Source organism: Acomys minous, assembly GCF_964271855.1.
Source record: "Acomys minous genome assembly, chromosome: 7".
NCBI lineage: Eukaryota > Metazoa > Chordata > Mammalia > Rodentia > Muridae > Acomys > Acomys minous.
In genome coordinates this window covers 104,872,188-105,016,366 of record NC_140488.1, presented here as the reverse complement: position 1 = coordinate 105,016,366, position 144,179 = coordinate 104,872,188, and the positions used below count along the sequence as shown (strand labels likewise).

Here is a 144,179-nt window from a genome sequence, read left to right as displayed (position 1 = left end):
TGCACTTATAATTAACTACAAACAATTAAAAACCCCTGGTACCCCCTACATTTAACACAACATCTTTGAAGAAATAAAGAACAATAACAATTTTAGAATATTCCCCTCCCCCCCATCTTGAGAATTCACTTAATTCGCTTTATGTGACCCTTTTCAACCTCTTCAACCTCCCTCCCCCCTCCCCTGCCAATTCTTAAGGCTAAATGGTCACTGATAGTTGACTGTCTTCATCCTGTAGACTATGGGACAGGATAAAATAGTCCCTTTATGCCAAAGTGCCACTTGTCATATAGGTGTTATGGTCATTGTCCACTCAAGGTAGATTTTTGTGTTTCTTTAAGAAAGAGGTTCTCGTTGTTGTAATGGCATTGCCATGGTCCATTTCCAGGTAGGCTTGTGTGTCACTTTAGGATCCTTACTCTTTTTTTTTTTTAACTTTTTTTCTATTTTCTATTTTTTTCTTTTTTTCTGGACAGTGTTTTTAAGTAGGATTAATTTTTTTCTATATCTTGTCTGTAATAGAACAGTATGTATCCTTCACTGTAGAGTAACTCCTCCATTGTAGCCTTGGTGACCCTGGCATCATCACAGTTGTACCACTGGTCTTTTTCTTGACGAACAAAGCTGGTATAGTGTCCACTTTCTAAAGTTCCACGGTGGTTAATCACAGCAAACAAAGAATACTTATTCTCACTGGGCACGCACTCTGCTAGCGGCTGGCCTTTCATTATGCTTTCTTTAGTAGAGGCCAGAAATGGTGTCATGTCCAGCTCCAAAGGAAACGAGACAAAAGTATTAATCTTACGCCTCTGTTTGCCTAAATGTTCAAATCGTTTCAGATGAAAGCAAGCCACAATCGGCAATGTCTTCATTGTAAGCTGTTTGGTAGATTCTTGGTAGCTTTGGCATTGATCACATTTAATTTTGGCACTGCTTCCTAGGTCCTCTGGCCTTGTAAACCACTGCAGGCAATCTGTAAGTGATGGGCCTTCTGGTTTGCGGCCATCCCTATTCACTGCACTATCAGCCCTCTTTGGGGTATAAGAGCAAGGCAAATCCAAACTGATGTCCCAGCATGGGTCTATAGTGGTAGAGACACCATGACACTTCTGACATGTCAAATCTGACTGCAAGCCGCCTGTAAAGATTTGGTCTATGATGCAGTTACAGTAGTTGGAATTGTTCCCTTGTTGCTCAATGCTATCATTTTTGCTGTGCCTATGCAGCACATCTAACATTGCAATAAGGAATTCATGAGCGTCTTGCTGCCTGTACCCGGCTAGATGTTCTGCATGAATCCATATCAGGTGCAGAAACTTATAAGGGACATGAGGTGTTTGGTTCCCTGAATACATAGCTTGGAAAAGTGAACACATTTCACAGGCCAAACACATGCCGGGGCTTGACATCATACACTTGTGCTTATCAGAAAGGAAGAACTCTTTAAGTGGTGGAATGTGAGTAAGTGCCTGGATAATACAGTTCATAAAGCAAGTGTTCCCAAGATTGATTAAACCTCTTAGGCCAACAGAGTAATACACTGTTTTTTTCCTCCTCTTTTTCTTGGGTTTCACCAAAGCATTCTCCTGCTCATTTGATTCACCAGCGGATTGATTTTCTTCAACCTCCACTGACATGCTCTGCTGATAATCATCTATTGCAGTGGCAATTAACAGTCCCAGAATTTTCTCCTTCGTTTCTTTGGCAATGTACTCTATATCTTTGTCATAAACATAATCCTTACACATAAAGCAATATATAACCCCATGACAGAGGTCTACCGCTAAATTGTGTTGTTTTGTTTCTGCATGACTATGAATATGTTTCTCAGTAAAGCATCCGAAAAATACACAGGAGAGACAGGAGTGGAGTCTGTTCTTATGAGTGTTACATACGTGACAGATGCACGATTTGGCCTTACGTTTCCTAGTCTCCGGGGTTGCACTCCAAATGAATCGCTGATATATCACCCGCAGGCTCTTCTGCCAGTTTTTGGCTACTTTAAAGCTCTCTACATGAGTGCAGCCCGTGGGACCCTTATCCGACTCAACCACCAGTAACCCGTTCTCTGCGCCCTCTGGATCCCCAGAGCAGCATTGGTCACTAGAGCTGCTTTTCTGTGATCGGGGTCTGGGTGCAGGCCTGGATCTACCCCTGGATTTGCGCCAGGCCACAGTCCGCAGCTGGGGCGGGGGTGAAGGTGGCGGCGCTGGAAGGGGAGGCGGAGGTTTGGCGGGAGGCGGGGGTGGGGCCTTGAGCCCACGCCCTCCCCTGGAGCGGGACCTGGGCTGGGACCGAGGGCGGGGCTTGCGGCGCGGGCAAACCGAGCTGGACTTGGTGTGACATGCAGTCAGGCTGTAATGGAGCACCTTCTCGTCGCTGCCGCTGCCCCTACTTGTTAAGTTCTCCAACGTGGGCTCGGGCTCCTGCCACAGCTCCGGCTTCATCTCCTGGGCTTCCTGTGCGCCCTGCATCGTCTGCTCCATTCTCACCGCCTGCTCCAAACAGGCTCCACGACCACCTCCCGAACTCCAACAGGCGACGGAGCGGGAGGACCGGGACGCTTCTCGAACGTGGGCCATCGGCTCACTCCCAAGCCTGGGAAGAAACGCGTCTGGGAATGAGCTGTGACTGTGGGTGGAGGGAGACAGGAACTCGTGTGGACGGCCAGCCCGGCGTCATGGCCGCGGTGCCATTAGCCTCAGCCCCTCCCCCTGCCGCGAGCCCCGCGCGCGGCCGCGGCTCCGCCCCTGCACCGGGGCTCGCGTGGCGTGCCGAGCCCGGGGCTACCTGCTCCAAAGGCCGCTAGAACTGCGGGTACGGGGGAGGGGATAGGGGACCGGCCTGAGCTTTAGGGCGAAAAGGATGGCAACTCTTTTAAAAAAGCATAACCCACTATCTTTTCGGCGCTCTGTGCAGCCTTGCTTTGGTGCATCTTTCTCTACATTCTTTCCTTGCATCTTTAAAACCCTTGAGTCAACATTGTATGTTAAATATGGCTGAAAGGAGGTTATCTTTGGGAAAACTGACTCAGGAGAAGAAACTGTCCCCTGGCTCCTTTCTTACCTATGCTTCAGCCTCTACTCCTAAGCGCACTTGCTGTATGCCACGCTCTAGCGCCCTCTCTTGCTCTTTCGTGCCTGTGCCCTAACACCCCGTTTCTTGCTCCCGTCCTCTCATTTGCTAGGGATTCCCCTAGAATTCAGACTCCTTCACGCATGACCACCCCCATCCACAGTGAGCGACCCCCAAAATGCCTGCTCTCTCTCCCCACCCCCATCCCGACCTCGGCAGCTTCCCAAGCCCGCGGATTTGTAAAAAGGTCTAGGTCGTTACCTGGGAGTCCAAGGCGCGCTTGATCTAGAAAGTCAGCTGCTGCTGCTGTCCAGGCGCTCCTCTGCCGATCTTCACTCTGACCTCTCAGGGCTGGTCACAAGGGGGCCGCCCCTGGCCCCTCCCCTCTCCACGTATGGGCCCCCGGCCCTGGATTCAGGCCTCCAGCAGTGATGAATGGCACCGCTGTCCCCCTAGGGGGAAAAACCCCTTCCTGATGGGGATTCCACCAGAGGTAACAACAGCCACAGATTTTACAGAAAGATCTTGGTAAGGTTTAGGCTTCACCTGGTTATGGCACGCTCTACAGAGAGAGAGGGAAAAAAGAGACAAGAAAAATAAAATAAAATAAAGAGAAAAAAAACTCCTCAAACAACAACAAAACTAACCAAGGTGAGGTTAGGGATTTACTAAACTGGTAAATTCTACAGTATTCCGTCTGAAACCTTTAAAATTTAAATCCCAAGAGTAAAGTTGAGAGGTTATTATTCCTCGGGGGGGGGGGCTGTGAAGAGGAAAAATAAGCACATGATTCCAGCTGAAATAGACCACAGCCCAGGAACTTGCTGCTTCTACAGGGAAAAACCATAAACACTTTGAGCCTTAGTTCATCAGTCGAAAGCAGAATAACCCTAACATGTTTACCCAGAGTGGCAGCGGTTACGTTCCGTCATCCTTTACATTAGTAACCTTAGTATTCAGTGTTCAGGTTGAAACCAGGAGGTCAAACGTCGCTTGGCGTCAGTACACTTTAAAAAAAACACGGTTATGGGTGAAACGTATAAAGAACCCCAGAGAGGGCTGCTCTGCCTGTTCTGTAGCCAGGACACTTTAATACAGAGACCTTGTGAGATCTCACAAATATTTTATCAGGCTGTCTCCAGGGTATTTCAAAATACAGCCGTCAACCTAGTACCACAGATGTATGCTGATAAAGCAGGGAATGGAATCAGGAAAAAGTGTCTCTAGATATTTGTTACGTTGTCTAAAAAACCGTAAAATGAATTCACAACTGAAGCATAACACTCCAGACTCTCCCTACCTGGGCTTGTCGTCCCCTGGTTACTTCAGTGACCTCCAGAGAGAAGACAAAGGAAGGCTGGAGACACGGCGGTCCTGAATGGCAACAATATTACCAACCGGTGTCTAAACCTTTGGAGACACACACTGAATTCAAGCTAATCCCAGATTCTTTCTAACTAGATAACATTTGTCCTCAGGACAGCCTTCTTATACCTCCTAAGTGAGGAGGAAGTTAATTATAGGGAGACAGGAAGGACAAACAATCACACCCGCTTCAACACTGCAACAGGGGTACTGGGAGAAATACTTTTACAACCTCTTCCCCAAATGACATGTCTGTGCCAAGAAAACATCCCCAAGAATTCTCCAAGCAAAGACTTTCTGCTGAAAGTCTCTGGTTGCTAGGCTGTGAGGGATGAAAGACCAACCATGTCCTCCTTGGACTTTCACGCCTCCTCCCGGATGTGTGAGTTACCTGACACATGAGCGTGTAGATCCTCAGTAGGTCCTAGAAGAGGCTAAACCAAATGTCAGCCTCAAAATCCTGAGTTGACTAAATCAAATCCAAGGTTCAGTAAGATGAAGAGGGAGCCACCTAGAGAGAGGCTGGCAGCCCTCTTCCCAACCTGAATTGTTGACAGTATCCAAGCGATGTGAGGGTTCTAAATCAAACCTCCACATTGTGACAAATGACACTGAGATTCTATCAATGGCTGACACCAGGAAACCTTGATGGTGGTAGGCAGTTTACAAGACCTAACTGTCAGTTTAGGTTATTAATAAAAAATACAAGCTGCTTTCAAGTCATATCACCCCTTCAAACCCTTACCATCCCCAACTTTGTCCCCCATCTAGTTTGCGTGTGTGTGTGTGTGTCTGTGTGTGTGTGTGTGTGTCTGTGTGTGTGAGACTATACACATTGAAGTGTCACTACACTTTCATTCCCTAACACATGCTCTTACAAAGGACAAATTACAGACATAGTACAATCCCAAGCGAAACATGAACTTGGAGATAACTACTTAACCTGTAGACAGCATTGTCATACCACATAAGTCAGAATAAGGGGAGGGGTGCAGAGATTCTCAGGAGGCAGGAAGGAGAATCTCTCACACCCACATCAACACAGAAACATGGACACCTGGGAAAATACTTTTATACCCTCTTCCCCAAATGACATGCCTGTGCCAGCCAAACACCCAAAGAACTCCCCAAGCAAAGACTTCCTGCTGAAAGTCTCTGGTTGCTAGGCTGTGAGGGATGAAAGACCAACCATGTCCTCCTTGGACTTTCACGCCTCCTCCCGGATGTGTGCGTTACCTGACACATGAGCGTGTAGATCCTCAGTAGGTCCTAGAAGAGGCTAAACCAAATGTCAGCCTCACAATCTCGAGTTGACTAAATCAAATCCAAGGTTCAGTAAGATGAAGAGGGAGCCACCTAGAGAGAGGCTGGCAGCCCTCTTCCCAACCTGAATTGTTGACAGTATCCAAGCGATGTGAGGGTTCTAAATCAAACCTCCACATTGTGACAAATGACACTGAGATTCTATCAATGGCGGACACCAGGAAACCTTGATGATGATATGCAATTTACAAGCCCTAACTGTCAATCCAGGTCATTAACATTATACAAACTACCACCAAGATCTATCACCACCTCAACCTCCTAGCTTCCACAACCTTAATGTTCTCAGGGTATCTCACTCTGGTGTGTGTGTGTGTGTGTGTGTGTGTGTGTGTGTGTGTGTGTGTGAGTGTGTGTGTGTGTGTATGTTTGTGTGTGTATGCGTTTTTGTGTGCTTGTGTGTGTGATAAGACAGTGAAGACTCACTGCATATTCAATTTACTAGCACATGGTACTTAACCAGGCCACTTAAGACAGATTTCTTAAATACAATGGGACACTTATACCAAGATCTCACTGCTTGTCCTCTACATAGCCTTCCAGTATCACTGAAGCGAGATAGGGTGCTGAGGCTTGATAGACAGGAAGGGCAGCCTTTCACTCACCCCTCAGCACTGTCAACCGAGTTTATTGATAAATAATACAAGCTGCCTTCAAGAAATATTAACGTGTCCATCCCCTACCTTCCACCGGTTTGCTACATGTCTCGTGTGTGTGTGTGTGTGTGTGTGTGTGTGTGTGTGTGTGTGTGTGTGACTTAAAAGTTATTGAAGGTGATTAATAAAATGCTGAAGCTACCTTCAAGTCATATCACCCTTCAAGCACCTACCACCCGCACAGTTCATCCCTCTTTATCTTCCTCCGGATTCTTCTATCCTCACACTCCTCTTCTCTTTCTGGTGTGTGTTGTGTGTGTGCATGGTTTTTTTTGTGTGTGTGTGTGTACGACTTTGTGTGTCAAAACTGTTAAATCACAGTTAATGCTTTTCTGTTTTTTTTTGTTTGTTTGTTTTGATGTGTAATGCTCTTATCCAAGCCATGGTAGACTGATTCCATGATTTCAATGTGACCCTTTCGGGATAAATGTGCTCTCCACTAAAGGTTATGTGTAGGGGGATAGTTTGACTTCAAATAGCAGCACAGTTTCGATGTGTGGGCATTGGGAGCCAGGTCTCCAGAAATGCCTGGGCTATCTGTGGCTGAGGGCGGCTGGGTCAGTCAAGGAGGACTTTGCAGCAATCATTCCTTCCTATGCTGCCCATGGGTGAAATGTCCATAGCACTTCCAATCTGCATAGAGCACACTGTGTGATGTGATATGTGGAGTCAGCCTTTCTAAGGGAGAGATGTCCTTCTTGCAGCTCCAGGGTAATATCACCTTGTCAAATAAAAGTTGGGGCACATAGAATTTTAGCACGTACTACAGGAATGGGGAGTATCTGGTTTCACTTGACTGCAATGGGGAGATAGTTTTCTCTCCTTGAGGTCTGAAGATTGGAAGGCATGTTCTGTTTGCCACATGAGTATTTGATGTCATTGGCCACCTAACATGGAATAAGTGAGGTACAGGCCAGGGCTCATTGTGACCTCTAGAGATCAGACCCCTCTTGTCCCACACTTCAAAACATCATAACACCAGCAGGCGGATGTGTCAACACCATTTCTACAGAAGATACCAATGGCTGCCACCACTTCTTGCCATGTCAGAGTGAAACCAACTTCCGCCCTGCATGGTGTGAGGAACAAAAAAAATCACAAATTTTTTCATTCTCTGAGTCTTAGAATCATAGGTTTGTGTGTGTGTGTGTGTGTCTCACAGAGAGAGAGAGAGAGGGAGAGAGAGAGAGAGAGAGAGAGAGAGAGAGAGAGAGAGAGAGACAGAGACAGAGACACAGAGACAGAGACAGGAGAGACAGAGAGAGAGAGACAGAGACATAGAGAGACAGAGACAAAGACAGAGACAGAGACAGAGAGACAGAGAGATATACACTACAACCTATCACATTACCCAGGATGTACAACATCCTTTACATAATTTGCTCCCATTTCAACAGCAGTGACAAAGAGTGGAGCCCCTTTAGTTAAAAGGATCTTTGTTAAAAGCAGGAAGACATTTCCATCCGTCCATGTTGCTGGTTTCTCAGCGGCTGAGGGTGGCTTCTTCTGTCTGCTGGCTTCTGTGAATGGAAGAAGACCTAAAGACAGCTCAGTAGGACATCTAAGCATTACACTTGCTGTTGCTCCCAAGTCAGGACAGTTTTGCTATTCTCCTGTCCTGACCTGGGGCCCCCCACTTGGCCCCTCACTAATCCAAGCATTTGATTGTTGCAATTCTTTTGACATCGTAGTATGGAAATTTCCAAACACATGAAAGCAGAAAGGGTGCTGCCTTGTAATCAGTGCCCTCCGTGTACCCATTAAGCTCAGGAGTCATCAGCTTCTGCAATCATTAACTCTGCTCAATTCTTGTTTCATCTTTCCCCCATCATCATCGCGCCGCCTGGGCCCTACCGAGAAACCAAGTATACACACCAACTCCTTCCCTCTGGGAAGAAAGAGATAAGGGCATTCTTGAGCACAGCCTCTGAACCATTGCACAGACAAAGGAAGGAGCAGGAGTGAGTCCAAAGCACCTGCACTGCACTCCTCTTTCTAGTTCCCAGAGTCTCATGAGAGGGTGTCAGGGGGCGTTGAGACGGGCTATGCTTGTCCCCGTGTCTTTGAAGTCTCTTCCATCCAGAGGCAAAGGCATCCCTCCATTGAGGCAAAGACCACCTTTTACCTCTTGGGAGGGCTGGATGGAATTGCAAAGGGTCTTGGTTGAGAACGCCATGTGGAGCAAGAGAGGACCCAAGGATCCCCTGTTTCTTGAGCCCCAGGGTGGAGCCTGGATGCTTTGGGAGGATCACTCCCCCTCCTGTCTGCTCTCAAGTGTGCCTTGACTATGTTGCCTCAGTGAGCCATGTCCTAGTAGGCAAGCAGATAAAACCACAGGGCCTTAGTAGGACGATGCCCCCGTTTCTGCCACGTGGAATGGCTCTGTGTTCGCCAGCATGCACATAGGAATGAGGGGCCAGCTCCAGGAGAACACGATTCCCTGGACAGCACACAGCAGCTCTCACAAGTCTCAGAGCGTGCTGTCCTCCTGACCCTTCAGTGCGCCAGGACAGTGACAAATCCCTAGGAGATCACTTGGAAACTGTGCTTGTCCCTGACCTAAGGGTAAACATTCCAAATGGGAGGTGGGGAGGAGGGGATGGGCGAGGACTTTTACCTCAATTCCAGGAACAAAGAGACAACTTAAGTCTCACCTAAAAATTCCACAGATCTGTTGCATCTTGTCCCGTGCTCTGCTGGTCACAGCTTCCAGGGAGCCATGGTAGCACTTGCCTGGTGTGCTCTCAGGAGCCCATTTCACCTCAGGAGCTTCCTGCCTCTGCCTCTGTATAGGCACAGAGGGCACAGCCCCCTTTGCCCAACGCCTGCCCTTTCTCAGCGAAGTAGGAAGAGCCTAGGGGACACGGAGGCAAGGGTGGTGGTGGTGACGGTCTCCACAAGTGTGGCTGCCAACACTGGGCAATGTCAGCAAGCAAAAGCTGGATAATGGGGATACTATTTTGAAAGGGGAAATAGTTTGCCATTCCTCGGCTAAGCATCTGTGATCTAGGACCAACGCTGGACCACATGTGCGTGCGTTCCCTTTAGGAGATGTGGCTTGCAGGGGCCAAGGGAGGAGGCTTTTGTGCAGGAGAATTCAGTCTCCAAGAGTGAAAGAGGAAAGCACAGTTCTTTCTCCCTGCAGCAAGCTTTAGCTGGATTCCCAGTAGGATGGGAGTGCTGAGTGAGGGGAGGAAGAATGGATGGTGGATGAGGGAATAGGAGACAGAAGAGGAGTGAGTATTTGAGGAAGGAAGAGGCTAGGATTCAGGGCCAGACACAGGGACACCCAGGGAAAGATTTGCTTGGGTTTGTGGGAGCTGACACTGTTTTTCATGAAAACGTTCTAAGTGGATGTGTGGAAAAGTCGTTTGCAATGGCGCTTTAGCCCACCAGCATTGAGCCCTCAGTGAAGGCAGGAAAATGAAAGATTTCCCAAAGTCTAGGTGACGCGGTGAAACGTGGACCCACGTGGCAGTGCTAAGCCTCATTCACTTCCCCTTATCCTCTGGTAGGACAGCCCAGCTGGGCTTGGGCTGCAGCTCAGTTGCTAGAGAGCGTGACCGGCCTGCCCTAAAACGTGGGCTGTGGTACGTGCATCTAATCTCAGCTCTTGGGAGGTAGAGACAAGAAGCCCAAACTTTGGGCTAGATAGTGACTTCAGGGCCGATTTCGGATTCCGGGAACACTCCCATCCGGTCCTGCACAAAGCAACAACTCCCACAAAAGAAAAGGACACTCTCTTGTTTTTTCATAATCTCATGACAGGGTTCACGGGTCATCTGGAGTGCCAGTAAGCACAGTTCAGGCACCCTGCTGACTTGAAGGCAAATACGTGCAGATCAGTCTACAGGTGGGTTGTAAAGACAAACAGGAGTGTCAGCACCAATCAGTGTGGAACAGGGGACGAAAGTCCTAGAAACTGTACACATTATTACCTTGTATCACACTCAGAAAGCTGGTGTTTGTGTGCGGATCACGATGGTGCAGTGTCATAAGCATAGCATCTGTAATCTAATACGTACCCCGAATCGCTGAGTTCCGTCTCCATAGTTTCGTGGTGCGTGCTCATTTGCCCTGGGTGTTACAATAAACACCCACAGTGGACTTAGTGGAGGAAAACAGTACAAATGCGTTCCGTGACTATTCTAGGGGTGGGTGGTCAAACAGTAAAGTGCTGCAGGATAGTGATTCCTCCAGTGCCCGTGGAGAAACAGCTTTTGTTGCTCCCAGCAGCCATCACTGCTGTTCTGGCCTGGATGGTGCTGCTCCCTGGATTCAGTCTGTGCTTTCACATTGCAAGGTCTGCTTCTGTAACTGACACCTTGCGCCCTCCAGCAATTCAATTTAGGAAACGGGTCATGCCGCCCTTGGAATGGACCCCAGTGCAACGGGGCCTCCCCTGTTACTAAGTACAGCTACGATGGCGCCACCTCCAAGAAAGGTGACCCTTTGAAACAACATATTTGAGGGATTGGTACAACTCAGCCCACAGACACCAGCTGATGAAGCTGATCAGAGCCCACTGTCACCGTGATTGTCACAGCGGGCTCTCAAATTGGAGTTAACCTCGAGGTAAGGCCAAACTCTCTTGGGGTAGCCATATTTTCTGATAAGGCTCAGTCCAATGAGGATGCAATACTCAGTTGGTGAGACACATGCTGAGAAACAGAAGCCTAGCATTCTGCCTGAACAGGTTTCTGAAATGGCCCTGCTGAAAGTCACTCCTTCCTCCTGACCCTGACACCATTTCCTCAGAGGAAGGCAACATTGTAAGTAGTGAAGCACCCTATGCCATCACTCCCCCTCTACAGCTTTGTGAGGTCTTCGTTGCTTATTCAGTCTTTCATTCTTTTCCCACTGAGTGCAATTCCTGCTGCCCATGTGCTCAGAGGCTTGTGGTCATCCACTGGGGCCCAGACAAACTTCCAAAGGCCACACTCCAAAGGAAACTGACTCTCCCTTCCCCCAACAGCAATCAAGCACCAATAGGTGCTCAGCTAGGGATGGGGCCCCTCCTGCCTGCATCCTGGAATTCTCAACTGAGTTGCTCATATGCAGGGTCCATGTAGGTGGGCAAAGGCCATGTCATGTCCAGAGGACAAGCTTACATAACTCCCCTCCCTGTCCTCTGGCACTGATATCCTTTCTGGGCCATCTTCCGTGATGTCTCCTGGACCTAGGTGCGGGGAAGGCTCTGGTGGAGTGTGGCAGGTGGGGTGGGGAGCAGTGTGGGTGTGCCCACATTCTGTGCTTGAGCACCTGCAGTCACCTATTTCAGGACTAAGAACAGTTATGTATCTCTCTAAGAACCACTACCACTGCACTGGGGTCGAGAGCTGCACAAATACGGGATTCACGCATGCCTCTTCAGTGAAGACGGAGAAAACGTGGTGATTTTACAAACTCTGTCAAGAGGTTCTCCCACAGGGCCTATGATTGCCATGGCCATGGTTTTGGAGCTGGTTTACAAACAATCCCCGGTGTAAATTCGCTCCTATGAAGCAAGCCTTACATCAAATCAAGAGTACAGTTGCTTGAGCCATAAATAATGTTACCGCTGTCGTACCAATAGGCTCTTCTTGCCTGGCAGCCCACTGTAGATGGAGGCAATGTGCAGGCTGGATGAGACTGCTGATGTCCCAGTCCCAGCCCCGGCCTCCCTGGCAGCCTGCACCATGCCTCCTGCCCCTGTGTGAGCTAGATAGCATGGAGAGATGGCTGTTGAATTTGAGACTGATTTCTCTGTATCCTGCAAACTAATGTGTGGTGATTCTGCCACAGGGTATTAAAGGCCTACTTATGGAGGGAAACCAAGATCCGCGACAATCCCCTGTGTTGTTGTGAGGTTGTTTAACTGTAAAGGGGAGGAATCCACCTGGACTGGAGCCTAAATGCCTGTGCTGTGCTCTTGTTTCATTCTCTCTGTGCGTGAGTATGGGCATGCTTGGTGTCCATGGGTGCTGGTGCTTTTGTGTTCTTTACCTGACCTGAATTCTGCTCCTCAGGAAATACTCATCTTAGTCAGAGCATCATATTTAGCTCAAATTCCTTTTCATTCAGAGACCCAGGGAATTGTTATAGCACAAAACACCAAATTGCCTGAGAGAAAGGAAGCAGCCTTAGACCAGCGTTATCTGCTTAACCCTCATCTCCATGCTGTCCTCACAAGGTGGTCAAGGAAGTCCCAATTACTGCTTGGGAGATAAACTTTCTCTCGGGACACAAGAGCTCTCAGAGGCCACTGCGACCTCATCCAGAGGGACAGCTCTCCTCTCTGGGGTGACCCGGCTAGGTTCTGCTGATCCCAGGATCCACAAACTGAGAGAGTGCTTTATGCCTGGGCTTTCAGCTTCCTTTGAGCAATACTATGCTTAGCAGCAAGGGAAAGCAGGTGACCCAAGAAAAAGGATGCATGCTGCTGTGAACACAGGCAAAGATTATGTCTTGCCTTGGGTTCATGAGAGCCCACGTGAAACGTAAATCCCTGTAAATACCACGACTTCCTGAATGCCTGTTATAACAGGACTTACATCTTTAACCGTTTGGTCAACATAAATTTGTTGCTTGGGAAAACGGACAACAGTCTAGTGTGGCACGCTAGCATGGATTCGCCCTTCAGGCCATGGAAGGTGTCCGAGGCCACCCTGAAGAAATAAATGTTCCAGACTCTGAGCTTGCCTTGGTCACTAACATGTAGGCTGTGGGAAAATTTCCCACTGAGGCTGTTTCACAACCGTGTGGGGCACCACCAAGATCTCTGAGCCATCCCTTTCCTGGTGCGTGCCTTCAGCCAGATCCCCTGCATTGTAGACTCCCATAGGATGAGCCCCATGGTACTTAGCTAGTGTTGCCACCACCATGTCCAAAACAGGGGAGGAAGGGAAGGTGAGGATAGCTGCTCTGAATCACATCTGTCAAGTTGGCTGTTCCAAATGTGAAGAGCGTGGCCCCCGCTGTCCTCTGAGGTGTGTACATGCCAAAGCTAGACCCAGCCAGTCTGGTCCACTTGTACAAGGCCTGCAGAGCCTCCTGTATCCAAGAGCTCTAAGGCAAGTAACAGCAGCCCCTGATGACACTTCCTGGAAGTACCTGCTGTTGTGTGCTCAGGCCCCACGGAGCCGCTTCCCTCACAGATACAGTTGCAATGTACTACCTGTATGTGTTATTCCTCCTAAATGGATGGCCTGTGTACCTGATGGACGCATCTATAAGCCTGGAGTCATGAAAGGCGCTCTCTGGTGCAATGGTTACCGCCGTGCAAAAAGTCCAACAAGGCCAGCCCTCTGGATTTCAGTCTAGCAGCTGTCACCTGTATTGCCAGGAGAGTTGGCCAGGCACTCTCTTAACAGAATTTCCTACTGTTTCAACAGATTGGGCCTCCTCTCACTGCTCACAGGTCCCCTTGGTGGAAAATCTCACAGTCTTGCAGAGCCACAGTATGTGGTGAACACTCTCTCTAGTGGGCAGGGATGGATGGGAGTACACGGGTTCCTGTCCACTTACTCTCGCTCCACTCTCACTCTCAATGGCTTCTGTCTGGCATCTCTCTCCCATCTTCCTTGCCATAGCAGGCGACAGACAATCCTTGGGATTCTTGGCATCCTCCTTTGCCTTTTTTTGGGGGGTGGGGAATTCTGAGTTCTGTTTTCCAAAATAAGAGCTTCTCCTTTCATCATGCAGGTGGGTTTCACTGAGGTCATGCCAAAGGGTTGCGGGGTTACACAGTAGGGAGCAGTGCAGGGAAGGACTGAGAGGCAGTGACCATGTCTGGGCCCTGGATCTGGGTTGTTTTGGCACTGGGAAGTGGACTCTCCTGTGTCCTGCTGTTCTAAGCACCCTATGTGCTCCTCCAACTCAGAGTACCTGCTGCTGAGGAAGAGGAAGTATATTGTCCCCTTCCCACAGTTCCCCTTCCCTGAGGATGGGAACAGCGGAGGTGAGAGGAGAGGAAAAGAGAAGAGAAAGGAGACAAGGAGGGGGAGGCAGGAGAGAGACGCAGAGGCAACAGCAGGTGCTGGAGCAGAGACAGGGAGAGATGCAGCAACATGGCAGCAGCAGAGCTACAAAGACCCTGTGCCCTTGGTGCAAGATCATGGTTGTCAGATCTTGTGCCTCCCTCTGTGGGTTTCAGGGCCATGTGCAGGGAAATACGCTGGGAGCAGGTACTCAATGTCACTCTCTTTCTGCAAAGATCATTCTTTATTAGTCAGACCTAACTTGCTCTCAAGTGTCTGCGTGGTTCCATGGGCACAAGTGTGTGTGTCACGTGGACTAAGACAGTGGTGTGATTTTCTCAGGGCCTGGTGTGGTGGCTTAGGAGGTGCATGTGAATACATAACATCACATTTTGGGCATCACGTGCCTTTGAGGCTCCTCCTGTCTTCCTGTGGCTGAGATGGCACACGGATGCTTGCAGTCCGTGCCTCTCAGATACCTGTGAATTTGCAGGGTGTGTTGCCTGCACACTACTCCACGAGGGACGTTTCTAGAGTTGGTATGTAGAGTGACTGAGAATGTGACAGTGTGCGTGCACAGCACACAGGGATATATGTGGGAGAGAACACGACAGTGTAAACAACCACGTACCCAACACACACACACACACACACACACACACACACACACACACACACACACACACAGACGTTGATAAGGATGTGCCTTCTGATGATTCTGTACCTCAGAGTACCTGGAAAGGCGTGAAGTGGTTGTATAATGCTAAGGGGACATTGGCACCCATTTTGTAGGATAAGTTGTGGGGTTCATTGATGGCTTGGAGTGAAGACGGAGTATGGTTTTTTAGGGGGATGGGAGCACTCTTCTTTTACTATGGTGCCCAGTACGTGGCTGTGCAAGCTAGTCAGCCCATGTTGTGCACACAAGCTCTCCTCTTGTGGGATGGGGAGAGATGGGACCGCCATGGCTAAGGGGGTATCCTAAGCCAATGGGTCCAGAGAGATGAGGTTCCAAGGCAGGAAGCAGACATGTCAGGAAAAAGGTTAAAGTAGGTGCTACACATGCAGGTGGCTCCCTGGCTCCTGCAAGTGCCTCAGGGCCCACAGTGGGAGGCCAGACATGGGTAATGCATAACCAGGAGATGGGCTACAGCCCAAAAGCCAGGGAAGCTGTCTGAGAAAGTAGGTGCTGCCACTGAGTTGAAAGGGACACAAAGTCTGAGGAGAAGGGGTCGCCTGACAGGTTGGACTGTGGTGACACCTCCCACATATGGTGGCCTGACTTTGGCAAACAAGGATGTCATAGGCCCCAGTCTGTGGGCTTGAGAGAGTAGCCAGGAGATTCTAATGTGCAGACTGGGTCTGGGATGAGCTCAGTGCAAGGGAGAAAAACTCTGCTGAAGGTCCTAGAACCCTTTTTCTTTCTTTTTAAATAATTTTTTAAAAAATATATTATATTAATATATTCATATTACATCTCAATTGTTCTCCCATTCCTTGTATCCTCCCATTCCTCCCTCCCTCCCATTTTCCCCTTACTCCCCGCCCCAGGACTGTGACTGGGGGCGCTTCCTCCCCCTGCATATGCTCATAGGATATCAAGTCTCTTTTTGGTAGCCTGCTATCCTTCCTCTGAGTGACACCAGGCCTCCCTATCCTTTTTTTCATTAACACCTGCCTTATCTCAGGCACTTCCGGGACAGTTGCTAATGGCAAACAGTACTTCTTCTGCTGCTGGGGGGTCCATGAAGGGATTTAATTGAGTCAAAAGACCAGGTGCAGAAATCAGTGAAGAAACTGCCCCTGGGCTAAGGCAGATGGCCCAGCTCTGAGAAGTGGGCGCCAGCCTGGCAGCTCTTTCTCAACAACATATTCAAGTAGGTCCTTATGAGCACACAGCCTGTGGTGGCTGTGTGTGTGTGTGTGTGTGTGTGTGTGTGTGTGTGTGTGTGTGTGTGTGTCTGTGTGTATCTGTGTGTCTGAGTGTGTGTCTGAGTGTGTGTTTGAGACAGGCTGACATGCCTGTGTATCTGTGTGAACTACAGGAACAAACATACCCAGGTTTTGAGCCCCATTGCTGTCTTCTCTTTTCGAATGCCTCTTTCTCATATTTATACAGGGCTCTTCTAACACGTGTGCTAATGTTCCTATGAAACTTTATGTAATACCTGTGACTCTCAGCAGCACTGAAGGAATGCTGTGACAGAGATAGAAATTGGAATGAAGGGCTGAAGCACCAGCCTTCCCAATGGAGGGAAATGTGGGTTTAGAAGAGTCGATTCGAGGTTCCCGTCAGCACACTGTGATGACCAGAGTTGTCCCCACCATTTCCACTGGCATGCCAGCTGGCCTAGCCTAATTGCCTTGACCCTCCTCAGGAGAGTCCAGCACCACAAGGCTCACTGTCTCAGCTAGAGGCTTTAGCCAGGCGCTCCCAAGGATGTCTGCAATGACCTGTTGGATACCTAGCACTCACACACAAGAAGGCTTAGTGGCTTGTGCCACTCGTTGGCCCTTCTGGAGCCAAGTGTGAGATTCTCTACCAGGGAGGTCAGCGACGCTAACTACATGTGCTGACAGCAGGAAATGGCCCCAATCAGTGTACACAGCATGGGGAGGGGACTTTAAAAGGATGTGAGCTTACAGAGCAGGGGCTTGCCTGGAACTGCTGGCTGGTATTCTAATTTGCAAGGAAATCACCTTCCCTGCAAGTCTTGAAAGGGCTGGCAAAAATGTTAGCCTAGGTAACCTGTGTTTTGAGGGAATAGGGCGGTACTAAAAACCTCCATAACTTTCACAGCTTGTAGATATTTGTACAATGGTCACGGGCTTTTCTAACAGCCTGGGGCACAAGAGCAGATCCAGGCAAGCTTCCCTGAGCAAGAACATCAGTTCTCAACCTGTGGGTCAAGACCCCATTGGCTACTGTCTGTCTCCAAAAATATTTACATTACCGACCATAATAGGACCAAAATTAGTTATAATGTGTCCACAACAGTCATTTCATTGTTGGGGGCTCCCCCATGGTGTGAGGAACTGTCTTAAAAGGTCTCAGCACTAGAAAGCCTGAGAACCAGTGACCTAGATTAAAGGCCAGTGGGCCCCTGTGCGGATGACAGCTCCTCCTGTGGAAACACACTACCTAGCACATGGTCTGTCCAGGGCTGTCCATGAGAGTGCACTTTTAGGAAGGCCTACGTCATCTACCATGAGTCTTTCAGAGCAGACAAAGTAATGCAAAAATTAAGACCCCGGGGTTTGTGAGTCTTCCCCAGTTCTCTGATCTAGTCCTAGTCTTTGTTCTAGCAGTCCGTACACTCTCTGATGGATGACATAGAAGCATTGCTGGGCCAGTGTCTGATGAGAAAGGAAAAGCAAGTTTCTTACTTCACTACAGAGCGGGATGCCTCAGTCTAAGGGTCGCTGAAGGTCCACTGGTGTCTTATTCCCAATGTGTACCCAACAGTGGAGACATCACATGGCGAGGGACATGCCAACTGCAGGTAACACGTGTTAGTTTCTGGTTGGTCTCCATGCTAGCAGGGAGTAGACTCCTTGGCCTCGGGCCTAGCATGTGCTCTCTCAACAGCCAAACTGTCCATCAACTGCCACCACCAAGAATTCCGATGCACCCATCCCTAGGCCAGGCAGCTGCTCTCTAGGACCCAACATTGCGGATATCAGGGCAGGCCCAGCGCTCCCAGGAAACTCTAGCTCAGAGCCTACAACAGGGCCTTGGGAGAGCCCTCCTCTAAAAACCATGTGGGAAACATCCAATCCTGATAACTGTTGCACTACTGAAGAGAAGGTACAGAGAAAAGGCACTAAATGTCCAACTGCAGAGGGAAGGGCTCCATAGAGACCTCCCATCTCATTTCCCTCTCCAGGACACTGGCTAGCTCACAGGGATGGTGGTTTGTGTGGTTTGTAAGTCGTCATCTGCACACACACACACACACACACACACACACACACACACAAACACACACTCGCTGATCTCTCCAGCCTCTGTTCCAAGCATGTTCATGTCTCGCCCTCACCAGTGAAAACAAACACAGGTTGCTCTGTGGAAAGTGGGGCCTGCATTAATGAGAACAAGTTCGCCCACCCTATGCTGTGCCCTTCCTCCCAGGTGGGCCTTTCTCTCTACTATGGACGTCATAACCTGGGCCCTGTCATGTGTAGATTCACCACTTGACACACGATTGGAGTGGGAATGTAACAGAAAGAAGGGGATCCAAGCCCAAAGAGATGAATATGCACACATAAATAAGCCCTCAGTAGAAAAAAAAAATCATCCTGCCTGGGCATGTGTGTGTGCCTATGTGTGCACACTCACAAATCAAAGTTTGTAGTGCTAAGGGGAAACACATACCTTTAGGTTTCCTGGGAGCTGTCACCACTCTAAGCCACTTACAGTGCCAGCTGGGCCAGGTAAAGGTCCCTTGGTCCAGATGTCAGAGTGAGACCAGTTCTGGGTGCTGGTTGTGCTGTCTGTCTCAGTGGCAAGCTGTGAGACTCTTGGTCTCACACAAGGAAGCTGAGGTCGCTGAGATCTTTGCCCCTCAGCCTAGGAACCAGCCCAGTGCCAGCAGATCTAGGAAAGTGTGGCAGGGCAGGTGTCAGGCCTATGAGTTGTGGCTCTGTAATGCCACTGAGAGCATCTTGGGTTCATAGACTACACTGTCCACACCACTGCAAGAGGCTGCCAGACCAATGACCCTGCTTTTTTTATCTTGCAGAAAGGCTCAGACTATGTCCAGACATAAAAGCCTGGACAGCCAGAAGGCTCAGACCCAGAGCCTCAGTCTCCTATCCCCTCTCTTTTCTCACTTCCGTTGGCCAGTCAGGACAACCATCCTGTGAGCAGCCTTCTCAGTTGAGAACTAGGGGTTTTGATATCACCCACATAATGGGTCCTTTGCACAGTAGTTGGCATTTGGGTCCCTAATGTGTGCTTGGCAGTTATCTGATGCTCAGCAGACCCTGCACAACACACAGGCAGGACACTGGCCACGGGCATGTGAGGTAATTGAGTCTAGAACATCCTGTCCCAATCCTGCTAATGGGCAGCCCACGGTTTGACCTCGAGCCATGACCTTCTGTCTAATTATCCTGCTACCAGTCTCTCTCTGCCACCCCTGTTCCAGCCATTTGCCTCCCTCCAATTGCCCTCAGCACCGGCTTCCTGAACCCCAATGGATGTCAACCTTCTCTTGACCCCCTCACCTCCTACTACACTCTGATTTTCTCTTCTCCCCGCTAAAGCAATGTTGCCTTTCAGATGGTTTCAGGCTCAGTGTGTACACTGTGTCCATTGTCTCTTAAATCTGCCCAGATCAGGCTTGTGCCCCAATCCTACAATGAAGGTGTTATGCTAGGTGTGGCCAGGGATATCTCTATTGCTAGTTGCAATGGCTGCCCTTCTTTCTGCTGGATTTTAGCCCTTGTCTCAAACGGCTTTGTCTCTCTGAGGAGAGTGGACTGTGTGGTCCTGTTGGTACAGCCAATTTCATGGTTCCCAGGGTGCTCTTGGCGTTCCCCTTCCCCCGTGGTGTGCCCCTCTTCAGCTCCCACTGTCGTTTCTCCTCGATGCTGTCATGCTTGTGGAGTGGGAGGCTCTGCTACTTATCTGCTGCCTTTCTCCATATACAGACACCCACAACGCCCAGGACAGGTCAGGCAATGTTGCGGCTTGAGATCCTATCTACAGATCTGCACCACAGACCGTTCATGCTGGCTTATTTCATGTCAACGTGACAAAAATCATTGTCACCTGAGAAGAAGGAACATCAATGGAGTAAGATTTGGCTGCAGGCAACCATGTAGGGCACATTCTTAATTAACAACTAGTGTTGGAGAGCCCAGTCCGCTGTGGGTGGTGCCATCCCTCACCCCCTGATCTGGTGTTCTCCGCTTCCATGAGAAAGCCAGCCAGCAAGCCTTGGAGAGCAAGCCAGTGACTAGACCCAGCCTGGCCTCTGCATTAGTTCCAGCCTCCAGGGTCCAGCCCTGTTGGCTTCCTGACCTTCTTCCGTGATGGACTCCTATGTGGACTTGGAAGCCTCATTAGCCCCTTTCTCCCCCGGGCTATGGCATTGCATCATTTCACTGGTAACCCTGAGGAGCGCACCACGCACTGGGATCCCACAGTTTTTGTGAAGCACTTACGCAGTACACATGGGTAACAAAGACCATCGGAACCCAGCATGTGCTGTCTTCAACCACCTCGCCAGGTGTAACACCCATTCTCCATTGCGGCACCCCCTATATCTGGCCATCCTGACCACACCCTAGTAAGTGCTTGGAGGTGAATGGAATAGCCTCAGTTCAGGCTTGCCCCTCGCCCCTGCCATGCCACATCCAGTACCCCTAGAACTCTGTGGAGGTATTTCCTGAATTGCAGACAGAGGCTGTGGTTTCCTCATCGTACCCTGTGGAGAATGACCGGGAAGGCCCCAGTGCCCGTTGCTTTCTTGGTTTCCTGCCTGTTCTCTGTGCTTCCACCTCCCTTACCTGCATTTGCTCTATGCTGAACACACTGAGCCACTAGTGGTCCTTCTCCAAGGCATGTCACCTCACTTGCTCCTCTACTCCACCCACAGGGTGCCTTGCCCTCTCTGCCTCCCATCCTGTGCAAACTTGAGGTAGGTTCCCCCAAGTGCCCAACGTGCTCCAATGGAAGCTGCGGTCCTGCTCCTGATTCTTTTTTGTCTTCTGTGCTTGCGCTCTCAGCTCACTGCATCTCCCACGGGCTGGCCTTTCTGGCCTTCAGTACGTATGCCTGACGCTCTCTGACCTTAAAGCCCGGGCCCTCATTTCTGAACAACACTTCCTTTACACATCAGCAAGGTGAACCCCCTTGCCCTCTTCCATTATTTCCCACAAGCCACCCCTGCATGGAAGTGGGCCTTGCCTATACTAAACTGTTGGTTGAACCCTGGAGCCTGGTGTTGGGGTTTCCAGTCCTCTGCTCAATCTCACCCTGCTCTGAGGTCCCCATCACCCCATCACCATGCCTCCTGCAATCAAGGTGACTAGTGCTGCCTCTTTTCACTATGACCCTTGGCTGGAAAGCTGTATGTCTTATTTTCTATTTCTTAGCTGTCGTGTGCACTGTTCCTGGGGTGAAGGGCACTTGTGAGTTGTTCTCCCATGCATCACACAGGTAGACTGCAACCTCGCCTGACTAACAAAGGCACAGTGTGTGGAAGGGTGACTTTTACAGCATTGTGCCAGGTAAAATGCACAATGCGGTTCATTTTGGAGGTTTCACAGCAACAAAGGCTGGTTCATAACATGTGGAGCATGGAGCGGGCACCTTTGCCACTTGTGCTCTGCACATCCTGAGATATCATGGTGAAGGGTGCGTGCTCCTTATTTTCTGACCCCCTCGGCTCTCATCCAGCACGTTCTTCTTCACGGTGGCCCTGGGTTTGAAGGCATTGGACACAGAGGGCTCCTCCCAGACTGAGTGGTGTCATGGTTTAGCACTGGGATGCCAAGCTTAGCCTTGACTGGGTCCGTTTCCCCATGTAAGCCTGTCATGGAACAACCGTGGGTTGCCAATGACCTGCGGGAGTTATCTGAGTTTATGCTCTTGTCATCCTGTCCCAGAGTCCCTCTTCCTACAAAGGGTGGTATACACAGCAGAGAGATAATGCAGGCAAACAGCCTGAGAAATCGCTGGCCTAGTTTAGGGACTCAGTAAAGTCCAGGCTGACCAAGCTGACACTCTTGCTAGCCTTGGAAATTCTCCTCTCCCTCTCTCCTCCCCTCTCTCTCTCTTCACTTCCCAAGCCCCTGTTCCCTAATTCACTGGAGGGCTCTTTCTCTTTCTCTTTCTTCCTTGCAAACTCAAACTAAGGCTTTCCTACTGATTTCTTGGAAACGCTGCAGCGACGGGACCACTTTACTCCTCTGGTTTTTTGGAGGAAGGCCTCTTAGCTTCTGTCTCATCTCCACAGAACTGGAGGCTGAAAGCGTGTGTGTGGCTGTCGCCCTGAGCATGCTCTCTTGCTCACCCTCTTCCAAGATTCCTCTCACCTGGCTCTCCCCCCAGTGCTGGGTGTTGCTCCTTTCACAGCCACTCAGCCCCTACTCCTCCAAAGCAAGTGTCATTTTGCAGTCCTTCAGTAGTGTGGTGGGAAGACTGAACCGGCAGGCAGATGTGCCCAGCCCCTTGAAGGTTCCAGGCCTGGGCCAAGCAGGTCCCCCAAGGCCTTGTTTCCACACTGGAGCTGAGCATGGCGTCCTGCTGCTGCTGTCCCTGGTCCAGCGCACCTGGAGGCTTGCTCCTGTTCCCTCCCTGCTATCCCCCCGGGAACGGGCACTCCTGCTGTAGGTCATCACCAAGCTTCTTGGCCTGTGCTCCCCAGGAAGCAAGTTAGGCTGTTGGGTGTTTATTCCCAGGAGACCATCACCAGATTCAGGCAGGTTTTAGATGTACATAAATCACATCCGGCCCCGAGCTAGCTGGCACTCTGTAAAACTGGTCCAGTGATCATCCTTCCCTGGTGGGGACAAGCTATGACACTCCTCTGGCAAGCATGAAGTGCTGGAGAGTCCTTTCTGACACAGGCTCTTCTACCTCCTTGCTGCCTTGCCTGGAGTTGAGGCACTGCTAAGAGGAACCTTCTATGAAAAGAGGAGAAATAGAGTGTCTCCTCATTCCATGGAACTGATGGCTGGGGACTGAAACTTCATTTCCTTTGAGGGCAGAGACCCTGGGGGCTGTGCCTTGGCAAGCCATAACAGATGGCAGGGTGGCCTAGAGAAAGGAACTCTGGGAGTGTGGAGAAAGAAGCAAGGTCTGAGGTCTGCCACTCCTGTGGCTTTGGCCCAGAAAGCTCTGTACTGACCTCTTACTTTATTTTTTAGCTCCCCACCTCTTGAGGTACATTGACAAGCATGCACTTCAGGGGCAGGGAGAAACCTCTTGATTGCTTGTGCCAGGCCTGAATCATAGAAGGCGCTCAGCCCGTGCTGGGAGCTTCTGAAGCTTCGTGGGTTCTGCTTGTGGTGGAAGCCTCTTCAGCCTGCACACTGCTGGCTGTGGGTCCTTGGGCTCTGCATAAAATCATTGCCTCCCTGTGCCACACCCAGGGACCAGGCCTCATATTCTGCTAGGTGCCAGGTGGAGCTAGAGCCAAGGAGGGAGGAAACTACCTTGGCCACTGGGCTCTGTGTGGCCTGGCTGCTCTAGCCATCTGTGTGTCCTGCTTCCTCAAAGTGGGACTGCACTCTCCTGTCTTGGTGCGCTCCTTAGGGTAACTGTGGCCAGCTCTAGTGCTGGCAAATGCTTCTTGTGCTTGTTCTCAGCCAGGTGGCTCAGGAGAACTGGAGGGAGGCTCCCATGTCTCCACATTTACACTGACCACACTACCTCAAGAAGAAACTGAAATGCCAATAATACTGCCTTGCCCCTGAAAGCACAGACACACAGAGTGACAGACACAGCCAGAGAGACATGGAGACAGACAGACAGACAGACAGACAGACAGACAGACAGACAGACACACACACACACACACACACACACACACACACACACACAGAGTTTTGAGCAGTGCAAGAATCTCTCACACCTGAGAAATGTGTTTGCCTCCGTGCTATGAGGCTCCTCCACATTGGATCTTCTCTCAGGCCCCTCCACCATCAGAAGTCAGCTGTTTCAGTGCCTTTCTCCGCACTGTCCCAGAGCCACCATGAGCATTGATGATTTTATTATCACTGCCTTGCTGTGAAAGGTAACAGCCGTCCTGTGAGGCTGGGACCTCTCTTTCCCTCCTTTCCTTCTCCTTCCTTGCTCTCTGCTTCCCCATTCACATACTTGAGTAGTTCACTGAGGACTTTTTTATTTCCCTAATAGCCACATTGCCTTCATTGACTCCAAGTTTACTTGCCCCCTCCAGTATGAGCTTGAACACTCAGATTTACATTGCCTTAAGTATTTTATGTGTCCTCCTTTTCACTTTCTGCTTCTTCACAACATTTTCTTTTTTCTTACCATCTTTAGAATAAGATGACATGTCAGAAGCCAATTCAGCTGGCATAAGTGAATGCAATTTCGGTTTCAATTAAAACAAACATTTTTCAAACTTTACCTGCAACTTCTCCATAATCAGTATTAATCTTAGCAACATCCCAACAAATTTCTTCTACGGTCAGCCTCACAAACTATTTTTTGCCACAAGCCTGATTTTGTTGGTGGAACTACAGCAAAAACAGCTGAACCAGCCATTCAAATTCTTTCCCCCCTGGAAATCGAGAGTAAAAGTCTCATACCAGGACATCGACGAGAATGTTGCTGGTAGGAATTGTATAAAAGACCTATTTTGAAACTGCTCTGAGGCCTACCATCTGTGACCCAATAGACAAAGGTGAGTCTGCAGGAGCTATGCAGAAATACCATCAGCTCTGGACACAGTACTGCCACCAGCTTCTCTTGACCGTCCGGGAAGGCAGCAATAGCATCCAGATAGTGTTTGATCCAGCTGTCCAAAGCCCAGAGAACATTGTCAAGTACGATCCACATCCAAGGGGAGCTGGTAGCTCTCAAGGCAAGAACAGGACTATGGAGCAACATGGAGCACAGCCCGAACCAAGACCTGGAAGACCAAGCAGCTCATCAGCCAAGGAGAGAAATCAACATTCAGGCCAGTGATCTCATTTTCTTATATTTTCCATTTGGCTCTTCCTCTCCACTACAACTGCCTTTGATTCCACTATCTTCTATCTCTAGCCAGCTTTCCTCCCTCCCCATGTATGTATTTATTTATGTCATATAGGAGAGCATTGTAGCAGGCCAACACTGTCCCCTACTGTTCATGTCTTCTTACTGTTTTCTTATCTCTCATTTTCTATTTTCTTTCTTTTTCATTTTTATTTTTTTTCTTAGTTTCTCTCCTCCTGTAGTCATTCCTTTTATTGCTACAGCACTCAAATCCAGGGGCTTACTTGGCTCATGATTTGGGGAAGACATATTTTAAGTCCTCTACTTAGTCTACCACTAACCAAAACTCCCACATATTTGTTCCTTAACCTCAACTACTCCCATTCCTGTGTAAGTCGCTCTACTTTACTTCCTATCTAACAACTGAATACTTATCATGTGACAGTCTTACGATGACTACTTACTTACTTTCCTTTTCTTTTCCTTTGCAGTCACTGGGGTCCCTTTTCTCCATAAACTAATTGGTAACTAATAAATATCTCTTTTGTAGTAATCTGTGACTCTTATTAGCATAAGTTAACTGTTGAATAGTGAACATTGTTGCTGATTATACTCAACTCGGAGGAAAGATTGGAGACAGAGCTTGGTGTCTAGAATCCTAGTCTAACAGATAAAATCATCATCACAACTGTATTAAAACTTGGTCTCTCCCAAACACTTAAAAAGAAGCAACCTCAGTTTAAAGAACAAAAACCAACCAGTCTTAACCAAAAATCAACCCCTTAGGATGGCTTGAATGAGCTGTTCCCTGTATTCTCCAGTGTTTGAACGCTTGACTCTTTTGGTGGTGCTGTTCATGGAGGATTAGGAGGTGTGGCCTTCCTGGAGGAAGTATGTTATGTGGGCTGGGTGGGGGTGTGTGGGCAAGTGGAGTTCTAAGCGCTTAAGGTCTTGGGTCTTCTTTCAGTTTTTTCCTGCTTCATTCTCTCAGCTTCCTTTTCTTGCTACCATACCTGCTGTGTGCTGCCATGCTTCCCCATCATCATGGACTCTTATCCCTCTGGAATTATAAGTCCAAATAAATTCTTTCTTCTATAAGTTGTTTTGGTCATGATGTTTTATCAGAGCAACAAAACAGTAACTAATACACCCCAGATAGGCAGATCCCAGTACAAAAGCACAAGCAACACAAAACAATACGACAACTTGTCTCCTCCAAACATTACCAAAAGAATACTGTTCAGAATGACTTAGATGAAATTCCAAGTACAGAGTTCAAAAGAACAAGTATAAATATAATTAAAAACTCTTCAAGGAAAGCTATACTATTTTCTAAGAGAATACAAGCAAATACCTGAATGATATGAAGATAAATTTAGTAAAGAGTAACAAATATTGGAAAAAACACCAAATAAAGTGATAACAAAAGTGAAAAACACAATAGGCCAACTAACAAAGTTCATTGGAAAGTCTCATCAATGGAATGGACCATGTGAGAAATAGATTATCAGGGTATGAAGAACAGAAGCATCAGATCATTCAGTCAAAGGTCAATAATCAGTTTTTAATGTATGGATGGAAAATGTAAGAAACTTGAGATTCCATGGAAGGCTAAGTGTATATATTAAAGATTTGAGAGAAGGAGGATAATTTCATGCGAATGGCATACAAAATATTTTTGATAAGATTATGGAAGAAATTTCACCAAATATACAGAAAGAGAAACCTGTTGGAGGTTGGTCAGATATACTTTGATGCTCATTACTGCTTGCTGTCTCTGTACCCCAAAGTTGCTGTGTAACCTTGCCTAAGGAACTTCCTGTTTGACCAATAAAGGGTTGTCACACCTGGGCCGGGCAATAGAATAGGCCTGGCTAAGGTTTCAGGGCTTTGGGAGACTGAGAATCTTGGGAAGGAAGAGATGGGAGGAGAAGAGCAGGAAGGAGGAGCCAGCGCCATGGGTTAGGCAGGAAGAAGCACATGGCCAGTGTGGATGGAGATTTGGCTCAGACAAGGAACTTTAGCAAGTATTTGAGATTATGGGTGGGAGGTAGCTCGACAGAAATTATTAGAAGCAGATGACATGGGGTTGGGACACCTGCCCCAATATGGGATGTAGTTTAGGGGATTAATATCTGCCCTGCCACAGGTTAACTAAGGCTATTTTAAAATATAACAGGTGTCTGTGTCTTGATTGATTGCTAGTGGGTTAGAAAATACTGCCATAATAATAATTATAGGGCTAATAATAAACATTCGGCCCTACTGATAAATTAACCACAACAGAAACCCATCCAGATACAAGGGCCACACAAAGTGGACAAGAAAAAACTTCTCTTGGGAGATATTAAAGTTAAAACACTTAATGGACAGGACAAAGAGTGAATATTGAAAGTTACAAAAGAAGAGGGCTGGATTACATAGAAAGGCATCGGAACAACTGCTCACTTTTCTTTCCAAACCATTAAAGCAACAAGGGATAGGACTGATGTCTTTGACATGCTGAATGATCACATCTGCCAACTCAGTCTAATACACACAGCAAAACTATCTGTCATAGTAGATAGTTTTTCTGTCTTCTATCTGACCACAATGGAATAAAGTTAGACATCAACAGTAAGAGAAACTACAGAAAATATAAAAAAACATTCATGGAGGTTAAACACACTACGGAATGATGAATGCATCATTACAGAAATCAAGGAAGAAATAAAAACGTCCTTAGAATTAAATGATAATGAAAACAACATATAGAATCTATAGGATGAAACGAAAGTTCTAAAAAGGAAGTTTATAATTTTAAGTGCCTACATTTCAGCAGAGACCCTTTCTCAACCATGTTCATTGCTGCTCTATTCATAATAATCAGAAACTGGAAACAGCCTAGATATCTATCAGTAAATGAATGGATAATAAAGTGAGGCATGTTTATACAATGTAATATTACTCATGAAATATGCAGGTAAATGGATTGAGTTAGAAGAAAATCATTCTTGGAGTGAAGTAACCTAGTCCCCAAAAGACAAATATGGTATGTATTCACTTATATGTGGATATTAGCCATTAACTTTTTGATAAGCATGCTACAATCCATATAGCCACAGAGGTTAGGTATAGAGTAAGGGACTAAGGAGGAGTGTTGAATCACCCTAGGAAGGGGAAATAGAATAGATAGATAGTTATGGGAGAGTGGGTAGGCATACTGGAATGGGATGATAAAATGGGGAAAAGAAGAAACATGGGAGTGAGTGAAGGAATATGGGGATGGAAAACTATGGAACATTTAAGGGTTCATATAGAAACTTAATACAGTAGAATATATATATATATATATATATATATATATATATATATATATAATGATTAGATATAATCATCATCCAATGTTCCTCTGAGATAAAAAAAAAACTTCCCTACATGATTTAGCCTTCACCCCACCCACCTAAATGTCAACATTCCTCTGACCCACAACCCCCCACTTATGGTTTTTCCCTTTATAAACCCATTACCCTTGAAGCGCGGTGCCATTCTCTTATCCTGCTGTGGTCTGAGCTCAAGCTGGTAGTTAGGGACCCTGTGTGTTTTGCATTGGTTTTGAGTCCTGGTGGTCCTTTGGGGATCTTGCAATCTGAGCACAACATCTATATAGAGCCTTCACTCTTACTGACTAGTATTCATGGTACTGAAATATATTTAGTATGCTACCAGAGGAGAAAAGTGAAGACCAAACCCAACTATAATCCTTCTGATCTATAATGGTGACCTGTCTGCAAGATACAGTGGTGCAATGGTGGCATAAAGCTTGTAAGAATAACCAACCAATATCTAATTGGATAATTGAATTTGAGTTCCACTCTATGAGATGGCACCCATACCCAACACTGCTCAGGCAGCCAAGAACCTGAGACTAGATAGGCCAGGAACCTAGGGGAAGTCCAAAAACTTCCACTCTACTAAAAGAACAGCAATAAAATGACTCCGAATAATATTCTGCTGTACTCGTAGATCAGTGCCTTGCTCAGCTGTCATCAGAGAAGCTTCCTCCTGCAGTAGATGGAACAAAAACATCAACGCACAGCAGGACAATGGGCATAGAGTGAGAGGCCTTGGAACACTAAGTCCTAAATGGGATGCTTTCACCAATCACCTCCCCTCAAGGTTCAGGGATTTATGCAGAAAAGGAGGCAGAAAGATTGTAGGAGCCAAAGATGCTGGATGACTCCAAGGAAGCAGTATCTTCCAGACACACAAGATTTTATATATATATATATATATATATATATATATATATATATATATGTGTGTGTGTGTGTGTGTGTGTGTGTGTGTGTGTGTGTGTGTGTGTATCTCAGAATTTCTGGTGTTGTGTTTTTAATGGGATTTCTGTGTGCGAGAATGTGTGTTTCTCTGTATGTATATGCATTCTTTGTGCTTTTTCTTTTGGCTCTTTTTCATCTGGAAGTTTGCCTCATCCTATTCTTGTTTGTTTGTGTTTATTCTATGTTATTCTATTTTTAAAATGCTTGTTGTATTCTAATGAGAGAGAAAGAAAAGGTGTGGAGTTGGGTGGGGTGGGGAGGTGGAGGAGGAGTTCGGATGGGGAAACTGTACTCAGAATATGTTACATGAAAAAAAATCTGTTTTCAATTTTAAAAATCAGAGAGATCTTAAGTAAACAAACTGCTGATGAACCTTAAGACATTGTACAAACAAGAAAAAACTCATCCCCAAAGCAGGAAAGGGAGAAAAATAATGAAGATCAGGGCAGAAATTAATGAACTAGAAATAAAGAAACCAATAAAAAGAATCAGTAAAACAAAGATTTTGTTTTTGAAAAGATAGACAAAATTGAAAACCGAGTAGCAAAATTAGGCAAAAGAAAGAGAGAAGACCCAAATTAATAAAATTAGAAATGAAAAGGCAGTGATTACAATAGACACTGAGGGTATTCTAAGAACCATAAGGACGTACTTTAAAAATTTATATTCCATCAAACTGAAAAATCTAAAAGAAATGGATGAATTTTTAGAAACATATGAGAGAAATTTCTAGTTATATGACCCAACAACATTAAATCAAGATGAAGTAAATAATTTAAATATGACCATATTCTTCAATGAGATAGATGCAATAATTTTAAATCTTACAACAACAACAACAACAACAACAACAACAACAACAACAAGTGCAGGGCCAGATGGATTTCATGAATAATTTTATATAGTCCTTCAAAGATGAATTAACACTAATACTACTCAAGCTATACTGTGAAATGGAAAAGGAAGGGACACTTCCAAATTCTTCATGAAATTAGGACTACCTGCGACCCAAACAAGATGAAAACCAAACAACAACAACACAAAGAGAAGTATAGGCCAATCTCCCTGGGAACATAGGCTCAACAATTCTCAATCAAATACTAGCCAATTATATTTCAAGAACACATCTACAAAATTATTCAGTCATCAAATTGGCTTCATTCCAGAGATACAGTTAGTTCAATATATGTAAATCCATAAATGTAATTCACCACATCAATGGACTCAAGTGTAGAAATCATTTGATCATTTCAACTGATGCAGCAAAGGCTTTTCAGAAAAACCAAAACCCCTTCATGCAAATAAAACAAAAAAAACCTCTGAAGAGTCTAGGGGTAGATAGAACATATCTCAAGAAAATGAAGTTTATCTATGACAAACCAGTAGCCACCATGCTGTTACAGAAAGAAAAGCTCAAAGTGTTTCAACTAAGGGTAATAGCTAGAGAGTGGTGTCTACTTTCTCCACTCTTATTCACTACAATACTTGAAGTCCAAGCTTGAGCAATAAGGTAAGAAAAGGAAATAAAAAGGATGCAGACAGAAAAGGAAGAAGTCAGTGTTCCTATCTGCAGATGACATGAGTCTGTACACACTAGAGACTCCACTGGGAAACATTTAGAGTTGATAAACACTTTCAGCAAAGTAGCAGTTTGCAAAATGTACATACCTGCATCAGCAGCCTTCTTTTAGTTTTTCTTCTTTCTTTTTTTTTGGGGGGGGGGGTGTTTGAGACAGGGTTTCTCTGTGTAGCCTTGGCTGTCCTGACCTCCTCACTTTGTAGACTAGGCTGGCCTCGAACTCACAGTGTTCTTCCTGCCTCTGCCTCCCAGGTGCTGGGATTACAGACATTAGCTACCACGGCCATCTAGCAGCCTTCTTATATACCACAAAGAAACAAACCTGAGAAACGATTTTACTCACAGCAGACAAAAACAAAACAAAACAAAACAAACAAACAAAAAACCCTCAATGTTAGACCTAAAACTCTGAAGCTTTTAGAAGAAAGCAGGAAGTCCACGTCAGGATACAAGTTAGAGTAAGAACTTTCTGAACAGGACTTTGGTCAGCCAGGAAATAAGAACAGCAATCAACAAACAGGCCTTCATGGCATTAAAGTTTCTGTACTGCAAAGAAAACTATTAATTGACTCAAGAGGCAGCCTACAGAATGGGAAAACTATTTACCAGCTAAACATCTGACAGAGGATTAGTGTCTAGAATAGACAAGGAATGGGGGAAAAAGAAACCTAAATCACCCAAAGAGTCAATTAAAGTTGTGTGATGGAATTGAGCAGAGAGCTCTCAGAAGAAGAAATACAAATGGGTAAGAAACACTTTAAAATATGTCACTGGTCTTAGCCATCAGGGAAATGAAAATTAAAGCTACTTTGAGATTTTATCTTACCCAAGTCAGAATGGTTTAAGAAAGATTAAGAAAACAAAAGATGGTGGGAGGCTTGGGTTACCGTGCAGACATGGCCAAATCCAAGAACCACACTACAAACAACCAGTCCCACAAATGGCACAGAAATGGCATAAAAAAAAAACCGGTTACAAAGATACAAATCACTTGAGGGGGTTGACTCCAAGGTCCTGAGGAACATGCACTTTGCCAAAAAGCACAACAAGAAAGGCCTGAAGAAGATGCAGGCAAACAACGCAAAGGCAATGAGTGGACCTGCAGAGGCCATTACAGTCCTTGTGAAGCCTAAGGCCATTAAGCCCAAGTTGCTAAAGGGCCCCAGCTGCAAACTCAGGTGGCTTGTTTTCATCCTTCGTCCCAAGCTTGGGAAGCGGATTCGAAGCTACATGAGCAAGGGTCGTAGGCTCTGCCAACCACAGCCCAAGGTTCAAACCAAGGCAGAGGCCCAGGCTTCAGCCCCAGCTCAGGCTCCCAAACGTGTCCAGGCCCCTGTGAAGGCCCCATAGAAAAGGCTTGTGCCAATGTGAAGACAGATGGACTGGTGTGACACACCCACCTACACACTATTTACAGATGACCAGTGTCCTATGTGGTTTTTACAAATAAACCGGAGGCAAGGGGGAAAAAAAAAGGAAAGAAAAGAGAAAGACAACAAATGCTGTTGAGGATGTGGGAACAGAGAACCCTCAAGCATTGTTGGTGGGAGTGCAAATTGGTTCAACACAGATCTACCATATGACCGAACTATTGACTCCTGGGTATATGTCTCAAAGGATTCTATATCTTACTACATAGACACATGCCCATCTGTGTTCATAGGAGCTCAACTCACAATAGCTAGGGTGTGAAAATAGTCTAGATGCCATCACCTGATGAATGGATAATGAAAATGTGATACAACGAAATTTTACTCAGCTGTAAAGAAAAAACGAGGTCATGAAATTTGCAAAAGAATACAGATGGAACATTAAAATGAGCTCAGAAAGACAGACACTGCATACTCTTTCTCACACATGGACCCTAGCTTTGCACTTTTCAATATGCACATTTATGTAGAGGTGAGTGTATGTAGAGCCCAGTAAAGCAGAAAATTTATATACAGCAAGCACATGAGGATCATATATAAATGAGTTTGGTTTTACTTCATGTTGTTCCTCATGTATGACCCAGCTATTTTACTGGTGAGTCCATAGCAGATAGTTATTTGAAGCCACAAACACATAATATATAATACCATACAGTATGATGAAAAGAGCACTTGGAATACTTGTTAAATAAAAAAAGCCGATTTTCAAAAACTTATTGAATTTATGAGTTTGGTCCTTTACTAAAAGTGAACTGATGACTATAAATTGTGGACCTCAAACATGTAAAAAAAATTATTTAATAAGACTTAAAGTTAAAAAAAAAAGAGACTTAAAGTTTAAAGTTACCTAAGCAATATTAAGCACCAATACCAAATGCTTTGTTTCCCCTTTTGGTTGCTGTTTCCCTTTCCACACTGGAACCATCTGTTCCTTCGGGTTCTTCTGGTTCTCTGACTGTCAAGTAATGCTTACAGTTACAGGCTCTGTTGTGCCCAGTATTACTAGACGTGCCAAGGAAATTGGAAGCGGGCTGTGTACAGCACCTATAAACACTTTGGCATACACAGGCACAGACACAAGTCAGTGCTTTGCTTTTGCTCTGGGTCTGGCCTGGTTTCATAGCCCCATTGCACTGTGGCTAGTCCGGCTGTTAGGATTCTGCTTCAGTTGGCCTACCTGTGCTGTCATTGCCTACCTGCCATGGGGGTGTGAACCTGCCCAGGGCTATATAAAAGGCCAGACCCTCCTGGTCTCTCTTACCTCTCACCCCCTCTCTGTCTCTCTCTCTCTCTCTGGGGTACCCTTCCCCCTTTCATTCTCTTTTCATACTCATTTAATAAACCTCATATATTCTAACATCTGTTGCCTTGGTTTCTTATTATCTTCTTATCATCACCTTATATTAAACATAAAACCTGGGGCCTCTGTTACGGGCTTTGCTCACAATTTTGGTTTTTTTTTTTTTAAGACATGGTCCTCCCTGTGTAGCCTTGGCTGTCCTGGACTCACTTTGTAGACCAGGCTGGCCTCGAACTTACAGAGGTTGGCCTGCCTCTCCCTCCCCGAGTGCTGGAATCACAGGCATGTACCACCCCATCTGGTTTGCTCACGATTTAAAAAAAATTTGGTTTGGTTATTTTCCCTATTGGCCTTTGGTCCTTAGAAAACTCCATACTTTAGTGTACTGACACCATTCACCCAATTGTAAAATCTAAACTTCTTTCTAAGCCGCACCACTGACTACCTTTTGCAGAGCCTCAGCTGGGCCTTTCTTTAGGATACGTGATCCATCCTCAAAATGATGTCTAACATCATGTTTGGGAGATACTTTTGAATTCTTCTTACATTTGATGATTCTTGGGAATCTTAGGGGTTTTTAGCCCTCCAAAAGGCACTCCCAAGCCTTTAAAACTGTTTATTTCTGAGAGATACCTGAGGCCTCTGAAGAGCTAGGGAGCTTTGCATTTCTGGGTCATTCTGAGCTTCCAGAAGCTTCTGAAGTACAAACAGATTCAGACATGATCAAGGGATTCAAAGCGCTGGGAACTTTGAAGGTGAAGGTGTCTGGATCCTTCAATGTACTTCAGGCTTTCAATATGCATTGCTCCTCTAAAGTGCAGGGGACTTTTAAAGTGCCAAGCCCCTTACACAGTTTAGACTTTTGAGATGATCCAGGACTTTGAAGCATTTGGTATCTCTCAGATGCTTAATGTTTTCTAAGAATTCACTCTTTAAGATGCTTACTGGTACTTGGCTCCAGAGAGGAACAGGTAGTCTTCAAAGTGCTTGATGTCTTGGAGGTTATGTGAGCCTTAATGATGTTCGGAGACTTTAAGGTTCAGGTGGCCTCAGAGCTGCACAGATATTCTGAGGTACTAGAAGCCCTACAGGTCCATAGAAACTCTTGAGACTTTCAAGGTGTGGGATGCTTTGATGTGAACTGAGCATTCAAGGTCCTTGAGAGCTCCAAAGGGCTGACGTCTGGCTTGCCAGGGTCACGTAGTGTATGTAAATGCTTGGATCTCTTGAAATAGTGTAGTCTGTGGATATATCTATACCACAGGAAATTCTTGCGGCCCCCTATTTCCTCCATCCTTGCAAAGGGTTTGGAGTCTCTGAAACATTTGAGTCAGGGCTTAAAGGTCTGGCTTGGTAGATTACCATGGCTTCTGGGGGTGGAAAAAGAGCCTTCCTACATTTTTGCATCCTGTTTGAACCCTCTTAGTTGTTAAGGCCTGCCAGACGCTAGGATCCTACCAGGAATTCTGGATCTATGATGGATTAAGGCTTCTAGAGGCGCCCAGGCTCCCACAAGTCCTCAGATGCAGTGAGTTCTCGAATCCGGCTGCAGTCTGGGGTCCTGCCAGATGGTTGCATCCAGGTAGTAAGTACGTTAGGGTTCCTCAAGAGCTTGGTCTCTGCAGAGCTGTGGGATTCTCTCAAGATGGTTGAACCCATAAAGGAGGGGCTCAATCCTTGTGAAGAACTCTGTACCCACATGCTAGGATCCCACCTTGTGTTCCTGAAGGTATTTGGGGGAAACTAAAGAGAGACTCAATACCTTTAGGTTGTTTGACATCTCCAAGCTACCTGAGCCAATGGAGACCCTAAAAGTCCCAGAAGCCTCTGGGCCACATGAAGCCCTCAGAAGCCCTATTTTTGTTGCAATGTATAAGGGTGATTTCCTTGATTTTCAATAAGGCCCACTATTTTATTCTTGTATCCTAGGTTGGGAAAGGGGGATAGAATTCACACATGCACACCAGAGCTGGGTATGTAGAGGTCACAGCAGATTGAAAGGCAGAGGGGATCGGAGCAGCACGGGGGTACAATAAAACAGCCTCAGCAACTTGTAGCTTTAGCAGTGATGTCTCTAGCAATTCTACTAGCACCTTCTCTCCCTCACTATGCTGCCCCAGGCAAGGCTGCCACTGCTGCCATCTCCTCAGTAGATATTAATGAGGTCTCTGTCACTGGCAACAAAATAGGACCTTCGTCAAATGTGTGATTATCTTACGCACCGCAGTTTTTTCAGCTAGCTGCGCTTGCCTTGAGCCTTCCTGACTTCCTCACTGGCAGCCTACATCCTACAACTCTCTGGGAAGCACTTGCCCTGCCCCGCTTCTCACACTGCAGATCTGGCTCCCATAGAGTATGTGTGGGCAGTCTTTGCTTACCAGCTTCCCTTGGCAAGCAAAGAGAGTGGGTGGTTGACAGGCAAAGAAGAGTCTAGGGAAAGGAGTAGGGGAGGCGGATTGAACAAGAGGGAAAGAAATGGTGACCAATCTTCATTTTATATTTTTCTCCTCTTAGGTTTTAGAAAGCAGTAGGCCCTTCCATTCTCACCAAAGGCGGGCTGAGAAGGGTGGGGGAGGGGCGCGGCAGGGCACAGCCTTGCAAAAGGTCTGCTGACCCCAGCCCTCCTTGGCTGCCTTGGCTTACACAGCACATTCATTCTCCCGCCTGGTTTTCAGAATGCGTTTATGTGTGGCTAATTAATTCGCGGGCCCATCAGGGACCCGAAGAATAGACTTCATGACCAAAGCGGTGGGTGAGGGGAGGAGATGGGCGTGCAAAGCCAGCTAGCAGTGCGCCAGAGGCGCAGAGCCTGGACAGTGCTTGCTAGCTACTCCTTCCTTCGCCTGGTCAATTAACTGGGGCCAGTGAGAAGATCAGACTTAGATTTGCGCAGCCTCACAGAGGCCAGGCTACTTCCTGGCAGGCCACAGAGGAAGCAATTAGAATAAGAAGCAGCTGGATGAAAGTGAGCTTTAAGCCTGTTGCCATGGGGACTGAGAGACAGAAAGGCATTTGAAGGGAGACCACTGGCAGGCTTCAGACAATGGGTGGGAAGGGGGAGCAGAGAGATGGTCTGGGGCAGCAGGAGCCCAGGTTTCTAGGCCAGCGAGGCAGCATACCTGCCTGGACTTGTTTCCCTTGGTGCACACCCTGAACTTTGCCCACTCCTCCTTTCTGCTCAGACCCCTCTGCCTGAAATGCCTTGCCTCCATCTCCACTCTCTAAGTTCCACCTGCTTGCTCCCAGGCATCTTCTTGGCTGAGGTTTATTTTGGCCTGTTCCAGAGAGCAATGAGTCAGCTCTTAATCCCCGAAGGAGGCCCCAGAGCTAGGCATGCTGCTTTTCTTGCGCCATTTGAAGAGGGAACTTGCTGAGGTCCTTCACCTCTCTGAGCCTGGCTTCCCGCCCCGCTGCACCCTCCCCCCCCTTAAAGTGGATGTGACTCAAGTACTGGCTTCAGAGGGTCCTGGGAAGTCAATGAAAAGCCTTCACTGCATAGCAAGCACAGACTTTGCCTCTAAGTGTGTTTTCCCAGGCAGCAGCAGGTGGGAGTGGCAGTTAATGAGTGTGCTATGAAGGAGCATGTGCTGGGAAGATTTTACGTGTGCTCTGGCTTTAAAAGGGAGGTGGTGTGTGTGTGTGTGTGTGTGTGTGTGTGTGTGTGTGTGTGTGTGTGTGTGTGTGTGTATGTGTGTGTGTACACCAGTGCTGTACATGAGGGCCTAGCAGAGGGCGTGGGGTCCCCTGGAACTGAGTTACAGGTGGTTTCGGTCTGTCTGATGTGGTTGCTGGCAACCTGACTCGATTCCTCTGCAAGAGCAGCAAGTGCTCTTAACTGCTGAACCATTGCTCCTGCCCCTCAAACTTGCTCTCATTTCCTAAGGGGCAAATGAACGCTTTGTACTTGTCTGGCTAGACGGGACAAAATGTGTGCCTGGCCGTGTCTCCGTTGATAATCCTACTGGGGAAATGGACCCCATGGGGCTCCTAGACTTTGACATCTCAAGCTTTTGGTGCAGTTTGTGGAATGGCACATGGCTTTGTCTAGTGGATGAACTCTGGGGGCGGGGGTGGCAATGTGTGTCATGGTGACAGTGTTGCCAGCAGCCCTTCACCTAGTGAGGCCCAGACACATGCGGGTGTGCATGCGTGCGTGCATGCATGTAGAAAGGAGATGCCTGCTGGGGAGGAGCAGTCACTGAATCAGAGCGGGGAGCATGAGTTTTGGGCCTGTTTGATGGGTTTGTATGAGTGTATTGAAAGCCCAGTTCTCTGACTTGTTCTATACAGAAAAGCATGGTGTCTCTGACATTGTCTGTTCAGCTTGCTGTTAGCCTCTGTGGAGAGAATCTACATTAAGTGTTTTCCAGATATTATTTGTGCAGGGAAGGGATTCTCATTAAAAGAAAATATTAAGATGTTATATCCATTGGCTAGATCTGGGTAGGGGTTTAAAGTTTACCGCCTGTGTTGTCCTTGGCTGGTGCCTTAGTTTGAGCGGGACCCCGGGGCCCAAATCTGTCTATCATAATGTTCTTCTTGTAGGTTTCTAGGACCCTCTGGATCCTTCTACTTTGCTATTCTACCATGCTTGTCTCATCTAGAGTCCCAATAGGATGTCCTCCCCTCTGTCCCAGTTTCCTGGTTAGTGAAGACTTTCGTGGGACATGCCCCTTGGGCTAGTATGCAGATATAAGTGAGTATATACCATTTGAGTCTTTCTGCTTCTGGGTTAACTCACTCATTATGATCATTTCTAGTTCAATCCATTTGTCCACAAATTTCGGGAATTCCTTGTTTTTAATAGCTGAGTAGTATTCCATAGTGTATATGTACCACAGTTTCTTTATCCATTCTTCTACTGGGGGACACTTAGGCTGAACCCCCTACCCAGATCTAGCCAATGGACAGAACATTCTCCACGGTTGAGTGGAGAGTAGGGTATGACTTTCACACGAACTCTGGTGCCTCATATTTGACCATGTCCGAGACCTGGTGGCACTCAGAGGAAGGACAGCAGGCTACCAAGAAGAGACTTGATACCCTATGAGCATATACAGGGGGAGGAAATCCCCCTCAGGAACAGTCATAGGGGAGGGGAATAAGGGGAAAATGGGAGGGAGGGAAGAATGGGAGGATACAAGGGATGGGATAACCATTGAGATGCAACAAGAATAAAGTAATAAAAAAAATAAAATAAATAAAAATTTAGGTGCTAAAGGATAAAAAAAGATGTTATATTTTGCTTTACAATGAATAGAGACACTCCAACCATCAATTTATTTGTTTGGTTTTGTTTTGTTTTAGGCAGAATTTCACTTTTTGTCAAGGGTGTCCTGGAGCCCATTAGCCCGTACTGGCCTACAACTGATGGCACTCAATGCTGACAGTGTGTATGGACCACCAAGACTTGCTCCAAAATTGAATTTAATATCATAGCCTTCCCAAGGCATTTTGTTACAAGTGAAATACAGTATTAATTAAATATATTCTCAGTACAAAATCAAATAAACAAATTGGCATCCAGCTGATTATAATAATCAGCGGTGTTTAGGATATGAGTGACAGGTAAGCAACGCTAGGCCTAGGCAGGAATAAAGTCAATTTGTGGGACTCCTCAACCTAATAGTCATTTCCTGTAGACACGTTGATCAGCTGACGCTCATGGCAGACTGCAACTCAGCTGTGAAGGCTTGAAGTTTTATGTCTGTTCCAGAGCAGCGTCCTCTGACTTAAAACACCGTCTGCTGGAATGAGGCTTCGTTAAGACTTAGGGAGTGCGCTGGTTAATTTCAATTGTCAGTTTGGCTGGATTTGAAAAATCACCTTTAGAAGGGAATCTCAATGAGGGTTGGCGTAGATAAGGTTGGCCTGTGGGCATGCCTGTGAGGGAGTTTTAAAATGTGTCTGAGATGGGAAAACCTACCCTGATTGTTGCCAGCATCATTTCATGGACTGTGCCCCAGACTCAATTTAAAAGAGAGAAGAAACTGAGTCTAAGTATTCATTGTTCTCTGCTTCTTGATTATAAATGCAATGTGATCAGCTATCTGAAGCTCCTCCTGCTCACTTCTCTGTGATGGTGAACGGTGACCTGGAAATTTTAGCAAGAATAAATTCCTTCTCTCTCTAAGGTACTTTAGTCATCGTATTTTATTACAACAGCAGAAAAGCAACTATCACAGGAAGTGAACAACTCATAAGTCTCAGAAAGTTCCTGAAACGTAAAATAGTCTTAAGGCCCTCTTCCAAAGGCTATATAAACAGTAACAATTGTGGGTTAGAGGAGAGTCTTTAACCAGCTGAACTGTCTACAAGTTATATAGGGAACTCTAGCCATGTAGATGTGGGAAGTCACCAATGCTGAGGTAGGCTTTTTGGTGATGCAGCTGTCTTTGAGTTACCCATGTTCCTCTAAGTAACCCTTCATCCATACTTGTATAGATAATTCCAGTAAAATCATGGGTTCACTAAGACTAACTTGGGCCACATTGTTTCAATGGCCTGTTACTGATGTCCTGTCTGAGGTGAATAGATATATATTCATGCCTCCTCAGGAAAAACCATACAGCACATTATCTTTACACTTCTAGAGGTCGTCCTGACTTCATTGCTTTCTAGTCCCTATCAGGTGAATAGATAAAGGATGATCATCTAAGGGTGTTCACTGATTCCTATTTATCCTGTGTCAGCAGTTCTCAACCTGGGGGTTTCAGCCCCTTTGGGGGCCTCAAAAGACCCTTTCTCAGGGGTCACATATCAGATAGCTTGCATATCAGATATGTACAGTACAATTCATAACAGTGGCAGCATTATCATTATGAATTAGCAAGGAAAATAATTTTATGGTTGGGAGTTACTACTACATGAGGAACTATATGAAGGGGTTGTTGCAGCATTTGGAAGGTTGGGAACACACACATACACACATATATGTGTGTACACATACACACACACACATATATATATTATATATGTTATATAACACACACACACACACACACACACACACACACACACACACACACACACACACACACAATCCTAAACCAGTAGGGGCTGTGGTCAGATGAAGAGAATGGTTCTGAAGCAGATCAGAAGTCATAGGCTTCAGTTTTAATAGTAACTGAGTGACCAACAATCTTTCAGTGTATAGATCCCTATGTTCTCAGCTTCTCAGGAAGAGACTGGCCGAGGCATGTGGAAATAGTCTATCTTTATTTAAGATGTGGTACCAGCAATATAACTTACAATGACCTACTCTTTAGTTCCCATGCTTTCTCCCCGACACATGCACACTCTTCAGATCTATAAGGAAACTTGAAAAGAGATTGTTATCACAATTTGGAGGATGTGAAGCAAAGAGAGAAACTAAAATCTTGGCCTGACATCAGACAAAGTAGCCATAGTCACCCAGGCATCTCCCATGAGGGCATTATGATCTGCAAATGATTACTAAACAGCACATACTGGCTGCACTCCAATCCCCAGTCTGTTCTCTAATCCACCTTCCCTTTGCTTAAGGCTGAACTTAGTTCTGTACATTGTCTTAGGTCAGATTGTACACGGACGTAGAAGCCTTCAAGGAATCCAAGAGTGTATGTACAGTAGTTACTCCATATTAGACCACATTCATTTGAGCCCACCACCTCCTTGAAAGTTTGACGTTCCATGTGCCTAGAGCACTACAAACTTGCCTTTATCATGTCTAGCTGTATTTCCATTCCGATGGAATTAAATAGGAGTTTGATATGATCAAGTCATTCTCTTTCCAGTGGTCAATTTGTAACTGAAAAATTAAGAGTGAACTCTACCAAAGTCCCCTGCTGGGTGAGTGTAGCTAAAACCCAATTTGCAGCATCAAAGCTATTATCTCTCTAGGGCACAGAGCACTCTTGCAAACAGCTTGCCATGTGGAATAAGCTTTGTTCGCGTCATGGGCTAGGGCTTCCTTAGTCTACCAGAACAAGTGATCTTGGCCCCATCTTCTGCCCCTTGTTTGGGCACTTCTCACAGTTTGAATCCACTGATAACTTCTCAGAATCATTCTGTAGTATAGGCCTGGGCTTATTTATTTTACAATTTCCGACAGTTTGGGTCTTGTGAGGAAGTGGTGGGATTTCTTTTGCAGCTTATTTGATTGCTCTCAGAACAGACTATTCTTATGGTCAGTGCATCTGAAGTGCAAGGCCAAGAATAGAGATTAGTATTATAAACCCTCACATAATCAATGCAAAACTGTAGAAAAAGGAAACATTAAACCCTGCTTACACTGCCTTTCATGCTGAATTTAGTATATAAGAGGAGCACAGGCACGGTAGAAAATAAATCTGCTGTTGTTTTGTATATGCCTCCACTAAAATAAGGCAGCATTGACTTCTTTGTGATTTAATTCCATTATTTTCCTGTAAACTAAAGGGGTAACTGTCACTAACTGACATGGAGCAATCCCTACTTCCACCTAGTTAACAGCATGTAGACACTGATCACTGGTTATTTCTTATTCTGACTTTTCCTCGTTTGTGATAAACAGCTTGTTTATATTATATCTGGTGCTTGCTGTTGTATAAATTCCATCACCTGTTATCTTAGGTAAGTCCTTGTGTAGCTTTAGAAAGCTTTCCATTCATTTCTTTCACATTTACTTTTTCTTTTTACATTTATTTACATTGCATGTGTATAGTGTGTGAGCATATATGCATGTGTTGTGTTGTGTAAAGTTACTAATGTTCCTGGACCTCTTTGTGATAGAAGAGTAAATACCCTTCACTGTCCAGCACATCCTTAACACTGGCCTTGGTGATGACGGCATCATCACACTTGAACCACTGGTCCCTGTGGTGCCGAATGAAGCTGGTGTAGTGGCCGCTCTCCAGGGTTCCTTGGTGATTAACCACAGCGAACAAGGAATACTTATTCTCGTTGTTCCCGCTATTGGCTGGCAGCTGCAGCTGCCCATTCATTCGGGTCTCTTTACTTGACGCCATAAATGGTGTCATATCCAGCTCCAGGGGAAAGGAAATGTACGTAGTGATCTTCCGCCTCTGTTTGGCTGAGTGTTCAAACCGTTTGAAGTGAAAGCAGGCCACAACTGGTAACTTCTTCATGGTGAGCTGTTTGGTAGATTCTTGGTAGCTTTGACAACTGCCACATTTGATTTTGGCACTACTTCCCAAGTGCTCTGGCCTCGTAAACCTCCGCAAGCAGTCCGTGAGGGAAGTAACGCCTGGTGTGTGGCTTTCGCCATTCACACTGCTCTCCCTCCCTGGACTCATGGGCCAGAAGGACATGCAAGAGCCAGGCAAGTCCAGACTAATGTCCCAGCATGGGTCTTGGCAGGTGACATCGGACTGCAGGCCACCCGTGAAGATTTGGTCTATGATGCAGTTACAGTGGTTGGGATTGCTGGCCACCTTGCCAACATCGTCACCTTTGCAGTGCCTGTGCAGGACATCCAGGGCAGCGATGAGGAACTCGTGGGCATCCTGTTGCCTGTACCCGGCTAAATGATGGGCGTGTATCCACACCAGGTGCAGTAACTTATAGGGAACATGAGGAGATAGGTTTCCAGAGTCCCATTCTCAAGAGACACTGTATAGACTAGACAAAACTCTGATTCTGATATTTCACATGGGTGCCTATCAGAGAGGCCATCTCTCAGTATCAACATGCCAGGGAAGTTTGTGTTGTCAGCTGCATTGGTCCTCATAAACCTATTCTGAATTTTGAGATAATTTTCTCCTCTTTGGCTAGTGTCCTTTTCAGTTTGCACTGAAAAGAATCCTTCCTCCCAAAGTGGAGCTATACATTCTGGTGAGAAATGTCTGCTTGTAATTTGCTTAGTGTCCTTATGGCTGCAGCATTCAGTACAAGATAACTTCCTCCAAAGCCTGTATGAAGATCCTTCAATGACTCCAGCACAGCTTCTAGAGGCATAAGGCCATGTCTCTAGGAAAGCTCATCTCTTCTTTCAAATGCCTGCTTGGGAAGGCTCAAAATGGTCATATTTATTATTTCTTCTAGGCAGCACACTGCCCCTGCTTCCGTTTTTTAAGTACATTTACTAAAACTGGATTACAGCTGTGAATATATGTCAAAAATTTTTCTCAAGGATCTAAGAGCCATTCCTTTTGCTCTGACACCTTCCTATGATTTCTAATGCAGATCCTCATGTTGTGGTGACCCCCAACCATACAGTTATTTCCGTTGCCACTTTGTAACTGTTATTTTGTAACTGCTACGACTCATAATGTAACTATCTGATTTGCAACCCCTGTGAAAGGATCATTTGACCCCTAAAGGAGTCGCAACCCATGGGCTGAAAACCTGCTTTCTAAAGATATTATTGTAACTTCCTTCATTCCTTTGCCACTCCCTCTCCATCCATCTTCTTAGCTTCCAGTCCAACTCTAAAGAAACATTCAATTCCCAACACCTCCCCCTTCACCACCTCCATCAATGTCCCTGTTGCTTTGTTTATTTAAAGGTCTAGGTAACTCAGGCTCCAGTTATTCTTCTGGTAGCTTTCTTCCTTCACCGCTTTGGAAGTCTTGTCACAAGGGACACAAACTGGCCTGATGTTCACGTGGGGAAAAATATTCATTGATGTTTGGTGGGGTAGGGAGTTAAAGATAGAGAAATTTTTTTTGCATCAGTCTCTGAGGTCCAATTAGTGTCTAATCTGGGGGAGGAGGGGCTGAGGTGCAGAAAGGGACAGTATTCTTAAGAGTGAGGGAGATGGAGCGTAAATAATGTAATCAGGCTTTGTAGACCTCAGCTTAGATCAAACGCTTAACCTCTCTGAGCCTTAGTAGCATCTTTTGTTAATTGAAAAATAAAAGTCCCATCTCTGATGAACACTGAATCCCAGTGGAGACTATTTCTAGTGTAACAAATTGTCTAATACATTTAAAAAAATTTATAGAGGTGTAAAAGCCATACTCATTCAGCAGGAACACAACTTCAAGCTTTGTACTTTAACCTTTTGCTGTGGTAGAGGCTGGAGTGGTAATGCTTGAGATGCTGAACAAGTGTGAGCTGTAGCTTGAAGCCAGTTGCCCAGCCACAGCAGCCAACACTTTGCAGTGTAATTGGATTAAGCGATGCTGTAGATTAGATGTGTTAAGGGTGTTTCAACATATGGTATTTTCAACCTGTGATGGCCCTTATCTATTCATAAACCTACGTTCATTGATAAACATCAGTATGCATATAAGGTCCTTATAGCAAGTGTTACCTACCTTAGAATCAGAAGATGGTATAATGCCTGATATATAGATTGCAGGAAAAGTGATCAAGTTTCTATTTCAGACATCTTTAAAAGTTACTGCCTCAGTTCACCCAGCATCCCTCCTTGGCAGTTCATGTGTAGGAGCATGCACTCAAGAAATAAAAACCAACTCTTTTCACTAATATTCTTATGCTAGGATGTGCTATAACAAGCACAAAGGTCTGCACGTTGGGTATTAAAGGAGAAGTTGCCCTTTCATTTGACAGAAACAGAATGCAAGGTTACATTGTCCAGGAAAACTACTATATATATGCATAGAGCTTGCTGTAGGAATATTATTTAGCAATGAAAATGCTGTCAGCAACATTAATTTCTCTGGGCAAGTTGCCATCTCCACAGAAACTTCGTGATGAAGATTCAGTGCTCCCAGACTTAGAAGACCTGATGGATCCCTTCCCAACAGTAGAGTCAGTGACTTCCGAGCAGAAATCCTCAACCCCTTTGGGGGCTGCATATCATACATATTGCACGTCAGATGTTTACATTATTGTTCATAACAGTAGCAAAATGACCATTATGAAGTAGCAACAAAAGTAGCTGGAGGTCACCACCACAAGAGGCACCGTATTAAAGGGTGGCAGCATTAGCAAGGTTGAGAAGAACTATCTCTAGAGCTTTAAATAGATTCTTCTGATGGAACACACTGAGTACAGACCAGTATGGTCTGGGAAGGAGAAACACCATATTTCTTCAGTTTCTTTATGTTGACTATGAGGTGAGAAGTTGAAATAAGAGTCAAGCTTCCCTCAGAGAAAGCTTGTTAGTGGGAATATTTCCCTGGGTGCCAAGAAAAAAAATTTTTTTTTGCAAACTTTCCTATCATGATTAACTCTGTAACTTTGGGTAAGCTGTGCATGAACACCGTGGCATGCTATGTCCTAAAAAGGGGAAGTGGTTTTTCCATCAGCAGTGGGAGAATCAGCCTAGGGATGCAGAGGCTGAGTCCTATTTCACAGGTTTCCCTGCATGTTCCTTCGGATCCAGGGCTTTGGGGTTTGGAGTGAAACAGTATATATTGTGGGAGCATATGAAGTAACAGGCCTGCTCATTTCATGGGAAATGGCCCAGGGTGGGAGCAGGAAGATGATAGAAAGTTTGGGTGACTGGCAACCTTAAAAAGTCACGAGAAACAAATACCACAGAGGCACTTTTTTTTTTTGTTTCTGCTCTCCTTTTTTTCTTTTCTTTTCTTTCTTTCTTTTTTGTGTGGCATGTCCCTGAAGCAGAATCCCAAAAGAGAGACTGTAGACTTTGCCTGCCTCTGACTAAGGCTGCAGGGAGAGTGTTTCTTTCCTTGCTTTGTGAATATGAACCAGTTCCATCTCTTCCTGGCCTTCCAGTACACCCTACTGATATGGGGGGGTACATAAGTCCTGAAAAGGTAGATTGGGATAAGAGCACAACTGAGAAAAGCTGTACAAGTCAAGAGAATATAGTTTTCACTGTTCAGTTTCATGCAATGGATTCTTCACTATTGTTCCAGAACCTGACATATCAAAAGCCCTAATGAGATTTACCACTCTTTAAAAACAAGCCAACACTCCAGGAAACAAGCCAACACTCCAGGATAAGCTGCTAAAGCTACTAAACAAAACAGATGATGAGCATTGCCTCAAATTTCCAACATTTCAAGGCTATCTTTTGTATCTAGATTCAGGGAAAGGAATAAAATCAGATTCTTATATTTCTTTTATATTCTTCCCAAATAAAAAAATGAAAATAAAGTTATCATAAATCGATTTTCAGACAACGTAGAGACTACCTCGAGTGTTGTTGTTTTTGTAAAAATAAAATGACATTTTTCCAACCAACCACCTGCCATCCAGATGAATTACACCATTGTGCAAAGCAGCATGAGTAGCTGTAAACACCGCTGAATTGCTTTACATGGTCTTCTTTGAGATAGTCTTACTCTGACTGGTGTAAGAATGTTAAGGTTTAAGAAAAACATTTGGAAGTATCAAACAAAAGTGGATATACAATTACATTTCATCAGAATGTTTGAAAAACAAGTGAAAAAGATATTTGAGAATGCCACCAACCATATGAAGAACTACCTATTAAGTAACAAATAATTATTTGGGACCATGTACTGCTATTAGTAGCTCAAAAGTAACCAGAATGAGACAGGAAAATATAATAGAATAATTAGTAATACACATATACATTATTGCTTGGACATCGTAAGTTCCCAGACAAAAAAAGCCCTGGCTCTATTACCAAGGAATTGTCTGAGGATGATTGGCTGATTAGAATTTGTATTCTTGTGGAGAATAGGAATGTTGTAGGTCTGGAGCTAAATTATTTTGGGTCTGTAGCCCTTAACTAGGCATCATTGCCGAGCTCTGAGTGTCACCTAATATCTTTGTGATTAGTGGTAAACCCTAACAGGCCTCCAGCTTCCCCCAAAGGCTAAGGATGTCATCAGTTAGAATCTAAGCTCCCTGGTATAGATTTCCCTGCTTTACCTACCCACCTGATGATGCCACTAATGTATTTTAAAGTTGGCTTAATCTATTACTTTCTTTTACCTTTGATATATATATATATATATATATATATATATATATATATATATATATATATATATATATATATGAGATGAAGGTCTTATTATGTAGCCCTGGTTTGCTATGAACTCACTGTGTAGATCAGGCTGGCATCAAACTCACAGAGATCTATCCGCCTGCCTCTGCCTCCCGAGTGCTAGGGTTGGAAGCATTACCACCATGCTCAGTTCTTTTGTTGTTGTTTTGGTTTTGTTTTATCTTGTTTTTGTTTTTTCAAGACAGGGTTTCTCTGTGTAGTCTTGGCAGTCCTGGACTCACTTTGTAGGCCAGGCTGGCCTCAAACTCACAGCGATTTGCCTGCTTCTGCTGCCCAAGTGCTGGGATTACAGGAATGCACCACTACACATGGCTTTAGCTATTCTTTAATGTCTAAAAACCTCTTGCTGTGTTGGAACATGGTATTTGGGGCAACCTTAATGTGTGTTCTTGGGTCCTGGTCACTCATATTTGACTGCAGGATACCTTTTATCCCCTTTGAGGTGAGAGCTGTGTTTTTACATCAACAACATAGACCATGAAAGGTGAGGACTCCTACGAAATTACATGTTTATTACTTTCTGTTCACCTACATGAATGATATTTTCAAACATAGCTACAATATGATTCATAAATAATAGCAAATAGTAATAACATTGATGATAATTAAATATTATGTATGAAAAGTTTAAATACACTGTTATAATGTTTTCTGTTGTCTGATCTAGAAACATATTTATAATTCTGGAGATAGTTGTAGGGCTTTGTTCATGGTGGGATAGTGTTCTCCCACTAGGCTACATCCCTAAGCCCCTATGCAATTTATATAAAATTTAAATGTTGTTTATGACATCCTACATCCCTAAGTCCCTATGCAATTTATATAAAACTTAAATGTTAAAATGTTATCTTCCTTCCATTACCACATCCTCCTCCCTACATGTCCCTTTCCACATTAATGCCAACTGGGGTATTTGGGCAGTGTCCTACTATACAGCTTTAGCTGATCTGAAATTTACTATTTAGACCAAGATGGTCTTAACCTCACAAATATCTGCATCTCTATGTCTCCTGAGTGCTGGAATTAAAGGCATAGACAACTGTGCCCCACCTATCTTTTTTACCAATTAGCATAATATAAGACATTATGACAGTTTGAACAAAGTGTGTTTTAGTGATTCTTTTTTATTCCCATCAACCCCATAACCCCTGCTACCCTTAACCCTCCTTGTAGCCCCCTCAGTCTCTTCCATTTTCCCCCTTTCATGTCCCAAGTGTCCTTTTTCCCATAATAAGAAAACGGATCGAGCCTAGTTGTCCATTAACTGATGAATGTATAATGAAAACAGGGTATTATGGACAATGGAACTGTATTCATTTATAAGAAAAATGAAATCATAAAAGTTCCAGGAAATGGATGGATGTAGAAACAATAGTGCCAAGTGATGTGACCCAAACTCAGAAAGTAAAAAAATTGCATGTTCTTCCTCAAATGTGGATCCTAGGTACAATGTATACATGGCTATATATGGTATATATTATATTTTTATATATTAATACCTATATGTAAATATGAGTAAAACCAAAATAATTATGTTCTTTAAATGAGAGCACTCAGAAATGTCCCTTCTAGATATTTTGAAATATATAAGAAGCACCTTTGCTAATTCTAATCACACTATTGTCCAAAAGAACAAGAGAACTTTTCTCTTCTACCTAGATGTTAGTTTGAACTCCTTGACCAATCAAAGAGATTTTCTTCCACCTTCTTATACACTTTCTTCATTGTAACCACTATGGAACTAACAGGAGAAAACTCAGGGAAAGTATCCATGACATTTGGGTAGGTAAATAGTTTTAGGATGAATATCAAAGGTATGAGCAACAAAAGCAAGTATAGAAAAAAATGAATTGTATCAAACAGAGCAAACGCACCAAGCAAAAGGATGATAAGATAATCTATACACTGGAAGACAGAGGGTAGAGTGAAGCTAAATAAGCCCAGGATTAGCATTCACTAGCTGTTTCCCCAAGGTCGTCTAAGACTCACACAATTGCTTTGGAGCTGGAGATTCTTCAGTGGTGCTGCCTCTTGTGCAAGGCACTCTAGGGACCAGCTTATATTTATTGTCATTGCCAACATAGGCATTTGGCAAACGAATGGCCCATGATCATGAAGTAACCAGGATAAAAATCAGCGGACCCCCCCAAATAAAAGAAACTCAACATAAGACTTGATACTCTGAATATAAGAGAGAAAAAATAGAGACTATGATTGAATTGGCACAGAAAAGGACTTTCTGAACAGGTTCCCAATAGTGCAGGCATTAAGGCCAACAATTACTAAAAGGAGCCTCTTAAAGTTCAATAACTCTGTACAACAAAGGATACCATCGTTTGAGTGAAGAGGCAGCCCACATAATGGACAACTCCCTGGCTCCTATCTACTCATCAATAATAATGCAAAACACACAGTCCAACTTCAAAAGTCCCCATACTCTTTCAGTCTCAATGCAGTTTAAAAGTCTAATGTGTAAATTCTCTTTGGAGACTCAAGACTATCTCTTAATTGTAACGTCCTGTGCAATCAACTGGGGACCAAATCTTTAAATAGCTGAGCCTATCAAGGATATTTTTCATTCAATCCATCACAAAAAGTTAAACTGGAGTAGGGGTGAGAAATCAGCATAGAGAAGGTAATATAGGGAATCATAACACAAAAGACCTTTTGAAAAAATCATATGGAAACTTATAGCTCCCACTCTAGCTATTGGAAAAAAAAAACTGCTGGGAAAGGAAGAGTTACTTTTAAAGGTGTGGCCCCTGGTAGGTAGCTGACATTCTAGTGAAGGCAACATACTCAAGACTATATGAGCAGCATAAATTAGATTTGATAGATTTAGAAAAGGCCTAAGGGTTGGGTGGGTATGTAAGGGGAATGTGTCTAGAAGAAGTTGGGCAAGGGGACGTTGAATATGATCAAAACACTTTGTATAAAATTCTCAAGAACAAATAAAAATATAAAACATCGTGCATTATTTCACTTACTAATTGACATTTTTAGATTTTAAGAATTGCTTTCCAGGTTTCCCAAAATGTCGGCCTACTGTGTTTTCTATTGTATTTTCTTATCGGGCAATTTAGTCATTTGAATCTATAAATTCCTCATATAGCATCATTGTATCTAAAATACTGTAATTTCTAAATACTCTGACACATTTGATGACATCAATTTCTGTCTATCAGAGAAAATGGCTTTAAAGTTCAGAAATCATGTAAAATTATGGAGCTGAAGTTGGATTCCAAATAAGTTATAGTTCAGTAATGATTTTGTGAATGTCCTTTATAGCTTGGTTGCATTTTTTCTGTTATTTCTTTTCCTTGAATTTTAAAAGTAGTCTTATTTCTGAAAAAGGTCATGTTTTTGAAGAAATAAGTTGGTTTTTTTTTCTTTTACTATAGTCTATGTGTGAGATTGAACTCAAGTCAATTCACTCTTTCCTGGACTGGACAGTGATTATCTCATTGAATGGTTTCTAGCTAGACTCCTCTGATGCTTCTTCAGTAAGCTCAACCTTGGCCCCTAAAGCCTGGTGTATTTTCTAACAGCCTGTCAAATAAAAACTGATGCATTTTCTAACAGCCACAACCAGAGAATGATGTTACACAGTTTCCCTCAAACTCTTACCCTGATCTCTCACCAACGAGCCTTTCTGAGAAAACTCCCATCTGCCAAAAGTATTCACTGTTTGTTTTACCAGATGCTTGAGGATACATATTGCCTTCAAATCCCACTCTAAGGGAGGAGAGGCATGTCGCTGAGTGATGCAAGTTAGGAAATCCAGATAAATTTCACAGGGTCTAGACTCCTGTTTGTGCAGTACTAACTTCTCATTTCTAACTGATCCCGATCCTTTGTTCCTACTCATCTCCTTTGTTGTCACTGTAAGAAGCCTTGTCACCTTCACACAAATCAACACTGTCTTCAGTTTGCGATGGTCTGTTCCTTCTATTGCAGAAGTGTAGTTTTGATTAAAATCTTCCATTATTACTTTAAGTAGTGTCTTTATTTATCTTTGGTAGGTTCCTTATCTTCTCAAAGATCCTTTAAATAGTTTTGAAGAAACGAGTTAAACATTTCTGTTCAACTACAATCCCCCTTTTTCCCTCATTTTAATGTACTTTCAAATGAAATTACTCTTCTTTTGCATTTTGAAATATTACTGTATTTATATTATAATATAAATAATGTACATATTATTTATATTGCACAGGCCAACATTTTAGTGTGTTTTTATGACTGAGAAAAATGTTAGCCTCTTTTATGCACATGTCTAAGGAAGCTTCCATTGCTCTATAGTGAAAAATCTCATTAACCATTTCTACATTTTTTTTAGTAAAACTGAAACGTGATCATTATGAAACTCTCAGTAACACAGCTAAGCAAGCTGCTCTCATTTTGTCAATTCTGTATAAAAAAGCGTGTACATTTATCAGATACAATTTTTTGTTTTATTTAAGAGGTTATACCCATAGTTAACTGTAGCTCTCACTCCCTCATCAAAGAAGCTTGTATTTGCAGCAGGTGGAGGTTGTTATAGAGCTGCACAACTCATTAAAATGCAGAGAATAAGTGACCGTGGGATGCACAGATCAGATTGGCACAAAACATCACTGATTGCTAAGGCTCCAAGAACACTGTGGAAGAGGAGGTGGAAAGATTACAGGAGCCAGAGGACCAGAACCAGACAGTAAAATACTGTCTTCTAGGCATAACGGGAGAGATCTCAACAATACAGTTGTTTAAGGAAGACCCGCACAATAACAACACCAGTTGATATGCTAGCTTGAATGGGGGAAGTTTCACAAGGCTCCACCTCTATATGAAGAATTACAGCCAATAAATGGCTGTTGAGAAAGGGAGAATCAGTTTTATTCAGGGACAATCCCCTCATAGGTTATCTAATATTAAGTTGTCAGCCCTATATGCATATAACATATGAATAACACCAAATGAACTAAGCAGGTTGTATTTATGTATGCATATATATGTATCTATGTGCATGCGTAACAATAATAAAGAGGAAGAGATCATGAATTTGAAAGAGGAGATACAGAAGGAACTGGAGGCAGGAGAGGGAAGGGTGAAAATTATGTAGATAGAGTACTCATCTATAAAATTCTCAAAAATAAAAAATTTAATAAAAAGTGTATAGCTGTTAGTGAACTTGTGGAAATGTATGTAGATATAGATGAGATATAATTCCATAAAGTATAATATATGTATATATTATTTGTATTGATTAAAATTGCAGATAAGTCTCACAGACAAAGATTACACATGCATGTGCATCTCAGGCAGTTATTTTTCACATTTGTCCTACCACCATGACACCATCATTTGTTCATCATTCCTCAAGTATTCCTCATGTTCACCAAATGTTTTATGTCAACAGCTTTAAAATAGTTCTAATGTCATTTAGTTTCTTTTTAGATTTAGCATCAGGGAAGCAAGCCATGCTCAACATCTAACACTTATTTGTATGTGTGTGTAAAAGTGTTTTATGTATCATTATTGGTATAAGCAGATGAAACATACATTCACAAATACAGATTTTAATTTAATGGCCACAATTCTCAATTTAAACATTTCTTGTGGCCTTTAGACTTATTTTAAATAAAACTTTATTATAAAAACCTTGAAAATAAGGATCGTTTTATTTCTTAACTAATTCTATTATAACTGCATATTTTATTTCTTAACTAATTCTATTATAACTGCATATTAACTACCCTAATTTCATAGAAGTTCATTGAGACACACTTTGAGTTAATCTCATGGATTTTTTTGGTGTGGGTTGTAGGCACAAGGTTATTGTGTAGTTTAAATTCTAATTTCTTCTCTAAATGTTCTCTAAACTCTGCTCCCCAGTTGTCCCCCTGTTTTGTTAAAGCAGCTTACAGCCAATCCATGAGCAGGGGGAAAGAATAGGGCTGGACTTCCTGTCAGTCAGGAAGGATGAAGTAGGGATTGAGCCATAGGTAGAGGTCCAAGGAAGATGAGGAGGAAGGAGCTAGAGTCGAGGAAAGCTACAAAGTGCAAGTATTGCTGAGATGTCTGCTGGGAATAATACAAAATAGCATAGAGGGTTAAGAATTGACTTAAAGTGCTCAAGATGGTTGTTGCGTTGCTTATTTTTAAACAAATATAAAAGAGTCTTAGTCATTTATGTGATAGCTGGGTTAAGAAATAAGCTAAGAGAAACAAGCACTGTTTTATAAAAACCACTTCAATAAATGGCATACCAGTGATGGGCAGACTTTACAGTACTCTAGCAAGAACTTATGCAGAAAATAAGACTACAGAGCAGTTTCTTAGTTTGTTCAAAAAGAGAGGAACCACAGTTTCTAAATCAGGAGCTCACAACCTCCTGACAGACCCCCTGCAGAGCAGCAAGGTCTCCAGCCTGCTGCAAAATAACAAAGTCTGATATATACAAACCCCAGAGAAGCAGTTAAGTAGAGAAAAATGGTGGCTCTTTAACACAAGCAAGCTTCTCAAGGTCAGACTTTCCTAGCCAAGACAGGAAACTAAATGCCTTTAAGAAGGGACTCTGGCAGGCCTGGGGACCTAATAAATTCCCAGAGTGGGGCAGGGGTCAGGATCCAGTGAAGGAGGCAGAAAAAAGGCCTCTCCCAGAAGCAGGAGCCAGAGATAGGGAAAGGCTTCAAACTTATGAACTGGTAAGGTCTAAAAGGAAAGCAGGGCCTAAGACATAAAGGGAGAAGTTTTGATACTAAAGAAGAATATTATTTTCTATGTTGATAAAGATGGAGGATACAGTGCTTCTGGATTCCATTTGAGTTTGTTTCTCTTAGTGCACAAATAAATTTTTCAGTGACCATTTCAGTTTTGTATGTCCTCTTTTAGAGAGATCAGAATAAGACAGAGTTGGAGAAAGAAGAGACAGAGAAATGACATGCTAAATGAAAGGCCACAGATGAGAGGTTGGAGGAATCCTTGAAACAAAATAGGGAACCTTCCAAGAAATCCAATCTAGAATTTACAATAACACCAAGATAGGTAGTTCCAGATGAGGAAAATCCACAGAGGTTTGAAGAAATCACAGAATTGCATCCCATTGAAATGCTGGATAGAAAGGTTTTGCCTATATGCTAACATGGTCAGACTGGATACTGTATATGTATTGTGAAGGTTCAACTACTGTGTGAAGGTGTATATGTTAAAGTAGATATGCATTTCCTGCTGGTGTTTCCTTGGAACAAGGTCATACAATGGCTTTTACGCTCCATTTTGCAAAGTTTGGAGAACTAAAATATATGCACCACGCCAGCATTTCATATTCAGAGTTCCAATAGGATTTTGTCTTAAATTCTGGAAAATGTGATTCTAAGGTTGCACATTTGTTAGAGATGGTGACTGTCTTAGAGATGCCTTTGCAAATGGGAGCTTATGGTGCTTCAGCATGTGTATCCATTGGAATACAACAATTCTTTAGACATGACATGAAACCTGTCATAGATATAAATTATAATCCTATAGGTCAAACAATTATGAAAAGATCCAATTGTAATTTTAAAAAAGATGGTCATAAAACAGAAGGGGACTATAATATCTCCCCCAAATAGATTAAATAATGATATATTGATTTTTACATTTTTTAATGAGATAAGTAACATACCTGCTAAGATACAGTGGGTTTTAGAAAGGACTGCTTAATTAGATCAGCATATAAAGATCCTAATTCCAAGATGGAAGACAGGAAATATGTTATTTGGGGAGGAGAATATACTCTTGTTTCAAAAGAAACAAAAAGCTATGTGTTCCATCCCAAATTTTGGAAATAAGATTTGACAGAGGGAAACCTCCTGAAGATTTTGACTGCAGACAGAAGAAAAGAAATTAAGAAGACCAAATAAGACAGAGCAAGAGGACCAGACACCAAAAAAGACAAAACTAGTAGCCTGGGTGATCCAACCTCACAGACTCAATGACACTGCTTCTTCAAAATCTGGATCTGGGACAATTTCAAAATGGCTATCTAGATTGTCCAGCATCACATAGACTGTTCCAGTTAGGATTTCAGTCAAGCTCTGAACTTTCTCAGCATGCAGAGTCTGATAGGAAAGGTTTCAGCTAGCTTTCTTAAGACGGGACAATATCTCAATTTTCTTGGGCCCTCCAAAAAGAAAACTACATGCTATTCCCATGGGTGGAGGATTGGATGGTTTTTGATTATTCTATGAGTAATAGATGTTTGTTAGAGTCTTAAAGTGGTTGGCCATAAGAATGATAAGTAAAACGGTAGAGTATTAAATCTACTTTTATCGGTATAGAATTAAGATCATATTTTGTTACAACATGCTAAGGTATTGTACCTGTGTAGTTCTTAAAAATACAATGTTTATTTCTAGTCATTTTGAAAACTGCTTTTATAAACTGTTTAGGATAAGTACGAAATGTATATTAGTCAGACAAGCAAACTCATGGTCATGCTAGATACTAGTTTAGTTAATTACAAAAATATACTTCCTAGATTGATAGATGGAAAATAGCTAAAAACAAACAATTCAGATAAGATACATAGATAGATAGTTTTCAAAAACCTCCAAGATTTATACAATATGGCATTTAAATATTTAATTAACTTAAAGCTATTTTGACATGAGACAGGTCTGCTCCTAGCATCATCCCAACCTACTTCAGGCTTCTTAATATGTGGCATGCTAGCTACTGGGTGAGAACATACCCTTGTATTAATTACGAACAGAATACTGTCCAAACAGCACAAACTGGATGCAGGAGAGTTGACTGCCAAACTTTGCAAGGACAAGGTAGGCAAGTTCTTTATAATTCCTGCTTCACAAAAAAGTCTGTCAAATATTTTGGGCCAGAAGGCTGATGATGCTGATACAACACTATAGAAAAAATTTGAAGAACTGTCCAGGCAGATAAATATCTCTGTCATTTCTATACCTTTGGAAGCTGCTTGCCTGCACTTCCTACATATTTAGGTAATGTTTATTTCTTCTTAAGTCTCTGTTGGGGTTGAAGACTAGATAGTTATAGTCTCACAGTTAAACTTAAGTTGTTTAGGATGATAGAAATTAATAGATATTAGGATGATAGAAATAAATAGATATTAGAATACTTCGTCCAAAAATGCCAAATGTAAATCTTACCTAATAATTTTTATAATTGTTATATTACATATAGTTTGCTATTGTAAGGAAAGGAGCCTTTTATTACACTACAAGGGGGAAATGTAGACATTAGGTTATTGTGTAGTTTAAATTCTGATCTCCTGTCTCAATGTTATGTAAACTCTGCTCCCCAATTGTCCTCCTGTTATATCAATAAAGCAGCTTACAGCCAATCTATGAGCAGGGCAGAGAATAGGGCTGGACTTCCTGCCAGTCAGGGGAGGAGGAGTTAAGGATTGAGCCACTGATAGAGGTCCAAGGAAGATCAGGAAGAAGGAACTGGAGTCCAGGAAAGCTACGAAGTGCCAGTATTGCTGGAATGTTTGCTGGGAGTTAAGACAAAATAGCATAGAGGGCTAAGAACAGACTTAAAGTGCTCAAGATGGTTGTGTTGCTTATTTTTAAACAAATATAAAAGAGTCTTAGTCATTTATGTGATAGCTGGGTTAAGAAATAAGCTAAGAGAAACAAACACTGTTTTATAAAAACCACTTCAACAATGGGTCACTTTGGTGCTTTATTTGTATAATTTCTGCTGTGTAAGCAAGGCACAGTTTTTCTAAAATATTTTTTTCTCATGTACTAATGGACACTGCTTCTTTTAATTATGATTTTGTTCTATTCTTTTGAGAATGTAGCAGTGATGCCATTATTGAAATGAATGGTTTCCTTTCTCAGAAATGTATTCATTGATGCTTGTGTCATGGATGCAAGAGACTTAGAAGAAATGTTTAGAGTGGACTACCACACATGCCTAAATGAATTTTACAGTAATTGGTATTTTGGGTTTTATTTCTTCTATTTGATACATGAATTGAGAACTTGGATTTTAAGGTTAGCTGACTTGTGGAGTAACCAGCAACTCTGGTGCCTGCATGAAGATTTTATTTGGAATGCAAGAGGGGTTAAAATGTTTCTGCAGGGCACAGGTAAATAATTTATTTGAGCTATATCCTAAAGATTTCCCCAAATGCCTCTTGTAAATAACTCATCAAAGATGATCTGTGAAGTGTTAAATATCAATCATACTTTTCTTCTTGCACATCAACTACATAAATAGCTTTGTACAAGAAAAAAGACTAAAATGTTTGTTACAGCATGTTAAACTACTGTCACATTCAGCTTTGTTGCATGTAATATGGGCCTAGCCTGTCTGGTCCTGTACTCTGGAGAGTGTTACTCATTTATTGAAGTTTTAAGTTAGTATAAAGGTAAAAATAATCTTCAATTCCCAGAGCATATATCTCATCAAATTTATCCTAAAATATTTCTCTTTATAATAAGTTCATAAATTGTATTTTATTTTCACTTCGAAATCATTAGTTGCCGACATACAAATGCAATGTATTTTTTTTGGTATCTTGACTTGATATACCAATTGCCTATACTGTTGCAATAAATTACTATAGACTTAGTGGCTTAAGAAAGAGAAATTTAATAGTTTACAGTCCTATAAGTCATAAATCAGAAATGAGTATCAGTTCACTAAAATCATTTGGTAGACAAGAAATGTTCCCCCAAAATGAAAGAATCTTTTTCTTTTATATTTCCACAGTTCACCTACAGTCTTTGACTTGTGACTATATGCCCCCACATTCAAATCAAGAATTCATGATGAATATTTTCTGATGCTGACTCCCATTGCCCCAGGTCATCTCTTTTTGTTACCTCTTATACTGTTATATATGCTTAAACATTTAAATATGTATTTATTTGCTATTATTTACACAATATTCTGTCCACATGTACAGGGGCAGGCCAGAAGAGGATACCAGGTCTCATTACAGATGGTTGTGAGCCACCATGTGGTTGCTGGGAATTGAACTCAGGACCTCTAGAAGAGCAAACAGTGCTCTTAACCTCTGAGCCATCTCTCCAGCCCTTTTAAAGGAGATTTATTTTTTTGTTATTATTTACACAATATTCTATATGCTTATAATTATGTTGACTCTACTTAGTTAACTCAATATGATCTAAGAATACTAAGAATATTAATTGCATGTATAATTTTTATTCCATTCTGTGCTACAAGAGATGATATAATCAAAGATTCTCTATAAGACCTTTACAAGACCAAACAAGCATGGAGAAGGAGGCACTCACAAGGTCTCACCCCTAGCTAAGGAGAGGTTGGCAGCTGATGGCTGCTGGGAAAGGAGGAGTCTTTTTGGTAAGTTGACTACATTCCAGTGCATGGCCCCATACCGATCTGCATCCAGGCAGTACTATTTGGATTTAGAGGGCTATAAAAACATTTAATGAGAGGACATGAAAGTGGGAGAGGGAGGCAGTCAAAGGGTCTGGGAAGAGTTAGAGGGGAGAATGGGAAGAGATATGATCAAAATACATTGTATACATGTATGAAATTCTCAAAGAATAAATACAAATACATATATATTTTAAAGGGCTGAAATTATGTCAAGAAGTACCCTTGATGAATAGCTTCATGAAGGTTCACAGCAGCAGAACTGAATAGTAGAAACAACAAAAAAATCAGCAACAATGTATTGATAGTTTACTTGATATATAATATGAAAATCAGAAAGAGAAAATAGTAAAAAGAGAGCACTATGTTTATCAGACAAAGAATAACATGCATAATAGTAATCTAATAAAAAGCAGAGATAAGCAGGAAGAATATTTGAAAAAATGATAACCAAAAATCGCAAATATGTTGCCATGTGGTGATGGCACATGCCTTTAATCCCAGCACTCGGGAGGCAGAGACGGAAGGATCCCTGTGAGTCTGAGGCCAGCCTGGTCTACAGAGTGAGCTCCAGGGCAGCCAGGGTTCTGTTATGCAGAGGAACCCTGTCTCAAAAAAAAAAAACCCCTCAAAAGTTGGAAATTTGATTAGAAAATAATAGACATGGATATCTCAGAAACTCAACCAACTCCACTTAGAGTAAGTATACAAATCCAGAGCTTAAAACATCATAATTAAACCATTCAAAAGACAAAGACTGAGACCAGTGTATGGGTGAAGGTTTTAAAAAGAGGTTGAATTTGATCCGTGTGTGTTATGTGCAGATGTGAAAAATCTCACTGGAGCCCGTCAATCTGTACACTTAATACATGTAAATAGAAGTAAACCTTAAGAGGTCAGCAAGATGAGTCCCCTGGTGAGGGCGACTGCCACTAAGCCTGATCTCTGCACTCAATCCCTGGAGGCCAAGTGGTGGAAGGAGAGAACTGACTCCCACACCTTGTCTTCTGATTTCCACAGGTTTGCTATAACACATGTGTGTCTACATGCCCCCACGCCACACTCCCCCACACTAAATAACACACACACTAAAGGAATGCTTTAAGAGATTAAAAAGGCAAAGGAAAAGAAAAACATCTGAAAGCAGCTCGACCTGTGACTCATCATCCTCAAGGTATAGCAAACTTATTAGAAACCATGGAAACCAGATTGCTCGTGAATAACACATTCAAAATGATGAAAGAAAGAGGCTAAAAATACATGTCTGCAAAGCATATCCTTCAAAAATAAAAGGATAATCAAGATACCATCTGATAAACATAAATGGAGGCAACGTGTACCAGCAAATCTTTTCTACAAAAACTACTAAAGGGGCTGTGTGGCAATATGGCCTTGTGGCCTCTACTTGAGAGGCTGATGCAAAAGGATTCATTAGTCTTTCCTGAGCAACACAGGACATCATTTATTATAAATAAATATGAAAGGGAGCCTTTTATGGAAAAATGAAACAACTAGACATTTATAGCTAATTTTAAATGGTTGAACATCGAGTAACAATTAAAGGTTACAAAGAAACAAATATAAAGTACAGTCCTTTGTTGTCAATATTTTTAAATTTTTATTATTTAATAAATTTATACAGATTACATCTCAATTATTTTCATCTCACTCGTATCCACACATTCCTCTCTCCTTCCCTCTTTCACCCTATTTCCTTTCCCTAGGTCTGTGACTGAGGGGGACCTCCTCCCCCACTACATGGTCATAGGCTATCTATCAAGTCTTATCTTGGTAGCCTGCTTATCCTTTCTCTGAGTGCCACCCAGCCTCTCCACCATGGGGGGGGGGGAAGTGGTTAAATATGGGGCACCAGGGTTCATGTCTGAGTGCAGTAAACACTGAACCCCTACTCAGATCTAGCCAGTGGACAGGACATTCTCCACAGTTATGTGGAAACTGGGGACTGACTCGATCAATGTTTACTTCTAATTTAAAAGGCAATCATAGAAAACAATAATTGTGAAACTCTGCTGATGGCAATGCAATGTAAAAAGGATGTAAACTGTACAACTACTATGTCCAAAAAGGGAAGAAAATAAAGCTGTGAGTGGGCAAAATCTACGCATATTGTTGAAATTAAGTTAACATTAGTTCAAACTAGATTGTTTCAAGATGTCATTTGTAACCACAAGGGGAGTCACTAAGATATCTATCCAATAATATTCCATAAAGAGAAAGAAAAATAACTGCAATTATGTAATTCTAGTAGAAAATAAGGTAATAATGGAATAGTAAGGGACATAAAGAACATATGAAATACAGGAAGCAAAGAATAAAATATCAGATGCAAATACTAACAGTATTTACAAAATATAAATTGATTAAACAATTCTAACCAAAAGATGGAGACAGAATAGACTTTAAAAATGATCAACTTTTGTTCCCATCTTTCTTCTGTCTGTGCATTTATCATTGTTTCCATTTTCATCTTCAGAACCTGGAAATAACCTAAATGTCCCTCAGTCGAAGAATGGATAAAGAAACTGTGGTACATTTACACTATGGAATACTACTCAGCTATTAAAAACAAGGAAATCCTGAAATGTGCAGGCAAATGGATGGAACCAGAAATGATCTTCCTGAGTGAGTTAACACAGACCCAGAAAGACTCACATGATATATACTCACTTATAATTGGACACTAGCCCAAAAGGGATGCTCCATGAAAGTCTTTACCTATCAAGAGATTGGGATAGATGTGGGGACTTCCTACTGGGACTCTAGGTGAGAGACGTATGAGAGAATGGGGAAATAGAAGGATCCAGAGGGTCCTAGAAACCTACAAGAAGAACATCATGGCGGGTAGATCTGGATCCAGGGGGGTCTGCTCAACCTACTGCACCAACCAAGGACAATATGTACAGTATATATTGAACCCCTATTCAGATCTAGCCAATGGACAGGACATTCTCCACAGCTGTGTGGAGAGTGGGGACTGACTCTGCAATGAACTCTGGTGCCCCATATTTGACAACTTCTCTTTGGTGGGGAAGCCTGGTGGCACTCAGAAAGAATAAGCAGGCTACCAATATGAGACTTGATAGGCTGTGACCATATGATGGGGGAGGAGGTCCCCCTCAGTCACAGACCTAGGGGAGGGGAATAAGGTGAAAGAGTGAGGGACAGAGGAACGGGAAGATACAAGTGAGGGAATAACCATTGAGTTGTAATCTGAATAAATTAATTTAAATTAAAAAAAGAAAAAACGACCAACTTTGGAGCAGGGGCTGTCTCTGACATGGATTTGCTTGTCTGCTTTTTGGTCACTTTCCCATGGTTGGACTGCCTTGCTAGGCCACAGGGGAAGAGGACACGTACAATCTTGTGAATTGATGAGCTGGGGTGGATGGGAAGGGGAGCTCTCCTTTTCTGTGGAATAGGGGAGGGGAGGGGGAAAGGGAGGGAGAGGCACTAGGAGGCAAGGAGGGATGGGACTATGACCAGGATATAAGGTGAATAAATTTTTTTCCACAAAAATGTTGATCAACTCTACTAGGTGTGCTGTCCCGTATCCTTGATCCCCACACTCAGGAGGCAGAGGCTGGAGGATCTCTATGAATTTGAGGCCTGCCTGCTCTACAAAAGAAGTTCCAGACCAGCTACAGCTGTGTGGTGAGGCCCTGTCTCTAAAAAAGTTAAAGCAAGCGAACAAACTTTATGATCCCTAAAGAAGACATCAGTAGATTCAATAGCACAAATATGGCCAAAGTAAAAAGACTGAAGAGTATTTCGTGAAGCAGAGCCTAAAAGAGAACTGGAGTTGTTGCATTGCTCTTATTTGCCCACCAGAAGGAGACCTGTTGCTGAAGACACCACAAACTGATTGCAGGATAAAGAGAAACTATGCTAGGAATGAACTCGAAGCTTCCTCCATCCTTGCTAGCTTTCACAGTGTGGGAAAGGGCTATCATTGCAACTGGGAAAGAAAAATCATTAAGCAGTCCCACCTGGCTGTAAACCTCAGAAGCTGGAACCTATCATACTAGCCTCCAGGCAAGGCGTGCTCACAGGTGCAATTATGGCGCGACTGTTACGGAGGAAGTCAATGACTTTGATTGGATCAGAGGTCCATTCCAGCACTAGGTTCATGCCTAGTGTTGTCAATCCAGTCAAAGACCCATTTCGAGGAAGGGCATAGGCCCTAGGGGTGAGTCTACTGCTTTCGTTCTATTAAATAGACATGTTGTCAAAGTCCTAAATATTTTTAAAATTTTAATTTATTTTTATTTCTTGGGAACATTGGTGTTTTGCCTGCGTGTGTGCTTATGTGAAGGTGTCAGATCCCCTGGAACTGTAGTTACAGACAGCTGTGAGTTGCCATGTGGGTGCTGGAATTGCACCTGAGTCCTATGGAAGAACAGCCAGTGCTCTTAACTGCTGAGTTATCTTTCCAGCCCCCTTCCTAAGTGTGTGTGTGTGTGTGTGTGTGTGTGTGTGTGTGTGTGTGTGTGTGTGTGTGTGTGAATACACACATAAAATATAATATACATACATACATACATACACACACACACACACACACACACACACACACACACACACAGACTAATACTCCTTGGTCAGAGAAATCTCTGTTGGCAATAAACAGCAGTTAACAGAGAGACTCACAGCTGCTTAAGGCATTGAAAATAAGGACTATTGAGTGTTTGGTCCTAAATGAGACATCTATACACCCCCTCCAGGGCTCCAGGAACATCACAAAAGAAGGGACAGGAAGAATGTTAAGAGCCAGCTGATGGGGAGGAGGTCTGTGGAATGCTGCCTTCTAGGCAGGACAGGCCTGTCACACTCATAAAGTCACAGCAGCTTTGGTTGCCTGGACAAAACTGGGACCCTCACCAGTCAGTCATAGATGGGGGAAGGGTAACAGGGAATGACCTCTCTCTAGACAACTAATGGCAGTTGTATTACCCAGGGATCTCTAGCAGCACAGAACCAATCAAATGAGTATCTATATTTTAAAAATAATTTATTAAACCAACTCATGTTGAAATAGTAATAATAGCAAAATCAGACCTGAGAGCTGAAAATCTGGTAGTTTCTAGGCCCTTAAGGCCAGGTGTCTCAGAAGTTGGAGCAGTACCACAGTAGTTGTCTGACACCACAGGAGACAAAAACCCAGTAGCTCAGTCCATGAGGCTAGGTACCTCATCAGTCCCAGTTTAGTGCTGAATTCCTGGAGGGTTGCTGAAGAAACTCTGGTCCTTAGTACTGGAAAGCTTAGAGGGTCTGGTTCTGTTACCAATGAAGGACTGAGCAGCAGCAACAATGGGGTAAGTTGACTCTGCAGCAAAAGGGAAGGCCAAGCCAGAAAATGTAAATAATCTTCCTTCCGCTGCCCTTTTCGTCTGAGCAAATACCAGGAGGAGCTTTTCACATTTGCGTTGCCTTTACCCATGTCAATCAAGCCAATCAGGACAGTTGTTCAGGTGAGGATTCCCTGATCCAGTGACTCTAATTTGTAGCATGTTGGCATTAAAGCCGGCCATGATAGCAGGTGATGGGTGGTGGTGGTGGTGGTGGTGGGAAATCAGTCCCTTCAGTGGTGTGAGTGAGTTCCCCTTGTTGCAGTGGATAACTTGACAGCCTTACTCATGTTGGCAGACCTGCTTGAAGCTAGTTGGTAGCCAACAAAACAAAGCGAAGCAAAACAATCAAAGACCCCTGAAATTGGGGGCGGGGGAGGCTTAAAGGAGGGAAGCTAGGAGGAGAAGGGGAATAGGAGAAGGTAGAGTGGATGAATGACAGTTTCAAAGAGTAAGTTAAAATAAAACAACCAAGAAACAGAGAAGTGGGGTTAATATATCAAAGAAAAAGACTTTAAAATGATAGTAACTGTAAGAGAAAGGGAAGATGATTTTATAATGATGAAACGTTGAACTAACAGAAAGATAGGACAAACATACACACACACACACACACACACACACACACACACACACAGAGAGAGAGAGAGAGAGAGAGAGAGAGAGAGAGAGAGAGAGAGAGAGACAGACAGACAGACAGACAGACAGACAGACAGACAGACAGACAGACAGACAGACAGACAGACACAGACACACCACCAGTACCATAGTCCACAGAAACAAAGGCTGGTGTAAGTGTATGGAGAAATGAGCATCTGTACAAAATTTTATTAGTGTGGAAGTAGATGAAATTCAGAATAGAAAAACTGTAAGAAAAAATCAGTAAGACATAAAAAGGTGTGTTAAGTGACTTGAAAGTTTGATATGGCTAAGAATTAAAAAACTTTTAAATATATCTTGAAGATAAACTGAGTTTTATGATGTGATTTAAGTATATTTGACCTTGGTGAAGCAAATTTGATTTTTCTACCCATTACTTGCTTATTTAACACATGAGGCCAGGGAGAGGGGTACGGGGAGAGAGAGAGAGAGAGAGAGAGAGAGAGAGAGAGAGAGAGAGAGAGAGAGAGAGAGAGAGAGGGAGAGAGAGAAGAAATATCAGATTTTAAATTAATTTTTAAAATAATTTCATATATGTGCATTTTATTTACACAAATTTTACTCTCCTTCCACCTCCATCTATTCCATTTGATGATCTCATATTCTTTAATTATTATTGTTACATATCTATGTATGTGAATATATAAATGCATATATAGCCTGCTGAGTCAATTTAGTGTTTCTCAATGTATGTGCTATTAGGGCGCAAATGACCACTTGGAACTGGATAAGCTGTCAGAGACTTGTCCCTAAAGAAGGCTGGGTATTCCTGTCTGAATTCTTCATCTAGGGGTGAGCCTATTAGATACGTGAAATGCTCACACCACATCACTTTTCAAATTCATTTCCTGTTTTATTATATGTCTAAATGATTTTATGTTGTGGCATGCATGTGCACACATATCCGTGATAAATGAAAATGAAACAAGGAAAGCATCTTGTAAATGCTAAAATACAAAGTGGTCAATCGATTATAGTACCTAACCTTTTAAAAATCAAAATGAATTAATTCTGCTTCATAAGGGAAGTAGAGAGTATCGAGGAAAAATTAAACATATATCTAAACTCATTTCCATATACAACAGTGATGTTTTTAATTACAAGTGTCTGTAAGCTTATTTGCTTGGATTTGGCATCATGTATCATGATTAATAACAATATTGACGATGCTTTCTGTTTTCAAAGCCTGTGGAACTCCTGATTTATCTTCCCAGATGTTCGCAATAGCTGTGTCTGTACTCTTCAGTGTTAAGTAAGTGCATGTCTGGGACCGCAGTGTTCCATCACCATGGTTTCAGTAGATTTAATAAACTGTTGCTTAGCAAACCCACTCGTCATCCAGCTATTTTCTCTTTGCACTGTCTTCACGTTATGTCCCTGGTAAAAATGTAGCTGAGTATCTTGGTAATGGAAAATACAGTCTCCACATCAAATGTAATCTTCCCATTTGGGGCTGTTTCCCCCTCCCTCAAATCAGAGTGCTACATGTCAGAGAGCATTATAATCTAGTGGTAAAAATAGCATCCGTGGAACAAGCAGATGTATTCACATCTTGGGGTGTTTGACCTTTAGTCAATCACTAATCTCCCTGTGTCTCATATTCCTCATTTGTAAAACATAATAATTGTACTCATCCCAGAGGATCATTGTGAGGATCAATTTTGATAACACAACTAAAATGCACCTGACACTTCATGAGGGCCTGCCAGTTGTTACCGACATCAAGAGAATAAGAAGATGGCAAAACCACATTTTCCTAGTGTACACCTACTTCTGTATCAAATTTAATTAGTGTTCTGGTGAGAATTTTAAATGCTGCATGAATGATCAGAGTTGAAATGTCTGCGTATGACAGCTGGCAGAAAGTTATGATACAATTACTTGTACATTTTCAATCAGTGAAACAACATGTGTACTAGTTGTTTATGTAGGTGTGTGTGTACATGCACGCGCACACACAGTCAGTTGTTGTCTGAGAACAGGTAATATGATAACATGAGACTCAATGTTTCCATCTTACCTAGCAACAACTACCTTGTTGGTTTCCACTGTACATACATCTACGGGGGAAATAACACATGCATATATGATGTAAACCAGCAAGCTTTGCTAAGAGCTTCTTTAGCACTAGAGACAATCCATTAATGCTCAAGAGGGTCACATTTAGCCTTATAAATTGGGAGATGCCAGTAATTTATTTATAACTATTTATACTGTGCTTGGGATGAAGTGGAGGCTAAAAACTAAACAGATAAGATCCAGGAACTTTTAGAGGCTGCCTAGGAGAAGAATGGAGACATAAACACAAAGACTGAAAAAAAAAAAAAAAAGGAAAGAGGTGTGAGAAATGAAGGATTTGCCCAGCAACCCCCTGAGGAATCAGCCTCTGCTCTCTGAACTCTATTGCCACCATGGTAAAGATGAATTATTTATGGAAAGCCTGAAAAAAAATCTTCAAATCCTTATTCAGATTTAAGGCCAGAGGGGGAAATAAGAGTCTACAAGTCTAGATATCAAGCACAAATTTACATTTAATCTACACAAACAACCCTTGTGCAAGTGAAGGAATGTAGCTCCTGTTGGAAAGATAGAATCATGGCTGTTCCCATATCACACAGGAGGTATTTACTGTCTTCTAGAGACTTCTGCTGTCCCCTTCTCAATATTTGTTTCTTTCTTCTCGTGGTCCCTTTTTTACTTTCATGCCTTACATACTCCTCGCAGTATATGTGCATGTACACACACACACACACACACACACACACACACACACACACACACACACACACATCCATAGATTCTTCATATGAAAGAATACAGGTGATATTTGCATTTCTAATTTTGGCATATTTTATTGTAACATACTTTCCTCCAGTTGCACTTACTTTTCCCCAAATGTAATACCACTTTCCTTATGGCTTAATGAAACGCCATTGTAGATATGAACTATCTCATCCTGCTAAAGATCGCTATTATCAAGAAAACGAATGACTGCAGATGTTGGTGAGGATGTGGAAAGGGGGAACTCTTACACTGCTGCTGGGAAAATAAACTGGTTCAGTCACTTTGGAAATCAGTGCAGCAATATCTCTTTGTCTAGGTCTCTGTTTCCCTACCTTCCCCCTCACTCTTTCCCTCCCTTTATTTTTAAATCTCTCTCTCTCTCTCTCTCTCTCTCTCTCTCTCTCTCTCTCTCTCTCTCTCTCTCTCTCTCTCTTCTCAGGAAAGGCCAGAAGATAACTTGAAGGATTACCTTGCTTTTCCTTTTTTGAGACAGGATGTCTGACTATGTAGCCTAGGCTGGCCTTGAACTCGTATCAATCTTCCTGTCTTAGTCTTCCAAGTGTTAACATTACAGCATTTAGCATCTCCTTTTCCCTTCTTTCCCCCTCTCCCTTCCGGTCTCTCTGCAGCTCCCTCTCCCACTGTTTGTGTATTTCTCCCTTATGGAGTGACTCAGAGTGAGTAACTAAAGCCTCTGCCAGTAGCTGCGTGGGTTAACTATCCTGAAAGCAGATCCTTCAGGCCCAGTGATGCTTGCAGACAACTGATGAGCGATGAGTGACAACTGCAGTCTCAATCAACAAAAGCCTCATGAAAAGCTCTGTACCAAATCATCAGTAAAACAGCTCTTACATTGTCTCTGAGTGAACTAAAACATGTTTATGCTATAAGCTCCTAGCTTTGGAAGTAAATCAGTTCTGGAATGATAGATAACTAATAAAAACTACAAAAGGGGGGGGAGGATATAGGAACTAATGAGTAAAGACATGTGGCTTGAAAGAATGTGTAAAATTAAAAACTCATGGTAACATTACTGAGAAGGCAGAGGAGCAATAACCAGCCAGTAGAAAGGCGTGTATAGTCTTCAGTCTCCCAGAACAAAATATGCATCTCTGTCCTTTATAAGAAGAGACAGTTTGAATGAAAACTGCGTGGTTTGATCTCTGCCCCTCAATTCATGAACTGTCACCCATTTGAACTATGGTTCTAAACGTTTCCCTCAAAATGTTAAATTAGAATATAAGTGTAATGAGTAAGTGTAAATAAACAGTGAAAACGGTGGCAAAGCTGGGTGTTATAATGCACCTCTGTGGTTCTAGCATCAAGGGAGGCTCACTCAGGAAGCTGGCTTAAACCAGTAATAATAGGCTCCATGGTGAGATCTCATCTCAAACAAATGAAGTGACTAGGTAAAGGAGAGGTTCCTCCTGTGATCAGTTTTATATGGAAAGAAGAAATATGTTAGAAGATTTTTGAGACAATCATTTAAATTAATTTTCAAATAAAACTTTTCTTAAAATAATGACAAAATCGAGAAAAGGTAATGTAACTGAAATGGAGTGAAACCTAAACAGAATGACAGATTTAAAAGTTACAAAGTGTAAACATTATAGGGAGGGGGCTAAATATGCCAACAACAAATTTTAAATGGTCGGCAGTTCTTTAAAAAAATCAACAAATCTAAGTTGAAAAAGCAGTGATTCCAATAATAATTTTAAAGTATTAGAGATGGTGTCTTAATTTCCTGTTTGGTATCATGTTCCTTTTGTAGCTCTCTATCCGTGAGACAAAGAAATGAAGGCTAGTACTTTAAGAAGGGTTTAGTAAAACAATATGTTTGAGATCCGTTTTGACATGCTAAATTGTATTATTTCTCCAGTTACATAGGAAAATACGCTCATCTGCCAATGAAGCTTAGCCACAATATTGAAAAGACAGAGAGAATTACATTAACAACAACAAGAAAAACAAAAAAGGCTTACTGTGGGCCATGAATTAAAAGCAGGAGACAAAAGGGAGACCCAAAAGGGAAAAGTGTGCGGGACCTGTGTAACCTGAATCCCTTGCTGTTGGAGGCATTTGATAGTTATGGGAAATGCAAAGGGAGTGAACCTTTCACTCAACTGCAATTTAGTACTCTACACCAGGTGGGACAAAAACAAAATCCACAAAATAATATGAAAGATTTAAACACAACTTTACCAGCAATTGAGTTAGGATGAAAGGGCAATGGATGTCCTAATTAAAAGTTGAAGATCACAAAACAAGATTTTTCTCTTTTTATTGAATTTATCTTAGATAATTTCATACCCGTGTAAATACATTCTGATTACTGTCCCAGGCAGTCTAATATTAATTTCTCTCTCTCTCTCTCTCTCTCTCTCTCTCTCTCTCTCTCTCTCTCTCTCTCTCTCTTTCTCTCTCTCTCTCTCTCTCACACACACACACACACACACACACACACACACACACACATACACACAGGTATCAACTTCCCTCTCCTTCCTACAATTTCTTTTCAATATTCATGTCCCCCCCCTCTTTTTTCTTGAGGTTCACAAGTGAACCATTATATGACCATTGGTTTGAAACTATCTATTGGAGACTTCTGTAATTACACAATGGAAGAAAATGATTGCCCTACTCCCAGAATCCATCAGTAGCCAATATTTCTGCAGGAAGGAGTCAAGTTCTGTGAGCCCTTGCCCAATTCATGGGCCTGGAAGGCCTGGTGCAGGCAAATCACAGCTGATGTGGGATCACAATTGCATTGACTTTGCCATGCCAAAAGTCAGGATTTCACAGCTCTTATCCTTATTTTCTGGCTCTTACATTTTTTCCACCCCATCTTTCCTAAAGTTCCCTGAGATGGTGGTATAAATATCCTGTTTAGGGTTAAGCACAGAGCCATTGCTTATTCTCGACAGCTTGAGTAACCATGCATCTCTGCATTCACCACAATTCATTGTAAAGACAGGCTTCTCAGATTAAAGCTAAGAGTAGCGTTTGTCCATTGGTACAAACATAAATATTTGGAAGTCAGCTTGGCACCATGACAAATTAAATAACACTAGCAAGCTTACCCCAGACCTAAGACCTCCTCAGTTTTATGTCTTTGACCAGGTTTACAGTGCCAGGTATGAACTCCTCTTAGTAGGCTTCAGATCTAATTCGAGAACAGTTGATCACATCCCCCCATAACAGCTGTGCCACTGTTGCACTGGTGAACATATACTGATTGAGAAGTTAATTGGCATGTTAGATTTTAATCTCACATATGGGTATCTTATTGATTCCTTTCGTTCACTAACAGCCTGAAAAGCACTTTCTGGTGCTATTAAAGCTATCTAGCAGCTCAATTCCAGATTAACTTCTTTATATCTTGCAATCAAAATGTGGTACCTTCAGCAGTAAGTAAAAAAAACCCAAAAAACAAAAAACTAGTTTTGGTAGAGAACTAAGAAGAGTTGCAAGAGCATGTGTTTGTCTGAGAGCTCTGAGGCTTCCCTCATGAATAACTCACAAAGAGGTGTCTCAGACTTTTTGTTTAGGAACTCTTGGATTTCAGGAGCAACATTATCCAGACATGCAAGATATCACTCTTCTAATGCAGACCTTTAAAAATACTTTAGATTCGTTTTTATTTTGTTTTCTGTGTGTTGGTGTTTTGCATGAATGTATGTATGTACACTGTGCCCATACCTGGTGCTTGTGGAGATCAGACAAGAGTATTAGGTCTCCTGGAAATGGAGTTACAGATTATTGTGAGCCACTAGATGTGGATGTTGGAAACCAAATCCAAGTCCTCTGCAAGAGCAACAGGTGCTCATAACTGCTGAGTCGTCATTCCAGTCCCATGTGTCTATTTTAATATATTTTAATTTCTTATGATGTAATAAGTTTCTACTTGCTTTGTTTTCCTGAATACCTAGTTTTGGTGACCTCTCCTTTCCTTCACCATGGCCTCCCCCTCCTGGACCAGTTCCTGCTTAAATGTCCCACCCTCAAATTTCTCCTACTCTTGCTGGGTGTAGTTGTACACAATGTTAATCCCAATACTGTGCAGATAGTGACGTTGAAACCAATCTGATCTACTTATGTAATGAGGTTCAAGTCCAAGAGGGCTACATAGTGAGACCCTCACTCAAATCAATAAGTAAATAACTAAATACATTTCTTTTTCTTTTCTGTTTTAATATTATTTAATGTGTCTATGTTCTTCTAACCCTCATCCCTGAAGGCAATCCCTATCCCAATGATCCTCCTGTAGTTTTCTTACTATAGTTACTCCAGGTTAAACATGCAAATCTAAAGATTTGAAGTTAGGAAATCTACTAAACTCATGTTAAGAAGCCAATATTACCTTGATACCAAACCTTGATAAAAACATATATACACCTCACAGACATAATTACAGGGCAATTTCTCTGATGAATATGAATATAAATTACAAACACAACAACACATTAAATAACCACACATTGTGGCAGAGCTGGTTTCATTCCAGGTAAGTAATGGTGCTTTCATACACACAAATCAATAAATACAACACAACATACGTACTCAAGGACAAAAAATACCTGATCATCCCAATAGATGCAGAAAAGGCTTTCAACAAAGTCCAACATAGCTTTATGAAAAGACAAGAGAGAAACCATGACTAGAAGGAACATATCTCAATGTAATAATATATGACCATTATACTAAATGAGCTAAAGCAGAAAGCCTTAACTCTAAAATCAGGAATGAAACAAGATGTCCCCTCTCTCTCCATTCTTAGTGAATACAGTGACTGAAGATTAGAGCAATAAAAGAAGAGAAAGAAATATAAGTAATAAGAGTATTCTGACTTGCAGATGACATGATACAACTCAAATACTATAAAATGCCACTAGAAAATTCTTAGAACAGATAAACACTTTCAACAAAGTAGCAGAATGTAAGAGCAACATCCATCTTTGATTCTTCCCAGCATATTCAATAGTTTTAATTAAACATTTTTGAGAATTTCATTACAATTTTACTCTCCCTCCACCTCCAACTCCTTCCATGCCCCCTCTACCCCCTCCCAAATTCATGACATTATCTTTCGTTATTGTTACACACACACACACACACACACACACACACACACACACACACACCTGCTCCAAATGTAGAGAACAACAGACTGTGGAGTGCCTGTCCCCAGTTAATACATTTACAATACAACCCTAATGTTCAGGGAACATTGCAGAAAGGGGTAGGGCTGAGGGTGGCTATTATAATGGACAAAGTACCAGAAAGTAGTCAGCTATGATATCTATCTAGACAGATATCTATACACACACACACACACACACACACACACACACACACACACACACATGAGATAGGTATATATCTTCTGCTGAGTCCAGTTAGTGTTGTTTGTATGTGTATTTAGGACTGACTCTTCACAGTTGGGTAACGTATCAAGGAGCCTGTCACTGGAGGAAGCTGATTCTCCCTCTCTTCCAAACCATTCATTACCTCTTCATCTAGGCTTGGGGCCTTGTGAGATTTCCTGCATCTAAGTGGGTATGTCAACTGGTGTTGTCACTGTGCAGATGTGGTTTAGGCAACCATGTTTTTGAGAGTTCATGAGTGCAGCTTCCATATCCGATATAGAAGACACTACGTCATATCAGACCTCCTGATCCTTTGGCCAGTATAATATTCAGTTCCACCCCTACCGCTTTCTGCATTGTTCTCTGAACATAAAGGTTGTGTTGTAAATGATTTAACTAGGGACAGGCACTTCACAGTCTGCTGTTCTCTGCATTCAGAGTTCTGTTGTTTTGTGCAGTAGTCTACATCTGTTGTAAAATGAACCTTCTTCAATAAGGGACAAGAACTATATTTATCTGTGAGTATAAGGATAGGTATTACATATGATACTGCTTTCAGAAAATGGCAGCAATAGGTTCTCCTCTAGGGTCCATGATCTCACAGTCATGGGTACCTGATTAGGATTACAGAACCAAACATGAATTACCTATTGATAGAGCCTTAAGTCCAATTAGACACTACCCCTAAGACATAAATGCAGCTATTGCATCCTTAGGGATGTCTTGCTGGGCTGGTTATTTTTCAATATTTTTTATTGAAAAATAAAATCATTCATATTACATTTCAATTGCTATCCCATCCCGTGCATCCTCTCATTCTTCCATCCCTCCCACTTTCACCCCATTCCCCTTCCCTATGACTGTGACTGAAGGGGACCTCCTCCACTTGAATATGATGGTAGGGTATCAAGTTTCTTCTTGGTAGTCTGCTATCCTTCCTCCGAGTGCCATCGGGCCTCCCCATCAAGGGGACATGGCCACATAAGGGGCACCTGAGTTCGTGTGAAAGTCAGTCCCCAGTCTCCACTTAACTGTGGAGAATATTCTGTCCCTTGGCTAGGTCTGGGTAGAGGTTTGATGATGACTGCACATATTGTCTTTGGTTGGTGCCATAGATCGAGCAGAAACCCTGGGTCCAGATCTGCCCATCATAGTGTTCTTCTTGTAGGTTTCCAGGACCATCTGGATCCATCTATTTCCCTATCTCCTATATTTTTCCCACCTTAGGGTGTCCTCACCACTATTCCATTTTCCTGGTAGGTGCAGACTTTCATGAGACATACCCCTTGGCCTAGTGTCCAGATATAAGTGAGTATATACTATTTGAGTCTCTCTGTTTCTGGGTTAGTTCACTCATTATGATCATTTCTAGTTCAATCCATTTGTCCACAAATTTTGGGAATTCCTTGTTTTTAATAGCTGAGTAGTATTCCATAGTGTAAATGTATCATGGTTTCTTTATCCATTCTTCTACTGAGGGACACTTAGGCTGTTTCCATGTTCTGGCTATTATGAACAAGGCTGCTATGAACATGGTTGAGCAAATTTTCTTGTTGTGTGGTGGAGCATCTTCTGGGTATATTCCAAGGAGTGGAATAGCTGGGTCTTGAGGAAGCCCTATTCCCAGTTTCCTGAGATAGCGCCAGACAGATTTCCAAAGTGGCTGCACTAGACTGCTGGGCTGGTTATTGTTATGGTTTGTGGGCTTTCAACTTGAATAGCAGTAATAATCACTTTTCTCCCTCTCAGCTTGCATATCTCCTTCAGATATGCCAAGATCTAGCCTTCAGGGAGGAGGCTAACAGGCCACTTTCAGCTTGATTCCTCAAAGACCTGTGTCCAAAGTGTCTTCAGCAATAAGGTCCAATCTTCAAGTTCTTGGAGGCAACCAAGGGCAGCTAGAATGGGTGGTTTCTCATGTGTGGTACTGGTGTTTTTGTAAGATGGTCCATGGCTCTTGAGGGGACAATTATCACCCCCAAGTGGTAAAACTTCTTTAGATTACCTATCTATGTATCCACACACAATATATTCATATACAATATAACATATATATGTAATTACAGGTAAATATATTAAAAATAATGGTTTCCCATGGCTTTTCTTTTTTAATTTTAATTTTATTAATTTATTCAGATTACATCTCAATTGTTATCCTATCCCTTGTATCCTCCCGTTCCTCCCTCCCTCTCACTTTCATCCTATTCCCCTCCCCTAAGTCTATGACCGAGGGGGACCTCTTCCACTACTATATGGTCATAGGCTATCAAATCTCATCTTGGTAGCCTGCTTATTCTTTCTTGAATGCCATCAGGCCTCCCCACCAAGGGGAGGTGGTCAAATACGGGGCACCAGAGTTCATGTCAAAGTCAGTCCCCACTCTCTACATAACTGTAGAGAATGTCCTGCCCATTGGGTAGATCTGAGTAGGTGTTCGATGTTTACTATTGTATTGTCCTTGGTTAGTGCAATAGTTTGAGCAGATCCTCCTTGGCCCCGATCTACCCATCATGATGTTCTTCTTGTAGGTTTCTAATATCCTCTGGGTCCTTTTATTTCCTCATCTCCTATGTTTCTCTTACCTAGAGTCTCAGTACAATGTCCTCACATCTGTCCCAATCTCCTGGTAAGTGAAGACTTTGATGGGACATGCCTTTTGGGCTAGTGCCCAATTATAAGTGAGTATATACCACGTGAGTTTTTCTGCTTCTGGGTTAACTCACTCATTATGATCATTTCTAGTTCCTTCCATTTGTCCACAAATTTTGTTGCCCATGGCTTTTCAAACAATCATTCTGATATTTGCTCCTCTTCCCACCATCTCCATCAATATTGCCTTCCCTCACCCTTTCACAGTTAAAGCTTTGTCATTTTTCCTATTTCCCCACTCATAGCACCTATGTCCTGCAATTCCCCACTTGAGAGTGTTCCTGCCCAGTATAATGTGTTTCGGTCCATCCACTTACCTGTAAATTCCATTATTTCATTTTGTCTTTCTAGTTGAATGGAATTATTCCAACATATATTTATATGTGTATATATGACATTTTGATTATATATGCATCAGTTAGAGGGATGCGGCAATTTTGTGCATTATAATAAAAATTGATATCCCAAACATGTAAGACTATTCATTAAGCAATTTAGCATCACTGTACAGTCTGCTGAAAAATTCAAAAGGATTTCTTTTAAATTTATTACACTAAAGCAAATCCATCATATAGATGCAAAAATGAGAAGTGAAGATACCTAAAAAGTACATGAAAATATTTCATATAATTTAGTGTTTGTGAAAGTAAGACTCATAATATTAGGGGCTGGAGAGATGGCTCACACTCATCACACTAGATGGCTAGTTAAGAGCACTAGATATTATTCTAAAGAACCCTTGTTCAATTCCCAGAACCCACATAGCAGCTCACAACTGCCTATAACTCCAACCCAGATCTGACATCCTCTTCTGGCCTCAAAGGGCACCAGGTACACATGTGGTGCAGACATGCATGCAGGCAAAACACCCACACACATAAAAATAAAATAAATAAAATATTTTTAGAAGAATATGGGAGAAAATATTTTATAGAATACAGTGTTTGTAAAAGTTAGACTAATAAATTTGATAAAAACAGTTTAAAATCTTACTTATAGAAATTGATCATAAATAATATGGGGAAACATTTTGGAATTAACATATTAATTACATATGAACAATAAAAGTTATGGAAAGCACCATGAAAAAGTAATCCTAGAAAAATGAATGAAAATAGTGAATGAATATATACGTTGCTTAAACTCATTTTAAAATTTGATATATCTTTTTTTAAACTCTTCATCCAACAGATTATAAAGCAAGGAATATGCTTGAAAACACATTAAGGCTGGTAAAAGTATAGGGAAATAGACAATTTAGTAGATGTACAAATAATTTAGGGCCAAATTTAATGGGTATTTTTATTTTGATCATATTTTGTTACCATATTTTGTTACAACTTTTTAGTTAGAAATTATATTTTGACCCTCAACATGTATGTAGCAGATGTGCAGCTTGTTATTCATGTGGGCCCCCTAACAGCAAGAGCAGGAGATGTCCCTGACTCTGTTGCCTGCCTTTGGATCACTTCCCTCTAGCTGGGCTACCTTGTCTGGCTTCAATGGGAGAGGATGTGCTTAGTTCTGCTGTGACTTGCAGTACCATGGTAGGTTGGTATCCATGGGGATGGGCTTCCCCTTCTCAGAGGAAAAGGGAAGGGAAGAATGAGAGGATATGAGGGTGCGACTGGGAGGGGAAGAAGGGGGCTTTGATCAGGCTGTAAATTGATTAAATAAATTAATTAAAAAAGAAATTATATTTCTAGAAGTCATCAAATTTATAGCTAATTCATACATTTTATTCCAGAGATTATTCTAAAAATGTCATATATACATTTCATTATCAAGCTATATATACTACTATTCATGCTAATTTACTTATGCTTATTCCATGGGTATATTTTACTTACTTTTTGGTAAGGAATAATATTGTATAATCTCACATCATTTTGGAATGAAGGGTGAACACAGCAAAATAAGATATATTTTAAATTTATGCTAAGTACATTTTAATATACTGTTATCCTTAATATAACATTAAAATAAAACTATATATAATAACAATAAAATATACTTATAGTGAAAAGTAAATTTTTAAAAGTTAGCCAACATTTCATTAAGCAACTAACTGAGATAGTTATTACTCTATTTCTTTTTTGATTGTGAGCCTAGCATTTAACGGGCGAGTCACCTCCCCAGCCACGTATTTCTTTTTTAAAACATTTGTTGTTATTGGGTTTATTAAAAACTAGATTTTCTGCTAGGCAGTGGTGGTACACATCTTATATCCCAGCACTAGGAAGGCAAAGGAAGGTAGATCTCTGAGTCTGAGGCCAGCCTGGTCTACATAGTGAGTTCCAGGACAGTTAGGGCTGTTACACAGTGAGACTCTGTCAAAAAGCCAAAAACAAAACAAAACAAAACAAAACAAAACAAAACAAAACAAAAAACCCCCCCAAAACCAACAAACCTAGGTTTTCTTACAAGGATTGATAAATATATGTTTACACACAACAATAAAAGAGGTATTGTGATAACATTAATGTTAGAGGAACTGCTGCTGCTGCATATATAAATATACATACATATATATGCATACATGCACAAACACACACACACACAACACACACACACACACACACACACATACACACACATACCCACTTATCACAAGACTTTTGTAGTTAAGACAAATTCAACTCAGGCTACTATATTTTTTAAGCAATCAACTACTGTGATTAGTTTTATGTCAACTTAACACAAGCTAGACTTATTTATTTTGGATCATGGAACCTCAATTGAGAAAATGCCCCCACTAAATTAGCCTGTGGGTATCCCTGATGTGTGACTGATGAAGGAAGGCCCACCTCTCCGTGGGTGGTGCCACCCCTGAACTGAAGGTTCTGGGTGCTATAAGAAAGCAGACTGAGCAAGTCACAAGGGGCAAGCCAGTAAGCAGCCCCCCCGACCACGGTCTCTGTATCAGTCAGTTCCTGCTCTGTTTGAGTTCCTATCCTGACCTACTTTGGTGAACAGCTGCATGGAAATGTAAGCCAAATAAACTGTTTCTTCCCCAACTTGCTTTGGGTAATGACTTTGCTTGTTTGTTTGTTTCTTTGTTTATCACAGCAATAAAAAGTCTAACTAAAATACCAACTTTGTAATGAGATGTAACAATTTTTAACCTTTGTTTTTAGATCTCCATGCTTATGTTTCCTTCAGAGATGTGTACTGTTTGAGCTCTTGATCAATTTTCTTTCTGTATTTAATATAGATAGAGAGTTGTAATGGATTTGGGATTAAAGGAAAAAGTTGTGTTGAGGGAATTTTAAAAAACCTTTATTTTCCGTAATTACCACATATATGATATGCGCACTGACACACGCACACACGTGCACGCCCCCGCATACACACACACACACACACACACACACACACACACACACACACACACACACCATGGTAGGATGCAATTCAATCATACTTCTTCTTTTAAACATTATACAATTTAGATTTTAGTAATTTGATGTTTACAACTAGGCATTATTAAATTTTATTTAAAATTAACTGTATTTCTCTAATCCTATGTGTATATATACATATATATATAATTAGTAATTTTGGGGCTGTGTGCTGTGCTCAGACACTAGCATAGACAACCTTGAATTGGGAATTTTAGTTATTTAAGAATTGCATAGATCTTGTAATCAAGCTGATGAGTCTGTGCTGTGATTTTCGTGTTTTCTACAGTTGTGGAACATATTTCATAAAGCTTGCAGGAAATGAATGACATTACTCATATAATAATTTGGTAACATTTGAACACATTTATATTTCTATATCATTCCTTAAGGGTTCTTATGAGGCTTGTATATATAAAGTGGTCACAGATAGAAAGTGTCTAATAAAGTGAGAAAGTTTTTCCCTTTCATTTACCGATGTTGTAGTAAGGACAAGTCTTGATGAATCAACATACTGAACATTAAATATGAGTATATTTACCTTTATAATTATATTTTATATTTTTTGGTAATGAGCTCAGCTTTTAACTGCTGAGCCATCTCTCCAGCCCACCCTTAAATTATATTTGAATTTAGATATAAAATAGACATTTATAGGCAAATGAATTCAAAATACTTTAAAACCATAGTAAAGAAATATAACTTTCAGAAATATATATATCACCAGTATTTCTCTTTTTAAATGACTTTTATCTGTATGAGTGCTTTTCTGCATGTATGTTTGTGCACCAGGTATGTGCCTGGTGCCTAAAGAGGTCTGAAAGGGGATGTTAGATCTTCTGGAACTGGAGTTCCAGGTTGTTACTAGCCACTATGTGAGTACTGGGAACCAAACCTTGGACTCTGCAAGAGTAGCCAGTGCTCTTAACCCCTGAGTCATCTCTCCAGCGCCAGTATCTTGCTATTTTAAGTTTTACCAACATGTAATTGCATACAGTCATGGAGTATGCAATGATGTTTTGATGCCTGTATACATCGGCAAATTATCAAACCAGGATAGGTATACTAGCAATCATTTAAAACATTTATCTTTCTTTGGTGGAAAGAATAGTAAAATGTTCTCTTGCAGCTGTTTTAAAACATACATCGCTGTACCTATAGTCATCCTACTGTGTAATATAACACTACTGTGCTACCCCATCTCACTATATCTTCTGACTAGTTAGCCAATTTCTCATTCACCTTATTTTGTGCTTGCTGTAACTCCTGATAGCCACCTCTACCTCTACTTCCATCAGATCTAATTTTGATTTTTCCCTCTACCTCTGTTTCCACCAGATCAAAAATTTGATATTTCACATAAGTGTTTCACTTAACGTAATGTCCTCTATGTTCATGCATGTCCTCATAAATGGCATTCTAACTTTATTTAAAATTGAATACTATTATGCATATCTGCCATATTTTTCCACTTCTAATGATTCAATATTGTGGGTATTGTGGTTAAGGCAACAGTGAATGTGTGATTGCAAATGTGTCTTGGGCATAATGATCTCATTTCCTTTGGCTATATTCCCAGTAGGAAGATCGCTGAATCATATGGGTTTTTAAATTTTTTTTAGAACTTCTATGCTGCTTTCCATAATGGCTTAACTAATTTACTTTCTCATTTATACTGTGCAAACATTCCCTTCCGTTCACACTCTGGTTATTACTTATCTTTTTATCTTGTTAATAATGACCTCTGTAGCTGATATGGGATGGCATCTATATCTCATTTAAGGTTTTAAAAATATTTAAATAAGCCTTGTTTCACCTGGATCTGGGCAGATATCACCCCCTAATCTACCTGGTTACCTTTCTGCCCCACATCCCACGCCATTTGCTTTAATCATTCTGGACCACTTCCCATCCACTATCCTCATAAATACGTGCACATGCTTCTCTCCATGCCATTCTTGTTTCTGGCCCACATGGCTCTTTACCCATTCCCTGGCGACTCAGCTTCTTTCTTCTCATTTTAGTTTTAATTGCATTTACCTGATTGTTAATAATGTTGGGCATTTCCCCCACATGTCTATCATCCATTGCATCATTTTTTTTTGAGGAAGGGTCATTCAAATCCATGGCACAATTTTCAGTCAAGTTATTATTATTTTTCAGAGTTAATTCACTTTATTTTTCTTGTATAAAAACCCCTATGTGGTAGCCACAGCTGGAGCCTGAGTCCTCTGAACAGAGACTCCTGGTGTGGGTTTTCCCCAGATAGTGAATTCCTGATAAGGAGACTTGGTGAACACAGTCTCTTTTCAGAGGTCGGGTGTCATGTAGCTGTAGGTCTTGGAGATGGCATTACAGGTAGCCTTGGCAAAGTTGCCCAGGGTAGCAGTGCAGCCCCTGTCTGATGTATAGCAGTCATCAATAATGGCCATCATCAGTAGCTTCTTGGGCAAAGGAGCAGAGATGATACCAGTGCCTCTGGGGCAGGGATGAGACACAGTAAAACAGAGCCACAGCGGTCTGTTACCTTGTACGGAACAGTGTGTGGCTTGCCAATCTTGTTCCCCCAGCAGCCTCTCTGCACGGGGATTGATGGAAAGCTTGACCAAGATGACGGCCCCTTGGATGGCAGTGGCTGCCTCCTTGAACACTTAACACAAAGACCAACATGACCATTGTAGCCCCTCAATAGCGACAAAAACCTTGAAGGTGGCCCACTAGCCTCCTGTGTCTGCTTCTGCATGGTCTGATCTTTAGAACTTAATCCTTTAGAGATGTGCCCAGGAAAATGTCAATAATCTCGGATTCCTTAATGGGCAGGATTCTTCTTCAAGGACTTGATTGTCATGTCCTTAACCACGTGGCCCAGTTTGGTGAGGGGCATCCACTCATCTTTGGCTTTACTTACTCGAGACCTGGGCCTTGACAACAGCAGTCCTTGGACACTACCACAGTCCCTAAGACTGCTGCCAAATCCTCTGAGGAACCCGCCAAGCCTTCTGAGGCCCCTGATACTCCGGGCCTGCCTGCTGCACCAATGTCATTTGCTATTTGTTTTTTTTCCTGAGGAGGAAGAAGGGTTTTTGTTTTCGTTTTCTTGCTATTAAGTTATAACTTTTTTGTGTATAAAATATTAACCCATCTGGGCACAGAGGCACACACTTGTAATCCCAGCACTCGGGGAGGAAGAGGCAAGTAATATCTATGTGAGTTTGAAGCCAGCCTGGTCTGCAAAGTGAGTCCAAGACAGCCAAGGCTATGCAGAGAAACCCTGTCTGGGAAAAACAACAACAAAAACAAACAAAAATTAACCCGACATCAGATATATGGTTTACAAGTATTTCCCTCATTTCACAAATTGCCTTTTTATCATGTTGCATTTTGGGGGTGTGTGGTTTTGTTTTGTCCTTGCTATTCTGGACTCACTTTGTAGACCAGGCTATCCTCAGACTCATGGCTGGGATTAAAGGCGGGAGCCACCACACTTGGCTTAAGTGGAAAATTCTTAATTATTGTTTCAATCTCATCACTGATTACAGATTTGTTCCTATGCTTTTAGTTTAGTTTTAGTAGCTCACATGTGTCTAGAAGTGTATCCATTTCTTTTGTTTTCCCTATTTTATTATAAAATAACTTCATCCCAAAATAAAATAATGATCTTCTGAATTTTATCCATATCAATTGTAGTGTCCTCCTTATCATCTCTTACTTTATGAATTTGGGTCTTTTTCTTTCCTTTGGTTGGGTTGTTTAAAGGTTTGTCACTTTTATTGTTTTCCTTTCAAAGAACCAAGCATTTGTTTCACTGATTCTTTGTGTTGCTCTTTGCATGCCCATTTCATTGATGTCTACCCTGTTCCTTACTCCTTTCTCCTCTCTACTAACTCCAGACTCAGCTTACCCATGTTTTCAAAGACCTTGAGCCACTTTGTGAGCTTTGGTATTTGAGATTACCTCTGATGATCTAATGTAAGCATTTCTAGCTATGAATTTACCTCTTAGAACCACTTTTTTCTGGGCAGAGTATCATGTAGTATGCCTTCAAACACAATATATATCAGAGACTGGCCATGTGCCCCCAATCTGTGTGCCTCCACCTGCTATGAGCCTCCCACCTGTGAGCCTCCACCTGCTGTGTTCTGGGGTTATAAGCTTGTGCCTCCATGTCTGGCTTAGAACCCCTTCCATTGTCTCCCCTTGGTTCTGATAAGCTGTATTTTTTATATCTTTTCTAAGAATTTCTTACAATTTCTTCTGATTTATTCAGTGATCTTCTGAGTATTCAGTAGTGTGTATTGTTCAATATCCATGAGATTGTATTTTTTTATAGTTTCTTTTGTGGTTGATTTCTACTCTTACATTATTGGGATCTAAACAAATACTGGCAAATATTTCAATTTTCTTGTATTTGTTGAATCACTTTGTGTACTTTAGAGAAATGTCCATGGGCTCCCATGGAGTCATTTGATCTATAGCATCATTCAATTCTGATGTCTATTGAAGTTTTATCTAAATGATGTGCCTATTGGTGAGAGTAGGGTATTTAACTTTATTGCAATTATCGTGTTTTGGTCAACATGTCTGGTTATGTTAGTTTTCTGGGAGTTGATATAATAAAATTCAGTGCCTGTTTAGGTACAGTATACTACTGTGAAAGATATAATTTGTTAACATGCAATTGCCCTATTCTTTTCTAGTTTTGACTTTGAATCTACTTTATTGGAAGCAGGAAATGTTAAACTGGCTTGGGTTGGCAGTTCATTTCCTTGGTATATTGATGCTCATCCTTTAGCTCATCATTACTTGAAGTATGCTCCTTAAGGGAGAAAGATTTTTAGGAAACCCTTAGCTTGTATACATATTTTGGTAAGAATCCAAATCCATGCAATGAACCTGACTACCTGGGCAAATCAGAGAGGTTTATTTATTTAACTTACAAAACAAATACCAACGTGCCTTTTGATGGTTTATTGAAACAATCAGCTACATGAGTCATGCATCAGAATGGGGGAAGAACAGACCAGGAGCCTTAAGAGATTGGTCTACACCAGGACCATGGATGATGATGGGGATCTGGGAGGACTGACGCCATCATCATCATTTTCCTTTTCTTTCATACAGCCAACACATATGTTTCATTTCATTTGTGTGATTTATAAATCCATGAACTGGAAGAGGAAGAAATCTTTCAGACTATGAGCCAGAAGGCGGCACCTGAAGTGTAGTATCACCCTCCAGTGGCCACAGTGGGAACTGACCAGCCCTAGAAACTAAACAAAGGTAGATCCAAAAGATGGAAACAGGCAGAGTTGAAAATGGGTCTTCTGATGCAGTTCTTCACACACACACACACACACACACACACACACACACACACACACACACACACACACACAACCAGTTGGCTATTGAGTGTTTTGCTTTACAATAGAATGTAGATTCAGGATTATCTCTGCATTTACTGAACAAAAATGAAACTAACCGATGCCTATCAGAACAAACAAATGTTCTCTATATAATAACAGAAACAACTTGTGTCCAATACAGATAGTAGGCAGAATTTGATTTGATAAGACAGAAAAGAGGACTCCAGTGCTGCAATATCACTCAGAGGGTATATTTCAACCACTTAAAATATTCTTCTCTCAGATCATGACATGGTTTTAGGTTAGAATCAACAACTGAGAATCGCCTCTACTTAAAATAAACAGCATGATCATGTGATGTATGTATACACAGTGTAATGGGGTCCAAAACCAAGAAAAAGGGCATAGCCATCAACTCACTCCACTATCTTTTGCGAGTGAAAATAATTCAAATCTACTCTCCAAGAAATTTTGAACTACGACACAGAATAGTAATAACTGTAGTGATCATGATGTCACTACATTACTTTATACTACACTACATCTCCAGAACTTTTTCATCTTATAAATGAAGCTTTGGCCAACATTTCCTCATCTATAAGATTCTGGAAAGTACCATTTTATTGTCTACTGCCATGGATTAGATTGCTGTAGATTCATGCATAAGCGATATCAATACAGTATTTATTTTACTATGTCTGGCTTATTTCATTTAGGATATGTCCTTCATCAGTCTGCATCCAGGGTTTCACATACTGAAGAACTTTTCTTTTTTATACTTGATTTGTTTTTAATTAATTTATTCAGATTACACCTCAATTGTTATCCCTCAATTGTATCTTTCCATTCCTCCCTCCCTCCTACTTTCACCCTATTCCCCTCCCCTAGGTCTATAACCGAGGGGGACCTCCTCACCCATTATATGGTCATAGGCTATCAAGTCTCACCTTGGTAGCCTGCTTACCCTTCCTCCAAGTGCCACCCGGCCTTGCAAACAAGGGAAAGTGGTCAAATATGGGGCACCAAAATTCATGTCAGAGCCAGTCCATGCTCTTCACACAACTGTGGAGAATGTGATGCCCATTGGCTAGATTTGAGTAGGGGTTCAATGTTTACTGCATGTATTGTCCTTGGTTGGTGCCATAGTTTGAGCAGAACCCCCTGGGTCCAGATCTGCCTGTCATGATGGAAGAACTTTTCTTTTTTATATTTGTATTTTTCTTTTATACATAGGAATATATACTCATATCTGTATGACTATATATTTTATTGTATTTATGCATTGATCTGGCCATGGACACATACATTGCTTGCAAATCTTAACTATTATTATTTCAATGAACGTGGGAATGCAGATAACTGTACAAGATACTGATTTGATTTCTTTTTATCTAGTTATGTACCCAAAATAGAATTACTGATTCTATTAGTTACTATTGTCATTGCTGTAGAAAAAGCAACTTAAGGGCTAGAAAGCAGAATCGACTGCCTTGCCTGATGGCCTGAGTTCTATTCTTGGAACCCATATGGTGAAAGAAGAGAACCAACTTCCTATGGTTTGTCTTCTGAACATAGCACATGTGTCCCTGACTCCTGCCCTGTCCAAAGCAAACGTCAAATGAAAGGGAGGGGTAAAATGCATCATCAAGTACAAGTGCTTGCCACCAAGCCTCATGAGCCAAGTTCAATTCCTGTTTCCCACAGTGGACGGAAATAACTAAATCCTGACGGTTGTCCTCTGGCCTCTACATAGGCAACGTAACACACTGCCCTACTATCACCTCCACACCAAAGTAAGAGCAAAAGTATTTTAAGGAAGGAAGAGTTGATTTGGGGTCATAGTCTGAGAGCAAGGTTCATTATTGTGGGGAAAGCATGGTGGCAAGTGGTCACACTGTATCCATAGACAGGTAGTATAAGGACATGAATGTGGTGTTCAGGTCACTTTCTCCTTTTTATTCAGCCTATAATCCCAGCCCATGGAATATTGTTGTCTCCATTCAGGAAGCAAGGTCAGTTAGACTAATCTATATAATCCTTCACATGGCCAGAAGTTTTTCTCCTGGATGAATCTAGATGCTGCCAAGTTGACAGTGAATAGTAACCATCACACCTTTACTCCTTGCCTACTTGATACTCAAATGTACCCCTTAAGCAGTAACCTTCGACCCTTTGTCACCACAGGCTCATGGCAATCTCCTTGAAAAGTCACTGAAGTCTAGCAATTCTAACACTAAAATTCCATAGTCTGAGCTGGAGGGATGGCTCAGCAGTTAAGAGTGCTTATTGATCTTGTAGAAGACATAGGTTCAAAGGCCCATCGCCCACAAGGAAACTCATAACCATCTGTTAACTCTAGTCCCAAGGAATCTGATGACCTCTTCTGACTTCCACCGGCTCCTGCATGCATATGGTGCTCATACATACACTTAGGTACCACACACACACACACACACACACACACACACACACACACACACACAGAGAGAGAGAGAGAGAGAGAGAGAGAGAGAGAGAGAGAGAGAGAGAGAGAGAGAGAGAGAGAGAGAGAGAGAGAGAGAGAGAGAGAGAATAAGAGTTCAAGTTTCATCTGTTACTAAAGGCAATGTCTTAAATGTGAATTCCTGTAAAATTAAAAACAAGTTGTTCGCTTTTAATATACAACAATGCAGAATAAACATTGTACTCCAAACTGGAAGAGTTGGGGGTTGAATGAGAAATGTCCCCTCCAGGCTCGTAGGCTCATGTATTTGAATACGTGGACTGCAGGTAGAGGTTATGGAACCTTTAGGATGTGCAGCTTTGCTGGAGGAATTACGTAAATGTGGGGCAGGCTTTAAGGGTTTGTAACTTTGCCTCACTTCTCTCTCTCTCTCTCTCTCTCTCTCTCTCTCTCTCTCTCTCTCTCTCCCTCCCTCCCTCCCTCCCTCCCCCCCTCTCTCTCTCTGTCTGTCTGTCTCTCTCTCTCTCTCTCTCTCTCTCTCTCTCTCTCTCCCTCCCTCCCTCCCTCCCTCCCCCCCTCTCTCTCTCTGTCTGTCTGTCTCTCTCTCTCTCTCTCTCTCTCTCTCTCTCTCTCTCCCCCAACTCCACCCCACGTGAGGATGAAAACAGTCCCACATCTTTGTCAGCATTAGATTTGTCTCCACATGAAGGGCCTAAATGCTGTGATTAGATCTAGTTTTTGTGTGTGTGTGTTTTTGAAAGCTAGGAGCCACAGGGCAGAAGGGTAGAAGGAGGTGGCTGCAAAATATAATACCTGGTGGCTTGAGAGAATCATGGCTATAAGGTGAGGGGTCCCATCAGCTCCCACTGACCCAAAGTGCAGCTACAGGCTTAGTGACCATTCTTTGTTGGCTTCAATCTCATCATTTCCACAGCTGAAGTAATTATGTTCTTTGCCTTAAGGGGCTCTTCATGGATGGAGTGATGCTGAAGACTTGAGAAAGAAGGTTTGTTTCAAGAGTAGAAATGGGTCAAAGTGGAGAAGGGGTGATGCAAGGTAATTGAGACACAGGCAGAGTTATCTTCCAGCCAAGAGAAGCTATAAGGCTGTGATTAGAGACATGGGCTCAGCTCCAGGGGAGGTCATCCATGGGATGACCACTTGCTGGTGTTGTTTCTGCTGCTTTCTAGTGTTCCTTTTCTCTTGAGCTCTGTGATCTCTGACTCATGTGATATAGGGTCTAAATGGCTGTCGTTAGAGCAGTGAGCCAAATCCCAACAGCCACCAAGTTGACACGGATATATCTAGCAGTGACACACAGGGTCTCAGCTGATCCGATATTATTTGCTATCACCATTGTTTATTCAACCATTCTTCATTGGGAAGGCCAAACCTTGTTTGACTTACCTTTATACCATTCTGAATGAGCTGAGGTGGATACTCCTGTGCATGTAATAATGGTCAGACAGTCCTCAATTTTAACGGCTTAAATCTGCAAACAATGCAATTATGCATCAACAAGAAAGTACATGACTAAATTGTATTACATTGAAACTTTGGAATCTTGTACATCTATGAGATGGACCAAAGAAAGCTATACTCATAATAGAAAAAGGACCAAGGTAGTTATTAACAAGGCACATTATATAATGTATATAAGTGATTTAACTTATGGCGGTTTATGACTTTTCTAATTCAGCTTATCTTGTGATAAAATATTGATCCAAATCAACTTTGGGAGGAAAATGTTGTTGTTGTTGTTGCTGCTAATGACTCATGGGTCACAATCCATCATGAATGGAAGTCAGAGCAGGAACCTGGAAGCAAGAACTGAAGCAGAGACCATGGAAGAATGCTGCTTACTGCTTGCTTCCCATGGCTCACTCAGCCTGTGGTCTTTTTTTTTTTTTTAATTGCAAGAGAGTTTATTTTCTTTAAAAATTAAAAAAAATTATAATTTATTCTTGTTACATCTCAATGGTTATCCCATCCCTTGTATCCTCCCATTCTTCCCTCCCTCCTATTTTCCCCTTATTCCCCTCCCCTATGACTGTGACTGAGGGGGATTACCTCCCCCTGTATATGCTCATAGCGTATCAAGTCTCTTCTTGGTAGCCTGCTGTCCTTCCTCTGAGTGCCACCAGGTCTTCTCCTCCAGGGGACATGGTCAAATGTGAAACACCAGAGTACGTGTGAAAGTCATACCCCACTCTCCACTCAACCGTGGAGAATGTTCTGTCCATTGGCTAGATCTGGGTAGGGGTTTAAAGTTTACCGTCTGTATTGTCCTTGGCTGGTGCCTTAGTTTGAGCGGGACCCCTGGGCCCAAATCTGCCTTTCATAATGTTCTACTTGTAGGTTTCTAGGACCCTCTGGATCCTTCTACTTTGCCATTCTCCCATGCTTCTCTCATTTTGAGTCCCAATAGGATGTCCTCCCCTCTGTCCCAGTTTCCTGGTAAGTGAAAGCTTTCGTGGGACATGCTCCTTGGGCTAATATGTAGATATAAGTGAGTATATACCATTTGAGTCTTTCTGCTTCTGGGTTAACTCACTCATTATGTGATCAGAGCAGAAATCAAAGAAACCAAATATGGAAACCTATTTTGACAAAAGCCAACAATACCAAAAGCTAGTTCTTTGAACAGATGAAAGAAAAATGATAAAAGTGCTTGTCATATTAGCCAATAAGAAGGAGTGAAGGCAAACTAATGTAATAAATGAAAGAAGAAATCATTGTTACCTGTATCATGGATATTAAATGTCTAATGGATGATTTATAAACAATCGTTTCAATAGTTTTGATAACTTACATGACCTCAATTGACTACTTTAATGTTCTAAGTTGTAAACACCCAAAGAAGGGGAAACAGACACCCTGAATAAGGTGTTGTTTATTAAATAAATAAGTAAATGAAGACCTATTAACCTCCAAAAATTTTTTTCATATACATTTATATTATTACACATATATACAATAAACTACCTAAAGCAAGAAGAACCATGACACAATCAGAAATTATATAAATGGTACAGTCTTAGTGTTTTGATTATTTGTATTTGACAGCCTTGAAGAAAACATCTTTCCTATCTTGGTATGTCTTAAATTCTGGATGTAAATCAATTTCTATCATATCTCATCATTATCAACTTAAAACATCTATCTAGACCTAAAAAATTTTTAACCCCTAAACAACTAAGCTTAACTGTAAAACTAAACTATCTGGTCTTCAACCCCATCAGAGACTTGAGAAGGAATAAAATTGATTACCTGAGTATACCGAGAGAGCAGGTTAGCAGCTTCCCAAATGAGAAGATGACAGAGACAGTTTGCTACCTGAATAGTCACCTCAAACTCTATAAAACTTTGGAACATCACCTTCTGGCCCAATGTATATCCGACAGACAGGCAAGAAATATTGAGGACTTGCTTTCCTGTCTTGGCAGAGTGTGGCTGTCGACTCTGCCTGTGTACAGAATTTTAGGCAGAATTCTGTGGTAGAAATGAGGACATTTGCCCGGTGGCTTGTTTGCCACATTTGAAGCCACCTTCATAAGGCGGTTCTTTGGTGCTCATCATCGTCTTTGAGTTAGGCTGTGTGTTGTCAGGAGTTAACCTGTTTCATCATCAGTGAATCTTTAAATAAAAAAAAATTTAATGCCATATTCTGTATGTCTCTGAGGTTTTTAAAGACCTTATCTAACTATTTTACCTTATCTTTCTATAGAACCATACCTATCTGTTGCATCTAAGATGTATATCTTTGTGATAAAAATAGACTAGTAATTAATATGACCATGATTTGATCAACTAACAATTAACTTGTATAACTTATTTAATTTTAAACTGCCTTCAATAGCACTTTCAAAGTACTGGAAGTAAACTTTGTATCATAATTGAGTTATATGGGTATAATACCTCATATTAGAGTAGAAATGTATATAATGTGTGTGAAAATAATATTACGTTTGAATTCTATACACTGTATCTAAAATTAAATATATTTTGCATCTATATACAAAATTCTATACCAGTGAATTAAAAATGACCTTGTGAGTGACTATTGAGGCATTAAGTTGAGGAGTAGATTCACTAATCTACTTTTTGTTCTGTCGTCCCTATATATTTCTACATTCCTCATTCTTTCTTTTCAACCCCTAACTCCAAACCTAAGAATGGAATATAAAGGAAAAGAGAGACATCCTGGCATCCAACCTTGTTTTCTCTCTAAATAAGATGAATAATAACTTATAACCAACTCCAATTTAAAATAAGTCTCTATAGCCCAAGAGAGCAGCCAAAAACCTACACAACCCCCGTTAAAGGAAATGGGGCATTGTTCTCTTAAGGTTTCTTCCAGCTGATTTGGGACAAATAATACATTTGTAGGGGGGATAAATAAAATTGGGAAAATAGTTAAATAAGCTAGAGATAGCATTTCTAAATGTTGAGAAATTCCAGGTTCTTCTATCACTGCGAGTCATTATCTACAAACTTCCTAACATGAAGTGGAGTGGAGCTCTGGGAAAGTGGGTTTAGGAACAATGGACACCTTTGCTCTTGATGGCTAAGTGCTTGAAGTGGAGGCTGTTGGGCAGAGGGTAGACCCATGCTGCCCTGAGGTTCAAGTAAGGGATCTCTGTACATGGGTAGGGTATCCTGACTCCCTCTTACAGGGAGGATGCCTATGGACTTGATGGAGGCCTGGTTTGCATGTGGTTTCTAAAGGACATGTCTTGGGGTTGGGACTGACGATTGTGTTACCTGTGGTCATATGAAGCAGAGTTAGAGGATCAGGATCCTGTGAGCTTGATGCTGGTTATCAGTGACTGTTGTTTGTGATTCTGCCCTTTGTGTGGCTAAGGGCAGTGGCACCACCCCCCAGTTGCCAAGTATCTTGCCATGCTACCTCAGCCGTGTCTCAGTAGTGTTTTCTCTGTTCTTCCATGGAGCAGTCAGGGCAGAATCTTGGGAGATGATGTGGCAGGAGATCAAAGGGTCTGAGAAAGCCCCTAATGATGGAGTCTGCTGGGTACTGGGTGGGGGTGGGGCAAGGGTGTGAGTCTTGCAAAGTAACTAGGTGGAAGAAGCTCAGGTGTCCCCTGTAGGGACCTGGCCTTGGCTGGTCACACAGCTTTCATTTGGGCACCGAGGAGGGGGAGTGTTGGGACTCCCAGGAAGTATGGTGTTCCACCCAGACTAGCAAAGATCAGCATCCTGGAATCCAGGAACCTGGGGGAAGTTTCTATAGGAAATTGTAACTGTGTCTAAATGTAGGATGAGATGTAAACTCAGGGCTAGAGTAACTGCCTAGTATATGCATGAGGCCCTGGATGCAGTTCCCAACACCACAGCAGCAGCAGCAGCAGCAACAACAACAAAAAGGGTAAATATGTTTGAACTGGCTGGCTGGGATCTAGAGTGAGGACCCCAGCCCATGGAGGCCCATGCATTAGAAATAGCTGGGCTGTAGAGGAACCACCAGGGATGCCTGAGTAGAAAGTCTGCCACCCGACCTACTTTTCAGGTCCTTTACCTGAGTTGCTTATAGCTGGCCCATAGCCAGTAGCAGCACCTCTCTGGCTGGCTCCGTCCAAATAGGGTCCCCTAGATCCGGGGCACTCTACTTCTCAGCCTAGAATTGTATGTGTTTCTTCCTCCCAGTTTGTGATTCAGCTGTATCTTCTGCAGCCCAAGCTTTCTGGCCTCCATGACTATCACTGGTAGACAGTCGGGGTGCAACTTCCAGAATGCCCTCAGCTGCTGGAGAAGCTGGCTCTTCCCAGTACAGTCCCTTGGTTCCCTGGAAGATGCCACCTGTACTGAGCCTGCTGTCTCCACTTCTCCTCCTCACTGTCAGAAGGTCTACGTTCAGAGTTCTCCTGGGACTGTCATGCTTGTGGTTCTGATGGCTCTGTCTGCCACAGGTCAATGAAGATGGCAAGAGGCTCTCTCTTCAGCCTCCTTCTCTCTGCCAGCATCTGGATTAGGTCAGTTTGAATGCCAGGGTGTGCTGAAGCACTTCTGCTTCTGGCTTCCTGCTCTTCTGCATCTTGGAGCTTGGCAGCAGATACCTTACAGATAGGGTTGAAGACTCTGTACTGAATGGCACACAGGAGGGTTAGCTGCTTGCTTCATGGGCGTGCTCCGGGTCTTGCCAGTGATCAGCTAAGCACCATGTAGTTCTAGGTACACTGTCACCCTGGCAGATGCTAAAGGATTTAACCAAAGTCTAGCCTTCAAGATGCTGGAGTGAGAGCACTGGCCGTCCTTCTGGATAACTACTCTGAGGCTGCTTCCTGGCAGGGCCCTGACTCTGCAGCCTGGTGTTGGTCACCAGAGGCTGGGCTCTGGGCAGCCTGGCTCACTTTCTGAAGGAGATCTCTCTCTATAATCTTCTTCCTCTCCCTGCGGAGGGCCCTGTGCTTTGCAAAGTGTCTAACATCAGTGTCTGAGGGCTGTCTTCAGCATTCCTTCCAAAAGAAAGGCAGCTTCTTTCCCCTGGGAATGCCATGGAGGCATTCTGACCTCTTGGCAGGACTCTGAGATCCTTTGGAGTTAAACGGGCTTCTAAGGTTACCTTGCGGCCTCGGAGATACCTCCTCAGCATTCACAAGAATAGGGCTGCTCTTGACACAGCTCTGGCAAGACCAGGCAGGGCTTCTTCTTTCCTGAGGGGCCAAGTCCATCTGTCTTAACTTCTGTTCACTTCTTGGTACTATGGCTAGTCTGCTAGGAACCAGAAGTGGCTCAGGTGAAGAACTCCTCTCTGCAGCAACCCAGGTTCCAGACTCATCAACACCAATAGGCTCTTCAGCCTGCTCCACATCCAGGTCTGGAATCAGGAGGGGCTTCTTTCACTGAAACATGAAGGAGTCTTCTTCACTGTTGGACAGGGAGGAGTCTGAGTCCAGGGACGACAGCTAGTCTTTGAAAGCCTTAGGGATCGCATCCCAGGGAGAAACTGGCAAGGACACCATAGATTTCTTTGGATGTCATGGGGGGGGGGTAGGACACAAAGGGTGCTATTTTTGTATGTCATCATCAGAGGAGCCCTCAAGCCACTCTGCTGATCCACTTGGCCTGTCCCTAGACTAAGCAAAGCCACTCACCACAGCCTGGCCACCACCTGTTCTTCACTGGGCACTGCCCACCTCTCTCTCAGCCTGTGTTCTTACACAACCCAGTATCATCGGTCCACAGTATACTGGACTCTCCCATACTAAACATCAATCAAGATAATCCAACAGAAACCTGCCAAGAGGCCAGTCTGATGGAGGCAATGAATCAACAGAAGAGTCGTCTTCTCAGATGACTCCAGCTTGTCACAAACACCAACGAGAACACCTGTTTTCATTCTGGCAGGATTTGCAGTGGGTGCATATGTGACTGCTGAGTCACAAGCTTCTTTCATACAGAATACATTGTGCATGGTCCCAATTCATTGCTAGAGAAATAAATTGAATTATTCCACAGGAGGGGACATGCAGGGAGCTAGACTTTCATCTGATTGTGCTACATGTGCCTTTTCCCTTGCTTGGCTTTGGTTATTGTAGTAATCTTAATCATGACAACTACCTCATGATTTTTATAAGTTCTATCAAATCATTAACCTTGGGAGGAACTGTAGACAAAAATGACTACACAATCAAAAGTTGCATTAGATCAGGCTTACACCACATCATCTCTGAGATTTTTTTCTTTGCTGTATTGTCTGCATTGTTAAATGTTATTATCTCTTGTTTTAGTTATTACTGAAATTTGATAATTATATATGTCTGCACATATTTATAGTATACATGTAGTATTAGATGTGAGATGCATTTCATGCCTAACCCAGTCTGGTCAACCTATTTCACGATCCTTGACAGTGATGAATATACACCTTTCTTTTGTCCGGGTTTCATTTCTATTTCCTACTTACTAAGTTCTTTGGGCACAGTAAGCATTATTTTTGTTCCTTGAACATTTCTTGTGTCATTAAAAATTAATCTATTGTAGTTTCATTGTATCTCTTTTGCAAACCTTTGAAAGTAGTTCGTCTCATAATTAAAATATAAATATTTAACTCTGAATAGCCTGCATAGAATCAGTGTCTACTACTTTGCATAGAATATCAAAATCTCGGCACCATATGGCATCTTTGGACTCCTCTTTTCTATTATGTGCAGCAACACAACATTGTTTTAAGTTTCGATTTCATCTCTTGGGGATGTTTTAAGGAAGGTCCGAACAACAGACTGTTTATCATCTAAATAGCTTCCATATCTGTTGTACTCTTCATTTCAGGCGTCCTGAGTTTTCTCTGCTACCATTTCGATTCTGTCTGAAGACTTTCTACACTTTAGTTCTGTAAGCCAGCATTCTCCACCCACCTGCCACTTATACACCAGTGTCATTTTTATTTTGCACCTACTGTTTTGAAGAATGCCTTTGCTGGATGTTGCATTCATAGTAGACAGTTCTTTCTTCATGATTGGAAAGTTATTTCTTTGGGATACTCATGATTTCTGATGGGAAAACTGGACTCCTTTGAATCAATGCTTCCTAATAAGGCGGTTTGTATTTTCCTCTTAGTTTTCTGTAAATAGTTTTGTCACTGCTATAATCTTCTACAGGTTGTTTATGTTTGAACAGTTGTGTGTTCCTACGTCTCTTCTTCTTAGGGTTACTAAGATGCCTTAAATATATAGACTTATATTATAAATCTATATATTTGTCACATTGCATTTAGCCACCAGGAGAACCAAAACATTTTACACCATCATAGTCTTTCTCCTCCCTTCCGAATATGTTCATGAAATTGATCATAAGCTTTTGGTACTCTTCACGGGCTGCTAAAGTTATACTGTCTTATTTTTGTTTTAATATCTTTCTCTGTTTTTCAGCTTTGAGAATTTCTAGTGATGCAGTCACACATTTGTTGGTATTTGTTTCCATTCCGGTCTTCTAAAACACACACACACACACACACACACACACACACACACACACACACACACACATTGAATGTGCACTCACGAATGAGTATAGGGGAACCCAAGGAAACCAGCAGAGGGCAACGTACCCACCAGGGAACTTGAGCTATAGGTGGTTTTGATTTACTTACTCTGAATGCTGGAACCAAACTCAGGTTCTCAGGAAGAGCAGCAACTATTGTTATCTGCTAAGCCATCTCCCCAGCCCCTCTCTCACTCTGGTTTTGAAACCCATTCGTAGATACATATGTTTGGACTTTTGCTGTAGTTAGGTTCCTATTCCTTTGACAAAAGACCATAAGCAAAAGTAACAGGGCAGGGAGCAGGGGAAAGGATTCATTTCAGCTTACAATTCTCAAGTTACAATCCATCACTGAAGGAACTCAAGGCAGGAACCTGAAACTGGAACTGAAGCAGAGGCTGTGAGGGAAAGCTGTTTGCTGACTTGCTCCTCATGGCTTACTCAACCTGATTTCCTATAGTACTCCAGAGAGGATGCAGAGGCCACAGAGGAGTGCTGCTTACTGGCTTGCTTCTTGTGTCTGGCTCAGCCTGCTTTCTTATAGAACCCAGGACCACCAGGCCAGGAGTGACACCTGCCACAGTGAGTTGGGCCATCTTATATCTCATTAACCATTTTCATGCACCACAGGCTTGCCCATTGAGACTCCTTATTCCAAAATGACTCTAGCTTGTATCAAGGTGATAGCACAATCTACAGACTTCATACGTTTCCCTCCTAAAATTTCCATTGGGACCTTCCTTAACTCTCTCTGTCTCTCTGTCTCTGTCTCTATCTGTCCGTCTGTCTCTCCCTTTGTGTGTGTGTGTGTGTGTGTGTGTGTGTGTGTGTGTGTGTGTGTGTGTATGTCTATCTGTGTGTCTATGTATGTGTGTTTTTGAATGATTCTCTTTTTTATGTTTACATGCAAGGTCTCTGGGATTGCTGTTTGGAACACTTTGAAAATAATGACCTTAAAGACTTAATTCGGCAGTTTGTGCATCTCTGTCTGTTGGCAACTGTACTCTCCATCTGAGTGGAATGGCTCTGGTTCACTATTTTCTAACTTTTCTGAGTTGTACCCCAGCACCATGAAAAATACAAGTGAGAAAATAATACCCTTCTAAGACTAAAAATATAAACAAATGGGAATCTTTACATTTGTCTTCCATACTATGATAGAAGCATGCTTATTCCCCACAAATGAATGTGTGAGAAAAATATGTGGCTGGTGAATTGCTCAACAGAAAGCTTGGTTTGACCAAATGACTATCAGATTTAACCACCACCACCACCACCACCACCACCACCAAAATTATCATCAAAATGCTAGAATACCAAGGGGAAGACAAAAAGCAATAAAAGAGTTTTTTTAAAAAAACATGGCAATTGTGCTTTTTACTCTACCTAGAGACATGGTGAATAGGAGGAAAAGAGATCTGAAATTAACACTGCTAGGACACTGTGTGATGAAAGCCTACAGTCGGGCATGGTAGACCCAGAGTCTCATATCCTCCAAGTATTGAGGGGTGGAGGGATTGCTCCAGGCTAAACAAACCAGGGAATTATGCTTGCCAGTACTTGGGTTGAAGGCTTATTCCTCAAGGATTTAAAGCCCCATATCTGTGGAACACTCCAATCATTACAAGCCTTGATTTTCAGCAGCAGGAAGGACTAGAACTAGGGGACACTCCAAAGTCTGACACTTCTTCCTCAGGATGCTTAGTTCCTTGAGGCTAACATCCCTGATTTGCATTTACAGTGTTGGGACCCGTGGCCATTCCAGGATCCTTGAACACTTTCGGGGAGGTAGACCCCACCCTTTCTTATCTCTAGGTCCTCGCAGCCTCTGACTTTCTTCGGCATTAAGGCTCTGCCTCCTCTGTCTTTCTGTTGTCCCTTGTTGCATCCTCCTCTTCTGCTGCCCACCACCTCTGCCCCAGCGTGTCTCTCTCAGACAGGCTCTTCCAGCGTCCTCTTGCTGCCCCTGGTGCTGCCACTGGTGGTACCACAAGGACTGCAGCCTCTGCTGCCATCCCCTCTACCTAGGCTGTGAGCATAGCCCGCTGGGGCATGAAAAACCGAAAAGAAAAAAAACCCCAGACACAACCCTGGCAAGAAAAGACCACAGGGGACATCTTCTAATGGATCTACCATCACAATGGCAGAGGTCAAGCTGACCCAGAATGTGAATCAAGCTGCCGTCTCCTACAGCAAGAATGCGGGTGTGGGAAATGTGTTTGCACCAGTAACTGCGCAACTCTTCATGCCAGTGGAGCTCTGTGAACCGCACCACCATCACGCTGGGCCGGGAGGGGAAGTGTTGCCCTCCGGCTTGGGGGAAAGTGGCTGCACAGCCTTCCAAGGGGGATGCCTGGGGCTGAGATGCCAAAACGCAAACCCAGAGAGAAATCTCTTAAAGCTATTTGAACACACCCTGGCTGGCAGAGAACCTTCTGGAGCTGGATTGGCATGCATATGTCTCCACGCCGCAGCCTGCTCCGGGCATCAGTGCAGTGTCCCAAGCCCCCTGGCTACAACCAGGGCATTTTGCCCATCTTTCAGATGGCAGCTGCTGAGGGTGATGGGCACAAGGGGACAGCCTGTGACCAGGTCCGTTCTGGCCAGTCTGAGTGAGTCACACAGACAACATTCAGAGGTGTTTACAGTAGAGCCAAGGAAAGCTTCAAATAGCACTAACAATTCTAGCATTTGACAGCACTTAAAGATTATTTAACAATGACAAATGGGGCATAATATCCCAGGGCTGGAGTGAGAGGCGGGTTCCTCTTATCCGTCTCAGAAGGACAAGCAGTTCTTGGCATTTGAGACATAATTTACTGAAAGTAATCATGTGGGATGGTAAGCAGAAAAGGCCAGACATTTTAACAGGAGACAGTAAATGGGGGACGTAGGTCTAAAAGTGACCTGAGGTGTAAAAGGACTTCTAAAGAGCAATGGGAAATGCAGTGACCACCGTGGCTCCTTACTGCTCTGCTCTGTCTAGTTAGATCACAGATTAACGCATACAAAGAGGCACTGTAGAAATCAAGCATGGACTCTTTTGTTCTATGGCAGTGAGCAAGGCTTTAGACCACAGGACAGAAATCCCAGAAGGCAGCATGGCAATGAAGGCTTAGTGCACATATAAAACGCTGCAGCTGAAGCCAGGCGTGGTGTTGCAAGTATTTAATCCCTGTGCCCAGCAGGCAGAGGCAGGTCCATCTCCATGAGTTGGAGGCCAGCATCATCTACAGAGTGAATCCCAGGACAGATCGGGCTACATAGTGGGACCCAAAACAACCACAAACAAACATCAGACAAGTGGGAAAACCCCAACACCCCCTACCAAAAACACATTCAGACTGAAATCCTTAAGCACAACCCCTTCAACAGTGAGTCTTTGAGATTCAGAGCAGCCTCTGCCCTCCTTGTGAATCAGGAGACCAGGGGTAGCATCACTTCTACAAAGAACCACACAATGTCCCTTCTAAGTGCCTATTGCCATGCCCTCCGGTGGCTGATAGTGGCTGGTCCATTGCTGAGCTGTTCAGACATTCACTCATTTCTCCTGGGCAATGATGCTCTCACTTCCCCATGTCACAGCTTAGCCAGTGGAGTTGGTGTCCTCAGGTTCTTCTCTCACCTTCATCCATCCTTCACCCAAATCAGCTAGTGGGTGCTTGGAGCAGTCGTTTCAGTGGCTTAAATATGAATGTGGTGTCATGGCTGGATTTTGAGTGGGTCTGGTAATAGATTTCATGGCCAGAGAAGAAAGGTCTTAAGGGAATCATGTGTCCCCTCTTAAATTGTGGTGTGGGGGGTGACAGGGAAGGTTTGGAGCAAGGTATCAGGGGTTTACTAAGTCTTGGAATTTCCTAAAGATTCCTAAAGGACAGAACCCTCCGTGCAAGAAAGGAGGATGGGAGATGGAGAAGGAGACCTGACTCGGCGTGGGCAGGCAGTGAATAAAGGGGGGCCTACTACTCAAGACCTGGTGGGGAGAGGGTGACCTGTGTACATGAGTCCTGTAGAGGATGCATGAGGAACAAAAGGAGTCTGCATTTCAGCTTCCTATCTCTCTCAAAATAATGTCTAAACTTCCACAGAGGGCACCAGAAAATATGAGATGTGGGTTATGAAACCCAACAGAACAAATCTGAAGGCAAATCAACCTAGGTAATGATGGTGACACAAATAGTTTCATCTACAGCTTGAAAGCTCTCTGATGGCATTTTCCTAAAGGACTGTCTCATATGGAATCTACCGGATGAATTAAACTTTATCTTTGAATTTAGAGGTATTTTCTTCTGGAAGACCAGGCACAGACGCTTACAAATGATTGGTTTTCAGATGAGACTGGATGGTTAGTGATGGGGCTTTTCCCATGTGTCCATTTCTCCAGGCCCTAAACATGTCTGCATGTGTTTTGGCTAGGGAATGCTCACCGTTATATATTCTCTGAAACATTATGAGTGTATCCTCACCATTTATGGAATACGTGTTTTTACATAGAAAACTGTCCTTTCCGACACATATTCCTATCAGCAATTTATGGAATATGAATGTGAGGGCAAGGACTAGACCCATGAAGTCAAGGCCAAAGAGATCAAGTACCTGAGACCCCAAGTGCCTTGTGCTAATCATAGTGATGCATTTTTAAATATCGAATTGTTCTGTGTGCACTTACAATGACTCTTCATGCGCCAGTGGAGTCTAATGAAGGAAACACTGAGGCCAGAGGACTACATGTTGGCATTACCTGAATGCATATGTTTATCTGCTTCCCAGACATATGTCCTCACACTGGTTAACTAATTTGCATGTCCTCTGGGCATAGATAAAAACGGTTTCCAATATTCTCCTAGATAAGTGTTTTGTAGTAAACTCTGGAAAGAGTTACAGTAATATATGATTAGATAAAGCCTTCTGTTATTGAATAGTGTGAGCTATATAGGTGTGTCATGTATCTAACATATACAGATGGGACATATATGCATCACATATTATTGACATGTATCAATTTTGTAAAAACTTTGATTTGCCCACACTCACATTCCCAGGTCCAGCAATCCTAGGAAGAATATTACACAGCAGAGAAACCATTGTCTGGGAAGAAGAAGGATGTTACACCTGTCCAAAAGAAAGATGAGGTAGTGTGTGTGGTTCAGAGTGAGGCCAGCTGGAAGGAGAAAAACCTATACAGTATTCACTGGCCCTGGATATTTAGTACCCTTTAATTTTTTTTTTTTTAGTTTTTTATTATGTTTCTTTTTAACATATACATTTATATTATTAAACATGAATAAAATAAACTACATACAGCAGGAAGAACCACGAGACCATCAGGAATTATATAAATGTTACATTCACAGTGATTTGACTATTTGTATTTGGCAAACTTGAAGTAAACATCTTTCCTATCTTGTTGGGTCTAAAATTCTGAATGTAAATCAATATCTATCATATCTCATCTCTATCAACTTAAAACAGCTATCTTGACCTAAAAACATCTTAACCCCTAACCAACTAAGATTAAACTATCTGGTCTTCAAGCCCCATCAGAGACTCTAGAAGGAATAAAACTTAAATGCCAAAGTAAACTGTAAGTGCAGGTTAGCAGCTTCCAAAATGAAAAAAAAAATGACTAAGACCGTTTACTGCCTGAGGAGTCACCCAACACTCTCTATAATGTTGGAGCATCATCTTCAGCCTTCTGGCCCAATTTATCTGACAGACATATATGTGAGACAGGAACTATTGAGGGCTTGCTAAACCCTGTCTTGGCAGAGGTTGGCTGTCGACTCTGCCTGCATCCAAGTTTGCCCATTTTAAGGCAGAATTCTGTCTGTGGCAGAAGTAGGACATTTTGCCCAGTGGCTTGTTTGTCACATTTGAAGTCATCTCCATAATTCTCTGTTTAATTCTGTACCCCATTTTAAAAATATATTTTATTAATTTATTCATATTGCATCTAAATTGTTAGCCCATCCCTTGTATCCTCCCTTTCCTCCCTCCCTCCCTCCCGCTTCCCCCCTACTCCCCTCCCTTATGTCTGTGACTGAGGGGGACCTCCTTCCCCTGTATATGCTCATAGGGTATTGAGTCTCTTCTTGGTGACCTGCTATCCTTCCTCTCAGTGCCACCAGGCCTCCCCATCAAGGGGACATGGTCAGAAATGGGGCTCCAGAGTTTGTATGAAAGTCAGACCTCACTCTCCATTCAATGGTGGAGAATGTCCTGTCCATCGGCTAGGTCTGGGTAGGGGTTCGAAGTTTACTGCCTATATTTTCCTTGGCTGGTGCCATAGTTTGAGCAGGACCCCAGTACCCAGATCCGCCTGTCATAATGTTCTTCTTGTAGGTTTCCAGGACGCTCTGTATCCTTTTATTTCCCCACTCTCCCATGCTTCTCTCACCTAAAGTCCCAATAGGATGTCCTTCCCTCTGACCCACTTTCCTGATAAGTAAAGTCTCTCATGGAACATGCCCCTTGGGCTAGTGTCTCAATATAAGTGAGTATATACCATTTGTCTCTTTTTGCTTCTGGGTGAACTCACTCATTATGATAATTTCTAGTTCAATCCATTGGTGTTTAATTTCTTTAGTTCTTTATATATTTTGCATATTAGCCCTTTGTCAGATATAGGGTTGGTGAAGATCTTTTCCCAGTCTGTAGGCTGTCATTTTGTTCTGTTGACAGTGTCCTTTGCCTTACAGAAGCTTTTCAGTTTCATGAGGTCCCAGTTATTAGTTGTTGATCTTAGAGCCTGGGCTGTTGGTGTTCTGTTCAGGAAGTTGTCTCCTGTGCCAATATGTTCCAGGCTCTTCCCCACTTTTTCTTCTAAGTGACTTAGTGTCTCTGGTTTTATGTTGAGGTCTTTAATCCATTTGGACTTGAGTTTTGTACATGGTGATAAATATGGGTCTATTTGCATTTTTCTACATGTAGCCATCCAGTTAGACCAGCACCATTTGTTGAAGAAGCTATCCTTTTTCTATTGTATAGATTTGGCTTCTTTGTCAAAAATCAAGTGCCCATATGTACGTGGATTTATTTCTGGGTCTTTGATTAGATTCCATTGGTCCACTAGCCTATTGCTGTGCCAGTATCATGCTGTTTTAATTACTGTTGCTCTATAGTACAGCCTGAGATCAGGTATGGATATTCCTCCAGAGGATCTTTTATTGTACAGGATTGTTTTTATCTAATCTGGGTTTTTTATTTTGTTTTGTTTTTCTGTATGAAGTAGAGATTTGATCTTTCAATGTCTTTAAAAAATTGTGTAGGTAATTTGATAGGGCTTGCATAAGAAGTTGAGAATTGATCTTTCAAGGCCTGTAAAGAATTGTCTTGGAATTTTGATGGAAATTGCATTGAATCTATAAATTGCTTTTGGTAAAATGGATGTTTTACTATGTTGATTCTCCTGATCCACGATATAGTGATAGTTTGACTCCTTCCTTTCCGATTTTTATCTCCTTGATCACCTTTAGTTGTCTTATTGCTCTAGCTAGAACTTCAAGTACTGTATTGAAGAGCTATGGAGAGAGTGGACAGCCTTGTCTTGCCCTGATTTCAGTGAAATTGATTTACCTTTCTCTCCATTTAGTTTGATGTTGGCTGTAGGCTTGCTGTATATTGCCTTTATCATGCTGAGGTGCTTTGTATTACTGCTTTCTCCAAGACTTTAAACATGAGTGGGTGTTGGATTTTGTCAACTGTTTTTTTTTTTTTGGCATCTAAGGAGATGATCATGTTATTTTTTATTTCAGTTTACTTATATGATTGGTTACATTGATGGGTTTACATATATTGAACTACCCCTGCAAGCCTGATATGAGGCCTACTTGGTCATGGTGAATAATATTTTTGATGTGTTCTTGGTTTCAGTTTGCAAGTATTTTATTGAGTATTTTCGCATCAATGTTCATAAGTGAAGTTGGTCTGAAATTCTCTTTGTACAGTCTTTCTGTGGTTTAGGTATCAAGATGACTGTGGCCTCATAGAATGAGTTTGGTAATATTCCTTCTGTTTCTATTTTGTGGAAAAGTTTAAAGACAATTGGTATTAGCTCATCTTTGAAGGTCTTGTAGAAATCTGTACTGAATCCTTCTGGCCCTGAGCCTTTTTGTTGTTGTTGTTGAGAGACTTTTGATGACTTCCTCAATTTCCTTAGGAGATATAGGACTGCTTAATTTCTTTACCTGATTTTGGTTCAATTTCGGTAGTTGGTATCTATCAAGAAAATTGTCCACTTCTTTTAGATTTTCAAATTTTGTGGGATCTAGGCTCTTGAAATACAACCTAATGATTTTTTGGATTTCCTCACTGTCTGTTGTTACGTCTCCCTTTTCATTTCTGATTTTGTTGATTTATTACTCTCCCTTTGCCTTTTAGTTAGTTTGGCTTAGGGTTTGCCTATCTTGTTGATTTTTCTCAAAAAAAAAAACCCAGCTCTTTGTTTTTTTTTTTAAAGTTTTTTCCTTTATTAATTTATTCTTGTTACATCTCAATGGTTATCCCATCCCTTGTATCCTCCCATTCTTCCCTCCTCCCACTTTCCCCTTATTCCCCTCCCCTATGACTGTTCCTGAGGGGGATTACCTCCCCCTGTATATGCTCATAGGGTATCAAGTCTCTTCTTGGTAATCTGCTGTCCTTCCTCTGAGTGCCACCAGGTCTTCCCCTCCAGGGGACATGGTCAAAGGTGAGGCACCAGAGTATGTGAGAAAGTAATATCCCACTCTCCACTCTACTGTGGAGAACGTTCTGACCATTGTCTAGATCTGGGTAGGGGTTTAAGGTTTACCGCCTGTATTGTCCTTGGCTGGTGCCTTAGTTTGAGCGGGACCCCTGGGCCCAAGTCTGCCTATCATAATGTTCTACTTGTAGGTTTCTAGGATCCTCTGCATCCTTCTTTGCCATTCTCCCATGCTTCTCTCATCTAGAGTCCCAATAGAATGTCACTTACCAGGAAACTGAGACAGAGGGGAGGACATTCTAGCTCTTTGTTTTGTTGATTCTTTTAACTGTTCTCTTTGTTTTTATTTTATTGATTTCAGCCTTGAATTTGATGATTTCCAGCCATCTACTCTTCTTTGGTGAGTCTGATTCTTTTTGTTTTAGAGTTCTCAGGTGTGTTCTTAAGTTGGTAATATGAGATCTCTCCAGTTTCTTAATAAAGGCACTTAGTGCTATGACTTTTCCTCTTAGCACTGCTCTCATTGTGTCCCATAAGTTTTGGTATGTTGTGCCTTCATATTCATTGAATTTTAGAAAGTTTTAAATTTATTTTTTCATTTCATTCCTTACCCAGATATCATTGAGTAGGGAATTGTTCAGTTTCTATGAGTTTGTAGGCTTTCTGTTGGTTTTGTTGTTATTAAGATCCAGCTTTAATTCATGGGGATCTGATAGTATACAAGAAATTATTTCATTTTTTTGTATCTGTTGAGGTTTGCTTTGTGACCAGTTATATGGTCGATTTTGGAGAAGGTTCTGTGAGGTACTGAGAAAAATGTGAATTCTTTCACATATGGGTGAAAAGTTATATATATATATATATATATATATATATATATATATATATATATATATCAGTTAGGTCCATTTGGTTCATGATATCTATTAGTTTCATTGTTCTTCCATTTAGTTTCCACAGTGATGATTTATCTATTGGTGAGAGTCTGGTGTTGAAGTCTCTCACTAGTAAAACGTGGGGTTCAATGTATAATTTAAGCTTTAGTAATGTTTCTTCTATGAATGTGGGAGCTCCTGCATTTGGGACATAGATATTCAGAATTGTGATGTCATTGTGGTGTATTTTTCCTTTGATGAGTATGAAATGTCCTTCCCCATCTCTTTTGATTAGTTTTGGTTGAAAGTCTATTTTATTACCTATTAGAATGGCTACTCCAGCTTGTTTCTTTGGTCCATTTGCTTGGAAAACTTTTTTCCATTCCTTTACTCTAAGGTAATGTTTATCTTTATTGCTGAGTTGTGTTTCTTGTATGCAACAGAATGATGAATCCTAAAATGTACATGTTAAGTCTAAAAGATAGAAAAAAGAGAGAATTAAAAAAATAAAATACAGGAGGAGGGGGATGGAGAGATGGCTGAGAGGTTAAGAGCACTGTCTGTTCTTCCAAAGGTCCTGAGTTCAATTCCCAGCAACCACATGGTGGCTCATACCCACCTAGAATGAGATCTGCTGCCCTCTTCTGTCATATAGGCACACATGTGGGCAGAATACTGTATAAATAATAAACAAATAAATGCATTCATACATCTTTCTAAAGAGATTGAATTTAATAAGAACTGTTACTATGGGTGTGGTGGCACACAGCTTTAGTCCCAGCACTTGGAAGGCAGAGGCAGGCAGATCTCTGTGACATCAAGGACAACCAGACCTACACAGAAAAGTCCTGTCTCAAAAACAAAACGAAACAAAACAAAACAGTACCACTACCTGTGAGATGCAGACCTAAAAGTAAGTTTGATACCCTTTTGTGTAGCTCTCTAGCCATCTGACAGTTGTTGCATCTGATTCTGCATTTCCACTTAGACAGGCCAGGGGTGCCTGCCATTCATTGTGACAGTGAGCACTCTACCTTGAGTGATGCAAGGGATTCTCATCTCAGGGGCCATTTTCTAGCACCCCATAGACCCAAGGTGATCCATTAAGCAGATCCCAGAAAGCTCCTTGTTCAGCACAGATCTAGGCCTTTAACTGAGTCTTGTTAGCTTGATGATGTCAGCTGTCCTGTGTCAGAGCCAAGACTGCCTGGCATATACCTTCCTCAACCCTTCTGTGCTGATTTTGAGTGCAGCTCTGCACAGTCCCCACTGAGGAAAACCACAGACAGACTTCTGATGCTTACCTGGATGTTTCCTGGCTGTGCACTGGAGACATGGAAGGCATCTTCACAGACAATGGGGCCTCCACAAATTGAACCTGGATATGTCAGGGCTGTAGAGGGGAACTGGTAACCCAACACTTGGTTGAGCTAGACCCTAAAAATGCTACCATTGATGGGTTGCCTCTAAGGTATCCCGTGTCATAGCTATAAAAAGGAACACTAGCTAGAAAATGAGAGAGAAAGTATGATATAATGTCTATGCTATATTATTAGAACGGAGAGTGAAGCTTGCATACACACATTTGTGACTTGTACCCTGTAGATGGGTAGTGTGGAGGTGTTAAGTTCCTGAACATGTTTGCGTCCTGGAAAGGGATAGGGACACCTAGAGTCACAGGCCTGGGATGGGCTTAGCAGGTAAGGCCTGGGCAAGGTTTGACCATGACCAAGACAACCCAGTGCCATGACAGGAGCCACTGAGGTGCTGCACCTTGGGGTGTACCATGGAACTGTCTTCTGCTCAAATGACACAACTGTCTCATTGGAGGTGCTTCCTCATGAAGGGACAGAGTGTGACCAACAGCTGTGGAATGGGATAAGGAGAAAGTTGCTGTGTAAACTGCCCCAATAGCAAAGATTCTTCGCAGATTGCTTCCCTGTCCTATTTTTTTCCAATTTTTTCATTAAGTTTTTATAGCCTCACAAGGTAGCCATTGTGATATAGACAAAAGTGTAATGACCTGCTTCAAGCCACCCTCTTGGGCCCTTCCACAAGTCTCATGCTAAAGATGTAATAATAGAAAGGGAACTTAGGAAGCAGAGAAGCCGTGTTCATCCTCGAATATAACTTGGGCTGTTGGGTTGGTGAACATAGAATTAAAGGATTTACAAGACCATAGAAGTAGAGCTTTCTTAGGCAGGGAGAAAATGAGTGTGAATATGTGTCACCTGAACTACTTCAAGGGTACCCACAGGGTCATAGCTATTGTCATCACTAGAGTGGCTTGATCTAGAACAGAGAAAGAGCTGCCTTCCTATCATTGAACAGCATGACAAGAAGCCCTGTGTGCTCAGCACTTTGCCTTTAGGACAGTCATCTTAGGCAAGGAAGACGTGTTTGTGTTAGGAGTCCTGTTCCCGTTGCAGCTGATACAACCAGAGCATTGAATATCACCCTCTAAGATACACCTGGACACAAGATATAGTGAGTGACTGCACTAAATCCTAGGACTCCAGGAAGGTGGGAGGTCATGATTGGAATATTGCTGAGCAGAAATTTCAGGGGCTGCTGTTGAAGGCCCAGCCCTGAAGTCAGGCCATTTGCATATTATTCATTGGAGATAACCAATAAGCCAGTTCTCACATCCTCCTCTCCTGGTTTCTTTTCTAAAACAGTGTGATAATGTATGTCTCAGAGTTTGGAGGCTGTTCCAGTCTGTCTCCATCTACTGCTCTTTCATTTAAAGTGTCTCCAATGATCAGGGCACACATGTATTTGAGGATCACTAGTTTAATTATTTTAAAAATAAGATAATAAGATACCAGGCAACAGATATTAGATGGAGAAGTTTATTAAATAAACATAGGGAGCAAAAGAAAGGGGGTACCTGAGAGATGAAACAGAGAGACAGAGAGATAGGTAGAGAGAGGTAAGAGAAAGTAAGAGGTAAGAAAGTGTTGAGAGGTGAGGAGAGTGGGAAAAGTGAGAGAGAAAGGGGATAAGAGATAAGAGAGAGAGTCGAGGTGGGTCTGTCGTTTTCTATCCTGGGCAGGGCCACACCCCCTTGGCAAGTAGGCAAAGACATCACAGGTAGGCAGACTGAAGCAGAATTCTAAAAATCAGTCTATAGCTACAGTAAGTAGTAGGGTTCTGACATGAAGGCCCTGAGTCAGCCAGGTATACACATATGGTCTTGTTGGGGTTTTGTGAGTTCTTACCTAACTCAGGGCTCAGTCCTATACATTGTCAAAGAATTGTCCACTATGCCTTCAGTCTGCAGTGCAATTGTCCTTTTCTAGAATCTTCCCCAGGACTTGCTATCCACCAAATATTTCCTTGGCGTACATTAGTAGCTTGATGAACAACTAGCCAGAATTCTTGCAGAAATGGCTTTAGAACTCAACATCCTAAACTCTCTCTCTGCATATCATGTGCGCCCTCAGTGTTCCCTGCTTGTTACAGCCTGCCTCTATTTTCTTTGTAAAATTGGGGCAGAAATTTTTTTCACAAAGGTCAATGTATGTAAGCACACACACACACACACACACACACACACACACACACACATCAATTTTCAACACAGAATGCCAATGAAAATTGTTACAGAGGCCACAGGCTTCAAAGAGAAACCTTACTTAAAGCAAGGTGCTGCTGGTACTTGACTAATCCAGCTGGAAAGCTGCTGGAGGCATGCAGACCCAAGCCCATCCCAATCTTCAAAGGCTTTGGAGTTACCAGGAAGAGGCAGGACAAGCTCAAGATGAGTGGACAGACATTTCCAAGTATTAGGGACCATGCTTAGCTGAGGGCAGTTAAGAGTTCTCTATCTGTAGATCCCTTGATTTACACTGCTGACACACCAGATGGTTGAGAGCTCAATGAGACTATTTCCATCCTATAGTGTTAGATGTCCTTTCTTTTATGGGGTACATATGAGGTTATGACATCATTTTTTGATCACATGTTTTCAATAAGTTCTCAGGCCTGTTTTGCTATATTGTGTTCCTATAGCCCTGTGCTAGTTTGTTTCTAACTTGCTTGAGTAAGTTTACAGGTGGTGCCTTCTTACTTGCACAAATGCATCATCAATCTGTGCCTCATGCATGATGCTGGACAGATGGTGGTATCTATATGCACAAAGGAGATACAGAGTCACTGCACTGACAAATTGGGAAAGGACAATTGCACTGTTTGTAAGATGGAATCTCCAAGGGCAAGTCACAGTGTGAGAGCCAGTATTTCAGATATTTTAAAGTGGGGCAGTAATCACAAAGGAAAACAGATTTCACACTGGGTTTTCTGGAAAAGGGCTAAAACACGATGCGCATAGATACCTGGAAATTGTGGGTCCTCATCAGATTGCCTTAGGAAGATTATGCCTCCTATGACTGACTCAAAGAGAAGTGCTGTTTAATGGCTGCCTGCACTGACACACGCCCTCTTTTTTCCCCTGTTGACTAAGAGCTAGGGATGTACTGTTGTGTCAGGAAACTGACTAGCTTTGAGACAAAAACAGTTCCCATACTGTCAGTGCTGCTTCCAGCTATCTCTGCCCGAGAATGACCACATCTTGTTGCTTTTATTAGGAGATAGACTTAGGGTTATGATGTGAGCAAGGTCAAGACTCAATAAAAGTAATCATGAGCCAAAAGAGGCCATTTCTCTGATTCAGGTATTTTCTTTTAGGAAAAGAAGACTTCTAGTGCAGTGGTGAAGTAGACTCAGGGGTCAAAAGCAAATGGGATCAGGGTTCAAAGATCTGGACTCAATAACTATCTAGAATCAGAGTTCAGGAGTGACTATAGATGGTATGGATTTACTTAAAGGATCTTATGAGTAGGGTGAAAGAGTGAGACTGAGACCAAGTATTGACTTGGCCAACACTTGATTCTGTAACCAGAATCAAGTATCTACAGTGTTAATAGGTTTTAGATCAAATCTTACATCTAGCAAACATGTATCATCAGAGGTCTAGGAAGTCAACCAGCAAATTTGATGATGTACGGTATGTAGGCTTTGATATTTTTAAAACATACTTTATTTGGGGTTCTTTAATGCCTATACCTCCCTTCCAACCCATCTAACCTAGACAGGAGAAAGGGAGGTTAATAGGGATAATGGAAGTAAACTTTTTAAGACTTAGTTCCTTGCGGCGATTTCAGTCTTCATCGTCAGGATTCTAGTAGGCCAGCTAAACAGCAAATCAGTAAAAGTGACTATAATCACAGCAGTGCTGTGGTTAATTTACCAGTATGACCTAATAATGTTTATTATTAGGTCTATAACTATTATTACAACAATATTTTCTAACCCACTAACAATCAATCAAGACACAGACAATGGTTATATTTTTAAAAAGCCTTAGTTAACCTGGGGCAAGGCAGATATTAATCCCCTAAACTATTTACCATGGTGGGGCAGGATACCATCCCCCAATCCCATGCCATCTGCTTCTAATAATTTTTATCAAGCCACCTCCCATCCATAATGCCATATACTTGCTAATGTTCTTCATCTGGGCCAAATCCTCCATCCACTCCCAGCCATGTGCTTCTCCTCCACCTAACCCATGACAACCTTCCTTATTCCTCTCCTCTTCCCCAGTCTCTTTTCTTCCCAAGAATCTCCCTGTCTCCCCACACCGGGGAAACCTTAGCCACACCTCACCCATTTGCCCTGCCCAGGTATAATGGCTTTTCCTTGGTAAAATAGGTTAGGCTCTAGGCAAAGTACAAGTGGGGCAGAGACAGCAAGCAGTAATCAGCATCAAAACTAATTAGACCAACCTCCAACACAGCAGCCAAAACTGGGAGCATCTCAAAGAGGAATGTTAAATAGCCAAGCAATGTGAAGAGATGCAAAAGCAATTGAACTTATTTATATTCTCCCATAGTCCACACAGGATGTTTATCAACTGGCAATGATCATGCCCTGCAATAGATACTTCCCTTTCTAGTGGACAACATCCCCTGACCTCTCACAAGTCTCCAGTTTTACATCCCACACTTGGGCTCAAAACAAAAACATGTTTATATCCACTACAAGGGTGTGTTTCTGAGTAGTATGACCATAAATTGGGACAAGTATCAAATTTACAGGCAAATTTTAACTTGCACATGTGTTTTGACTATAGCTATTTCTTCTGGGCCTAACTTGACCATGGACTATCACTGTGAAGAGATTGTTGTGGTGACCTGCAGAATAATCTTAAGCCTGCAGTCATGACAATGAAATAAGCAGAGAAATAGTGATAGCTAGGTTTATAGTAATAACACTGGAGCTGTTAATATACCCTCATTCACTCTGCCTGAATGAAGGGTAGAATCATAGAACTATCACCAGAGACTCCAGCAATTACTCCCTCCTGATTGCCAGCTGCATGTGGCTTGGGCTAAGTAATGTTAAACTATGTCCAAAGGAGGTAAAAGGTTAACTAAAGGCAATATGCCATGAGTGCAGCATTCCTAAGATTTTCACCCATGCAGGGATGGGACATTTTGGCGATACAGCTGCTTTGAATCACGTATGTTCCTAGAAGCAACCCCTACTCACTTATAAGTAAGCTCAATCAACTTGTTGATTTGACAAGCTGGTTGGAATTTAACCATTTCTGTGGTCATTCAGTGCCCTTTCTAGCTTGGGGAATAGACATGAATTCAATCCCCAGCTAAAGTTATTCAGCATCCATGTCACCAAGAAGGGGCTTATTTACCCATCCTCATCCCACAGATGGAAGGCAAACAGGGTGGGAGATAATTGATCATTCATTGAGGACTACTGTTTGTCAGACACAGTGACAGATGCTGTTTCATGTACTAGAAGGCATTTGTCCTCAAGGTAATGACTATGCTATGACTTCCTTTTCTACTAGGAAGGAAATGGGTGCAATAGGTATAGTTTGGGTTGGCTCAGAGATCCAGAAGCATTGCTAGTGGTTTTGTTTGGTGCCCTCACACTACTCTGCTGCTGGAACTAGCAGGAAGTTTGCAAACCCCATGAGTCTGAGACTGAGAATAGATTCTTTGAGGGAAACCCATCAAGGTCATTACAGCCTACCCTCAACTTTCGTTGGGAAATATTTTTGACATAAGTTATTAAGGAGTGACATCCTTAAAGCAATGTAAAGAAAGGAGACCCAATTTGTGTATTTCACGTGAAATTATACAGGTAAGTCCTTGCCTTAGTTTGATGTGCAGTTGGTGAGCTAAAATATCCTGACCAACGTAGTATAAGAGAGAAAAGATGTATTATGCTCACAGTCCTAGGTTAGCGTCCATCATTTTGGGGAAGTGGGAGTGTCAAGAACTTTAAGTAACTAGTCACATGACATCCACTCTCAGGAAGAGAGAGCCATGGTTTAATGGACACATGTCAGTGCTCATCTTGCTTTGTCTCTCCTATTGATTTAGTCTGAGGCCCAGCCCATGAGAAGATGTTACTACATTTAAGGAGGGTCTTCCCACATCAATTAATGCAAATGAGAAAATCCCTCACAGTCAAATCCACAGGCCAACCTACTCTAGACAATTCTTCCTTAAGCTCCCTTCCCAGGAGACTGTGCACCTGACAAGTTGACAGTCACAACTACCACACTAGTTTCACTTACTCTGCATATGGATACTCTATATTTTTATGCTACTTTTTTGGTTTAATATTTGCTTTTATTTTAAAGTGTGTGTGTGTGTGTGTGTGTGTGTGTGTGTGTGTGTGTGTGTGTGCGCGCGCGCGCGCATTAAAGTGCTGATGGAATGAATCCAGAAGAGGGCATAGATCTCATGGAGCACAGGCAGTTGTGAGTTGTTGGGCCTGTACACTGAGAAAGAAAACCCAGGTCCTCTGCAAGAACAGAAAGAGTACTTAAAACACAGCCATTTCCCCAGCTTCACACTTTCACGTGTCCTCCATCTTATTTGCTCCAACATTTTGACCCAGACATTTTTATCAAGGGGGTTTTGATGACTGGGTAGGTATCATTCTGAGCAGATAAACTACAGTCAGGCCTGTCATGGTTTCCTATCTGCCAAAGCAGGGAAGCCTCTGAGTAAGAGTCAGGGTTGGGAAACTGTCACTTTCACATGGCCGAAGTCTTGAAGATGGGAACATAGAAACTTACCAGTGCAATTTTCACATTAACTAATGAAAGGAGGAAAGAAGTCCTGTCTTTTTCTTATCTTTTGGTGCAATTCAATGTGCCTTTAAGATAAGCACCCCAGAAGATGGCGTTGACCAGTAGGCACCATAGCTGATCTACTCCGAGGAGACCAGGGACGTGAATGGAACCACAGACTGCTGGATTTTGAGAACTGTAGGTGAGTGGGGCCCCAAACTCCGCAGACCACCAGGGGGTCTAACCCGGGACAATCAACAGCCCGGAGGGCTAAACGCACTCCCCAAACTCTGAAATGGAATCCACAACCAAGCTGTAGCCAGGACATAAAACCCAAACTCCCCATTTGGGGAGGGGATTTTCCAGAGCCCCCAGCCTGAGGAGTCTCAGTGAATAGGGTGAAACTACCATTGAACCTCTCCATCCACACCACGCCAAACTGCGGAGGTCACCTGCCTAGCCTGGGTGGAAACACAGGTGGCGGGTCTCACCAAAAACAGCTAGAACTGGCATATAGCTCACGGACCGCGTCCACGTCCTTTGCCCAAGCTGAAGCCAGACACAAAGGATTGATTGACCCTGCAAACAGGGGCAGTTAGAACCCAGCGTGGTCTGCTCCCACAGCTCAGTGGGACCACCAACGTTATTGGGAGCTGTGGGTCTTGCTGGCAGGGAATAACTGCTGCCCTAAACCGACCAGATTGGGGAGCACTCTGGCTCTCTCTGGCAGAAAAAGAAGATACAGGAGATTCCCGCCAGCTGTCTGAGCCGCCTTTGTCGCCAGCCTACTTTGCATGACTCAGCCTGGAGCCTAAGGTATTGAGAAAAATCTTCGGGAGTAGAATCTGAATCACCTGCCTGGTCCAGGGAAATACTCCCTGTTCCCCACAGGTAAGGGCACCCTACCTATAATAAGACGTCAACTATCCAATCCCAAGGAGGGAAGGTCACTACAAACCACCTCCCAACACTAGAGTCACTAAAATGACAAGGGGACAATGAAAGAATTCTAACAAAACCCAAAACAGGATGGCATCTCCAGATCCCAGCAATCCTAATGAAAACAACCTGGAGAACCCAACAACAATTGATATACATGAAAACCACCTCAAGTCCTTAGTAAGTAAGAAGATAATGGAAGAAACAAATAAAATCTGTAAACAAATGCAGGAGGAAGCAAACAAGAGGGCTGAAGACTTAAAAGAGTCATATAAAGAGGCATTTGAAGAATTTCAGAAAAATACAAATAACCAGATGAAGGAAATCATTAAAACAGTTCAAGACCTGAAGATAAAAATGGAAGCTATCATAAAAGAACACACGGAAGAAAAACGTGATCGAGAAGCATCAGAAAAGAAAGCAAGCATCTCAGAGGTGGCCTTATCTAACAGATTGCAAGAAATGGAAGAACGAATATCGGGACTAGAAGATACAATCGTACAATTGGAAACAACCATCCAGGATAATGCTAAATCTGAAAAGTTCCTGACACAAAGCATTCATGAAATAAAAGACAATATGAAAAGACGAAACTTGAGAATAATAGGGATAGAGGAAAGAGAAGGCAACCGACTCCACAGTCCAGAAAATATCTTTAATCGAATAATAGAAGAAAATTTCCCCAATTTGAAGAAGGAGATGCATACGACCATACAAGAGGCCTACAGAACACCAAATAGAATAGACCTGAAAAGAAAATCTTCCCGCCACATAATAATAACAACACAAAATATACAGAACAAGAAAAAAAATTTTTAAAAGCGGCACAAGAAAAAGGACGAGTAACATATGAAGGCAAACCTATCAGAATTACTCCTGACTTCTCAACAGAGACCATGAAAGCCAGAAGGGCCTGGACAGAGGTTCTGCAAACCCTAAGAGAACACAGATACCAGGCAAGACTACTATATCCAGCAAAATTATCAATGACCATTGGCGGAGAAGACAAGACATTCCATGACAAAAACAAATTCAAACAGTACCTAGCCACAAATCCAGCTTTACAGAAGTTACTACAAGGAAAACTCCACCCCGAAGGGTCAAACTACAACCAAAAATACATAAGAAATAAGTAACTACACCATTGCAAAATCACAACTTCACAAAAACTCGATTGTTACAAATACCAAAAATGAAGGGACTTACCAGTCACTGGTCATTAATATCTCTCAACTTCAATGGTCTCAACTCTCCAATAAAAAGACACAGACTAACAGAGTGGATGCATAAACACAACCCAACATTCTTCTGCCTTCAAGAAACACATCTCAACCACAAGGACAGACATTGCCTCAGAGTAAAAGGTTGGGGAAAAATATTCCAAGCAAATGGTCACAAGAAACAAGCTGGGGTAGCCATTCTAATATCTAATAAAATAGACTTTCAACCAAAATTAATCAAAAGGGATGAGGACAGACACTTCGTACTCATCAAAGTAATGTCAATCAAGAAAACGTCGTGATTTTGAACATCTATGCTCCTAATACAAGGGCTCCCACATTTGTAAAAGAGTTATTAACAAAGCTTGCCCCACTCATCGATACCCACGCATTAATAGTGGGAGACTTCAACACCCCACTTTCACTCAAGAATAGGACTTTGAATCAAAAACTATGTTGGGAAATAACCCATTAACCAATGTTATGAATCAAATGGATCTAACAGATATCTACAGAACTTTCCACCCAAATGCAAAGGAGTATACCTTTTTCTCAGCACCACATGGAACGTTCTCTAAAATTGATCACATAGTTGGTCACGAAGCAAACCTCAACAGATACAAGAAGATTGAAATAATACCTTGTATCTTATCAGATCACCATGATCTAAGGCTGGACTTCAACAACAACAGAAATAACAAAAAGCATACCAACACGTGGAAACTAAACAACTTTCTACTTAATGACACATGAGTCATGGAAGAAATAAGGGAAGAAATAAAAGACTTCCTGAAATTCAATGAAAATGATGGAACAACATACCCAAATTTGTGGGACACATTGAAAGCAGTGCTAAGAGGAAAATTCATAGCACTAAGTGCCTTTAAAAAGAAAATGGAACCATCCCACATAAACAACTTAACAACACATCTGAAAGCTCTAGAAAAAAAAAAAGAAGCAGAAACACCCAAGAGGAGTAGACGCCTGGAAATAATCAAACTCAGGCCTGAAATCAATAAATTAGAAACAAAGAGAAAAATCCAAAGAATCAACAAAACCAAGAGCTAGTTCTTTGAGAAAATTAACAAGATAGACAAACCATTAGCCAATCTAACTAAAAGACAAAGAAACACTATCCAAATTAACAAAATCAGAAATGAAAAGGGAGACATAACAACAGATACCGAAAAATACAAAGAATCGTAAGAACCTACTTCAAAGACATTTATGCCACAATATTTGAAAATTTAAAGGAAATGGACAAATTTCTCTACCGATTCCATTTACCAAATTTGAACCAAGACCAGATAAACAAATTAAATAGCCCTATTTCGCCTATAGAAATAGAAGCAACCATTGATAATTTCCCAACCAATAAAAAGCCCAGGGCCAGATGGTTTCAGCACAGAATTCTACCAGTCTTTCAAAGAGGAGCTAATACTGATACTATTCAAGCTATTTCAAAAGATAGAAATGGGCGGAATATTACCAAACTCCTTCTATAAGGCCACAGTTACATTGGTACCTAAACCCCACAAAGACCCAACAAAAAAGAGAATTTCAGACCAATTTCTCTTATGAACATTGATGCAAATATACTCAACAAAATACTCGCAAAGTGAGTACAACAGCATATCAAGGACATCATTCACCATGACCAGGTAGGCTTCATTCCAGGCATGCAGGGATGGTTCAACATATGGAAATCCATCAATGTAATCCACCATATAAACAAACTGAAAGAGAAAAACCACATGATCATCTCTTTAGATGCAGAAAAAGCATTTGACAAAATCCAACACCCATTTATGTTTAAAATTCTGGAGAGATCGGGAATACAAGGCACTTATCTAAACATAATAAAGGCTATATACAGCAAACCAATAGCCAACATTAAAGTAAATGGAGAGATACTCAAGGAAATCCCTCTAAAATCGGAGACCAGACAAGGCTGCCCACTTTCCCCATATCTCTTCAATATAGTTCTTGAAGTTCTAGCCAGAGCAATAAGACATCAAAAGGAGATCAAGGGGATCCAAATGGGAAAGGAAGAAGTCAAATTATCCCTATTTGCAGATGATATGATAGTGTATATAAGTGACCCCCAAAATTCCACCAGAGAACTCCTACAGCTGATAAACACCTTCAGCAAATTGGCAGGATACAAAATAAACTCAAAAAAGTCAGTAGCTTTCCTATATACAAATGACAAGCAGGCGGAGGAAGAAATTAGGAAAATTACTCCCTTCATCATAGCCACAAGCAATATAAAATATCTAGGAATAACCCTAACCAAGCAAGTGAAGGACTTATTTGAAAAAAACTTTAAACCTCTGAAGAAAGAGGTTGAAAATGACATCAGAAGATGGCGAGATCTACCTTGTTCGTGGATCGGGAGAATCAACATAGTAAAAATGGCCATCTTACCAAAAGCAATTTACAGATTCAATGCAATCCGTATTAGAATACCTACTAAATATTTTGAAGATATTGAAAGAACAATTCTCAACTTCATATGGAGAAGCAAAAAGCGCAGAATAGCAAAAACAATCCTATACAATAAAAGATCCTCTGGAGGAATCTCCATACCTGATCTCAAGCTGTACTATACAGCAACAGTAATTAAAACAGCATGGTACTGGCACAGCAATAGGCTAGTGGATCAATGGAATCGAACTGAAGACCCAGAGATGAATCCACACACATTTGCTCACTTGATTTTCGACAAAGAAGCCAAATCCATTCAATGGAAAAACGACAGCATCTTCAACAAATGGTGCTGGTCTAACTGAATGTCTACATGTAGAAAAATACAATTAGACCCCTATTTGTCACCATGCACAAAACTCAAGTCCTAGTAGATTAAAGACCTCAACATAAAACCAGAGACACTAAATCACTTAGAAGAAAAAATGGGAAAAAGCCTGGAACATATTGGCACAGAAGACAACTTCCTGAACAGAACACCAACAGCCCAGGCATTAATGTCAACAATTAATAAATGGGACCTCATGAGGCTGAGAAGCTTCTGCAAGGCAGGTGACACTGTCAAGAGAACAAAGCGACAGCCTTCAGACTGGGAAAAGATCTTCACCAACCCTTCATCTGACAAAGGTCTAATATCCAAAATATATAAAGAAAACAAGAAATTAAACACCACCAAACCAAACAACACAATAGAGTAATGAGGCGCAGAACTAAACAAAGAATTCTCAACAGAGGAATATCAAATGGCTGAGAAACACTTAAAGAAATGCTCAACCTCCTTAGTCATCAGAGAAATGCAAATCAAAATGACACTGAGATTCCATGGCTAAGATCAATAACTCAACTGACACCACATGCTGGTGAGGGTGTGGAGAAAGAGGAACACTCCTTCATTGCTGGTGCGAATCCAAGGTAGTACAACCACTTTGGAAAGCTCTCTGGCGCTTTCTCAGAAAAATGGGAATAGGGCTTCCTCAAGACCCAGCTATTCCACTCCTTGGAATATACCCAGAAGATGCACTTTCACACAACAGGGACATATGCTCAACCATGTTCATAGCTGCCTTATTCATAATAGCCAGAACTTGGAAACAACCTGCTTGTCCCTCAGTAGAAGAATGGATAAAGAAACTGTGGTACATCTACAGTATGGAATACTACTCAACTATTAAAAAGTAGGAATTTCCAAAATTTGTGGACAAATGGATTGAACTAGAAATTGTCGTAATGAGTGAGTTCACACAGAAGCAAAAAGAGCTAAATGGTATATACTCACTTATATCGAGACACTAGTCCAAGGGGTACGTCCCCATGAAAAACTGTACCTACCAGGAAAGTGGGTAAGAGGGGAGGACATTCTATTGAGACTTTAGGTGTGAGAAGCCTGGGAGAATGAGGAAATAGAAGGATCCAGCAGGTCCTGGAAAACTACAGGCGAGTCTGGGCCCCGGGGTCCTCCGCAAAATATGGCACCAGCCAAGGAAAATATAGGCAGTAAACCTCGAACCCCTACCCAGACTAGCCGATGGACAGGAAATTCTCCACTGTTGAGTGGAGAAGGAGATCTGACTTTCACACAAACTCCAGTGCCCCATATTTAAACATGTCCCTTGGGTGGAGATGCCTGGTGGCACTCAGAGGAAGGATAATAGGTCACCAAGGAGAGACTTGATACCCTATGAGCATATACAGGGGGAGGAGGTCCCCCTCAGACACAGACATAGGGGAGAGGAGTAGGGGGGAAGTGGGAGGAAGGGAGGAATGGGAGGATACAAGGGATGGGCTAACAACTGAGATGTAATATGAATAAATTAATAAAAAAAGTTAAAAAAAGGATAAGCACCCCAATGAAACAGGTGGAAAAATGGAATTTCTTGACTGTGGTAAGCTATACCTCCAACAAACCGCAGAAACATCATTGTGAAGGGGATTTTTTCCATATGTACCAGGGATATGAGAAAGATTTCTATTCAATCAATTATTTTTATTAATTTATTCATATTACATCTAAATTGTTAGCCCATCCCTTGTTTCTCCCATTCCTCCCTCTCTCCTGCTTCCCCCTACTCCCCTCCCCTGTGTCTGTGACTGAGGGGGACCTCCCCCCTATTATATGCTCATAGGGTATCAAGTCTCTTCTTGGTAACTTGCTATCCTTCCTCTGAGTGCCACCATGCTTCCCCATCCAGGGGACGTGGTCAGAGATGGGGCACCAGAGTTTGTGTGAAAGTCAGATCTCCTTCTCCACTCAATGGTGGAGAATGTCCTGTCCACCGGCTAGTGTAGGTACGAGTTCGAAGTTTACTGCCTATATTTTCCTTGGCTGGTGCCACAGTTTGAGGAGGGCCCCAGGACCCAGATCCATCTGTCATAAAGTTCCCCTTGTAGGTTTCCAGGACCCTCTGGATCCTTTTATTTCCTCATTCTCCCAGGCTTCTCTCATCTACAGCCTCAATAGGATGTCCTCTCCTCTGACCCACTTTTCTGGTAAGTAAAGTTTTTCATGGGATGTGCCCCTTGGACTAGTGTCTCGATATAAGTGAGTATATACCATTTAACTCTGCTTCTGGGTGAACTCACTCATTATGATAATTTCTAGTTCAATCCATTTGTCCACAAATTTCGGGACAGGACATTCTCCACCATTGAATGGAGAGTGAGGTCTGACTTTCATACAAACTCTGGAGCCCCATTTCTGACCATGTCCCCTTGATGGGGAGGCCTGGTGGCACTGAGAGGAAGGATAGCAGGTCACCAAGAAGAGACTCAATACCCTATGAGCATATACAGGGGAAGGAGGTCCCCCTCAGTCACAGACATAAGGGAGGGGAGTAGGGGGGAAGCGGGAGGGAGGGAGGGAGGGAGGAAAGGGAGGATACAAGGGATGGGCTAACAATTTAGATGCAATATGAATAAATTAATAAAATATATTTTTAAAATGGGGTACAGAATTAAACAGAGAATTATGGAGATGACTTCAAATGTGACAAACAAGCCACTGGGCAAAATGTCCTACTTCTGCCACAGACAGAATTCTGCCTTAAAATGGGCAAACTTGGATGCAGGCAGAGTCGACAGCCAACCTCTGCCAAGACAGGGTTTAGCAAGCCCTCAATAGTTCCTGTCTCACATATATGTCTGTCAGATAAATTGGGCCAGAAGGCTGAAGATGATGCTCCAACATTATAGAGAGTGTTGGGTGACTCCTCAGGCAGTAAACGGTCTTAGTCATTTTTTTTTTCATTTTGGAAGCTGCTAACCTGCACTTACAGTTTACTTTGGCATTTAAGTTTTATTCCTTCTAGAGTCTCTGATGGGGCTTGAAGACCAGATAGTTTAATCTTAGTTGGTTAGGGGTTAAGATGTTTTTAGGTCAAGATAGCTGTTTTAAGTTGATAGAGATGAGATATGATAGATATTGATTTACATTCAGAATTTTAGACCCAACAAGATAGGAAAGATGTTTACTTCAAGTTTGCCAAATACAAATAGTCAAATCACTGTGAATGTAACATTTATATAATTCCTGATGGTCTCGTGGTTCTTCCTGCTGTATGTAGTTTATTTTATTCATGTTTAATAATATAAATGTATATGTTAAAAAGAAACATAATAAAAAACTAAAAAAAAAATTAAAGGGTACTAAATATCCAGGGCCAGTGAATACTGTATAGGTTTTTCTCCTTCCAGCTGGCCTCACTCTGAACCACACACACTACCTCATCTTTCTTTTGGACAGGTGTAACATCCTTCTTCTTCCCAGACAATGGTTTCTCTGCTGTGTAATATTCTTCCTAGGATTGCTGGACCTGGGAATGTGAGTGTGGGCAAATCAAAGGTTTTTACAAAATTGATACATGTCAATAATATGTGATGCATATATGTCCCATCTGTATATGTTAGATACATCACACACCTATGTAGCTCATACACATCAGTAACAGAAGGCTTTATCTAATCGTATATTACTGTAAAGCTGTTGCACTACTGTAACTCTTTCCAGAGAGTTTACTACAAACACTTATCTAGGAGAATATTGGAAACCGTTTTTATCTATGCCCAGAGGACATGCAAATTAGTTAACCAGTGTGAGGACATATGTCTGGGAAGCAGATAAACATATGCATTCAGGTAATGCCAACATGTAGTCCTCTGGCCTCAGTGTTTCCTTCATTAGACTCCACTGGCGCATGAAGAGTCATTGTAAGTGCACACAGAACAATTCGATATTTAAAAATGCATCACTATGATTAGCACAAGGCACTTGGGGTCTCAGGTACTTGATCTCTTTGGCCTTGACTTCATGGGTCTAGTCCTTGCCCTCACATTCATATTCCATAAATTGCTGATAGGAATATGTGTCGGAAAGGACAGTTTTCTATGTAAAAACACGTATTCCATAAATGGTGAGGATACACTCATAATGTTTCAGAGAATATATAACGGTGAGCATTCCCTAGCCAAAACACATGCAGACATGTTTAGGGCCTGGAGAAATGGACACATGGGAAAAGCCCCATCACTAACCATCCAGTCTCATCTGAAAACCAATCATTTGTAAGCGTCTGTGCCTGGTCTTCCAGAAGAAAATACCTCTAAATTCAAAGATAAAGTTTAATTCATCCGGTAGATTCCATATGAGACAGTCCTTTAGGAAAATGCCATCAGAGAGCTTTCAAGCTGTAGATGAAACTATTTGTGTCACCATCATTACCTAGGTTGATTTGCCTTCAGATTTGTTCTGTTGGGTTTCATAACCCACATCTCATATTTTCTGGTGCCCTCTGTGGAAGTTTAGACATTATTTTGAGAGAGATAGGAAGCTGAAATGCAGACTCCTTTTGTTCCTCATGCATCCTCTACAGGACTCATGTACACAGGTCACCCTCTCCCCACCAGGTCTTGAGTAGTAGGCCCCCCTTTATTCACTGCCTGCCCACGCCGAGTCAGGTCTCCTTCTCCATCTCCCATCCTCCTTTCTTGCACGGAGGGTTCTGTCCTTTAGGAATCTTTAGGAAATTCCAAGACTTAGTAAACCCCTGATACCTTGCTCCAAACCTTCCCTGTCACCCCCCACACCACAATTTAAGAGGGGACACATGATTCCCTTAAGACCTTTCTTCTCTGGCCATGAAATCTATTACCAGACCCACTCAAAATCCAGCCATGACACCACATTCATATTTAAGCCACTGAAACGACTGCTCCAAGCACCCACTAGCTGATTTGGGTGAAGGATGGATGAAGGTGAGAGAAGAACCTGAGGACACCAACTCCACTGGCTAAGCTGTGACATGGGGAAGTGAGAGCATCATTGCCCAGGAGAAATGAGTGAATGTCTGAACAGCTCAGCAATGGACCAGCCACTATCAGCCACCGGAGGGCATGGCAATAGGCATTTAGAAGGGACATTTTGTGGTTCTTTGTAGAAGTGATGCTACCCCTGGTCTCCCGATTCACAAGGAGGGCAGAGGCTGCTCTGAATCTCAAAGACTCACTGTTGAAGGGGTTGCGCTTAAGGATTTCAGTCTGAATGTGTTTTTGGTAGGGGTTGTTGGGGTTTTTCCACTTGTCTGATGTTTGTTTGTGGTTGTTTTGGGTCCCACTATGTAGCCCTATCTGTCCTGGGATTCACTCTGTAGATGATGCTGGCCTCCAACTCATGGAGATGGACCTGCCTCTGCCTGCCGGGCACAGGGATTAAATACTTGCAACACCACGCCTGGCTTCAGTTGGAGCGTTTTATATGTGCACTAAGCCTTCATTGCCATGCTGCCTTCTGGGATTTCTGTCCTGTGGTCTAAAGCCTTGCTCACTGCCATAGAACAAAAGCGTCCATGCTTGATTCCTACAGTGCCTCTTTGTATGCGTTAATCTGTGATCTAACTAGACAGAGCAGAGCAGCAAGGAGCCACGGTGGTCACTGCATTTCCCATTGCTCTTTAGAAGTCCTTTTACACCTCAGGTCACTTTTAGACCTACGTCCCCCATTTACTGTCTCCTGTTAAAATGTCTGGCCTTTTCTGCTTACCATCCCACATGATTACTTTCAGTAAATTATGTCTCAAATGCCAAGAACTGCTTGTCCTTCTGAGACGGATAAGAGGTTCCCGCCTCTCACTCCAGCCCTGGGATATTATGCCCCATTTGTCATTGTTAAATAATCTTTAAGTGCTGTCAAATGCTAGAATTGTTAGTGCTATTTGAAGCTTTCCTTGGCTCTACTGTAAACACCTCTGAATGTTGTGTGTGTGACTCACTCAGACTGGCCAGAACGGACTTGGTCACAGGCTGTCCCCTTGTGCCCATCACCCTCAGCAGCTGCCATCTGAAAGATGGGCAAAATGCCCTGGTTGTAGCCAGGGGGCTTGGGACACTGCACTGATGCCCGGAGCAGGCTGCGGCGTGGAGACATATGCATGCCAATCCAGCTCCAGAAGGTTCTCTGCCAGCCAGAGTATGTTCAAATAGCTTTAAGAGATTTCTCTCTGGGTTTGCGTTTTGGCATCTCAGCCCCAGGCATCCCCCTTGGAAGGCTGTGCAGCCACTTTCCCCCAAGCCGGAGGACAACACTTCCCCTCCCAGCCCAGCGTGATGGTGGTGCGGTTCACAGAGCTCCACTGGCATGAAGAGTTGCGCAGTTACTGGTGCAAACACATTTCCCACACCCGCATTCTTTCTGTAGGAGACGGCAGCTTGATTCACATTCTGGGTCAGCTTGACCTCTGCCATTGTGATGGTAGATCCATTAGAAGATGTCCCCTGTGGTCTTTTCTTGCCAGGGTTGAGTCTGGGTTTTTTTTTTCTTTTCGGTTTTTCATTCCCCAGAGGGCTATGCTCACAGCCTAGGTAGAGGAGATGGCAGCAGAGGCTGCAGTCCTTGTGGTACCACCAGTGGCAGCACCAGGGGCAGCAAGAGGACGCTGGAAGAGTCTGTCTGGGAGAGACACGCTGGGGCAGAGGTGGTGGGCAGCAGAAGAGGAGGATGCAACAAGGGACAACAGAAAGACAGAGGAGGCAGAGCCTTAATGCCGAAGAAAGTCAGAGGTTGCGAGGACCTAGAGATGAGAAAGGGTGGGGTCTACCTCCCCGAAAGTGTTCAAGGATCCTGGAATGGCCACGGGTCCCAACACTGTAAATGCAAATCAGGGATGTTAGCCTCAAGGAACTAAGCATCCTGAGGAAGAAGTGTCAGACTTTGGAGTGTCCCCTAGTTCTAGTCCTTCCTGCTGCTGAAAATCAAGGCTTGTAATGGCTGGAGTGTTCCACAGATATGGGGCTTTAAATCCTTGAGGAATAAGCCTTCATCTCCAGTACTGGCAACTGTAACTCCCTGGGTTGTTAAGCCTTAAAAAAGAATTTAATATGCATATCCTGGCTAATGGACACAATATTAAACTTCCTCTAACTTCTATATCTAGCCATACATTACTTCAGTTCTCGACAGTCACAGGAAACCTCTTTTTGCAGTAGATGGCAAAGAATACAGAAACCTTTAATGATCAACAAGAGGAGGAGGAAGAGGAGGAGGAGGAAGAGGAGGAGGAAAAAAAAGAAGCAGCAGAAGCAGCAGCTTTGAATATTCTCTCTCCCATTGGGACATCCAGATCATGAATCTGTCCCTTCCAGGACTCAGGGATCATCAGGAAAGAAGGAATAGAAAGCAGAAAGCTTGCAAAAGTCCCATGTGGTGACTGCAGGGAAGCTTCATTTCCTCGCTGTGACAATATTGTTGTCCACATGACTACAACAGCAGCTATGGCCACATGTCCAACACCTACACAGGATTAAGGCTGGAAAAATCCCAGCACAGACTAGGAAGCAGTTCATGAACTCATACCCCTAGCTGAGGAGCTATTAGCAATCAATGGTATTGGGGAAGACTCCAATTTTGTTAGGAATTTGGCTTCTGAGAGTTGATCCATGTTCATGAAGATGTTCCTAAATCCATGCACATACAACCTGCAATACATGGACTCGGGGGATGTTAAAATGTGCATGAAATTGGGCAAGAAAGGTGCCAGGAGGGATGAGAGAAATTTGATGGTAGATTTTATCAGAACAAATTATATGCATGTATGAAATTATGGAATGACAAAAGTGCCTAAAGGCTCTTGCCACCAAGCCTGATGGTCTAATTTTTAAAATCACATTCTATGTAGTAGAAGGAAAAACACCAGCTACACCAAGTTGTCTCCTGACTATCACATGTAGGAATAACATTTATCTGCATACAGACACACAAAGAAAAATAAATATATAAATAACATTTAAAATAAAGTATATTGACAAATAGATTATATTATCTTATAATTATGGACATAGTCACTTCATAGAAAAACTTATGTTAAAGGATTTATCAGATTGTAAAACTTCCGTATTCTACATATAGCAAAAACTCTATAAAGTGCTTCTGCTTTGCATTAATACATAAGACACATACACAGACTAATTTCTCATTACAGAAGAGCAATATAAAAAAAATCTCACGAATAATTTTATCCATGTAACATTTGTTCCATGATGATATTATTTGATTTAGACTTGAAGTAGTTCATTGTTTTTCACATCATGAAATATTTCTTGATTAAAGAAATCTTTACATTAAATAATAAATGCAAAAGCTTTGTTATTGCTATTGATTCATTTCATTTTCAAGATTTTAATTTAGTTCATTGTAAAGAGATAAGTCAGTAAAAATTTGGAAGTCTGATAGGCAATACACGTGGCCAATAATGTGTGAGAACACTGCTTTATCTAGGTATAATTTCTGATTTTTATGTTCAGCTTCATCTTTATAAAGACAGTTTAACTGAAAAGGCTTTAAAATAAATGGGACACCTGACTAGAAAGTACTGTCTCAGACAATAAAGCAAGATTGAAGACTAGGGAAAAATAAGTGAACTAAGACAAATATATGACTAAAAACAACTAAGAATTATCTTTAATGAAAGATCTGGTATGAATATTCACATGATAACATGAGAAGAATGTGCAAGAATAGTAATGTCAGACAGCCCAAACTAATTAGTTCTGAAAGCAAGAATGTGGGAAAAGATACAATGGAAAGAAGCATTAAAACATTTTTTAAGACAAGGTTTCAAGGGAGTAATCAGCCATGGTGTCATGGTGGCAGTCAAGTCAACTAGCTACTGTGACATAATACTTGTTGCTATAGCAATGACAGTGACCTGACCGTACACAAGAAATATCTGTTCAGTCTTCCTAGCCTCTGGCTGAAGGGGCATAAGGCTGCATGAATCTTGAGAGTTGCCCTATGGCAGGGCTTAAATTCATATAAGCTGGAGCCGTTACGTCAATGGATGAAGACCATGGGTCTAGTGAGGTAGAGTTTTAACATTTGGCCATAAACTTCTCTGTGTTTCTAGTGGCAAGCCGTGGTAGAAAGTGAGATGGTGGTTTGGGGAACGCGGACTTGGGCTTTGGGTATACATAGAGTTCCCGTTTGACATGTTTCCTGCGCTGCCTATTGCCACCTGCCTGTAGAATGGGGACCCATTCGAGCAGCACTGACTGGCACTGTCCTAGACAAGACCCCAGATTTCGGTATTGGCACAAGGCTGAAAGCTGAGCATCCCAAAGATCGATCACTAACTGACAGATTTCCCTCTCCCTTTGAAAACTGTTTTCAGGAAAAGGAAAAGAGATGGCGAGGAGGAAGACAACCAGCATTCCTCTCATTCAAAGAGGAGTAAGGAGGACCAGGCCTTCCAGGACCCCCGTGGAATAGAGGTAGGAACTGTGGCCGCATAGCCTCTCCTTGTGACTCACTGCCCACACTGAGGCATTCATTTCCATCCCCACACGGCAGGAGAACCGTCCCACATGACCTCGTGGAAGTCTCCTCATTGGCTGCGGTGGCTTTGAGCCAGAGCCGGATCTTAAGTATTGTGTTAAGCATGATTTTACTGGGCCACAGAACAGACACAGGGTCAACAAGGAGACTTTCCAGAGCACAACCAGGAGGAACTGGGTTCCAGAAATGTCTCCACCGTGCAAATGGGGAGGAGGGATGGCACCCACTTCCTGCAGTTAGGGCAGAAGTAAACCTGAAGAACACTGGCTGCAGTGCTCTTCTTGCTCCTCGCTGGAAAACTGAAAGCAAACTGGGGGTTGCGTGAAGACATCGTGGAAAGCTTCAGTGATGCTTGCTTGTGCTGACGAGCTGGCATTTCACCTGCAGCAGCCCTAACTCTAATAACTAGTGTGCAGTAGCCCAGGGTGGTTGGCATAATGTAGAGCGGAGGGAGCACTGGAAAGGTTTTCTGGACACATCGGGTAATAAGTAAGTTGGCAGCTCACTTTTACCTTGCCTGAGCAAGTGATCAGGGGCTTATCAGTGTGAGCCATTACTGCCGCTGTGACTCAACACAGGTAGGTTTTGGGTAAAATGTACCTAGACTCTAGGTCTTAGATCTATGTGAGTCAAGCAATTAGTGCTCTTGACCCATAGCATTTGCTGATGCACATAGCCACCTAAGTATGAATACCAGCCTTCATCTCCAAGGTTAGCACCTGTACATCTTTGGCATGTAAGTCTGCTCCCCGGATCAAAGATGTGAACTATGGTGGTCCAAATGTGAAGACTGAACGCTTCTGTAATTGTCTGTACTTCTGATAAAAACCAATGGCTTCACAGAGTTTTCCTGATGACTGAGTAAAGCAAAACTTGGAGTGTGTAAGGAAAGTGTGTGGATGACTGGTACAGATCCCAGACCTTTCCTTTGCTGCGGATTACATGGCAACTGGTTGATGTTCTCATGTTCAAGGACCTACAAAGGATCTACTTAGGAACAGAGAAACAAGTCAATCTCTTTTGTTTCTACGCTTCTTTTTTGATTCACAGGCATTCTGTGGAGCCTTAGCTGGCCAGGACCTCAGAGACTTGCCTGCCTCTGCCTCTGAGTGTTCCTAAAGGGCTGTACCACCATAGCCTGGCCAGGAAACCATTTTTCCTCCCTCTTTCCTTCTTTTCTTTTCTTTCTTTTTCTTTTTTTCCAAGACCGGCTTTCCTTGAGTAGCCTTGGCTGCTCTGGACTCCCTTTGTAGACCTTGCTGTCCTCGAACTCACAGAGATCCATATGCTTCTGCCTCCTGGAGTGCTGGGATTACAGGCATGCACCCCAGTGCTCAGGAGCTTTTTTGTCTTTTAAGGAGTGAGCTTTGTACTGAAGCAGGCCTTCTGAAGAGATGTTTCTAGGAGTGGTGAGCACACGCTAAGAAGCATTGGTGCAGTGATATTTTGTTTGACCTTGAAACATTTCAGGTCTTTATCTTCTGGGAAAAGTAGTTGTCTTTGTGAGACTCAGGTGTAGAAAGGTGTAAATGTTCGTGTTATGAAGAGCAATTTGGGCAATGAAAATGCACAGTCATTCATCAAGCTATCAGCACATTCCAGTAGGTCCCACATTCACACATTTCATTACTTCAAGAATTCCCCCTCAAGTTCATTGTCACAGGAAGAGTGTGACAAAGTACAGGCTCTATGACTGGGAGGACTGTTGATTGGATAAATAGCCATTGCAGATCCAGAAAGAATTGTTGTGTGGGGGTGTCTTAGACTGTCTTTGCCACTTGGAAGCACACTGAGCCTTCTTCCCAAGGTCTCATTTCCAGCACCACTGCTCGTTTCTCTAATCCTGTTCTGAAGTCACCAGGAACTGAGTCTCAGAATAGATTGTCTTTGGCATTGTGGCAGCATTCTGTGACTCAGTTACTTACAAAGTGAATCTTATTCCCATGTGCTGGGTAAGCTTTGAACAATGTCGCTATGTCCTCAGCCCCTTAGTAGTCTATATCCCCTCTTCATAGGATACTGTCGTCTGCGTGACATAGGAGTGTAATCCAAATATGCTGTCAGTTGTGATTCCCCAGCTTGCCATATTGTTCAGAATATAGTCCAACAAAAAGACCAAACAACAAACAATCAAAAAAAAAAACCCACATCAAACAACCAAGAAGGGAAATCTCCCTAAAGGAAACCACAGTGTGTACCAGGTGTTTTTGTCCACTGTGATAGCTTATGTGGTTTTTGAGTGTTCATAAACAAACTGTGTTGTAAAAGTGTTACGTCTGGATTTTTAGACTGGAGGCCTTATATGAGATACAGGTTCTCCAGTTTCCTTTCAGACCTCTTTCTCCAAGTAAGCCTTACATGCATTGATAGCTATGTGCCAGCTACTCACACACAGATTGGTTTGGCTTCTGTGATTCTCGTGGATACTCTTTGAATGCATGGATCTCATTGCATAAATACTACCATTTGATACCTACAGGTTATGTAGTGAACTGAGGAGCTCCATAGGACCTGAAACAATGGCATGTCTTGGATTCAGTCACTATTAAAGCAATCTTTGAGAACGATGGCCTTATGAGTCATACAATACCAGTATTCTTCAAACTTTAATTCAGATGAGGATTCTTGTGATTACATCCTCTTCTTTTGATAGTCTTAGTATTAGAGGCAAGAAGTTAGCAAGTGTGTGCACAATTGTGTGCACAAGTGTTCCTGTACCCAATGACATGGAGCCCAAGGTCTCAAGCATCTTAGGAAAGCATTCTAGCACTGAGTTACACCCTTAGCCTACAGAAGTCCAGAATATGACTCTTTCCTGGGGATCCTACATAATATCACCAACATGAGAGAATGAAGTTACTTCAAGAAAAGACAATTTTAAGAGCAAACACAAAGAGAGACGCTATACTAAGTCCACAAATAGGAGACCATTGTGAGTTAGTCATCAGAAATGTTGAGTGTTGACATATAGCTTTCATTAAAAAAAATGTCAAGGGCATTTCAAGACGTGAATGGAACCTTAAATTGCTGTAGGAGGAGCCCGTCTCTTCACTCTCAGAGATAAGGAATGAAAGGTCCTGTTGTTCGTATGTATGCATATGTGGTCATTTGTGTGGATGGAGTGTTTCCCACCATTTTTTTTTGCCACATTGGCACTTGGACCTGCATTCCATCTTTCTTGCTTTGGTACCAATCCCAACCCCATTTGGCATCTCTGATGGCTGCTTTCTCTTGGAGGGTGGGAGCTACCTTCCCTGATGCAGACAATTGGAATGCATGGTCCAAGCAGGGCCAGAGGATATGTGGAGGGATTTGGAGTGAGAGAGCCCGTGTTTGAACCTTCTTTCTGACACTTCCTAGAGGCTGGCCTTTGGGCCCATCACAGACCTCTTTCCTGCTCTGTCAAATGGGTACCAGTAAACCGATCTTGGCCGATAGGGTGCAAAAAGAATGGAATGAACGGCCCAAGTGGTTACACTTTATTGACTGTGAAGCCTTTTGTAGAATGTGAAGCCAGTATTCTTCAAGATGACCAGGAAATGATGACAGTGTCATAATAGCCATCCTCCTTCTGTCTTTCTCCTTCCAGTCTTCAAGCAGTGATAATGAAAGGAACCTCAGCAACATCAACAATGCCGAGCAAGAGAGTGTTCCAGATCGCACCTTAAACCAGAACCTTGCCGAACTTAACTCCAATATGCCTGAGTTCTCCCATGAGGACTATGCACTGTGCCAAGGCCATGGTTCTTACTCCCACATTAACGAGATATTGAAGGAGGCTCATTTCTACAGCCTACAGCAAAGAGGACAATCTCCTACTTGATGGCCTAGGCTTCCTTATGTCTTGTTTATAAAATCCAATGGCATTCACACAAAACAGTCTTGGCTTTTGTCTGTATGTTCAGTAAGAGGTCAATGGGCATTTGTACCCTTTGCTGTTTTGCCCCCTCCCTACCACAACCTCAAGGGGTCTTTCATGAGAATTGGATGTTCTCTGTCAAGTCTGGCGTCCCATTTATGTTGAAATGCAACATGAGGATGTCTCCCAAGTCTGACTGGATTATATTTCCAATTCAGTTTGGTTTCCACTTCGCTCATTTAGGGTTCCTATGTTAAATGTCGTTTTAAAATGTGATTCTTTCTTGTGGGAAATTGAGTGGCCTGGTAAAGGGTGTGTGTTTTTCCTTAAAACATGAAATAACAAACAACAATGGAAAAGCCAACACCAATCAGTAACGAGCAATGGGGAGCAGGGAAAATATGGGTGGGTTGGTCTCATCCTGAAATGAGCAGCGGGCTGGTTCTTGGGAGGGAGAATTCCTACAGAAATCGGTATCTAACTGTAATGGTGCAAACTTCAGCCCATGTTGGCTGTGAACTTGAAGCCTGTGTCTAGTAATTGCATCCTTGTATTCCAAGGGAGAAGCCTTCTTCCTTTGCAGCTCCTGTGTGTGACCTTGTGGAAAGCACTTATAATTCTGTCATAGAAGTGCATATGTGGCTTAAGCACAAACTTTGGATATTTATGACACTAATGTACTGTTCCTTACTGCTCCATCTACTTATGTCTAATGTTGATAAAGTCTAAGCTATTGCAAACAACATCTGACTTAAGAGGCACTGTAAAGCTGGGTGGGGTGACGGTCCATTGTCTAACAAGGCTTTCACGGGGAAGAGGGCATCTCACATCATCTAAATCGATAGAGTGGTTTGGGGCAGGATGGGTTAGTGGAACAGTCCATGTCCTAGCCCCTGGCAGACCTCAGCAATGGCAAAACAATCAGTACAGTTAATGTGGCTTGTGATGAGTGCGCTGAGACGCCATTAGAAGAACAAGTGATGCTACTTAGGGATGGGTCTGTCCCCGCAGTAAGTTATACTGAGCAGCCAATGCAAGCTGTGTAGGGGCGTGAGTCACACCCATCCTTCTTAGTGATCAGGTCAGCAGTCAAGGAACCAGAAGGCATCATACCATCTGCCCTGTGGCTGTGAGGGCTACCACTTGGTTTCACAGTAACTGGGAAATATTGCCTTGATCTCTTTGCTTTACAGCTCTCTATAAACAAAGGTCATGCTCTGGCAAGGGTGTGTGTGTGTGTGTGTGTGTGTGTGTGTGTGTGTGTGTGTGTGTGTGCTGTTAAGGACATTTTTTAAGAATTGCCAGTGTGTCCAAAGTTGGAGGACCAGCTCCACAGGAGAAGATGTTAGTCTTCTTGGCAGGGGACATTGAATTGAACAGATACAGAGACATTTTCTCTGTAGCAGTAAAGTGAACAACAGAATGGTAAAGAGGAGAAGGATTCTGGAATCTGAAACTGTGTACATACAAGACAAATCAGAAACACCTAAGGAAAACACTGCAGGGGGAAATCTGCCGCAGGCTGCGTGCCATGTGTAGGAACCAAGTCATAGAGGTGAGCTGTCTTGGTGATTAAAAGTACTTTCACAGTAGCCTGACAACCAAAGTACAATCCCTGGTACCCATGTGGTGGAAACATATCTAGAAAGTGATCCTTTGCCCTTTTGAAAAGAGGACACACATCTAGCCTGGCACAGTGGCCTGGAATCCCAGCACTCAGAGAGGCAGAGGCAGGCAGATGATCTCCGTGAGTTTGAGGCCAGCCTGGTTTACAAAGGGAGTCCAGGACAGGCAAAGGTGCATGGAGAAATCCTGTCTCGAAACAATTCCCTCCCTCCAAAAACCAAACCAAACCAAAACAAAAAGGGAACAAAGACATGCAGGCATTGCATGTAGTTGCATCTTTCCATGTGTGCACACACACTTGTCAGTTGTCACATCTAGCCATGGATGGCCTGGAGCTGTCTATGTAGACCAGGCTGGCACTGAACCCATGAAGGACTGAATGCTTCTGTCATTCTGCCTGGCCTTTCTTAAAATAGTCTTCTATTATTTTTAGTCAGGTTCTTACCATGTGACCATGCCTGAACCTAGAATGCCTGTCTAACCTCCAGCTTGTCTCAGACTCACACATATCTGAGTGCTTCTGCAGTATAAAAGTCTTGTTCTAGTAAATACAACATGCCTTCTGACACTTATTTAACTCTGTATAAGCAGCCTGTGCCCTAAAGATCTTAGTATCGATTGGAGAGCAGGGATGTTCTCGCACAACTGTCTCTCTTGTAAAGTACAAGTCCTGTATTGCGCTCGCAGGGGAGAGAAGGATTCTTTTCCATTGCAGAGTGCAGCACCTAGAGCAGGGATAGGACCTGCTGCCGAGAGGGAGACGGGGCTTGTGTTCAGGGAGTAAGGGCCTAAGGTATGTCTAGGAAAACTTGTTACATGCTTCAGTCCCTGTGAGCTCCTGACAATACCTGTTGAGGTAGAAGTCGCAGGCAGGGAGGGAACCTTGCAGCCGGTTTGCCACCTGTCCACAAGATCCCAAAGAAGGTGACAGGAGCCCATGATGAGCATAAGGCACGCAGCTGGCAAGAAGTAGAACAAAGATGTGAAAACCAGATACCTCCGTCTTTGTCCAAGCTCTTTTTCCTGTAATACTAATCAGCTCTCTAGGCATAGCAGGAGATGCCCACTCATTGCCATTGGGCTCCTTGACAGTTTTGAGCTGAGTGATGCCAACACAAGTATGAATACATCCCATGCACCATCCAAATCCAGAATATCTCTCTCTCTCTCTCTCTCTCTCTCTCTCTCTCTCTCTCTCTCTCTCTCTCTCTGTGTGTGTGTGTGTGTGTGTGTGTGTGTGTCTCTCTGTGTGTCTCTGTCTCTCTCTGTGTTTGTGTCTCAGTCTCTGTTTCTCTCTCTCTGCTCTGTCTGTCTCTCTCTGCTTTGTTTCTTTCTCCTCTGTTTCTGTCTCAGTCTCTCTCTGTGTGTGTCTCAGTCTCTCTGTTTCTCCCTCTCTGCTCTGTCTGTCTCTCTCTGCTTTGTTTGTTTCTCTTCTGTTTCTGTCTCAGTCTCTCTCTGTCTCTGTCTCTGCTGTGTATCTCTTTCTCTGCTTTGCTCTTTGTCTCTGTCTCTGGTCCTCTCCTCTCTCTCTCCCTCTCTGCCTCTCCAGTTCCCTCTCTCTTCCTCCCCCATCTCCAAATCAAGAGCTCTGACTTGGATGTCCTGTTCTGATGGTTTTGCATAGCCAACTACTCCTTGGTGCACTGGGGCTTTTCAGCATCTCTCGCCACAAAGTCCCTGGCTATTCATGGCCACAGACAAGGGGGCCTATCTTGAGTCAAACTGAAGAAGAGGGAATTTGGGGGACCAGCTGTCTGATGGCCATGTTGTACTCATTGAATGACTACTGGTCAAGTGCTAATAAGGAGATGAGTCGCTTGTATGCCTGTGTATTTCTCCCTGAGTGCCATAGCCTGTGCATAAATGAGGGGTCCCTCACATATCCTCTCTAAGTTTTCTCCTGGGGCACTGGTTTCACTTGTGATTTTCCCTCGAGGTGAGTGACAGTCACCTGCATGATATCACAGTCCTCCTGCTCTCTGTCCTTACCTGCACCAGGTCCCTGCTCCTAGTGACTTACTCCTCAGAGCATTTTCTCGAGGGAACCATTTTCTATCTACCTGACCACAACACAGAATACACTGGAGCAAAGGATACTGCGAGTTCTCCCATCGCCCACTAGATGTTGACTGTTTTTTTCTGAACTCTTGAGCCATTCTCTACATCATCGTTTTCCCCTTATTTCCTGAGAGGGCTGTGTAATAACTTCCCTTGTGTCCCCACCACATGAGGCAGATTTTGGAGCTGAATCTGATTCCACACTGCTAACTCCTTGGGGATTGTGGCCAGGATGTTTTCTGAAAGGAATAAATGGTTAATCATATGAGCCAAGACTGGAGGGGGACGCATTGTCCACCATGGGCTCAGACCCATTTTGTTTTGTTTTGTTCGAGTTTCCTTAAGAGAGTTTGATAGGGACCAAGTACATAAAAATAGCACATCTTCTTGACCTTTGTGAGAGGTGCATTACTGGTACAGTCCTGACTGGCTGGCCTTTGCCACACTTGGAGCCACTGTATTTTTGTACACTGAATTTTCCTGTGACGGACAACATAACAATGAGTTGTGAATGCTCAAGACATGTGGAGCAGAGAGGGTAAACAGAACTTAAGATGAAGAGCAGGGAATTGATGGCCATCTCTGGGGAGAAGCAGTACTGTCCGTTTCCTCTCATGGAAGAGGAAGAGGTCCAAGTTCTTGTCTTGAGATAGAAATAAAAACAGAAGTGTGCTGGTGAAGGCCTGTAACCCCAGCTAGTTGGAAGGCTGAGGCAGGAGGATCACAGACTCCAAGTCAGAGCTACAGAGTGTGTTCAAGGACAACCTGTGTAGGGTTGTGAGGGAAAATGTCGAAAAGGAAGATTGGAAAGATAGCTCAGTGGTAGAATATTCCTACCTAGGTTCAGCAGCTCAAAGACAAAATTAAATGTACCCAAATAAGTTAAATCTCCAGTAAAATGTCCATAACAGGAATGGAAGATATGCCCTATGTATATATACATTTCAGAGTGAATGTGGTAAGTAGGAGGTCAGACTGGCTCTTTCTTTCCTGCTAGTGGAAAGATGGATGGTGGTCATGTAGCCACAGAGACAACAGGATGGTAAGTTACTCACCAGGCGGAACTGAACAGATGCAATCATAAGCTTCAGTGTCCCTCACTCTCTTTAACAAGGCTTGACGTACTGCGATCCCTGAGACCTGGGACTGATTCATGAACTTCCCACCACTCATCTTAAGCATGGTCAGTCTTGAGTCTCCTTTGTGTTCCACAGGCCCTCGTGTGGACTTGACATTTGTGGCCTCAGGTACATTTCCTCAAGCGGGAACAGTCTCTTGCATTGACAGGCAGCATCCTGCTGGGACAAGGACTGTGTGCAGTATGGCACTGCTGTGGGAATATTGTGGTCCTTGGGTATGCTCTACAGTGCTCTGCAGTTGGGGGCATGTACATTGTGAGGTGCACTTGCATAGTGCTGCAGCCTGATTCCAGGGCATTTGTACACAGAGCCCATGCATCTAGACATGTGTTAAAGACAGAGTCTGGGACTCCATAATGAGGACCTGCTTGAGTTGTGGGCATCAGACGGAAGATGAACAGGAAGGCATCCGTCTAGTTTAACCTGCTTGATCTCTAACTCCAGAGGCACCAGTACCCGCAAGATCTGAATCTGGAACACTGTCTGCAGAGCCACTGTTGGCAAATAGGCAGTGGCACCTCACACTGATGTGGGCAGTCATACGAGGCAAGTTGTGAGGGTTGTTAAACTGGGGAAAGAGACATGCCCGGTTCCTTTGCCTGGATCGGGTCACTTGGAGGGCACCAGCCGGTGCCGAGGGACTACAAAGGTAAAATCTGGGGTGCGCTGTGGAGCTACTGCAGATCAAATTTTGGCGTCTTTTATTAGCGCTTAAAGAAGACTGCTCAGGTCAAGTGTAGTAAGGCAGGCTTTCCCCATCCATTAGAAAGCCCTCATTCCCATCGAGAAATGTGTATTTTTGCCAGAGAAAAAGAATCCAGTAGTGAGCAGTGTGTTTATTCCCCAACACGGGAGAGCCATGGTCTCCATTTTATGCTCAAAACCCTAGATGGCTTGGAAAAATTTAAAGATAAGCAGATCGGTATCAGCACGCCTCACAGCCAGGCACTTGGGAGGCAGAGCAGAAGGGTCTAATGGTGGAGGCCATCTTGGTTCCATAATGAGATCCAGGCCAGTTGGCAAAAATGTATTGTACACACACTGTTTGCATGTGAGAATGGGTGCATAACCATGTAGAACACACATAGACACACACAGACACACAGACACACACACACACACAGACACACAGACACACACACACACACACCACACCACACCGCACCACACACGCAGTCTCTCACATCCACACCTACCCAATAGGCATAGTGGCCCATTCTTCTAACCCAGAGGAGGTACAAGCAGGAAGATGACTATACTTCTGAGACCATTCTGTGCTACTTAGTCCACGCCTCACTGCAAATAAGACCTGAACTAAATCTAAAAGAGATAGAATAAATTAATAAAATGATTAAATAAATAACCTGGTTTCCTGAACCCAGAACTTAGTAAGTTAAGTACCTGAGGCTGTGTTATGCTTTAAGGATGGAGCAGCTACAGCTGTGGTGCAGCAGTTGGCTTACTCAAGTGAGCATCCATGGGAAGGACTCCTGCATACTCCCCGAGGCCACAGAACTTCTGTTATCTAGCTGAGCCACTGCTTGCCAGCACTGAGCTTCCATGACACGGTAGTTCATGTTGTAGGCAAGAGCACTGTGGAGCCTTGCTTATCAGGATGTGAGTCCCTAACTATGGAGGATAATACGACATGCCATGAGCCTATGATACTCGGTGCCATGCCACACATTGAATTTGAGCATCCTGTTGCCCTTTTCTCCAAGGTTTCATCCAACCTGATAGCTGCATTGTGGCATTCCTCAAGTAAAAGTACTTGGCGATCTTTTCTTCTCACTAGTGATAACCAATGCCTTAGCCCTGAGTGATAGGTCTATGTCAAGTGGGTTCACATACATATTGCTTCTGGCCCAGAACTCCTTGCTGCCACAATGGTACTGTCCCCTCCCATCAGGTCTCCAACTGAAGATCTCCATCATCTACAACGTGCCGGAGTCAAACACGATCTTAGCATCCCGTTAGCCACACAGCTCTCTGGCTTTGTCTGATTCCTTATACCCACCCTTGACACCAGGCTCCCCACAGTGTCCTCTCTTCCATCCTCAACATAGAATTTGTGCATGGAGCTGCAGTGTCACTGTTGTCCCATGAGACTGTCTCTCTTGCACTTTTGTAAGACTGACATCGCAACCTTTGGGATCTCGATATATTGAGGTACCATTCATTGAATTTGTAAAAGAGTGATTTGAGGCCAGGCGTGGTGGCGCACGCCTTTAATCCCAGCACTCGGAAGGCAGAGGCAGGCGGATCGCTGTGAGTTCGAGGCCAGCCTGGTGTACAAAGTGAGTCCAGGACAGTCAAGGCTACACAGAGAAACCCTGTCTCGAAAAACCAAAAAAAAAAAAAAAAAAAAAAAAAAAAAAAAAAAGAGTGATTTGGGGGCACTATTCTGTTCTGAGCTCTGGAATGACCAGCGCTTTTGAGGACATCTACAGAAGTATCTGCTAGAATCCATTTGTGATGAACAGTGCAAAATATAAGTGCAAGTGAAAGGATACAGTGAGGGAACTGGGGCGTTGTCAGGTGTCACACAGGCCCAGGCCTGCTTTAATGGTAATGTGCACAACTCCTCGCCCCTTCCCCACAATGCTTGCTTCAAGTATGAGGGCCAATGGCCACCATTTTAGGCTCACCTTGTGGCACTCTGCTTCCCACTTCAAACTCCTCAATCACACTGTCCTTGGACCTGGAATTCTGTTTTCTTCGCTGTTGTCCCGGAGGATTCCAAGTCCTCCTCCGAGTGGCAATGCAAAGGCCATTGTCTGAGAGACCTTCTCAGGTATCCAGGGCTTGCTCTGTTTAATCTCTGTGCCACCAGATCCTGAGACAGATTATAGTTTTGTTTTTGCATCAAGGCCAAAGCCAACTCAGTACTTACTTGTGAGTGTAAAAATTTGGCCTCCAGAAAAGAAGGATCCATGAGGATTCACAGCTCAGGCCCTAGAGCACTTGAAGTCCCACACGAATGTCACTTACTGAGCACAAGGTCGAATGTGAGATCCCTTGCCAGAAACCTGGTGTCCAGTGTGGACGGGAGCCTGTCCCACAGCAAGGATGATGCTGTCACCAGCTTTCCACAATGATGAGCTTTGCCATGGGCACCCACACAAAGAAATGGCTCCCCTCTCCCAATATCTTACAGTAATGCTCAAAACAGAGGCTGCTCAGCATCCCTCATTCCCACTCATTGAAGCCTACTGCGTCCTCTGTGGAAGGTGATACCACGAGAGACCCTGAAGACTCCTGGGGTTTGGCAGGTTCAGAGGTTGGTGAACGGCTGCCTCTGACAGATGGGACATCATAGGCCTGGTAAGAAGGGGTCCTTTGCAGTAGAGACAATGCCTGTAGACAGATGCCTGTGGACCTTGGCAAAATTCACATTGGCATTTGAGGAGTAACTTGGTTTCCTTATAGAAGCATTGGCTCCCGGAAGGAGCCAGAAAAGGACTTGTGTGAGAAAGGTACGCAGAGCATTCTGAATACCTTGAGGGGAGGACCTTGGTCATCAAGAGGGGAGACGTATCCCAGAAGGCCATTGTGCCGAGGCTCCGCTGACCCCTGGTAACATCATCAAGCTAAGCATGCTGGGATGATGGGTACTGTGCGCAGTCGGATGAGCAGAGGGGACAGTGACTGTGCAGTGGTGCCATGGAGCTTCTTCAGTGACTGCGGGGAAAAGCAAAGTCCAGAGCAGGTGAAGAGAAGCAGTGGTCTTTGCTTATTACTTTCACCAACAGTGGGATTCCCTCCCTCCACACAATTTCTCACGCTCCCTTTCTTTCATTCTCCCCACACCCCTCTATGCTTACTGTTCCTTTCTAACTTTGCATTTCCTGATCTCTAGTTCTGGAGGGTGGATTTTGAGTGACATCTGACTGGCAGTGCTGCCAAGGGATGTCATTTATATCTATGACTTGGAGGCACAATTTCTTGACTCCCATTGGGTAGGAAGATTACCTTGATCACCACCCCATGCACAGGTTACCAAGCATGCAAAATGTCTTTCTTCAAATGTTCCCTCATGCCTGAGCACCTTTGGGGCCAGCTTCTCTAGGCTGCATGGTTCTCTGATTGTCTTTCGACACTCATGTCACAGAAGCAGGAAGCGCTTGAGTGACCGATCTGACCAGGCGTCTATGCGGCCTCTTTTTCAGGCACGTCCAGGGGATTCTCAGGCCTCATTGCACAGCTGTGACCTGTGTTGCTCCTGTCATCTTTTCTGGGATAGGATGCACAGGGTGACAGGACACAACTGAGGTCAGTTTTACTCACGGGGATCATAGGAACATTTGCTCTCTGAAGTGAGCATATCTGCTTCAGGGACCTAGAGCACAGTGCCTGACACATTGTCACTCAGGGCATTGCTTGGTCAACTCCACCTTGCTGTTATCCGCAGGCAGAGATGTGACTCCGATGTCCCCACCCGTGAGTAACCACCAGATTTTTCCTCTGTCACTCATGCCTCCCATGCCCAGATCCTTCAGTTCCCCTTTTGTTTACTTCCCCAAGTTTCCTGTTCCTTGCTTCTCCCATGGGTGGGGAGACTCCTTTGTGAAACACAGCAGTTTGCAGCTATCACACATGCTTTGGGGGAGCCGTTTGCAGACATGGGTGAAAGCACAAAGAACCTGGAATTGCACAATGCGGAACTGGGGTTACACAGCACATCACAGGCCAATGGGTGGGCGGGCAAGACCCTACTCAAGCTGTTGAGCAGTAGTGGGCCCTGAGTGCCACATCAGGGACTGACTGTCCAACAATGAGTGGGAGGAGAGGCCGCGTCTAGTCTTCAGTTTAAGATCACATGTTGGTCCACAGGGAAGAGCCACCTCAGAGTCAAAGTCCCTTGTCTGCAGGATCCTGTCATTCTGATCACAAAGACGAGGTTGGTTCCGCTCTCAGTGCGGGTCATGGAAGAGATCAAGTCAGCAACTGAGGAGGTTGTAGCCAGCATGGCAAGGTGAAAAGTCAGATATGGGTGCGGTCCCAGGGTCCTTATAAGCCCATAGAATTCTACCCCCATGGATATATGTAAACACTTGTAAGAAGAATGCCTGTTACTGTCCATTCATTGGAGTAGAGTTGCCCTTGAGGGTTGGGGGGAAGTGAGGCCAGAATCACTGTGCTTCCCCATACGATGCCTTCCGTATCAGCTGTGAGGCCAGAGAAAGAATCCCAGACGCCATGCCAGAAACGCTGCTGATGTGTCATGCCCTGTGTAAGCTCTCTGGACAGGCATCATCTCCTGTGGCCCTTGGAAGAAGCCTGGGAGGTGGCCCCAGTTTGAAGATGAGGGACAGACAAAGTGAGATGAATAATCATGGGCTTTCTTTCTTCTCTTCTCACCTCTTATTACAGTCTGGATTTTCCTGGCTGCACACATTCCTCCCCGCTATCGCCTAGTTATTGCACAAGCCTCCACCTTCACTTTTTCTCCTGGAACCAGGGCTCAGTGTGGTGTCCAGCTGAGACTAGACCCCATGGAGCCACTGCAGAAATGGGATCCGATGTCGATTTCCGTGCCCTCCCGCATGGCGGCTGTGAAGAGCTCCCAAGAGGCCTCGGCAGCCCCTCAGCTTTCCTCCTCAGAGAAGCTAAGCTTGGGCCTCGGTGGCCTGAACCTCAGCCGTGGCCCTGGCTCAGGTGTCCCTGCCCCTCTGTCAGAGGGGCTGCTCCAGCAGCAGGCCCGGGAGAAGGCCCTGTGGCAGCAGTACTGGGAGAAGCAGGGCTTTCCTCAGAGGAAGAAAGTCTTCCTGAGGCACTCGAGACGCTGGCACTGGGATCACATGGCATCTTATCTCCTTGAAAGGGATGTCAGAGGCGACAGGGGCCAGAATCTGCTCCGATGCCAGGGCCACGTGCCGAATATTGCAGGCGTGAGTGGAGAGAGGAACGCGGCCCCCAACCCTCCCTCTTGGGAAACGCTGGTGCAGGGCCTCAGAGGCCTCACCTTCAGCCTGGGAGCCAACAGACCCGGCCCCCTGCCAGGGGCCTCGGCAGCAGCAGGAGCCAGAGGAGATGTGCCAGCTGGAGAGGTCGCAGGAAGGCGTGAGGATGTTCCAGAGGATGCTCAAGTAGAGCAGCGTGGAAGCAGGCTGAGGAGCTGGCCCTCGGAGGATGGAGGTGAAAGCGGATTCAGACAGTGCTGCCTTGCCAGCTCAGGGCCGGAACTCTTCTGAGGTCAAGACAGCTGCCTTTGCATGAGCCCCAACACCTGTGCTGTGCTGGGAGGTGTCCTAGGAAAGGCCTCAACTCTCCGCCTGTGTCTTTTAGCATGGCTTTGTGGGTGGGGCGCTGGGTGTTAGCCTATACAGCAGAGAACTGGGTACCAGGGTTCCCTGAATGCCCATGATGTGATTCCCACACTGAGGGTTTTCACTGATTTTCTATGGAACTCAATGCCCCCCTTCTCATCCTCCTGTTAACTAGAACCACCACTGTATATATATATGTTTATATATGTATATCTATGTATATATGTATATACAGAGAAGACATATGCAATATATGTCTTCCACTTGCCTTCTTGATGTCAATGTATTGGGTGACCCCACTCCCACTAAGGAATAACTAGGTATTATGGGATGCATGTGCTGGGTAATAGAGAGGCAGATTGACTCGCAGCCTTCAGAAGCTGAAGCAAGGGAATCCAAGCTTAAGGCACCTACCCAATGTACTGTGTTGGGTAAACCATCCAGTGGTGTCAACCTACATGGAAGGAGAGAAGCCTTCCTCCTTAGCCTCCACAAATGGTGGGTCTCTGGAGGAATTTCCCACATGGTCACCCCGTCATTGTCATAGCAGAGGTTGGCTTGGGAGTTTGGAACTGTGTGCCTTCCTCCCCCACTCCTTCCCTCTGGCTCTTTGTCTGGTTAATGAGCTAAGGACTCATAGGCAGGCCAGGCAAGCCAGCCTTTCATTCAGATGATAAAGCAAAGGGAGGAGGAGCTCAAGTATGCATGGTGGGGGCAGCAAGGACAGGCTGAGGGCTGTCCTGAAGGGAGGTTTGGGTGGCACCAGAAAGCGGTGATAAGTGGTGAATGTCTGTAGGGCCTTACTTTACACGCCCCAAGATTTCTTGTGACGACACTGTGTGTAACCCTGGCCTGGGTATATGCACATCCTCTTGACTAGAAGCTGGAGGGCGAGCAGTTACCTCAAGTTTGCCCTTTGTGGCCAAAGGCCAGCAGCGGAAAGTCCTCTATATGGGTTTATTAGTGGTCGTATTGGGGATATGTGCAGGCTGTGCTTTGTAGCTGCCAGACTCGTCATCTGAGAGGTCAGCTGCAAGGGCAGAATGCACCCCTCCTTGAACTGATGAACAGGACAGCAGTTTACCTGGCTGTGTGCCCCACAGGGGTGGGAT

The 144,179-nt window shown here is 43.0% G+C and overlaps 2 protein-coding genes and 2 pseudogenes across 6 annotated transcripts in view; 1 reads left to right on the top strand and 3 right to left on the bottom strand.

Moving 5' to 3' along the window:
* The window catches only part of USP51 (ubiquitin specific peptidase 51), a 6,564-nt gene extending 1,593 nt beyond the window's left edge, over nucleotides 1-4,971 (bottom strand). The window contains exons 1-3 of one of the 3 annotated variants that reach the window (XM_084790226.1): nucleotides 4,832-4,971; nucleotides 3,337-3,637; nucleotides 1-2,631 (exon numbers count right to left, since the gene is read on the bottom strand). The exon at nucleotides 1-2,631 is cut by the window's left edge and continues 1,593 nt beyond it. In XM_084790226.1, coding sequence (XP_084646352.1) covers nucleotides 492-2,582 — 2,091 coding nt within the window. In that variant the 5' untranslated portion in view covers nucleotides 2,583-2,631; nucleotides 3,337-3,637; nucleotides 4,832-4,971 and the 3' untranslated portion in view covers nucleotides 1-491. Of the gene's footprint in view, nucleotides 2,632-3,336; nucleotides 3,638-3,978; nucleotides 4,065-4,831 lie in introns of those variants that run through there. The other 2 variants (XM_084790224.1, XM_084790225.1) reach the window with 2 other exon arrangements.
* A 37,432-nt stretch (nucleotides 4,972-42,403) lies between these two features.
* Nucleotides 42,404-81,058, bottom strand: LOC311601260 (ubiquitin carboxyl-terminal hydrolase 27-like; the record flags this gene model as incomplete). Its single annotated transcript, XM_084788642.1, has 2 exons — nucleotides 42,404-43,260; nucleotides 81,034-81,058. 2 exons carry the CDS (start codon nucleotides 81,056-81,058, stop codon nucleotides 42,404-42,406), a joined length of 882 nt encoding a protein of 293 aa, XP_084644768.1.
* Nucleotides 81,059-92,620: 11,562 nt separating this feature from the next.
* Nucleotides 92,621-93,984, bottom strand: LOC311601259 (dynein axonemal assembly factor 8-like; annotated as a pseudogene). The gene is made up of 2 exons: nucleotides 93,271-93,984; nucleotides 92,621-93,117 (listed from the first exon to the last, which is right to left on the bottom strand). The product of its transcript is annotated as a dynein axonemal assembly factor 8-like (transcript).
* A 33,519-nt stretch (nucleotides 93,985-127,503) lies between these two features.
* On the top strand, nucleotides 127,504-143,192 carry LOC311602710 (protein FAM156A/FAM156B-like; annotated as a pseudogene). The gene is made up of 3 exons (XR_014783646.1): nucleotides 127,504-127,645; nucleotides 127,953-128,052; nucleotides 142,172-143,192. The product of XR_014783646.1 is annotated as a protein FAM156A/FAM156B-like (transcript).
* The last annotated feature ends 987 nt before the right edge of the window (nucleotides 143,193-144,179 follow it).